Source organism: Hyperolius riggenbachi, chromosome 5 (assembly GCF_040937935.1).
Source record: "Hyperolius riggenbachi isolate aHypRig1 chromosome 5, aHypRig1.pri, whole genome shotgun sequence".
NCBI classification, from domain to species: Eukaryota; Metazoa; Chordata; class Amphibia; order Anura; family Hyperoliidae; genus Hyperolius; species Hyperolius riggenbachi.
The window spans coordinates 257,132,188-257,276,366 of NC_090650.1; the positions used below are offsets into that span (position 1 = coordinate 257,132,188).

The 144,179-nt window shown below is 43.5% G+C and overlaps 1 protein-coding gene across 1 annotated transcript; it reads right to left on the reverse strand.

The window, feature by feature from the left end:
* Positions 1-3,008: 3,008 nt before the first annotated feature.
* On the reverse strand, positions 3,009-100,590 carry PXDC1 (PX domain containing 1). Its single transcript, XM_068234611.1, has 5 exons — positions 99,588-100,590; positions 44,135-44,226; positions 30,006-30,123; positions 21,881-21,992; positions 3,009-4,571 (listed from the first exon to the last, which is right to left on the reverse strand). Exons 1-5 carry the CDS (start codon positions 99,841-99,843, stop codon positions 4,454-4,456), a joined length of 696 nt encoding a protein of 231 aa, XP_068090712.1. The 5' UTR covers positions 99,844-100,590; the 3' UTR covers positions 3,009-4,453.
* Positions 100,591-144,179: the final 43,589 nt, after the last annotated feature.

Consider the following 144,179-nt stretch of genomic DNA (forward strand, 5'->3'; position numbering starts at 1 on the left):
CCCGGGCCGCCCTCCATGCTCCCCCTCAGATGTATAGTGAGCAGCAGCAGCCAGGGAGGTAGCGCTGTATACAACATACCTCCCTGGCTCCAAGCGCTGCTCTCTCGCCGCCGGTCTTCTTCTCTCTGCATACACGCTTATACACACGCTGCTTCCTGTTTAGCCGGAAGCAGCGTATGTATACGCGTGTAGGCAGATGGGAGAAGACCGGCGACGAGAGAGCAGCGCTTGGAGCCAGGGAGGTATGTTGTATACAGCGCTTCCTCCCTGGCTGCTGCTGCTCACTATACATCTGAGGGGGGAGCACGGAGGGCGGCCCGGGAGAGGGAGGGAGAGGTCGGGTTGCCCTCCCCGCGGCTACGGTGCTTCCCCTCTCCATTATGGGGGGCAGCTACCTATCTAACCTATCCTGGGGGGCACCTACCTAATCTAACCTACGCTGGGGGGCAGCTACCTATCTAACCTATCCTGGGGGGCACCTACCTAATCTAATCTACGCTGGGGGCACCTACCTAATCTAATCTACGCTGGGGGGCACCTACCTAATCTAATCTACGCTGGGGGGCACCTACCTAATCTAACCTACACTGGGGGGCACCTACCTATCTAACCTATCCTGGGGGGCACCTACCTAATCTAACCTACGCTGGGGGGAAGCTACCTATCTAACCTATCCTGGGGGGCACCTACCTAATCTAACTTACGCTGGGGGGCAGCTACCTATCTAACCTATCCTGGGAGGCACCTACCTAATCTAACCTACGCTGGGGGGCAGCTACCTATCTAACCTATCCTGGGGGGCACCTACCTAATCTAACCTACGCTGGGGGGCAGCTACCTATCTAACCTATCCTGGGGGGCACCTACCTAATCTAATCTACGCTGGGGGGCACCTACCTAATCTAACCTGCACTGGGGGGCAGCTACCTATCTAACCTATCCTGGGGGGCACCTACCTAATCTAACCTACGCTGGGGGGCAGCTACCTATCTAACCTATCCTGGGGGGCACCTACCTAATCTAACCTATGCTGGGGGGCAGCTACCTAATCTAACCTACACTGGGGTGCAGCTACCTATCTAACCTATACTGGGGGGCACCTACCTAATCTAACCTACACTGGGGGGCAGCTACCTATCTAACCAACACTGGGGGGCAGCTACCTATCCTGGGGGGCACCTACCTAATCTAACCTACGCTGGGGGGCAACCTACACTGGGGGGCAACTACCTATCTAACCTACACTGGGGGGCAGCTACCTATCTAACCTACACTGGGGGGCAGCTACCTATCTAACCTATACTGGGGGGCACCTACCTAATCTAACCTATGCTGGGGGGCAGCTACCTATCTAACCTATACTGGGGGGCACCTGTCTAATCTAGCCTATACTGGAAGGGGGGGGCAGCTACCTAATCTAACCTATACTGGGGGGCACCTACCTATCTAACGTATACTGAGGGGAACCTACCTATCTAACCTATACTGGGGGGCAGCTACCTATCTAACCTATACAGGGGGGGGGCAGCTACTTATCTAACCTATACTGGGGGCACTTATCTAACCTGTATTGGGGGCACCTACCTACCTAGCTAGCCTATACAGGTGACAACTATACTGGCTACCTATATTGGAGACACCTACCTAAATGACCTATACTGGGGGCACCTACCTATCTAACCTATGCTGGGGGCAACTATTCTGGCTACCTATATTAGAGGCACCCACCTAGCTAACCTGTACTGGGGCACCTACCTATCTAACTTATACCGGGGGCACCTGCCTATCTAACCTATACTGGGGGCAACTATACTGGCTACCTATACTGGAGGCACCTACCTGGCTAACCTATAGCGGGGGCAACTATACTGGCTCACCTATGCCTGGCTACCTATATTGGGGAACCTATTCTTGGCTACCTATACTGGGGGGACCTATACTAAGTGAACCTAGACCTGGCTAACCTATACTGCGGGCACCCATACCTTGCTCCGGGGGGGGGGGGGGGCGCAATTTTTACACCCTCGCCCTGGGTGCATTTTAGCCTAGAAACTGCACTGACTAGAGGGATGGGAGAGACTTCAAACCAACTTGAACTAACTAAATTTTTGTTGCACTGTGGGAAATAACAGCTGTTTCCAACTGCCAAAAAAGTAGCATCTCCTTCTACAGACATCACCTGCCAGCAGGAAAAATGTCACCACGTGATACATTTCAGAATGTAAATCAGGGAGAGAAAGGATTTTCCAATGAGAAAACACTGACTAAATCATTTATAAATAATTATTGTAGAAATTAAGCATTTTTTTCATTACATCATTTTCACTGCAGTTCCTCTTTAAAAGCCATCCAAGCTTTGTGTGGAGGAGGAGGAGGAAAAGCTACATAGAAGAGTAAAAGCTCACAATAAAACTATGTAAATGAAAAACCTTGTTCGAGTTTGGCTGTGTGCATTCTTGTGCTGATAAAGTAGCTACTGCAGAGTGGGACTACCCACCTCAATTTTCAGTCAATGCTGAAAAGCGGCTGGAGGCAGCAAAGCAAGAGGTGAACGATTTGATATCCAACGTTTGTCTGTGATCTTTCTAAAGGTGCCCATTAACAGTACAATTTTTCCTTCAGATTTGATCTTGGGATGCAATTTTTATGATCGAATTGTATAAAAAAATGAGCTGTGTGTGGCGCTAATCGATGTGAAACAATTCTTTGGTCCTTTGGAAAAGGAAAACAAAATTGATCCGTAAGTTGGATTTTATGCTCAAAATGGAATGTAAAACCCTCTAAAATAGTTCTGTTAATAGGAACCATCGATAGTTACCTTCTGATTAGTTTCCAACGTTCAAATTGCATCGAAGATCAAATTTGAAGGAATAATTGTACCACTAATGGGCACTTTAAGCTTGCCAAGCTTAACACAGTACTTGAACATAATACATATAGTGATCAGGCCACACACTGTCAAATCAACAAGTAAAGGCAATGAATACGTAAGGAAAAAACCCACAATGTTTATGGCAGATTTGAAATATCTTTATTGCGAGTAATATTCCTTCATTTCAATAAAATAGATTTTGGAATGTATTGTATAAAAGAATTAGGATTTCCTCAATAATTTACTATTATTTACATTAGAATGTAGTTCCTGTTAGTATACAGAGTCGGTACTCCCATGTTTTCGTGTGTCTTTATTTCATTCCAGCAAATATATCTACCCCATCACAGGAAACTCCATCCCAGTACAATTCCCCATACAAAAATGATTGATTAAAAATGTTAATATTGCACAAGAACTAACACTGGAATGTAAGTGCTGTAACTGGGAAAACATATGGAGCTGGTCCAGTGGCAGGCACAGATTACAGGAGATGGCTCCTGTGCACATTGCGGTCTATACCCGTCTTCAGGGCATTTGCTCTAGTCTCCACTACACATATCACTTATTGCCACCTGACAAGAAAGTGTCTTCATAAGGCCTATGTACTGTACTATACTGCCCCAAAAGGCCCATTTGCCTACTTTCTCTGCCATATCTCTCTATTCATTCCCTTGTTTGCTTCAACCGGAGTATCAGAAGCACCACAAGCATTACATCATGTGCCATTATAATCACTAAAGGATTCTGATACTATTATATGACTTAAACAATAACAACCTATCAGAGCACAGCTGCCCTGCAGTAACATCTACATAATCAACAGTGGATGAAAAGGTCTCTCCTTAATTCTGTCCACCATGACCCCAGTGTGGCTGAACCAATACACCTATGATGATCCCCCTTGGTCATTTGGGCCCCCGTGCAGATGCACAGCAAGCACATGCAATAAACCTATCCCTGAACTAGCCCCCATCTCACATACATTTGGGCATTTTTTTCAACATACTGATGTCCATCATATCACAATGTACTAATACAGCAACAAACAAATCCATTGTTGTTTGGTCTTCATTGCACCTAGACATGATACATTCAGCATTTATAGAATGAAAAATGTTGGTTGCTTAAGTTTGGCTCTTGAGGATAATTAATATTTATCAAAATATCATTATTATTGTGCTTATGGAAAGTTCCTTCTCTCTGGTGGTGTGCCATAAATGACCGAATACCTCCACTGCTGGTAAATGGCTCTTGGATTTTTTCGGCAACAGTTCGGCAAACAATTCAGATCATGCAGTACATTTGGAAAAGGCCACTGTGCATGCAATAACAGGCTAGATACGTATTGTAAGGTGGATATTTTGAACAAGCAAACGTTATTTCAAGCTTTCCAGGGCATTTCTTCTGCCTCTTCTTCACATTAAGGCATTTCATAAAGATCGCTCCAGTCCCATTTGCTAAACCGCGCGCTAGTTGCTATGAGAATTGCATTTTAAAGTTTAAAAAGGCCACAGGGATAGCAGCACTCAGGAGGTTTCACCTTCACGGTAAATAAACCCTTGCAGGTCTCAATAGCTTTTAGTCTAAGATATCTGTTTCAAATGGAACCAGATGGTAATAGGACAAATTAGTAACATAAGCTGTCGGGTCATCAACGTCCTCAGTCTCTGGAGAATAATCTGTCCCATTTCCAAATCTGCAAGAAAGGACAAATAAAGACAAGTGAAACAACTAAGAACATAGTCTCCGAGTCTTAGACATGCTGTGATTACTACATCCGTAAGCATACCCTCACAGTGATATAAAACACTGTAAATCTAGTTAATAGGTATATAAGTCTAATGGACCTACATATCCTTTAGGTCAGCGAGTACCGTATATACTCGCATACAAGCCGAATTTTTGACCCCCAAAAAGGGGGCCAAAAGTTGGGGGTTCGGCTTGTATGCGAGTCATGGTGGTCCGCGGGTCCCCCCCTCCGCTGGTCCACGGGTCCCCCGCTCCCCCCATGGCCGCCGCCGCTGCTATTACCTGTCCGCATCTTCTATTTCAGTCTCCATGCTTGTAAACATTCAGAGCAGCGCGCCCGGCGCTGCTACTGTGACGAGGCAGGAGGCAGGAAAGAGCGCGGCTTCCTGTTACTATGGGAACCGCTCTTTCCTGGTTCGCCGCTCGTCACAGTAGCAGCGCCGGGCGCGCTGCTCTGAATGTTTACAGAACGGAGACTGAAATAGAAGATGCAGCCAGGTAATAGCGGCGGCGGCCATGGGGAGCGGGGACTGTACTGGCTAAACTGGGGCACTTAACTAGCTTTACTGAGCGCTATACTAGCTAAACTGGGGCGCTATACTAGCTATGCTGAGCGCTATACTGAGCACTATACTAGCTAAACTGGGACACTATACTAGCTATACTGAGCACTATACTAGCTAAACTGGGGCACTATACTAGCTATACTGAGCACTATACTAGCTAAACTGGGACACTATACTAGCTATACTGAGCACTATACTAGCTAAACTGGGGCACTATACTAGCTATACTGAGCACTATACTAGCTAAACTGGGGCACTATACTAGCTATACTGAGCACTATACTAGCTAAACTGGGACACTATACTAGCTATACTGAGCACTATACTAGCTAAACTGGGGCACTATACTAGCTATACTGAGCACTATACTAGCTAAACTGGGGCTCTATCCTAGCTATACTGAGCACTATACTAGCTAAACTGGGGCACTATACTAGCTATACTGAGCACTATACTAGCTAAACTGGGGCACTATACTAGCTATACTGAGCACTATACTAGCTATACTGGGGCACTATACTAGCTATACTGAGCACTATACTAGCTATACTGGGGCACTATACTAGCTATACTGGGGCACTTTACTAGCTATACTGAGCACTATACTAGCTATACTGAGCACTATACTAGCTATACTGAGCACTATACTAGCTATACTGAGCACTATACTAGCTATACTGAGCACTATACTAGCTATACTGGGCACTATACTAGCTATAGTGGGGCACTACCTACCCATACTGGACACTTTACTAGCTATACTGGGACACACTCGGGGAATAAGGCGGCCAGCATTTCCTACCCCCGGCTTATATGGGGGTCAATCATTTTCCCCTGGTTTTTCAGGGAAAAGTTGGGGGGGTCGGCTTATATGCGGGTCGGCTTATATGCGAGTATATACGGTAAGTGATTACTGCATATATCAGAAAAAACTAAAGTCATACTATCAAACTGAGACAACATCTTGCGTTATATGTCTTCCTTTTCATACCAGGGCATTAAGAGGATTCTTCCACCCACGAATGGGGGATACATTTACAAGACCCATTTAGCTTATGAAGCCTATTGGATATTTCAACTGGGTACCTGTCAACTTAATGGATTAAACAAGATGGAAATCTCAGTTTCTCTCCCCACTTTTCAGTTGTTGTGATTACATTTTGACAGGGTTTTAACTAGTGCTGTGCTGTTTTTAATAATTCTATGTAAATGTCTCTAATTCATAACCACTCCTGATTCTGGGTGTTTCTATACCTGGCATGGGTGGGATCGTGAACATATAATCATGCTCTCTATTAATGGGGTTTAGCTCTGATTAAGGACAAGTGTAATCCAAACCATGTTGACTCTCCATTTTGTTGGGTGTATCCTTTGAAAATGCAACAAAGATTGTGTTTTAGTCAAAGCAGGAATCAAGGGGACCTTTCTCCTTTCATAACCATGATTTAGGCTCAGTCAGCCTTGGTCCAGCACTGCCTGTTTGATTTCAAAGGAAGTGTTTCTGGAGAATAAAGTGGCAAGCCAACTGGAAAGTGGCAATCTTCTCAGCTGATCAACACTTTTATAAATGCGAAGAACAAAGTGCCAACATTATAAAGAAGTGACAGCACCTTTTCTGGCCATAAAGCAGTATAAATTGGCTTCACAAATAGGCCGGGCCTGATGTATTAAATGTTTTAATGCACCATAACTTCTGTTTGATGTAACTTTTTAGGGACTTCGTGACTTTAATTTACTTCATAATTTACCAAAAAGAAAGATATGATCAATATTTTGAGTTAATTAGCAGCTACAGTATCTCACAAACGTGACTACACGGCTCACATTTTTCTAAATTTTACTATATATTTTCATGGGACAGCACTGAAAATATAACACTTGTAAAGTATTCCGTTTACAGCTTGTATAACAGTGTAAATTGGCAGTCCCAAAAAAATAACTCAACACACATCCATTAATCTCTAAACCGCTGGCAACAAAAGTGAGTACACTATCGGCCAAAAATCAAATGAATATCTAGCATGTGTATAGCAGCTGCCCAACATCGCCTAAAGATCTAGCATGACAGATCTTTAGTGAGCCCTGACGCCCAATTGACCCTCAGGGCATTGTTCTCTTCCCTCACCCTTCCCACAGGAAGCTGCTCCATCATGCACTGCACGTCCTAACTCCACTCCACAATAACAGATGGGTTGATAGCCTGCAGGTGAGTGATGGGCCTGTTCCACATTGAGGCACAAATAATCACCCGAGAGCCCTGCCCCTCGCAAGCTAACAATCTAAAGCGGTGATGGCTAACCTTGGCACTCCAGCTGTGGTGCAACTACATTTCCATGAGGCACTGCAATACTCTGACAGCTCTAAGCATAACTCTGGGAGCCAGAGGCATGATGGGATTTGTAGTTTTGTCACAGCTGGAGTGCCAAAGTTAGCCATCACTGATCTAAAGGAATAGAGAGGAAACAAGAGGTTGGGAAATACATAAGGGTTACATCCAGGGTTGTCAGCGAGCTATATTCAGATAACATAAACCCCTTCCCTATGTCTAATCCAGCTCGCCCTACTTGTAGAAAACTCCCTTCCAGATAGCTAACTCTAAGGCCTCTTGCACACTGCAAGCGATTCCGATTCAGATTCCGCTTTTTAATCGGTTTTTACATCCGATTCCGATTTGCAGTTTGCTCCCTGCACACTGCAAATCGGAATCTGAATCGGATGTAAAAACCGATTAAAAAGTGGAATCTGAATCGGAATCGCTTGCAGTGTGCAAGAGGCCTCACATCCCCTTGATAAAAACCCTCTTTCTAAAACCTAAATTTACCATTCCCTCTTGCATAAAGAAAAACAAGCAACATTTTCTGATACTAAGCCTCAACCTTTTAACTGTTATTAATAGCAATAGTGCTCCTCCAGCCCTATCCCGTAACCCTAAGGCCTCTGTGACACAATACACCACACTGAAAGACTGATGCACTTTAACTTTCCACAGCAGAGCATTGTGAAAAAGCTTTTTGTTAAAATGCGTAATATATATATATATTAGACACTATAAAAACGGCAGGATCCTGCTCCACTCTGACATTCACTAAACATACAATCTTGCTGCAGTGCAGACAACCAGGGAACCACTAGGGGTGGCTGCACCAGGAGAGTCTCTGTGCTAGATGTCTCGGCTGTTTACACTGCGCTGGGTCTGCGCTGGGGACACTTTTTGCCTGCACAACAGCCTGTCATTCTAGAAACTATTTGCTCACTGCAGTAGGTTATTATCCCCTGGTTGTCTGGGCTGCAGCAAGTGTATGTTTGGTGAATGTCAAAGTGGAGAAGTATCCTGCCATTTTTATAGTGTCTAAGATTTGTTTTATTGCATATTTATAGTCTTGTTGCATATTATTGAATTATACTTTATATCAGGAACTGACATTGATTTATCAGTTTATTAGCCCACCTCAGACCTAGCGTTTTTAGACAGTTTTTTTTCCTTTGGTGTGAGGGATCATCAAAACTGAGGCTGCAGCTCAAATATACAGCTACTGAACCAGAACTCCTGGTGCAACACTTTATCCATAAATGTGTTTACAAGTGGCAACCACCAAACCATTTAAAGAGGAACTTTAACCAAGGATTGAAATTCATCCCAATCAGTAACCGGTATCCCCTTTCTCACAAGAAATATTTTCCTTTTCTCATAGCATCAGGGGGGTCTGTGGGGATGATATTGTGGTGAAACCCCTTCCACAGTGTGATGTCATGACCATGGTCCTGATAGTTTGCTGTCTGTGAACCTTGTTGCATTGTGGGATATAACATCTTTTTTTCCAACTGCTTAGCAACAGTATCTCTATCTGGGCACAGAACTCATACAGATCACCTGGCAGAGCTAAAGATGTCACCACCAGTGATAAATGTCAGAAAGTAAACCAGCGAGATGAAAGATTTTGCAATGAGCAAACACGGACTAAATAATCTGTCAATGAGTATTATAAAACAATAAGGAACTTTATCCATTGTTACTTTCACTTCAAAGCTCCAGCTGTATTTGCCACATTACTGTGTTTTTCAAGATGATGACCAGTACTGTATTTGTTTTATAACTGAAAAAGGATGACAAAGTCCTGGACTGGGGGTATTATTTACTTGGATGGTAAAGAATACTGTGTTTTTATTGAGTGATTGTATGTGGGGGCCGTGATAGCTATATCAGACTTGTACATTTGTCACTGTGGAGGTTGTCATGAGAACAACCTGAAGACAAATCATTATGACCTACTTGCATGACTTTAACTTATATTATTAGCTATAGGAAATCTATATCAGACAGGGATCAATCACCTCCTTTGTTCTGTAAGTTTTAATGCTACTAATTCTTAGCATTGATTTTAACCAAATAGATATCAACTGTGATAATGACAATTTCAAATAAATCTCCCTGGATTAGGCCTGCAGCAGGCAAAATGTGTTATAGTGAAACGGATGGTTAGGGTGACCTTTTATACTTTATTTTGTAGAGGTTAATTACTTTGATTTATAAGCTGCTATTTCAAACGAGATTCTCTGTTCCATGGTGAAGAAATCTATAATCAATTTCAGTAGAGGAAACAAATCAGATAACCCTGCCTTACTGATCTCTATCAAAGCATACAAGACAGCAGGCTGCAACACACATCCGAAGCAGCACTTGGAAAAGACAGCCTATAGAGTTCAGTTCAACTGGAATGAGGGGATCAGGTAGAATATTAGGTAGCAACTAAGAAACTGGGAGAGTATCATGTAAGGGACAACAATCATGAAAATTGTAAAGTTCAAAATACTGTACACGAAAACATATAAATTAAAAGTACACTTCTCCCAGAGTAAAACGAGCTATAAATTACTTTTCTTCTATATTGCAGTCACTTACTGTAGGTAGTACAAATCTGAAAGATTTAGACTAGCCCATCTTCCCACGGGGCATTCTTAAGGATTTGTTTACTTTCAAAAGCCCTTAGTGAACGCCAGTTGCTCACTCCAACTGCCAGAATAGTTTGCAAACAGGAGTGTGTGTTTGGGTGGCTGCGTCATTATATAGATCCTTTTCAGGGAGTGCTTTTGTAAAGAATAAATTAAATACTGAGAATCCCATGTAGAGATGGACTAGTCAAAAACCATCCATCAGATTTCTACTAACTACTGTAAGTGACATCACCAGGAGAGAAATGTAATTTATAGCTCATTTTACTCTGGAGGAAACATACTTATTTGGATCTGTTGGCGTATTTTAAATTTTACTGGTTTTCATGGTAGTGTTGCTTTAAAGTAAATGGGATGTGAGAGGATTAAGCAAAGTGCCACTCTGATCTCCTTTTGAAAATGCTACTTGCTTGCCAGTTGTGCTGATCCTCAAAATATACTCATTGACCCAGAGTGAGAATACTCCTCAGCTGTTCTGACTCCACTTAGCTAGCTGCATGTTCATTCCCGGTATGTGACTAGTACCTGGCTGAATAGAAAGGATCTCTACAGCAGCCATATGGCATTTTCCAGGTGTACTGCAGTGATCGGTCATCTCTGATAGGTATGGATGAGTGAAAAACAGGCAAATAGAAACTGACCAAGCAAGTGGGAGCAAAGCTAGCAAATGCCACTAAATAGCTGTCAGCTTTAATAATAAATCAGCTGTCAACTAACTCGAAAGCGGTTGAAATTACAGTGGTGAATGCTCTCTTCTAAAATTCAAAAAATCAAAATTCTAAACACAGGAAATTTTGTGTAAGGCTTCCAAGCAATCACTGGTTTCCCTTCAGATCCTATATCCAAATCTCCACCACACTCCAAAAGTCAGGCCCCTACTTGAACAGAAAACTGAACAAGTCTACCTGACTTTGTTTGCCCCCAGGACTTATGCATGCAAGATATAAGATCTGAGGTCAAAGAAACCAAGGTACTGATGTATTATACCGCGTACGTTAAAAAAGGGCGCCGGGAAAAAAGGGCGCACGGTTTTAAACGATAAGCATGAATAACGTTTAAAAAATAAATTGTGCTATATTTCGTTTAAAAATAATGTTTTATAAAGTTATAAATCATTAAATAATGTGTATGAAATCGACAATTATAAAAACGTTAATCTTCCGTTTAAAAAGTGAAATGTATAAAGTAAAAAAAAAAAATACTAAGTAACCCTCCCTGTACCTACCCCTAACCCCTAGACCCCCCTGTTGGTGCCTAAACCTAAGACCCCCCTGTTGGTGCCTAAACCTAAGACCCCCCTGTTGGTGCCTAAACCTAAGACCCCCCTGTTGGTGCCTAAACCTAAGACCCCCCTGTTGGTGCCTAAAACTAAGACCCCCCTGTTGGTGCCTAAACCTAAGACCCCCCTGTTGGTGCCTAAACCTAAGACCCCCCTGTTGGTGCCTAAACCTAAGACCCCCCTGTTGGTGCCTAAACCTAAGACCCCCTGTGATAAGCATTAATAACGTTTTAAAAAATATTGTGCGGTTTTTCGTTTAAAAATAATGATTTAAAAAAGAAAAAATGTTACAATTTTTCGTTTATAAATAATGTTTTAAAAAATATTGTACTGTTTTCCGTTTAAAAATAATGTTTAGAAAATTATAAATCATTAAATAACGTGTAATCATGAGAAGCAGTTATAAAACATTAAAAGTCTCCGGGCGCCGCTTTTAAAACGTTATTTTTCTCCGGCGCCCTTTTTTCCTGTTGGGCGCCGATTAAACGATATTTATTATGGGAGTGAATGGCGGCACCCTTTTTGTCCACCTGCCTCATGCGCCCAAATTTCCTGCTTCCGTATTATACCATCTGCAAATTTGTCAGCCTCCTGTTCAAATTCTAGTTTCTTTCCTGTGAGATCTAACCATCCTTTGAAAGTCAAATGTCTGGGCTTTTATTTTCACAGGGTCCCAATGCACTGTTCCTGAGTTATGCAGTGTTGAAGGAAGGGTGTCCACTGTACCTGGTTGCTTTGTCCACTCCTGTGCTTGGATTTCCCAGAAGTGCTAGCTGATGCATTCTGGTTAAGAGTCTATGTAGCATCTGTGTGGGCCTGAATCAACGAGGTGGTGGTTAGGCCGGAGCGGGGGGTTTGCTTGCGGTGCAATGAAATCAGTGTCTCTTGGGTCCTGTTGGCCGCCACAGCACCCTCTGCACAGTGTACGGCGCCGTACAGGTTGTCTGTGTGTTCTTCTGTTGTGACTGAGTCTAGACATCAGGGAGCTCCTCCTTGGAATGGATCCAACTCCTCAATGGCACAGCTGAGGGCATCTCCAGGCTGCACAGGAGCCAGGTGCAGTGCACACCCCTCCTTCAACACTGCATAACTCAGGAAGGGTGCAAATAAAAGCCATGACCTTCAACTTTCAAATGAGTAAATAAGACTGGTGCATGGCCATCAGTGTCTACCTATCTGGATGCCGGGCCATGCATGTCAGCTTGTGATGCCCCGATAGGCAGTAGAGGGAGCAGGCTGTCCGAGCTGACTCCCAAGGAAAGGTGGAGGCGCAAAGGTGAAAGAAAATGTGTTAGCTAGAGGAACAAGGGAGGACTGTGTGCATGTAAGAGACATTACTCACAGAGGTGGCCTACAACATTGAATTTTTCTCACATCTGCATGCACCTCCATCTGTGCCTACATTCTTTAATACATTCCACGCCTCATTAACAATACTTCTCCATGACTAAGTAGTATTTTGGACACTTTTTATTGTTGGATAAAGCATGGAAATATTTGTTAGCTAGCTTTGAGCTACAGCTAAGAAATAGACATCCCCTCTATCTGAAATGGCAGCTCCTGGTTGGCTTTGGTTAGTATATAATTTCTGAAAAGCTGTTTTTCGTGAGAAGCAAGGCAAATCATTTCTCTGCAATCTGCGCTCATCAGGACTTTGACATTTACTGCTGAAATCGGCTAATACATTTCTGAGCACGTCCGCAGATAAAGAGTTTGGGATCAAAGCAGCAATCTGAACAAAGCTGAGGTTGCCTGGTGCTGATGAGATTAGATTCTTACAGTACACTGGGCAATTTGGGAAGATTTTCCTCTCTGACACTTCAGGAAGCTGTGTTTTTATTATATTGAATTCTATTTACAGCCATTCCTAAGATGACCTGTCTGTAGGAAGCTATACACCTATACATTTATTGTTTATTTGGCTAGTGATTGTAATTCTTTTACAGTGTGTGGCAAATTACATTGATGTATAAACTCTGAACACAAAAGTCTATGGTAAACATTTGCGTTTGACTGATCTTGATTTTGACAACAGTAAATAGGCATACTTACTGTATGCTGTACAGCTACAGTGAGGGGTCTGCATGTAGCTTTGCCTGGGAACCCCACACTAGTGATGGTCCTGTCTAGGATAACTTATGGAGAAGCATGTGATCAGTTTGGTCAGGTGATAGATATGCAAGTCTCTGATTTGATAGTCATGATCATGTGCTAAAGCAGGATGTAATCACAGCAAATCAGAGCTTTGCAAATCTGTCAGCTGATCAAACAAATCACATGCTTCTCCGTGAGTTCTCCTAGACATGATCATCACTACCTCACACTTCTATGGAAATATACTTCCATGACTCCACTTATCATTTTTACTGGTCACTGCAACCCAGGGCCAGATTTACCATAAGGCACTGTAGGCACATGCCTACGGTCGCCAGATGATGGAAATGTGGCTCACTCCCCTCCCCGAGTGCCTCCCTCCTGCCTTACCTATGCAGAAACCTGGGCAGAGCGTAAATGAGAGGTTACTCACCCTGCTCTCGGCACATCTCGCTTCAATTGGGGGTACCTCTAGCTACTTAATACTGAGGATAGCTCTGGCTACCTAATACTAAGGGACACCTGTGGCTACCTATGACGGGCAAGAGAACTAAGGGAGAAGTGACAGCTGGGCCAGCCAGCTGGCAGCAGCGATGAATGTCCGGGGTCGGTGGCCGACGTGAATCATCAAAGGCAGAGTGCGCGTGATGCCGCTCTCTCTCTCACTCCGTACTATGCAAGGGAGGAAGGGTGGCTATCGCGTGGTCACTAAAGGTCAACGCACGCAGTGCTGGAATGCATGGCTGCAGCGATATAGGAAGGAATATACTGTATTAAAGGAACAATAGGGTATATGACAAAAGCACTTTATTGTGCATTAAGGAAGTATGAATTGATAAAAGACAATGCGTTTCACAGAAAAGCCACTTTCTGTTTCTTCAGGTCAGACACCTGATACAAGTATGCAGCTAATCTTGTCAGATTTTTGTCAGAAACATCTGATCTGCATTCTTGTTAAAGGTCTATAGCTTAAAGTATGAGGTAAAGGTCAAACTTGATTGAAATCACACACGTTTTTCACAACACTCCCATTGTCCCAGGTAAGCAACAATGACTGTTCCTTGCCTTAGAGTATAGGCCAGGCATGGACAAACTTGGCCCTCCAGCTGTTGAGGAACTACAAGTCCCACAATGCATTGCAGGAGCCTGACAGCCACAGTCATGACTCATAAAGGCAAATGCATTGTGGGATTTGTAGTTCCTTCACAGCTGGAGGGCCAAGTTTGCCCATGCCTGGTATAGGCCCTAACAACTATTCTTCTGCATAAGCTGGTACTACTTGAACAATAAACAAGTAGATGCAATTTACCTATGTAAGTCTGCCCTTTGCCAAGGGATTATGCCCGGTTGGACAAACAGCACAGACATACTCTATGTATCCGTAAGCCAAACATAAAACCGGGACTCCAGATTGTCTCTGAATTGTTAAATGTCATTTGTGTAATAGATATTGGCTTGTGGTTTCCTGCTATAGACCAAATGTATTTCTTTGGAAATGTTAATATGTATTGAGATTCCAAGACTATATAAATATTTAGTTCTACTGTCACCTCATATCAAGTGACAACTTACTGTGACATAGCCCCGGTAAGATAAGCAGCTTGAAAAATATCTTGAAGCATTCAGTATTATTTTTCACATATGAAATGTGCGTTTAAATAATATATGCTGTAGCAACGGAAGAACAAAGTGAATTAGGGAATCATTTTGTCCATCCATTCCCGTGTCACAATGTGTAATGGATCAGCGTGCTACAGACTTTTTGGCACCGAAGCTATGCGATCAAATGTTTTAGTTTTGCACCAGAGCCAAGTAAACACATTCTTCACAGCTCCCCTTCTAAATCCCCTCTCAGCGCCACTTACACAGGACCAGCATGCTCAGGACAGAAGTGATCATCAACATGTGAGAGTCAAATAACAGTCTCCTAATGTCCTGAGTACGTAACAAAGGTGACCCATGCTTGAACCAGAGCTGCAGGGTAACTGCCACTAAGCACTGCCAGGTCTCTTGCTGCGATCGGTTCATGAACCTGCTCTGCAGTCTACCTAACCAGTGCAGCACTGACATCAATTATACTAATCAATTCACTCTGTCCCAATCAGACAGTTAGCAGGTGTGAAAAATAATATAGCAGTGAAGACAATAATATATTATAAACTTGCCAAACACATAGTTACATAGTTATTTTGGTTGAAAAAAGACATACGTCCATCGAGTTCAACCAGTACAAAGTACAACTCCAGCCTGCTCCCTCACATATCCCTGTTGATCCAGAGGAAGGCGAAAAAACCCTTACAAGGCATGGTCCAATTAGCCCCAAAAGGGAAAAATTCCTTCCCGACTCCAGATGGCAATCAGACAAAATCCCTGGATCAACATCATTAGGCATTACCTAGTAATTGTAGTCATGGATGTCTTTCAACGCAAGGAAAGCATCTAAGCCCCCTTTAAATGCAGGTATAGAGTTTGCCATAACGACTTCCTGTGGCAATGCTTTCCACATCTTAATCACTCTTATTGTAAAGAACCCTTTCCTAAATAAATGGCTAAACCGTTTTTCCTCCCTGCGCAGATCATGTCCTCAAGTCCTTTGAGAAGGCCTAGGGACAAAAAGCTCATCCGCCAAGCTATTATATTGCCCTCTGATGTATTTATACGTGTTAATTAGATCTCCTCTAAGGCGTCTTTTCTCTAGATTAAATAAACCCAGTTTATCTAACCTTTGTTTCTTGGTAAGCGAGACCTTCCATCCCACGTATCAATTTTGTTGCTCGTCTCTGCACCTGCTCTAAAACTGCAATATCTTTTTTGTAATGTGGTGCCCAGAACTGAATTCCATATTCCAGATGTGGCCTTACTAGAGAGTTAAACAGGGGCAATATTATGCTAGCATCTCGAGTCTTTATTTCGCTTTTAATGCATCCCAAAATTTTGTTAGCTTTAGCTGCAGCGGCTTGGCATTGAGTACGATTATTTAACTTGTTGTCGATGAGTACTCCTAAGTCCTTCTCCAAGTTTGATGTCCCCAACTGTATCCCATTTATTTTGTATGGTGCTAGACCATTGGTACGACCAAAATGCATGACTTTACATTTTTCAACATTGAATTTCATCTGCCATTTATGTGCCCATATAGCCATCATATCCAGGTCCTGTTGCAATATGACACTATCTTCCTGAGAGTTGATGATTCTGCACAATTTTGTATCATCTGCAAAAATAGCAACATTGCTCACTACTGCATCTACTAGGTCATTAATAAATAAATTGAAGAGCACTGGACCCAGTACAGACCCGTGTGGGACCCCACTGCTAACAGTCTCCCATTTTGAGTACGATCCATTGACCACAACTCTTTGTTTTCTGTCCATTAGCCAGTTCCCTATTCATGCACACAGACTCTTCCCCAGTCCTTGCATCCTCAACTTTTGCACCAGACTTTTGTGGGGAACAGTGTCGAAGGCCTTTGCAAAGTCCAAGTATATCACATCTACAGCATTCCCAATATCCATATTTGCATTCACTACCTCATAAAAGCTGAGCATGTTAGTCAAACAGGACCTGTCTTTAGTAAACCCATGTTGATGCTGAGAAATAAGATTATTTTCTACTATGAAGTCATGTCAACACATAAACTAGAGCTAGTTTATGTGTTTGGCAAGTTGTGCAAAACTTTTAGCAATTTAATGTTATAAAGTACTACTTGTTTTCCATTTTTTCCAACACTGGCAGTAAGTTAGAAAAATTATATATTTTTTTTATTGCAATTTAATGCTTGTACAGACTGTCCAATAAAATCCCACCTCGCTGTATGAAAAATTAACTGCACAGAACCAGCACCATTGTTGCTGACTACAACACCTGCACTAATCCCTTGACTGGAAGCAAACATTCATACCTCTATCCGTGTGTGTGTGTGTGTGTGTGTGTGTGTGTGTGTGTGTGTGTGTGTATATACAGTGTGTGTATATATGTCTATATATACACACACTGTATATATAGACATTAATCGTTGAAACTTATAGTTGAACATTACAGAAACACAGACACAGAACATTAATATCGCGCTTTTCTCCTGGTGGACTCAAAGCGCCAGAGCTGCAGCCACTACGACGTGCTCTATAGGCAGTAGCAGTGTTAGGGAGACTTGCCCAAAGTCTCCTACTGAATAGGTGCTGGCTTACTGAACAGCCAGAGCCAAGATTTGAACCCAGATCTCATGTATCAGAGGCAGAGCCCTTAACCATTACACTATCCAGCCACCTGGTAATTTTCCACAACTAAAAATTTGACATTCTTTTCTTCGCTACTAATGTTCTATTTATTATATTTACTACACAAACAATTAATTATCTCATAAGTTTATTTTCGCTTCAGATTTGCTTTAAGTGTTTTTAATAATCAATGTGACCAGTATCTGCCCCCCTCTCCTAGTAATTACTCTGGCGCTGGACGTTTCACTGTGCACTCTGCAGCACATTACATGAGGGATGGGGGTGTTTAACCAATGGGTAAGGGAGGTTAGACAGAACCATACTGTGGACAGGATTGGCTGAGAAATATAAGTGGCAAATGAGACAAGCAGTGGTGTGGAATACAAATCCTCAGTTTATAACTATGCCAACCATTTTAACCAGGTGTAAAGTTTGGAGCTCGGGTTATATGCAAATGTGTCACAGTGTAATAGCGTACGCTGTACCTACAGGGTTGACATTTCTGCATCTTAAAAAAAGATGAAAAGAATAAAGAATACAAATATATTACATTATTGATTAAAGCCCTATTTAAAGACAAATTCACCAGATGTAAGTGTATGTACTCTAATGGCCCATACTCACGGGCTACAAATGTCGCCCGTGAGTATGCGGCGTTGCACGGGCGCGCGAACCGTCGCTCGTCGCTGATGTCGCCGGGCGATTGGCACGGTCAATCGCCTGGCGACAGTCGCCGCCGCAACTCCGTCGCAACTGTCGCTAGTCCGCGTGAGTACGCCATGCTGGAGGGGGTAGCAGGCAGGAAGGGGGGCAGCGGTGGGAAGGGGGGTCGCCCCCCCCTCTCACCTGGTTCCCCCCATCCCTGCTCCCCCTCCAGCTAGTTTTATTAATTAAAATCATTGTATCAAGGTATAAAAGGCAAGCGGCAAGCGGGGAACTTACTTCCTTGCGTCCCACCGCTCGCCGTCACGTCCTGCAATGCCACCCAATGAAGTACAGAGGGCGGCATTGCAGTAAGTGACGGTGAGCTGCCCACCGCTGCCCCCCTTCCTGCCTGCTACCCACTCCAGCATGGCAGCCCCCTCCCCACCCACAGGCAGGGCTGGGACACAGAAAACACATCCGTTTCTGTGTCCAAAGATGCCTGTGTAGAGTGGAAGCCATTTTTGCATTGATTTTCACTAACCCTCCATGTATCCAGGGTCCATGAAAATCCTGCAAATCTGGACTGTCCGTTCACATTTTCAAAACGGATCCCCCTGAACGGCCACGGATCCGTTTTTGGTTTTTTTAGTGAAGATGGACGCATGAAGATGGACGCTATTTTTAACATTGGTATCCGTGGCTGTGGTTTTGAGCTGGGCCAAAAACCGGAGCCACGAATACATTTTTAGAACAAGTGTGAACCTACTCTACCACTTTAAAGCCTTGAATATTACCCAAACTGTTCATATGAGGGGTAACAGAAGCAAAATCAGTGTGTGTGTCCAGGGCCGGGCCGAGGCAGAGGCTGGAGAGGCTCCAGCCTCAGGGCGCAGTGTAGGAGGGGATGCACAATTCATTCAGCTGTCATTTCCAATTGTGTTTGAAGCAGAAAGAAATAAGAAAAGGTGATACATGGCAGTGACTGCAAGTCAGATAACTAGAGATTAAGGTATTAGGGAGGTTGGGGGCCCTGGGGCACCTCTTAGTGTAATAGCAATCAGTGTGTGACGGCTGGGGTGGGAGGGATGGGGGGGCGCACTTTGGTGTCTCAGCCTTGAGTGCTGGAGGACCTTGTCCCACCTCTATGTATGTCTATTACCTATAACAAGTCTGTCGGAGCCCATTACATTCATGTTATATAGCCATTTTTCGGCTGTAAAACAAATGACCTATCCACATGACAGGCTAACCTCCTCCATTGTTAATCTCAGGATGTTCAGATGTTTTCATCAGATTTTCTGTTTTGAAATACAGAAAACACCAAAAAACTGAAATAAATCAATGGCATATATTGTGCTTTTGCAGAAAGCATGGCATTATTGTTATTGATTGGTGGCTGATGTTCTGTCTTATTTCTTGTATTCTTAGAAATTTGAGGGAAAAATACATTCAGGAAAGTCATGTGGAATTGACTGCTTTCAGCAGATCAGCGGGTGAAGTGTCTGTCCATTATTCCTAATGCACTAACTAGCTAAACAAGTTAAAGGGAAGCTGCATTTTTAAACTGTTATTTTATTCCTTGCAGAATGTTTAAAAATTGCCGACTGATGAATACGATCCAATGCTTTATTGATCTTCTTTTCTTTGAAAGTTTACCTAAATAGAAACAGCCATGCACTTGTTGGGCAACCCTAAACCCTAAATCCTTTCACTTGAGGGTTCCTTTAAATGAAAGCATAAAACAGAAAAAATGCACACTGCTCAGACTTTAGTGTAAGTGCCCCTAAACTATAACAGCGGGAGTGCAATCACATCTTAAGTATAACATTATTGACTCTGGATGACTGACTCGCAAAAAGTTTATATGCAATATCTTTATTTGTAGACATATAAAGCTATATATATATATATATATATATATATATATATATATATATATATATATATATATATATATATATTATAGCTGTTTTACAGTTATCACCATGATGATATAATTGTGATAACTGTAAAACAACTCTGAAGAGTTATTAAAGACAGGAGTTAAGCTTAGTGAATTGAGGCCATAGTATGTAGGAGGTGAGCACAATCCTGCATGCCCATACTGTATACAGAAATCTAACAGTCGCAGAATTCTACTTCACCTATACTAGCAACAGCAGTTCAGTCAATTATTAGGACTCAATAAATGCATGTGGCCTTGGTGGTCCTGTATTGAGCTACTTCCCTAGAGAAATGGATTTAACCTGGTTCTGTTTGGTAACTAGAATGCTACATGGCCTTAATGCCAGGTGGGATTTGGCTCATATAATCCCTTGTAATCCACTGTATACTATATGCATCCTCTCTATCTTTCTACTTTTGTGACATCATTTGCTTCTTTGTGTAATACTTTCTTTGCTCCCAACCCATTTGTATACTGTTGTCAACTCTCCTTAACTTGCCTTTTGAGGAGCTTCTTTTATATTGTGTTATTGTGTGTTTTATGTCACATAGCAGCTATGTAAAGAATTGATAAGATCTGATGTACCTTTTTCCCACCTGTACTCTCAGCCCACAAGTGGGCTGGATGGTGGGCAGGGTCCTTTCTTCCTAGCATTTATATGTGCTTGCTAGGTCAGTATAAACCAGCTATGATTAAGAACTGAGTGTTCGAAACATGTAAGCTGAGTGACTTTTGTGGATTTGTGAAGACGTCCTAAATAAAAACAGCTTTTTATCTGGACAAGTGCAGACCTTCCTGCTTTCTATGCTAAACTTTGGGCTTGCTGACCTGGCCGAGCACTGTCCGGAGGCTGAGTGGGGTGCAGCAGTATTTCACTACTATCTACCTCTTAACCTGGTAGCATTGGACAGAATGGACATTGGACAGCCATTGGAAGGGCTCAGCTGATCAACAGAGCAGACCTGTAAGGCTTTGGAGGAGGGGGGGGGGGGGAGGGGGCTGGTGCTGGTAGAAGTCCCATGTAAGTAAAACAGAAATTGTTCCCCGTTTACTTTAACCTCTAGCCGCCCGCGTCATGCTGAAGCCTATCACAGCCGATCGCTGTGATAGGTAGAGAACTCTGTTGGTGGGGAGAAAAGGTGGGGGGGGGGTAAATCACTTGTGTGCTGTGTCGTACGGCCCTGCAGCTTGGCCTATTTAACACAAAAAGGCCTGGTCTTGGGGGGGGGGGGGGGGGGGGTGTAAAGCCTGTGGTCCTGAAGAGGTTAAGCGTTAATCTTTTTGTTCCAAGTTCTGTGTAATATTCTGTGTCTCAGGCTGCAAGGAAGACAGATGATACCGAAATCTACACTGAAATATTTATAACTTGTGACTAGACATATGTTACTGTTGTATTTTATGATGCTGAAATAGTCGTTTGTGAAATATTATTTTTCATCCCATGGGAAATAGAAACAGAATAACAATACAGGGATGCTGCTAAGGGTTTAGATTAGTGCTATTCTCATATACCCTGGAAGCAGGCAAAACATATTCTTCTAGAATGTGGAAAATACTTACAAGTGGTCTGTTGAGTCTACATCCAAGTCTGGGTCCTTCGCATGGGGAATACTGTGGTCAATGACTATTGTTTCTGTATTGGCTAAACAAAATCCATTGGAACGCATGATTTCTATGAAAATAAAGGAGAAGAATAAGGCAGCGAATATCTCTTTTGTTGGATTTTTTTTTGCCATTTCAATTTATTTGCATTTTCTAAATTATCTATTGTTCAATTTAGATCAGACAAAAAACACACTCTCATAAAGCTCAACTGATCCAGAGAAAGACCAAAATATCAAACACTAGTTATTGGCCTCAATGCTACGAATCTATTTATATAAACAGCAGACTTGCAAACTTTAATAGCTGCAGATTATCATAGCAGGATGCTATTAAAATGGACCTGAACTCTTGCACAGGACAGAAGGAAAACCTTGAGAAATGCACCCTGTATGTATTTAGAGAGTTTAGCCTGTCTAATTCCCCCTCATCTGTGACTAATCACAAGTTGTAATTTGATCTCTCCACTGTGTCACCTGACTGCCTCAACAGATAAGCTCGTTTGAAACCACATGATGTTAACAATATGTCTGCTTCCTTGAAAGCAGGAAATAGAAACACTGATTTATTTTAGGATTTGCATCAGCTGTAACAAAGAAATCTTTTTCTTTAAAGTTTATTATGCCGTTGCGTATCTTTTAGAGCAGAGAGGATGTTCTGAGTTCAGGTCTGCTTTAAAGGAACGCTATCACAAACGTGTAAAATTTAAGATATATGTAAACACATAAACATAAGAAGTATGTTTCTCCTAGAGTAAAATGAACAATAAAGGACTTTTCTCCCATGTTGCTGTCAATATGTAGTAGACAGAACCGAGAGGTTTTGGACCAGCTCATCTGCTCATGGGGGATTCTCAGCATGGCCTGTATTCTTTATAAAGGCACTCTCTGAAAGGGATTTATACACAGATGCTGGCCAGCCTCCCTGCTTGCTGCACACTTTTTTTGGCAGTTGGATGGAGCAAATGCCATTTACTAATTGCTTTTGAAAATAATGAAAACCCTGAGAATCCCCCATGAGTAGATGAGGTGGTCCAAAATCTGTTGGTTCTGTCAGATTTCCACTACCTACTGTAAGTCACAACAACATATGAGAAAAGTAATTTATAACACATTTTACTTTGGGAAAAATTTACTTCTCATTTCTATATGTTTACATGTACTTTAGATTTTACAGTTTTCGCGATAGTGGTCCTTTAATACAATTTACCATCAGCCAGCTCCGTCATTGTCCCTGATTCACAGTGAACCACATTTGCTTAGTAATTGTTCCAGATAATTAGGTTGTCTATAGGTCACCTTGAACCTGGGCACATCTCTCATGGATTTTATTATATTAAAGGAGAACTGAAGGGAGAGGTATATGGAGGCTGCCATACAGTATTTATTTCCTGTTAATCAATACCAGTTGCCGACAGCCCTGCTGCTTTATTTGGCTGCAGTAGTGTCTGAATCACACACCTGAAACAAGCATGCAGCAAATCCAGTCAGATTTGACAAAAATGTCAGTAAATCCTGATCTGCTGCATGCTTGTTCAGGGTCGATAGCTAAATGTATTAGAGGCAGAGGCTCAGCAGGACAGCCAGGCAGCTGGTATTGCTTAAAACGAAATAATATAGCAGCCTCCATATGCCTCCCACTTCAGTTGTCCTTTGAGTGTTTTCTGGCATCTACAAAAACAAAAACAATACTTTTAGTCTCAACTTAAATATAAATTATCAAAAATTAAACACTTAAAGAAACCCTGAACTGAGAAGAAGAGAAGAATATAGAGGCTGACATATTTACTTCCTTTTAATCAATGCACATTGCCTGGCTGTACTGCTGATCCTTTACCACCAATAGTTTTAGTCATAGACCCTAAACAAGCATATCAATCATGTGTTTCTGACAGAGGTCTGACTGGATTAACTGCATGCTTGTTTTGATTGTGTGATTCAGACAATAGTGACCAGAAAGATCAGCAGGACTGACAGGCAACTGATACTGTTTAAAAGGAAGTAAATATGGCGGCCTCCATAATCCTCTCACTTCATGTATCCATTCCAAAATCAGACACTCCTGTGTTTCAGTTTCGGCTTTGGACCAAATCAGAATGTGACCACTGATCACAGGTCTGAACAAGGTGACTTAGCGAGGAGAGAAGTACCACAATGAACAAAACACAGGGGGCACAGGAGCCACTAAGCATAGTATAGCAGTAAGTGTTTAGGAGAAACAAATGTGTTGCTGCCTGTTATACTCTCAGGAGGAAGTTGCCAATAGCAACCACAATAAAGCCAACTGGAGAATTACCTTTCTCAAATCTGGGTTGCTGATCAAGTTGTGGATCAGAGGTGGCTGCACTAGACTGCAGTAAACATTGACTGGCAAGATAGATTTAAAATTAGCTACAAATGATCACTTTTCCATTTTGTATTAGATAACTTCTGGAAGAGAACTTTGCATAAGCACCCATCACATGTATACAAATGTTTCAAATCATGCTTATTTTGTACACACTTACAGATTAAACCATATATAACTATACAGTGAATAGCTTTTGTATTTCCAGCCTGTGCACATATTTTATAGCTTAGGTCAGTGATCTGCAAACTTGGCTCTCCAGCTGTTAAGGAACTACAAGTCCCACAATGCATTGCAAGAGTCTGACAGCCACAGTCATGTTTCATAAAGGCAAATGCATTATGGGACTTGTAGTTCCTCAACAGCTGGAGAACCAAGTTTGCAGATCACTTGCTTAGGTTAAGAGATCATGTTGTAACCATCATCGCCATTTTCCAAATTTCCCTAATTTGATCTTTACTAATAATCCCTGCAGTGTTTAAAGTGAACAGATTCAACAAATCACTTTTTTTCTAGTTGGGGTCTCTATAAACTGATCCATAAGGTTCTCATGTATTAAACTTACAAACAATTATGCTTTACAGTGTATTAGCAATGATATAACCTCAATACATTTCAACAGACTATAAGAAAAAGTCTGGCACTTCCCAAATGATATGTTTAGTTGCCTGACTGTCCTGTTGATCCTCTGCCTCTAATACTTTTAGCCATAGACCCAGAACAAGCATGCAGCAGAACAGGTGTTTCTGGCATTATTGTCAGATCTGACAAGATTAGCTGCATGCTTGTTTCTGGTGTTTTTCAGACACCTACAGCCAAGTGGATCAGCAGGGCTGCCGGCAAATGGTATTGTTTAAAGGGAAACAAATATGGTAGCCTCCATATTCTTCTCACTACACTTGTCCATTAAACAACCCTGCAACTGTCCAGGAAGCCTCTCCATTTGCACACCAGTTCCTCATTTAAGCAGAAACCTATCACCCCAGTGCTCTATGGAATAACACACTGAATAAAGGCAATCATGTAACAAAGCTATTCTTGAAAGAAAGTACAACATGGAACAGATAATGTGCCTTATTGCATCTGCATGAATTGCATGACAGTTTTTTTCTTTCTTTCTTCTTTTTTTTTTTTTTTTTTTGTCAAAAATGGCTATTGGTAGTTCCCAGTTATAATACTTGTTTTTATAAGCAGACCCTAAGTGAGCTGTTTCCCAAGCCACAGAGATTTTAAAAAAAAAAATAAAACACCCTTAATACTTCAGATTATGAATTGCTATCATTATTTAATGCTGCTACTGCTACCTCATTATCAGGTAGTCATCAATAACTCAATACAGCCAAAGACCATTCTGATACAAATCTGGCATGCCATCTAGTGGCAGCATGATGTATTGAAAGTAAGTATAGGGCCCAGATATGTGCAAATAAAACTGCAAGAGCTGCTATTAGATTGAGTCTTGAATATATATATTTGTATTTTATACTTTCTAAAAATGATTTGCCCCTTTGAAGTTATCCCTGCAGCCAGTTGTCTGGCTCACCTACCCGAGTCTGGAGAGGAGCAGATTAATTTCACAGCAGCCACAAGAGCAAATGATTCTCTGTGAGCACACAAGGTCACTGGAGAGACCACTTTTTAGCTTTAACACAAAAGAAAGTGTGAAACAGTCTATTTATCTTACAGTAGACATACAGGCTAGATCGCGGTACAGGAGGCCCCTATTCGCCACCTCAGCTGTGAACATTCTAGCATGTGTGTGCAGCCTAATAATCTCCTACTATGCAGAAATATCTTCTACAATGGAAAAAAAGTGTTGTTTGATTTCTTCTTGGAATATTCATATATTAGTTACAATGGGGTGTGTCACTAGCAGTGCAAACAACGCACACTATCTATGTAATGCTCGCTACACAAGCAGCGCGTTATCAAATCACATAACTAGGGATGGTCACTGAGGTGCTAGTAATTCTCAGCGGATTCAAATCTTAACATAATTGTATGGAACTTTATATAGCTTGCAAATGGATCAATTGAATCAGATTAAATCAGCTGCTGCACTGGTCCATATTTAAACAGCATAAATTTGTATAAAAGTACTATAATAATGTGCTTCAATTTGGAATGATTAGAATCGTATTGATCATCCCTACTGGTGACTTTTCTCCCCATATTTTCCCCCAGCATACCATATAAACAGTTCCTAAGCACTAAAGATAGTTCATTGTAAATGTGGCCTATAGCCAGACCTATGGGGCTTTTCAACAGGAAACTGGCTGAGTGCGGTTTTTCATATTGTAATAATAATCATTTTAAAGGGAATCTGAAGTGAGAGGTATATGAAGGCTGACATATGTATTTCCTTTTAAGCAATACCAGTTGCCTGGCTATTCTGCTGATCCTCTGTCTCTAATACTTTTATCCGTAGACCGTGAATCCATTCAGATTATTATCAGATGTTTCTGACAATAATCTGAATGGATTCGCTCCATACTGGTATCAGGTGCGTGATTCAGGGCCCGAATCCGCTAGGATCGCTTTTCTGAGCACTTTGTGATTTGAAAAGCTCTTGCTAAGAGTTTTAGAGTTTATCTAAAAGTGGCATGAATTGTGTTTTGTGAGCACTATTATATTGCTGCTGATATAAGATGATATTGCTGCTAAAATTACATACTTGGAAAACAAGCTGAACTGTATTTATTCTGAGTGGACCATCGCAACAACCCCCCCCCCCTTCCCCCCCCAACACACACACATTTAAAGTACATACAAATGAATGTACTATGTATGACTTTTTTCCTATGCTGCTGTCCCTTACAGTAGATAAATGAAAATCTGACGGATCTGTAAAGTTTTGAACTAGTCTACCTCCTCATGGGGGATTCTCAGGGTGTTCTTTATTTACAAAAGTACTTACTAAACTGCAGTTATAAGTCCAACTACCAAAACAGTGTGCAATCAAGTAGGGAAGCTGGCTGACATCTTTGTATGGATCCTTTCTAGGGAGCGCTTTTGTAAAGAATATAGGTAATACTAAGAATTGCCCATGAGGGGATGGATTAGTCCAAATTTGTCAGATCTGTTCTTTTTACTACCTACTGTAAGTGACGGCAACATAGGAAAATAGTTGCTTATTGTGCATGTTATTCTGGGAGAAATGTACATTTTATTTGTTCATATTTTAAATGTTACAATGTTTGGGGATGGTGGTCCTTTAATAAAAGGAGTTTGGCACACTATTGAAATACTATCATTAAAATAAAGGGAATATGGTGTATCTCCAAATCTAAGCTATGACAGTCCTTATAACAGGCTCCCCCTGCTCATTACTGACAGCAGGTAGAGAAACCCTGGAGGAAATAGGCAACCAGGCAGCCTCAGCTATGAGCCACACACACTGATGTCAGCAAGACATGAGTCCTGCCACAAGCCACTCCACAGTCATACTTATCAAGTTTATGCACAATCAGTGCACCTCCATTTATTTTCTATTGTAGTGCTAGATGTTATGTTGTCACTGGCTGCAGGAATGTACTGCTACCAGTCCAGGCACACAATATTTAATTCTATGTGGACTGGTTTGATTGTGAACATGCAGCCAGTGGAGAAAATATCTAATTAGTAAAGGAAACCAGAGCATTTCTAAAGAAAACTTTTTTTACATACCTGGGGCTTCCTCCAGCCCCCTACGCATGGATCACTGCCACGCCACCATCCTCAGTCTTCCCGCAGCTCCGATACCGGGACACGTCACTTCAGCCAGTCGGGCCAGTCTGCACAGGAGATGTGCGCCTTCTACGTATCTCTCCAGCGGGTGCTGGAGAGGTATGCAAACAGCACACTTCACTTATGTCAGACTGGCCGCGACTGACAGAAGTGCGAGGACCCGGAACCGAAGCAGCGGGAAGACTGAGGATAGCGATGTGGGAGCGATCCGTGCGTATGGGGCTGAAGGAAGCCCCAGGTATGTAAAAAACGTTTTCTTTAGAAATGTTCTGGTACACTTTAAAGTGAACCTAAAGTCTGGCCAAAAAAATGAGATTAACTCACCTGGGGCTTCCCTCAGCCCCCTGCAGCCGATCGGTGCCCTCGCAGCCCCGCTCCGATGGTCCAGGACCCGCCGGCGAACACTTCCGGTTTGGCCATCACCGGCCGACAGGCATGGGAACGCGAGGGATTGTTCGCGTTCCCAGCCTGTATATCGCCCCCTATGCTGCTATTGCGGCCTCCTGGCACAATCACTCGCGTTCCCATGTTCTGGTGACGGCCAAACCGGAAGTGTTCGCCGGCGGGTCCTGGACCATCGGAGCGGGGCAGCGAGGGCACCGATCGACTGCAGGGGGCTGAGGGAAGCCCCAGGTGAGTTCATTTCATTTTTTTGGCCAGACTTTAGGTTCACTTTAAGTGTATAGACATCCTTCTTTGCTCCCTGCTATACCTCTTTTCAAATAAAATGTCTACCAACCTGATTGTGTTACATAAGTAGTTTCTGAAGGTGGCCACTAACGGTCCAATTTCTAGCGAAAAAGCCTTAGAGGGATCAGAAATTATGATCGAATTGGTTGTAAATAATCTCCATTGAGGGGCACAATCGATAATGAACGATTATAAAAACAGTTACAGACTACCCAGCAAGCTCATGGTGAACCAGAACTCATTAGCAGTGATGCATCTTGGGAGACATCATATGCTCGCTCCAACCTGAGTTATCGCAAATACCTTCTGCTTTAAGAAGGCAAACTTTAGGGTTTTTTTTCGTCAAAACCAAAATTTGGATTTTCTTGTTGGTTGTGATATAAGAAGCAGAGGTTGGTTCGTTGTATGGTTGTATGGTAATCAATTTCCCTTCCGATCAGAATTATCTGATCACTCAAACAATTTTTCGCTAGAAATTGGATCGTTAGTGGCCATCTTTAGGCACTGACATTATATTGCCATTGATTACAAGAATACAGCCAGTGTAGGGAAGAGTGAAATTCAAACTACTAATATGCAAACTCATTCTGGGTCAGTGACTGACGAACAAACAAAAAACAAAATAAAAGTATGACAAGCAAGAAATAAGGATACTGTAGAATGAAAATGGCAGACTCCATATACCTTTCAGCATTGGAATACAGCAAGAAGTCTTATTTCACATTCTATTGAAATAGGAAAAAATACTATATATGACCTGTAGGGGGCAATACAATACAATGGATACAAAACTCCACACATACTGTGTACAGTACACTGCTATTGTCATAATACATAGCTGCATGCAGTCCAGGTAGTGCAAATAAATAACAAAGCAAATCAAAAGTAGAGCATAGGACAGCATACTGTATTTTCTGCAATCTAAGTACCCTGAAATAGGCAGCTTGTAAAAACAACGGTGCACTGTTAGTTAAAATTGCTCTTATGGTACGGTACAATAAAAACGTTCAGTTTTTCTGTTTATTCAACCAAAATGATCAAATCGAATGAAAATTTAAGAGAATCCTTTTTTTATCGATTATCTTGTTTTTTCAATAAAAATCCGGAAAAATCTTTATATAAGCCATTAAAAATAGAACATTTCTAGTGTAGAAATAGAAATGGTTAATTTGCATATATTCAGCCGTGTTGTTCTGGGAGACATCTCAAGCTCACTCCAACCTGAATTATCGCAAATTCTTTCTGTTTTAGGAAAGCAAACTTTTGTTTTTCTATTGTAGAAAAACAGACTTTTTGAAATGTTTATTGACCATCTCCTTACCAGATATTTTCTTTGGGCTTTGGAAGGTTGGCTCAATCTTGTGCACATCATCATTTTTTAACACCTGGTCCAGTGGAGACCTCTCAAAGAATGTTAAAACAACTTCAGATCTTGAAAACTAGAAAAGAAAGAAACCGATATATTACAATATTGAATATGACTAAGAACAGTAACTGGCTACCATAGCTTTGATATTTAATTCTCATGTGTTATAACATTGAGGCCCCTTTTACACTTGCAGATAAAACCTGCATTGCATTACCCTATTTTAATACAAGGGGAAAGAATATAAGCAAACGTAATGAAAGTCTATAGAGATTTTCACACTTATTGTGGTTCATTGTGGTGGGCCGGAATGTCCAATCCGATGCAATGCGCTACAGTTGACACATAGAGCTTAGGGTAATGCAACTCTATGGGCAACGCAGGTAGTATAAACAACGTGTAAACTGCGCACATGCACACACCAACGGGAATCCCAGTGACGAACTTCCTTCCCAGCAAGGAGTATGTCACTGAACGGGGGCGGTGCTATGCATTTGTGGTTTCAGTTTCTATCTACGTCCCTGTATATATATATATATATATATATATATATATATATATATATATATATATACATATATATATATATAGATATATATATACATCTAAATAACATCTATGCTGTAAGAATAAAGCCTGATGAGTAGCTGTGTCGCTAATAGAGATGGTCAATGAGATGGAAATAATTCTGCGTTGATTCTGATTTATGCAAATGTACGCACTCCCTTTGCTCATGAAATCAAATAATTTGATATGTTGTTAAAATTTGGTTTGGTGACTATGGGCCTGATTCACAAAGTGGTGCAAAGTGTTTGCACGCCTGTGAAAAGCCCTTTATCACGCCTAAACTCAGTTTAGGCGTGATAAAATGAAACTCACACGAAATTCCGCGCGCAAAGTTTTGCGCGCGCAATCGCCCGGCGCACGGTGCAGTTCGCGCGATGTGCCCATTAAACCCTATGGGAGCTGCGCGCGGAATTGCGCGATTGCGCGCGCAAAACTTTGCGCGCGGGACTTTGCGCGCGATAAAGAGCAAAAGCGGTGCTAACTCAGCAGTGCACGGCTTATCACGCCTAAAGTCTTTTAGGCGTGATAACTGAGTTATCACCGCTTTGTGAATCAGGCCCTATGAATTTAAGGGTACCTGAGACGAATGAAAAGAAAAGTTTTATACATACCTGGGGCTTCCTCCAGCCCCCTTCAGGCTAATCAGTCCCTCGCTGTCCTCCTCCACCACCTGGATCTTCTGCTATGAGTCCCGGTAATTCAGCCAGTTAGCGCAGTCCGGCCGTGTGCCGCTCCCACAGCCAGGAGTATTCTGTACCTGTGCAATAGGGCTGCGCAGGTGTAGTACGCTCCCGGCGACGGAGTGTGTGCATGCGCACTATGCCCGACTGGCTCAAGTACCTGGACTCATAGCAGAAGATCCAGGTGGTGGAGGAGGACAACGCGGGACTGGTTAGCCTGAAGGGGGCTGGAAGAAGCCCCAGGTATGTATAAAACTTTTCTTTTCATTTCTTTTCATTCGTGTATCTATAAAACTTTAATTGAATCTGTCTCAGGTTTACTTTGTTACACAGTAGTACTATACTCTACATATGCACTCTCCACAGAGCTGCAGGGAATCCACTGAGAATGTTGTGCACATTGAACACAGAGGTGTTGTCTATCACCCATAAACCTGGTTCAGATTGCACATGACGAATGTGAAATAGAGGAAGAATAGCCTCATTCCCCTGCAGAGTACCTGCACACCACTCGTGCATGTACCCACAGTTACATTGCCTTGGGCCTGATAGATGTTCTTTGTTTGTGTCTGTACCTTCTACAAGTACTCTTACCAAGATCTAGTTTTAGTCTATGACTAAAAGTATTAGAGGCAGAAGATTAGCCGGCTAGCCAGGTAACTGGTATTATTTAAAAGGGAATAAATATGGCAGCCTCCATATCCCTCTCACTTCAGTTATCTTTTAAAATTCCTAAGCGATGGCAGGTAAGAGATGCATTTCATGTTACATACTTTCAATCAGCAAAATTGTAATATGCAAATTAGAGGAGTCGGAGTCGAGGAGTCGGAGTCGGTGGAATCCTAACCTAAGAAGTTGGAGTCGGCGGATTTTTGTACCGACTCCACAGCTCTGCCCTAAACGCTCCAAAAAAATGATCCAGCGGGTTCCAGGCCTAAGTACAACAATTACCCACTTAGTGCTGCTCCACTGGTGCCTACATGACCTGCTTTGACCACTGACTGATCTATTTGTAAAGATCAGAATCAGTAAACATCATATCACTTGTTTGTATCCAGCTTCAATCCATGTTTACTTGAAAAATAGCAATAGCAAATAATTTCTGGTCTAATTAGTTTGAAATGCAATTTATTCATGTAGTAATTGGCTATAATGTGTCAAAAAAGATGATCATTCAGCATTCTATGATAAACAGGAATCTCTTGAAGGGAAGGAACTTTGATATAATTAGCCAGTAGAATGACTGTCACAAAAGATTCACGTAATTATATAAGTCATGAATCAAATCTGCTGACAGTCATAATGAATTATTTGGGGAATGACAGATGTGCAGTCTGTGGCATACAGTGAAGTTATTTACATTTTATCCATTAATTGCTTGTCACAGGTAAATCCTAGATCCTCAGAGTTTGTTAACTTGAAAATATAGGTGTCCATACATCTAGCAATTTTGAGGCCCGTTCGACCATCTGATTTGTTAATTTTATTGAATCAGATGAAAATCGGTGCCGCAACAAGCATGCCTGATTGATGATTTGATGTATTTTGGCCCGAAATCAGAACAGAATGCTGTTGTGAAATAAATTGATCAAGCATGCTTGATCTATACATTTGTAATAGAGTTTGTTATTGCGACAACCAATGTACTCGACAAACCACCCTCCCCCAAATGTAAAATTGGCAGTAGAGAGAAGTGACAGAGAGAAACAGTACAAAGCAGCATAGCGAGTGGAAGGAAGACAAGACAGCATTGCATATTTGTGTCGTGCCGAGATGAGTCTTTGCTGGCAGCAGTAAACAGAGATTCCTCTTTTGAATAAAGATTGTTAGGTCTGTGTAAACCGAAACTGATACTTCAAGCCCCCCTGATGTCTACTATTCAGATATTATACTAATACCAGCCAAAATCATTATTTCTGATTATTCAGCTGACGCTCCTCCAGCAGCCAGGGATAGTTCACATTGGACTCCTGTGAGCATGTCTATGTGAGCATGTCTATGTCCTGTGAGCATGTCTATGTGAGCATGTCTATGTCCTGTGAGCATGTCTATGTGAGCATGTCTATGTCCTGTGAGCATGTCTATGTGAGCATGTCTATGTTCTGTGAGCATGTCTATGTCCTGTGAGCACGTCTATGTGAGCATGTCTATGTCCTGTGAGCATGTATATGTCCTGTGAGCATGTCTATGTGAGCATGTATATGTCCTGTGAGCATGTCTATGTGCTATGAAAGAGGATGGGGAGGAGATGCTGGAAGCTAGCCCAGGGTCAAAATGTGACCCTGGGCAGTCAAAAACTGTGTCTGTATTCAAATGCTTGTTGTGCATTTTTTTAACCACTTGCCGACCGCCCGCTCATAACGCGCGTCGGCAAAGTGGTAGCTGCAGGACCACCAGCTGCAGGCTAATTAATCAGGAAACTTCCTGTCAATTCACAGCGGGGGGCTCCGTGGATAGCCTGCGGGCTGCCGATCGCGGCTCGTAGGCTGAATGCAAACACAAGCAGAAATAATCCGCTTTGTTTACATTTTTACAATGCTGCTACCAGTAGCAGCGTTGTACTAGATCAGCAATCCCCGGCCAATCAGCGGCCGGGGATCGCTGTCACATGACAGGTAGGAGCCTGTTAGAGGCTGCACAGGACAGATCCGTTCCTGTGCAGCCTCCGATCTCCGGGGCAGGGAGGGAGAGGAGGAATCCTGCGGTGGAGGGGGCTTTGAGGTGCCCCCCCCCCCCGCCAGCCACACGCAGGCAGGAGCGATCAGACCCCCCCAGCACATCATCCCCCTAGTGGGGAAAAAAGGGGGGCGATCTGGTCGCTCTGTCTGTTATTTGATCTGTGCTGTGGGCTGTAGAGCCCACCCAGCACAGATCTTAGAAATCAGCGCTGGTCCTTAAGGGGGGGTAAAGGCTGAGTCCTGAAGTGGTTAAGAGGCACAGGGGATAGTCAAGGGAAAGCAGACTGGAACAATCACAAATAATCAGGCATGTGCTCAGGGCCGGTTCTAGCTACAATGGGGCCCTGGGGTGAAAGTAACTTGGGGCCCCCCTAACACCCCCCTTGCAACCAAATCCCCCCCCCCCAGGGCCTCTGAGCTGGCTGCCAAGCCTGATCCAATCCCCCCCCCCCTTCCCGGTTACACAATATCATTAGGTGTCCATCATAATGTATGTCCCCTAAAAAGCATTTTTGGGGTGCCCATCAGTCACCTCATCCTTTTCCTATATGGAGAGTACACACAGCATCCCTGCTCTCATGGGTCACCATAGCTGGTGGGGAGGTGGGGCACCTTGTGGACCCCCATATGCTCTGCCCCCTTTGCCTGTATGGAAGCGCCGGCCCTGCATGTGCTAATAAAATTTCACCAATTAAGTAGCTACTGTTAAATAGGGATAATATGAGACCCAAAAAGGCAAGATTATTTATGATTACATAGGAATGATATATAAGTGCACTACATGCATATAATACACATAATACCAGCTGTGTAGTTGCATTTTGCTGGAAACCTTTCTAGAAGGGTTTTCAGAAAGAAATTCATGGACAATTCTCCTACCTGAAGGCCACAGGAGCCAGTGAAGGCTTTTGAACATGATATTGTTGCTCCCTCACTGGATAATAAACATAGTATTAAACTTCCATTGTTTGACATATTTCACAAAGTGGCCTGGCAGACAAGCCAGCTCAGAAAGGGAAGTGACAGGCACACATTCCTAGGCTGCCAGATGACCGATTCATAATGACTTGTTGCTCAGAGGCCCTCTATGTGGAACAGATAGTTACATTTCTGAACACTTGAATCACTGCCTGTGATCCTTTTTAATACTCTCTGATCACAGCTGTGTGTTGGCCAAACAACCTACTGTATGTGAATGGGAAAAAGTTCTGCTGTGTTGCTCATGTATGTAGTGTATTTAAAGAGGTACTGTAGTGACATATAGTAGAATGCACTAAATTGTTTAGGATACCCAACCTTATAGTAATGTTCCTGGTTTAAGCATCAGCAGCATCAGAAACACTTCCTTTATCTACATAATTCTGTATGTCTGTATGTAACCCAAAACTCTCAGTGATGTCACAGCCTAGGCTTTTTATTATGCGGAGCCCTCCCCTCCCCCTCTGCATTCTGGGAGATCGTGTATATTTTCTACTGGCTTTAGAACTCTCAGTAAACAAACATTCCCCTGAGATCACCTGACAGGACTAAAGATGTACCACCTGTGATACATTTCAGAGTGTAAATCTGGTAGAGGAAAGATTTTACAATGGGCAAACCCTGAATGAATAACATTGCAAAAAATAGGCAATTTTATTCATGTTATTTTCACTACAGTTCCTCTTTAACCCCGTGGAGTGGTTTAGGGCGCACTTGGACTTGTCACGGTCAATCACTTACTTTTTGAGTTTTAGGACTGAGGTATGATACATGATATTTAAACAATAATCTGAATCAGTATTCTGGTTAATTAAAAGTTAATTAAAAGTAACAGAATGTAATTTAGAAATTGGAAATGCAGAGGTGGCAACTGCACCGGGGCCCTGGGGCAAGAGGGGATTACCAGGGGCCCTCCTCCAGCTAATCTTTCAGCTCATTATTGATGCTATGCTGGTAATTATCACCACTATATGTGCTTTATGTGATAGTGGTGGTCATTTATAAGCTCTTCCCCTCCCCCTGCTTACGCCTCTCTGACACCGCATCTGGCTTTGGCAGGTTTTGGTGCTCCATGTCTATTGCTATATATAAGTGCTTCAGGGCAGAGCCGGCTCTACCGCAGAGGCAAAGGAAGCAATTGCCCAAGGGCCCCAGAGCCTGTAGGGGCACCCAATGTGTGTTCCCCCATTCTGAACTGTTGCTCCCCGTGGCCTCTGTAGAGTCTTTGGCAGTAGCGTCCCTCCTGTGGTGGGGGGCAGGTGAGACACTAGACTACACTGAAAAAGACTCTGCAGGGGCCCAAGAAAACACAGTTAAAGCGGTTTAACACCCAGCATTACAACTTTGCTTTAAAAGATTGCTTACAGCTTACAAACTATTATGCCAGATTTTTTTTTAAGCAGAAATTCACTGAATGGGTTAAACATGACATTTTAGTGTTGGATTTAACTAGGAATCCGCATCCGTTCTTATCTGTAGTTACAAAATGTATCTTTATTTGTAATACAAATAGACCTTTGAAAAGCCTGCGGGGGAAGCCCTCTTTGTTCTCTCAGAGCAGTGTTTGTTTGTTACATTGTAGATAGATACATTTGTAACTAAACAAGCAAGCACGGAGCATTTCTAGCTAAATGCAGCACTAAAATGTCATGTTTAATCCATTCAGTGAATTTTTGCTAAAAAAAAAAATCTGGCATAATAGATTATAAGCTGCAAGCAATCTTTTAAAGCAAAGTTGAAATGCTGGGTGTTAGACCACTTTAAGTTTGGAGATGATTGGGAGGGAGGGTCAGCAACCAGCTAAGGGGTCCAGGAGGGAAATTTGGCTGACCAGAGAGTCTGTTGGGGGGCCCCCGGGCTCATTTTGCCCTGGGGGCCCATTGTTACTAGAACTGGCTTTGCTTGGGGGGAGGGGGACATGTACAACTCACTCTGGGGCCCATAGCTCCTTAGCTATGCCACTGGAACTTAGCCAGAGTCATCATTGAAAAAGGGGTACAAGTAGTAATAATGTTGAGACGCACTGGTCTAAAATTTACCATGACTTAAAAAAAAATTGGCTGTTTTTTTTAGTGACATAGCTAGTAATTTACAACCAACTCTCCTGCAACATCTCATTTCAATATGTAAACCTGTATTAAATATGGCTGTTTTTCAGAAGAAAAGGACAGGAGGGAATAGCTGCAAATGAGATAGACCTTTCGGATGCATGCATTACCAGTTGGAACGAGTTATAGTTCAGTAATAAGCTACAATGGCCTAGGACATGTAATAAGTGTAAAGGATATTTTTGTAGGCTATGTCTGAACAGAGCCAAAAATATGTTAAACTGAGAAAGTGGGTGTAGGTTGTGTGTAGGATAATATCTGATAATATGTAGCAATATATAAGGGAGCCAGATTGAAGAAAGCTGAAACTTGAACTGTCCCCATTGTTTAAATTTTTAGCAGCTTGCAAGTACTCAAAGCCAATTTTAGGTAATTTGTTTTTTTTATTTCTTACTGTACTTATTATATTTCCTTGCTTCTAATTAGTACTGCTGTAATGTGTATTAATGGCCACTTGTCACTAGGGGACAGAGTGAGACACTAATAGTGGACTTCTGCTTTCAGTTTCTATATTTTCTGTTAGCAGAGAGAGATCAAAGCATTCAAATAATTTACAGCACAACAAGTTCTGCCACTGAGATCAAAAGTGTGCTTATCTCAAACAAGATAACCCTATTGAATCTGCTAATGGGTTAATGGGCAACAAGCGGAAGGGGTGAGAGTGACAAAGAGGAGAAACATTTAAAGTGGATCCGAGATGAACTTTTACTCATTGCATAATTGTGTTCCTTTCCTATTGCTTATAGGGCATTCCTCCAGCCAAATACTTTTTTGTTTTTGTTTTAATACTCTAATTCCCTATAAACTAAACAAGCCATGCCCACAGGTTTTTACAGAGGCACTTTCAGTCAGTAGCAAGGGCTCATGGGAGCTCAGTCTGGGCAGGAGGAGGGGGAGGTATTACAGAGATTTCAGAGGCAGAGGGTAGGAAGGGGATTAGGTATTTTTGCTCAAGATGCAGATAAGCCTGCCTCTGTGTAATGTTTACAAACAACATGGCTGCTGTCATTGTATCACAGGAAGAAAGAATCATATTCTATTAAAGCTGTTTGCACCTAGATTTGCTGTGTAAACTATCTAAACTTTAGATAAGATATATAGACAAGTTAATTGTTATAGTTCGTTTTTCATCTTGGATTCCGCTTTAAGGTGGGAAAAGAGAGAAAGATAAATCAAGAGGCAGAGTTCAGGATGGACTGGAGAGGTACCAGACAATTCATTGGTAGCATGCTATGAAGGCTGTAGCAATGATGTAGCTGGGAGAGGATTAGGACATGCACTAGCATAAAGCAGGCCATACACTGGCCCGATTTGCGCCCGTTTCGACAGCAGATTCGATCACTGGGATCGAATCTGCTGCCAATCGTTCACGCTACACGCCGAATTTCGATCCATTTCGTCCGATCCCGTCGATCGTGCCGTGCGGAAAATAACCGTCGATCGCCCGCGGGTAAAGAGCGCATCGCTAGCGGCGTTCGAGTGCCCGACGACCGACGCAATAGAGCCCGCATACATTACCTGCTCCGCCGGCGCGACTGCAGTATCCCGGTCACCGCTGCTCTGTCTGCGCTCTGGTCTCCAGGTCCGGCATGCCTCACTTCTTCTAGCCCGGCAGGAAGTTTAAACAGTAGAGCGCCCTCTACTGTTTAAACTTCCTGCCGGGCTAGAAGAAGTGAGGCATGCCGGACCTGGAGACCAGAGCGCAGACAGAGCAGCGGTGACCGGGGGACTGGAGTCGCGCCGGCGGAGCAGGTAATGTATGCGGGCGGGCGGGGGCAGCAGCAGCACCACCACCACAACAGATTGTGAACGGTTTCAGGCTGAAATCGGTTCACAATCTGTTTGCTGTAAAGGTAGCCATACGATCCCTCTCTGATCAGATTCGATCAGAGAGGGATCTATCTGTTGGTCGAATCTGATGGCAAATCGACCAGTGTATGGCTACCTTAAGGCTAGCAATTTACATGCATCCTGTATCAGGAAGGAACTGATTTGTGAGATGCTTGTCACACAACAGGACAACAGGAAGTGTTACCCCAAGCAGCAAGCTTGAACAACTGATGTTATGTGGTATAATCCATATTAGCTGTTATGTAAAGCAGGAAATCAGAGGGCATGCATATTTAAATTTCTACTGTGTCCATGTTAAGTGAGTCACTAATTAATATATCTTATTAATGGTAACAAATATGTCTATTATTCTGTAATTTGTGATTATAGCTTCCAGATCCCCTTTGTCTATCATATTTTGCATTATATCCACTATATTTTTTCATACATGGTGTTATTAATTCTTGAACTGCCAAGCTTGCTGTTGCAGCAAACCAGACATTTTAAAGCACATTGCAGACACTGTACAAACATGTCATCAGTCTCCTGGCTAGCGACACATCTGTTGCTATGCGGTGGGGGCAGAGGGAGAATAAGCAGTGTGTGATGGAGTGAATTCCCGTGAGTGGGGTAGACAGGAGAACAATGCAATCATGTGGTACTTGACATCAGGGATCTTTAGCAGATTTTGTGAGGCACATGCTGGTCTGACTCCCGACTCTCAGACATGGCCGTCATTATCGTCCACCATGGCTGAGTTCAGACCAGCGTGTGTATGTAGCTTAATGATTTATGATATGCAGTAAGATAAGATACATTTGTTCAGTGGCCTACTTGTCCGCAAAGCAATATCAGCGTTACAGATACTTGTGTGCAGGTATCTGTGACTTGCATGCAAATATAATAAAAAGTGAATGGCGCTTCCAAGTGGGTCTATCAAAATTAGCAGGGAGTGCATTTCCAAGTTACATAGAATTTGCATTAAATATGCATGCAAGTCAGAATCATTTACATCTTATTTGCCATCTCCATGGTTCCTCAAATAGTCCTTTCCCCAATACAACATCATTTGTAATCATGGATCTGACATTCACATATAGGCTACACATATGGTACAAAGGCACCCACTACCCAAGGAAGCAACAAAGTGAGCATGCTTTACTGATAGATGGCCATTCAGGCCAAACATATATGCTTGTACTCTTGGGGTCCCCGAAAGGTATAACAAAAATCACTTGTTAACTCATTACATTCTATCCATGTAACATTGGTGGTCAGGTAACTAGTCAGTATGAAAAACCTTACCCAACAAAGAAAAGATTGACAGATCGATGGCTTTTTCTCAATTTGGTGAGTGGGGTTGCAAAGCCATTCTTAGTTAATGGAGCAACTTGTTTCCTTAATTCCAATAACAAACAAGTATCCTCCATGCTAACTATTTCAATTTCAGTTGGAGCATACCCAACGAGAAAAGCTGTTATAATTCTAAATACCCATATTGTTTAATGATTCACAAACTACCCATATTGATTGTCAGCTGAGCCATTGTTATTTGCCCTTGTACAAGCCTTGCCTTATCAGTGGCACAGTCACACAGTGATGACTAAATCCCCATACACACATTCAACAGCTTTTAGGCTCTCACAACTTTTCTTGTGAAACACCTAAAAAAATTCTTGCTATTGTTCAAGCAGCTGATAAGACTGATAAGAAGTCAATTCAACATTTGGATTGACTTCTTATCAGTCTTATCAGCTGCTTGAACAATAGCAAGAGATTGTTTTAGGTGTTTCACAAGAAAAGTTGTGAGAGCCTTAAGCTGGCCATACACTGGCCCAATTTGCCGCCGTTTCGACAGCAGATTCGATCACTGGGATCAAATCTGCAGCCAATCGTTCGCGCTAAACGCACCCGTCGATCCGATTTCCTCCCGAAATCGGATCGGTCCATCTATCGCGCCGTGCGAGAAATTACCGTCGATCGGCTGCGGGTAGGGAGCACATCGCTAGCGGCGGCCGATCCGATACAGGTATACATTACCTGACGCTGGCTCCCGGGCATCTTCTCCGCGCTGCACCGCACTGTTCCTGCTTCCATCCCAGCGTACATTAACTTCAAGTGTCACTCCAGTGACCAGGAAGTTCAAATAGAGGGCGCTCTATTTGAACTTCCTAGTCACGGAGTGACACAGTGTACGCTGGGATGCGGTGCGGGATGCTGGGATGCGGTGCAGTGCGGAGAAGAGGACCCGGAGCCATCTTCAGGTAATGTATACAGGGGGGGGGGGGGGGCAGGCAGCAGGAGCAGCTCAACAGATTGTGATCGGTTTCAGGCTGAAATCGATTCACAATCTGTTTGCAGTAAAGGCAGCCATATGATCCCTCTCTGATCAGATTCGATCAGATAGGGATCTGTCAGTTGGTGGATCTAATGGCAAATCGACCAGTGTATGGCTACCTTAAAAGACCGCTGTTGAGTGTGTGTATGGGACTTAAAAGACCGCTGTTGAGTGTGTGTATGGGACCTAAAAGACCGCTGTTGAGTGTGTGTATGGGACCTAAAAGACCGCTGTTGAGTGTGTGTATGGGACCTAAAAGACCGCTGTTGAGTGTGTGTATGGGGCTTAAAAGACCGCTGTTGAGTGTGTGTATGGGGCTTTATAAGCAATGAAATCTTTCCTATAGAAATGGAGGTGAATGTAGAAGTACATGCAGGCACTGCAACAAAGAATAATGATTGTGGGGTTGTACTGGCCACGCTTTTGACTCTCATCAGGCACTTAATTGATACCTAATCTGATTTGGAACTTAAAATTCCTGAGATGCCGAGAAAAACACTGGTAAGAGCAGGGGGCAGATAAAAGTTTAATAGTTCAAGACTTGTCTTAATGAGAGCTGAACAAACATTATCATTCACCTGAGGCAGTGAAAACTTTAAACTTGGATTTTTAACCTTTTAAAATCCTATGCACACGCCAGATGAAACTCGCCCAAGGTGGCCGGTAGTGACCACCTCTCCCAGCGTGTAAATGGCAGCCACCAATGCCCCCAACCGCTCAGCCAGCGACTCCATCCTGGAAGATCAATTTGGCTGAGAAACAGAAGACAGCATTTTTCTCCTCATTTACCCCACCTGCCGCGCAATGTCACTCCCGTAATGCCCCCTCCCTGCACATAGAACAGAACACGTTGCACGCATCTGCACAGATTCTGCCCTGCGATGTCACCCAAGGGATGAAGTCCTGAGCCCCATTGGGCAACATTAACTGAGCATGTGCATGGGCCTTAAAGGGATTTTTAAGTAGGCCCCTTGGACAGTTGCCCATGACGTCCTCCTGATCCCCTCCAGGCAGCGGCAGTGACCCTCGCAAGGCTCGGCTGTCCGCGTCTGTCAGCAGCTACTGTGCACGCCCAACGCTGGGAGCGTTCCACACAGGTGCAGCTGCAAGTTAAGCGTACTGCTCATGCGCAGAATGCTTTCAGACACTGGAGCAGGACCAGGGTGCGTGCGCAGTACCCGGCGACAGCTGAGCTTTGCAAAGGTGCCTGCCACTGCCTGTAGGGGATTAGGAGGACGTTGTGGGCACAGTAGGCGTCCAGGGGGCTGGGAGAAGCCCCAGGTAAGTTAAAATCTTTTTTTTTTAACTAAAGAATCCCTTTAAGCCATATAGAACTATGGGATTCCAGGCTAGTCCTATTTAGGGATGTGACTATACAGTATTTTTTAATGATCTGCTCAGCTGCCTGTGCAGGCAGGCAGCTTTTTGACCATTGTTTAGGTTTGCATGCTGCAGGACTCTGGAAAGAAGAGCTTCTGTCAGTTTTGCAGCTTGTGCTTGCTGAGGAATTTGCATACGTTGTCATGCAAATTGCCTGGCCATATTCATTGGAGGCGTGTACTATACAGTAAGTACTATGTGTTTCCCACAATGCTTGGCTGGTCATAAGGAGTCTTCCTGTGAAACACTCTGGAGAGTGTCAGCCATGCTCTTTGTTTGAAGATCAGCTTAGAGTAATTCCTGGAAACTGTGCTAGGCAGGTTCCCTAGTGCAGTTAGGATTGTTTATCTGTTTTGTTTGTCTGTTGTGATTGTCCTGTCCCAACGGTGGTCGACAGGAAATCATTCTGATCTCTGTTCTTGGAGTATAGCTGGTGCAGCGGTTGCTACCAGCTATCTCTTCTGATCTGTCTCACTTGGATCGCACTAGCATCTTGCGCTAGCGCTGTGGATCCTTCTGTTCTGTCTCCTTGGATCGCGCTAGCCACTTTCCGCTAGTGCTGTGGATCCTTCTGTTCTGCTACTCTGTACCTGGATCGCACTCGCTTCGCGCTAGTGCTGTGGATTCTTCTGTTCTGTCTTCCTGGATCGCGCTAGCCACTTTCGCTAGTGCTGTGGATCCTATCTCTCGCTTGTCCCTGTTTTCGTGTGTCTGTCTTGTCTGCTACGACCGCTTGCTGGAGGCTCGGTGAGGTAACCGTTAAGCAAGCGTTCGCGTCCTCTGTTTCATGTTTGTCTGTCGATGGTTAGTTAGGCGTGCTTGTCTCTATTGTGCTTATCACGTGGAGACCGCGCATAACCGCATGCACTGTTGCGAATGAGTGCGGTGTTCACGGTTAGCTAGCGTTTGTTATTTTCCGCATCTCCTCATTGTATGATTTGCTGTGCCTTTGCTATCCTCGTATTCTGTTCTGATCTGCCTTGTGTCACTTCTGGCAATCTCCTTTCTTGCGGTTGCGTTTGTTTCGTATCTGCTGTTGTGTGTGCGCGGTCTTGGGGTGGCGACTAGATTGGCGCACACACATACAATCTGTCCCTTTGCTCGTTTTCACTCGCAATCGCTTCTCTTGCGATTGCGTTCTGCACTTCGTACAATTCCTGTCTGGCATTTGTGGAGGTACAGAGGATTGGTTCCTCTGCACTCCCCAGCGCCATCTGCCGACAGGAATTTCCCTCTACGGGTGCGTAGCACCTTTTGCTGGGTGCCTGCAATTATACGCTTGTGGAGGATTTCCGCCGTATCAGCGCACGCGTTGTGCGCTGCTCACGGAGAAAGTTCCACAATCGTTACAAGTTACAGTTCTCATCAATTTATTTTAACTTCAGGTTTGCTCAAAGAAGTATCTGAAATGGTAGCATCACTTTCAATGACTTGCGCCTTTCATTCTAATCAAGATACTTATCAAATGCAAATATAACATGCTTATTATTCATGTACAATGCTAAAAAGTTGTTCACATACTTACTTTACAGGGCATGTTTATGACTGTCTTCAAGAGTTTTTCAACTTCATTAAGTTTTGCCTCAATTTCATGAGAATCTTTAATTGTGATTAGTCCTGAAAGATAAATCCAGAGATGGCAAAATGAGTAACGTTATCTCACATTCCTTATAAAAGTCAGTTTACAAACAGACAGGTTCAAAAGCAGTCATTTGTAGAGTGCAGTGTGAACCATATAGACTTGAATTCTAACTAGAAAAGCCTGAAATGCATTATTTCTTCCTAACTTTCACTACTGTGTGATTTGTCTTTTCTATGAAAGGTATTTCTACTGTAATGTCTGACTTCTGCTGTTTGTTATCTGGCTTACTGAATGCTGCTAAAGCCTTGTACACATGTAGGAAGGTTCCAGTGTGTATACAGCCTTCCCAATACATCACAGAGAGGATGCTGGATCATCTGAGCACAGTCCAAGCGCATTATTCTCCTCCTTCCCCATCCTGCTGGAAGCCACTCTGTCATGTGTGGTGCCATCTTCCATCTTCCCCTGTCCATAGCAACAGAATACTGCCTCTAAATAAATCCCAGCGGGTGATATTTCTTGTGCATGTGTACAGAGCTTAACTCTGCTTTACTAGATGAGACTAAACGCTCTGAAAAACCGGATCACATAGTAAACCACTTACAATGGATGTAGCTAATGTTTCCCTGGGCTGGTGATCTTTGGCGAATACTGGTAAATGTAAATTGTCCAGCAAACCTGGTCTGTACTTCCCTCCTCCAGAGATAAACTTTTTTATTTTGTTGTTATATATTAAGGCTCATCATAAGGAATATGAAAGCTGGATTTCTACTGAAATTGGTAATTCAGATGAATGTTGGAAGAAAAACTTATAAAGTTACCAAGGGTAATTTTGGACAGTGAGGAAAGGATTAGGAACTGCTACTGGTTTTTACTGTTGTTTGTGTCCTTTCTCCTAAGATTTCCTGCCTCCTTTGGCTAAACTTCCATTATTATTATGATGTACCGGTATTTATAGGCCTCAATTCATTAAGCTTTATCAAACACTTTATCAAACGTTTGATAATTTACCCCATGGGTAAAATCTAATTTTGAATTCACTAAGGTGTTATATATTTATTGAACATTTTATTGATAAAACATTCGATAAATATATAACACCTTAGTGAATTCAAAATTAGATTTTACCCATGAGGTAAATTATCAAACGTTTGATAAAGTGTTTAATAAAGCTTAGTGAATTGAGGCCATAGAGTGCTGACATTTTCCACAATAAATGGCCTCAATTCACTAAGCTTTATCAAACACTTTATCAAACGTTTGATAATTTACCTTGTGAGTAAAATCTAATTTTGAATTCGCTAAGGTGTTATAGATTGTTTTGAACATTTTATCGATACAACATTTGATAAATCTATAACACATTAGTGAATTCAAAATTAGATTTTACTTATGAGGTAAATTATCAAACGTTCGATAAAGTGTTCGATAAAGCTTAATGAATTGAGGCCATTGTCTTACATCTAACAACCATCTGAATAACTGCCATCTGAATAACTGGAGTCACAAATGGCATGGAACATGCTACGACTGCTCAAAAGACAAGACAGGGGGGTGTTTATGCCGTTCCCGGAGCTCTGCCAGGATGGCGTTCGGGGAGACCTTCACTGGACCCCGGGACTGGTGAGTATGACACGTACATGTGGGAGTGCAGCCACAGAAAACAAATTCAACAGGCTCTTCTCGAATATGTTTAGAGGGATCCTGCAGTACAACGGTAGGCTGTATGTGGATCCGAGAAGCCTCAGGAACATCCAGAGGCTCCTCAATACAGAGGTATTCATTATTATTATTATCATTATTTAGCCTTTATATAGTGCTAACATCTTCCGCAGCGCTGTACAGAGTTGTCTTGTCACTTAACTGCCCCTCAGAGGTGCTCACAATCGAATCCCTACCATAGCCCTATGTCTATGTAAGTATCATGCAGTGTATGTATCGTAGACTAGGGCCAATTTAGGGGGAGGCCAATTAACTTGTATGTTTTGGGGATGTGGGAGTAAAGGCCAGTATGCTCATTTTACCAGATTTTAGCACTTCAGGTAGCATTTAAGATTTATTGGGTTAGATTCACTAAACTACAGTAAGCAAAAAGAGAGTCTTACGCATGATTAGTAGAGCGTAATACATTAGCATGAAATGTATTGCATTATGCTCTACTCATCATGCTTTAAGACTAAGCACATTATTCTGCTTACTGTAGGTAAAATCCCCTCAAATTAAGTTATAATATTTACAATACCCTGAAGCTGAAGGTGGCCTGCCAGTCCCAAATGCTTAGAAATAGTTTGGCACAGCTACAACACCATGCTGTGTGGCACTCCCAAGATCTAAAATAACCTATCAGAGGCCTTCTCAATTGGCTCTCAGCGTAATTTTCTATTTATTTGGCCTTAAAGACTTCTACCCTGACCAAGGTTAAACTGTGATTACCCACACTGACTAAATTTAGAAAACATGGCTGAAAATTGCTGAAGAAATAGTTATTAGGACAGGAAATGAGCAATAAACAATAGATTGAGCTTCTAGTTCTTTTTCACTCTGTGATAAAAGATTTTATCTCTTGTTGTGGTAGTCTTTGTGATACATATAGTTCCACTTCCTGCTAGGACAGGATTAGGCAAACTTTTGACTCGAGGGCCACATGGAGTTCTCAAGTTTGACAATCTAAAGTATTGCTCAGATACTGTTACATGTTGCAAGTACTTTATACTTACTGTATGTTCCTAAACTTTTCAAACCTCTCTGAACTGTCCTGGAAAACCCATGATGAATATATGCTTTGGAAGGTACGCCATGGTGTTGTTATTCTATTACACACTATGTTGTCAGAATGAATACTGTACATTTTTGAAATTGGTATACCTTGATTCTGAGCAGATAATCACACACCCCCTTCACCATTACCCTATCACAATCAACCTGGGAGTGCCCATGCTGCTGCCAGTCACTCAATATATCACAGCAGTAGTAAGGGCTCTTATAAGCTACATGCGATTCCTATTTCTGATTTTGTTGCGATTTTACATGTGATTCCAATTTTTGATGCGATTAAAAAAGTCCTGCATGCTGAGTTTTTCTTCCTGTGCTACTTGCATACAGTGAAAATTGCAAATCGGAATCAGAATTCCTAATTGTGATGTGCAGTGTAAAAGAAGCCCAAGTCCAGCTCCTAAAAAAAGCTGTCCTAGTAGTCAAAAGTCTAAAAGAATGGCTATAACATTTTTGTGAAAACTGTGATAACTTCCATTTACAACATAAAACTCAGTACTAGTAATTACAGACCAATATGTCACAGTCAAGTGTATTTTCCTGACCCGACTTCTATTCAATGCAGTTAAAACTAATTGAAAGCATATGCCTTGGCCAGGAGCCAATGACGAAGTGCACTAATTAAACTATAAAAGACGTGAAGATTAAGAACTTGTAAAACCTTAGTGTGTTAGCCCAACATGTGCATTTATATATGTGTAAGTTTAGCTGGTGTTGTTAGCAAGTCACCTATACCTTTTTCCTGGAACAAACTCAAGGTTGCTATACAAATGATCTGTGAAACTGAGATTTTGTCATAAGGATATGAAAAACTATGGTCTTTATTATACTAAGCTTTGCTAATGACTACTCATTTTTCCACTTATTTATAAACTGCCACACGTGTATGTTAGATCAAAGTTAATTGAGGTCAACATAGTTAAAACTGAGGTTTCAGCAAGCATATACAGTGGGTTGCAAAAGTATTCGGCCCCCTTGAAGTTTTCCACATTTTGTCACATTACTGCCACAAACATGCATCAATTTTAATGGAATTCCACGTGAAAGACCAATACAAAGTGGTGTACATGTGAGAAGTGGATCGAAAATCATACATCATTCCAAACATTTTTTACAAATAAATAACTGCAAAGTGGGTTGTGCATAATTATTCAGCCCCCTGAGCCAATACTTTGTAGAACCACCTTTTGCTGCAATTACAGCTGCCAGTCTTTTAGGGTATGTCTCTACCAGCTTTGCACATCTAGAGACTGAAATCCTTGCCCATTCTTCTTTGCAAAACAGCTCCAGCTCAGTCAGATTAGATGGACAGCGTTTGTGAACAGCAGTTTTCAGATCTTGCCACAGATTCTCGATTGGATTTAGATCTGGACTTTGACTGGGCCATTCTAACACATAGATATGTTTTGTTTTAAACCATTCCATTGTTGCACTGGCTTTATGTTTAGGGTCATTGACCTGCTGGAAGGTGAACCTCTGCCCCAGTCTCAAGTCTTTTGCAGCCTCTAAGAGGTTTTCTTCCAAGTTTGCCCTGTATTTGGCTCCATCCATCTTCCCATCAACTCTGACCAGCTTCCCTGTCCCTGCTGAAGAGATGCACCCCCGAGCATGATGCTGCCACCACCATATTTGACAGTGGGGATGGTGTGTTCAGAGTGATGTGCAGTGTTAGTTTTCCGCCACACATAGCGTTTTGCATTTTGGCCAAAAAGTTCCATTTTGGTCTCATCTGACCAGAGCACCTTCTTCCACATGGTTGCTGTGTCCCCCACATGGCTTGTGGCAAACTGCAAACAGGACTTCTTATGCTTTCTGTCAACAATGCCTTTCTTCTTGCCACTCTTCCATAAAGGCCAACTTTGTACAGTGCATGACTAATAGTTGTCCTATGGACAGAGTCTCCCACCTGAGCTGTAGATCTCTGCAGCTTGTCCAGAGTCACCATGGGCCTCTTGACCAGGCACGGATCTAGGGGGGGGCAAGCGGGTATCTTGCCCCAGGCGCAGTTTGTTTAATTCTTAAAAAGGCGGTAAAATGGATGGCAGTTTAGGCGCCAAAACCTGACCTTTAGGCACCAAAACCTGACCTTGCCCCAGGCGCAACTTGGTCTTGATCCGTCCCTGCTCTTGACTGCATTTCTGATCAGCGCTCTCCTTGTTCGGCCTGTGAGTTTGGGTGGATGGCCTTGTCTTGGTAGGTTTACAGTTGTGCCATACTTCTTCCATATCTGAATGATCGTTTGAACAGTGCTCCGTGGGATGTTCAAGGCTTTGGAAATCTCTTTGTAGCCTAAGCCTGCTTTAAATTTCTCAATAACTTGATCCCTGACCTGTCTTGTGTGTTCTTTGGACTTCACGGTGTTGTTGCTCCCAAGATTCTCTTAGACAACCTCTGAGGCCCTCACAGAGCAGCTGTATTTGTACTGACATTAGATTACACACAGGTGCACTCTATTTAGTCATTAGCACTCATCAGGCAATGTCTATAGGCAACTGACTGCACTCAGACCAAAGGGGGCTGAATAATTATGCACACACCACTTTGCAGTTATTTATTTGTAAAAAATGTTTGGAATCATGTATGATTTTCGTTCCACTTCTCATGTGTACACCACTTTGTGTTGGTCTTTCATGTGAAATTCCAATAAAATTGATTCATGTTTGTGGCAGTAATATGACAAAATGTGGAAAACTTCAAGGGGGCCGAATAGTTTTGCAACCCACTGTATTCACTGCTTTTATTGGCACTGCACTAGGTCAGGGTCGACTCAGCTCTTATAAAGTGCCTTCCACCTCACACTGCATCTTCCATGTACTTTGCCACATGACCATGCCTTCACTACCTCCATAAATACACAACAAACTCTGACCAATTTTTTTATTCACCTATAGATATTGTGTTCCTATCTATGCTGCCACAGATAGTGTTATTTCTAACTTTATCAGAATTAGAATCGCTTTTATTCACCAAGTATGCCAATGACATACCCAAAATCTTTTATGGCACACATGGCAAAGGCAGTAGAACCAGTGGCGTAGCTAAGGAGCTGTGGGCCCCGATGCAAGTTTTACATTGGGGCCCCCCAAGCACTCTATACATAACAATTGATATGGCGCAACAAAACCTGACAATGGCAACTACAGTGTCAGAGGTGCAAGAAGGGGATGGGGAACAGTGTGTTAGTGATTAATACTATTCAAAGCATCTACAGAAGTGATTATTATGAGCACAGGACCAATAGAGAGCTAATAATGTAGTTGAGGGAGAGCCCTTCGGGGCCCCTCTGGCCCAAGGGCCCCGATGCGGTCGCTACCTCTGCACCCCCTATTGCTACGCCCCTGAGTAGAACATTGAAAGAAAACCTGTAACATAAAAATGTGCCCCAGGGAAGTACATACCTCGAGAGGCGGAAGCCTTTGGATCCGATCGAGGCTTCCCCAGTCCTCCTCTGTCCCACGGTGGTCTCGCTGGGCCCCTCCAAACGTCAGCCATGTAAATATTTACCTCTCTGGCTTCAGCGCAATAGCAGCTCTTGGCTTGGGATCAGGCAGAAATAGCCGATTCCTGTCTGGTCCGCTCTACTGCTCTGACGCAAGCCACCTGCGCTGGAGCTGGGGAGGTAGATATTGCAGGCTCTACTGCACCACAGCTTGACAAATTGTCAGCTATGGCTTTGGAGGGGCCCAGCGAGACCACTGTGGGATGGAGGAGGATGTGGGGAAGCCTTAATAGGATCCAGAGGCTCCCCCCTCCCGAGGTTAGTACCCCCAGGGGCACTTATTTTGTTACAGAGTCTCTTGAAAGACAGAGTTGACAGCATGACAAGTCCTTCACAGTGTGAGAATCCGCTCAGCTGCCTGCGCAGGCAGGCAGCCTTTTGACTATTGTTTAGGTTTGCATGCTGCAGGTCTTTCCATTGCAAGTTCTGGTCTGTTCTCTTGCTGGGGAATTTGCATACATTCGTTATGCAAATCCCCTACCTGCCTTCTTTGATGACTGGCACTATAAGAGCTTTATGTTTCCCAGAAGGCTTGGCTGGTCATTTCCCTTCCTTGGTCTGTTCCTGATGGACACTGCTGGAGTGTCAGCCATTGTTATCTAGTATAGTTAATTCCTGGGGGTTGCTTTAGGCTCCCTTTCTAACCCAGTCAGGTTGTATTATCTGTATTACCTGTTCTGTCTTGTCTTGCCTGTTGCCATTGTCCTGTCACAATGGTGGTCGACAGGAAATGGTTCTGATCTCTGTTCTTGGAGTATAGCTGGTGCGGCGGTTGCTACCAGCTATCTCTTCTGTTCTGTCTCCTGGGATCGCGCTAGCTACTTTTCGCTAGCGCTGGGGATCCTTCTGTTCTGTCTCCTGGGATCGCGCTAGCTACTTTTCGCTAGCGCAGGGGATCCTTCTGTTCTGTCTTCTGGGATCGCGCTAGCTACTTTTCGCTAGCGCTGGGGATCCTTCTGTTCTGCTACTCTGTACCTGGATCGCGCTAGCCACTTTTCGCTAGTGCTGTGGATCCTATCTCTCGCTTGTCCCTGTTTTTGTGTGTCTGTCTTGTCTGCTACGCTTCCTGGAGGCTCGGTGAGGTAACCGTTAAGCAAGCGCTCGCGTCCTCTGTTTCATGTTTGTCTGTTAATGGTTAGTTAGGCGTGCTTGTCTCTATTGTGCTTATCACGTGGAGATCACGCATAACCGCGTGCACTGTTGCGAATGAGTGCGGTGTTCGCGGTTAGCTAGCGTTTGTTATTTTCCATATCTCCTTATTGTATTATTTGATGTGCCTTTGCTACCCTCGTATTCTATTCTGATCTGCCTTGTGTCACGTCTGGCGATTGCACCTCTCGCGATCGCGTTCCTATTTCATATCTGCTGTTGTGTGTGCGCGGTCACGGGGTGGCGACTGGATTGGCGCACACACATACAACCTGTCCCTTTGCTCAATCTCATTCGCAATCGCCTCTCTTGCGATTGCGTTCTGCGCTTCGTACAATTCCTGTCTGGCATTTGTGGAGGTACAGAGGATTGGTTCCTCTGCACTCCTCAGCGCCATCTGCCGACAGGAATTTCCCTCTACAGGTGCGTAGCACCTTTTGCTGGGTGCCTGCAAATATACGCTTGTGGAGGATTTCCGCCGTGTCAGCGCACGCGTTGTGCGCTGATCACGGAGAAAGTTCCACAATCGTTACACACAGGAGTGCTTGGAGTGCTTGGTGGGCATCAGGAGTAAGTAATGTTGGCCGTGGGGCTAGAGTGCAGCAGGTGGCCTGACCTGTCCAGAGGAGCTGGAGTTCATTCGGCGGGCAACCTGGGGAAAGAAGGTGAAGCAGGGGGAAACCAGGCACCCCATAGCAGCAATGTTATGCTGCGCTGGGCCATAAGAGTAATTTGGGGCTCCAGCGTCTCGAGGGGGAATAGTATTTTGATGGGAATAGTAGCCGTCAGGGAGTTTAGCGGCAGCAGGTAGAGCTGTCATCCCGGCTTCCAACTTACCAGTGGCATACTAATACTTACACAAATAAGGTACTCCTGCACCTGGTGGTTGTGGAGGAAGTGGCTCTAAAGAGGCAGTCTGATGAGAGGAGCTTGAAGAAGCGACTACCAGGGTGGGAGGTGTAGTCTGAAATCCTGATGGCCTTCGTCCTCATTCTGGCATTATGAAGGAGGTCTAGAGGCGGTGTAAAAGCTGGTAAGTAGCTCCCGAAGGATACCGATTTTTTACAGTTGGCAAAGAAAGAATAATCTCTGCTCACACTTTCTGTCCCCGAAATTAAATTTGTGGCTTGCTACTGCCTCAGGAAGATTTCCCCTTAAACAGAACCAAGCTGGAAACTGAAGCAGTAGAACGCTGAACTAGACTCACTCCAACATCTCCAATTATACTTATGTGAGCTGCCTTGGTCTTCTTCAGGACCGACTGGCAGGTGAACAGACACGATGGACAAACCAACAATGCTGAAAAAAATTGGGTTAAATTTGCGTAATTCAATATAGTTACTTGATAAAGCTCAAAATATAGCAGTGGGAGAATGAAAGGCAAAATGTGATTGGTGACAAGACAAACCATGGCTTCTTCAGTCACAGTGTCAACTGTTTTCCAGATGAAACACATCTTTAAACTATTCTTCCATGCTTAAAAAGTGACTGGTTTCATGTAGATTTCACATAAAAACACACAAGTCTCCTTTTGTTGAAGAGTAGATTAGCTTGCTTAAATTATTCATTAGCTTTGAAGTAAGTCATAAAGCAGGTTCAATTATCATACATTTGGCAACAGCTGAAACCACAAGCTCCTTAAATCATGCATAAGCTTGATGAAAGTAAAACAAAAGACAGCTTCACTGGAGATAATATAGTATTTGAAGTTTACACATTTCTACAGACTTAAAGAAGCTGATAAATTACTAAAAAAAAATCATCTTGCAGTGCCTGTGGGATAAAGGGCTAGACTGCTTTTGTTAAGTTGGCCATGTACAATATGATCCAGATGACTTGGCTCTCCTGTGAGGTGCCTCAGACCTCATGCTAGAAACTGCAATATTTGTTATATTAGTTGAAGTGGTGTGGTCACATGCATGATGTGTGATGACATCAACACTTTAACACACTTATTCAGGTCTCTAAAGATGCCCATCCAGCGATGTATGGGGAGATCGACCAAGAGACAGTTCTTTTTCTGATCGAATCTAATCAAAGAGAGAACGGTTGGCTCTCCATACAATTCCTGATTGATTTCAGCATGAACTCTCTCGGGAATAGGCCAAATAATAACCAGTCCCCCTCAATCGTTAATATGCATCCCTCCATGCATTCAAATCTCACCTGCTTCAGCTGCCACAATTGTCCAGCTGCTCCCGGTCTCGTTCCAGAGTCTGTCAAATTCATCACAATACTGCTCACTGCTACCAACATGCAACCAATCAACCAACCACATTTGCCTGAGATTTTCCAGCATGCTTGATCAATACATTAGACTGATTTATGCCCAAATCGGTCAAATCATTGATTGAGAATGCTTCCGTAGACAAGCGCGTGCTCGCTTAGTATGGAGCCGCCCATTTTCGGAAGCACTCACTCAGCCTTTTGAAGATCCCCATGGAGCATTAGACCAGTTGGTCGCATACATACAAGGGGAGTGATATCACTGAACCAAGGACACAGAGAGAGGACCGGGAAGGCTCTATAGAATCAATTCACCCCTACGGTTTGATTCACCCTCCAAAATAGTGTTTCACTCAGTTCAGAATTTAAATGATCTGCTATTAGTAATACCACATTGTGAGCAGCATTCTTGCTTTTACATAGGTTGCCGACTCCATATAAACTGAACAATAATGAGCACATAATAAAAAATCATCACATCTGGAAGAAGCAGCTTGGCCTGAGATGTGTAGAATCATCTATTGCCTGAGGCAAATGCAATGGTAGTCTGGCTCTTTTATGTCAGACCTATAGATAGTACAGCTACATGGTTCATGCTCTATTTCACTTATTTTACAGAGCTGTTAAATGATATTCTGTGCATTCACTGACCAGGCAGATGTGAAGGACAACACATAAAACACAGCGCTGTATTGTCTGACTCTGCACTCTTGCACTCAAAGGAAGTTATTCTTGCACAGGCCATAACAGACAGTATCAATTAGGTTATTATGTGAGACTGTTCTGACTACATTTCTAACTGTGGCTCCTCAGACTTTTTTAATAATGGCATGAATGTATCTATGAAAGTTAATTTAGAAGTCTGTCAGTTTAAAGAATTTGTTCTTTAGGGCAAGATACACATTTAACAAATAATTTAAGATATTCAGAACTGCATGGATATCTACATTTTGCTTGTACCTTTCTGAAAAAAACCACCTAAAGGGCCCTTCCACACTGCATGCACTATAATCCGATTATTGAAGCACATGTATTCTGACGATCACAACAGCACTACGATTAACATAGTAACCATGGCGTCCGATACAGAGTGGTGCAATTTGTTTTTAACCCAATCACAAATGTAGTGCATGCTGCAGTATGCAATTAGGTTAAATGAGTGCAGTGTTCTTCCCAGGCTCTTTTAACCAGGTGCTTCACCCGGCTAATTTTGGTGAGCATCCGACTGTCATCGGCCCACCTCCTCCTATGCCGTAAGCATAAGTTGCGCAGAAAAGCGCTGGCCCTGCATTCTTCCATCGCACCTCACCTGGCTACTTTTTCATGCCACCCGGCTGGAAAAAAATCCTTGGGAGAACACTGGCGTTGGAGCGTAGATTACAAGTGGCTTCAACTTTATGCACAGGCACAGCCATACCAGCCAAGGAGAAGTATGCCACACTCATACACAGCGGAGAGCAAGGCCACCTAACATATCCGATAAGCTCTAATCAGATATGTTCAGGGGGTCCATGTGTGGCAACTGTGGGGGCCAAGAGGACGTGGGAAGCCATTGGAAGATCCAGATGCTTCCCTTTTCTTAGGTAAGTATCTTTTTTTATATACTGCCTTGGGTATTTTAACACTTGGCCTGGCTCTGGGGGTGCACAGCCCTGGTGGATTCCACCAGTTACCATTATCAACAGAAAGAAAAATAAAATAAGAAGGAAAGGGAGAACAGCCACGTTACACATCTGATAATCTATAGTCCGATATGTTCAGGGGTCCTCACGCAGCAACCGTGGGGGCCAAGGGGACGTGGGAAGTCACTGGAGGATCCAGAGACTTCCCTCTTCTCAAGGTGGCCACCAACGGTCCAATTTCTAACGAAAAATCGTTTGAGCAAGATAATTCTGATCGGATGTGATTAGATTGGTTGTAAATAATCTCCGTTGATGGGCATAATCGATTATGAACGATTATAAAAACAGTTGTCTGATTGGATTTTTGTTTAAACCAAAATTTAGATTTTCTTGTCGGTTGTGTTAGATAGGAAGCAAAGATGGTTTGTTGATGGTGTAGTGAACGATGTATTACAATATTTCACTTCCAGTCAGAATTATCTGATCGCTAAAATTATTTTTCGCTAGAAATTGGATGTGGCCACCTTTAGGTACGTTTTTTTTTTTTTATATACTGCCCTGGGTACACTTTAACACTTAGCCTAGCTCTGGGGACGACTCCAATATTTGACAATCTTAAGCTGGAATTTTTGTATTGACTGAAGTATAAGTCTACCCAGCAACAGGGGAAAACCCAGGATTTTTAAGGGGGGGGGATTACTTAAAGGTCTCCCTTAGCCATGCACAATACAGTATAATAATATGGTAGGACATCATTCTGGGTACACATAATGCAATTTCCCGTCAGACAACGGGATCGATCAGGAGCAGTTTGGATACAGATAATAATAAGGACAGCCGACATTGCTAATGAAAGGGAAAGTGAAGCATTCACACAGCAGGGAACAGGGCTGTGCTCATACCTGACTCTGTTAAGTTCTCAACAGCTGCCCCATGCTCTGTACACACGCTGCTGCTACATCCACCCCCCCCCCCCTGCATTTGCCTATGCAGCAAAGTTAATGGCTGTTCTTGGGGACCAGAAATAATTAACAGTTGCACTTGAGTCCTAGGCTAATGACTGCACTGCATACACTGTATTGCAGCCATTAGCCCCTCCTGTCCCTTAAATGCAGCCAATAACTCCTTCAACCCCCCCAAATGCAGCAATTATTCACTCCACCCTCCTGCAGCCCAGTATTTCCCCCCTGCCCCTTTCATTGTTAATTTCTGTGGCCAGGACTTTCAGACCTGTGTTTTCTTGGCATTTCCTTTATGAAGAAAGTGTCACTTACCACTGGGTAAATTGCTGCAAATGGGAATGTCCCTATTAGTACACACATTACTCAGTGTGCTCGGTGTTGCCCGTGACTCGTGTATAAGTCGTCCCCTATACTTTTATGAAGTGAGTCAGACCTAAATTTCAAGACTTATACTCGAGTATATAGGGTAAATCACCAAGAAGAAATATCACACAGGTACCAACTAGAAGCAGAAAGAAGCAGAGTATTTGAAAACAGCAACAACTTGAACAAAAGCACATAGAGCTGATAGACACATTAAAATCAGTCCCCATGTGACTCAAGGTCAGAAACGCACACCACAGTTAACAAACTAAACTTAGTTTTATCCCATAAAGCTGAAAAGTAAATTATACAATTTTATATGAAAAGCAATAAGCGAGATACAATGCTTGCGAGGAGCCTGGAGCAGTCAGATATGTCACATAAACCCATCTACCTTGCAAACTGGCACAGATACTCATACACAGAATCCAATAAAAGTATTGGATGTTGTTAAAACAAATTTACATAAACTTTATAACAACACAGACCATTTCAATTATGTCAAAGCAGAGCACCCCTGTGCAGGCATTGCCCTGCCAAACATCCCAGCCTCTCTGCTAGAATATGTAGAAAAAAAATCCCGTAACTAATTTTTAATTAGTCTTTCAAAACAAATCAAAAACCAGGACCAGACAGTTTCCTTCAGCCTATTACAAGAAGTTTAAAGCCATGTGTTCACACTAGATAGTTTGGATGCTCAGGGACACTCCTGCCAAGAACTTAACATGTTTAGGGCAGCTCTCTATCCCCTCAATGAGATGGTAATGGTAAGAGATACAGACAGACAGATCATGCTGTCCAAGCACCAGCGAAGTCCACTGTTCTCCACCCTAACCTCTCCCGCTTTGTGCTGTACCATCGAACATTGTCCCTCTGCCCGCCCTCCCCCCCCCCCCCCCACATATAGCAACGGTACACGTCACAAGTAATGCATCTGTACTAAAGTTGGGCCCCATACTTACGCCCAAGTGATCAAGCCCCGATCACTGCAAGCGACAGAAATTGTGCATGTGTACACACCTTAAAGGAAATCTTAAGTGACATAACAAGATGAAATAGATATGTATATACAGTGCATAGCACACAAATAAATATATTGTGATGCTTTTTTTCTTTCTATACCTGAAAGAGTTAATATTCTACTATGTAACTGACTTTTTCTCCAGTCGGGACCCATTTAGATTACTGATAAAAAATTACAGCCATAAAATACTTTGTTTCAGGAAGCCCAGTTCTCTGCCATGAGAGGATAGATAAAAGAGGTCAATAGTTCATTTACTTGAGCGCTCTGACACACAGAGACAGACTGTGACAAAACAATAAATCTGCTTTTTTAAGTTTTTAAACATACCATAAAACTGGGTTATTAAAAGGTAGTTTTTAGAGGTAGGAAGATAGATACAATTGTTTATCTTTGTTTTCACTTTAGTATCACTTTAAGACTATTCTTGTCCCACAATCACAACATGCTTAACATGGCATTCTTTCATTGAATAGGGAATTTAACAGCAATATTGTAGCAGCATTTTGTATGGAACCAAAATATAATCATGATAACACTGCCTATTCCAGATTTCAGCCTTTTATTATAAACACAACATCAAAATTGTAGCTAGGATACAAAACACTTGAACTGAAGCCTGAGTGATTTGATGATTAGTGATCAAGTGGGCTTTGTCCTATACAGTATAACCCTGTAAGTTGCACAGTTAGCCACCCAGGCTCGACAATCGAGCCCAGTATAGTAATAAGGGACCTAGCTCCAGGAGGACGTTATGGAAACAAAATGTTTGTGCTACCCCACAGTGATGGGCAGGGCCGGTTTAAGCAACAATGGGGCCCCAGGGCAAAATAAACCTGCCCCCCCCCCCCAACACATACCCCGAAGCAAAAATTGGCATTAAGGGACCTTTTTTGCAGCTGGTATAGTCAGGGTTTGAAGCCCCAATCGGTCGTATTCTGGCTACCCCAGCCTGCATGGGGGACAAGGGGTTAAAAAGTTTCAGGAGGGGCGATCCCACATAATTTTTTTTTTTTAATTCCCACACTCTAAACATAAAAAAAAATATTGGGAAAATAGGAAAAAAATGCCAGGGATCTTCATACAGCTATATTGCGGCTGTATAGCGATCCCTGGCCAAAGCGCTGCGGCTGCGTATAGACCCCCTGGAAACCCCGTCAGGAAATTTATTGCTCTTTCTTTTGATACATGTAAAATTACACTACCGTTGGGTTTGCTACTAAAAGTGACATTTACCGCATTTAAACGTATACTTTTTTCCTTCGAAACTTTAAAATCGATTTTCTCAAAAACTATAAGGTCTTTTTGAAAAATAGTGTTTACCTCTTATTCCCAATGATCTCCTTAACGTATCTTGCAAATTTAGGGTTTCTAGAATTTAAGGTGGATTTGCTATTAACCATTAAAGTCGGCTGGTTTTTAAATGTGTATTTTTTTCCTTTGAAACTTTAAAATCGATTTTCTCAAGAACTATAAGGTCGATTTGGGGCCCTGGGGCAGCTGCCTCCTTTGCCTTTAAGGTAGCACCGGCCCTGGTGATGGGTGTGCAAAGTCAAATAATATAAATAAGTGCAAAGAGTAAAGTTGCAAAAGGTTCAGATATGCTCATGAACAATATAATATGAAGTGCATATAATGGACAGCACATATAGTGGCTTGCAAAAGTATTTGGCCCCCTTGAAGTTTTCCACATTTTGTCACATAACTGCCACAAACATGAATCAATTTTATTGGCATTCCACATGAAAGACCAATACAAAGTGGTGTACATGTGAGAAGTGGAACGAAAATCATACATGATTCCAAACAATTTTTACAAATCAATAACTGCAAAGTGGGGTGTGCGTAATTATTCAGGCCCTTTGGTCTGAGTGCAGTCAGTTGCCCATAGACATTGCCTGAGGAGTGCTAATGACTAAATAGAGTGCACCTGTGTGTAATCTAATGTCAGTACAAATACAGCTGCTCTGTGACGGCCTCAGAGGTTGTCTAAGAGAATCTTGGGAGCAACAACACCACGAAGTCCAAAGAACACACCAGACAGGTCAGGGATAAAGTTACTGAGAAATTTAAAGCAGGTTTAAGCTACAAAAAGATTTCCAAAGCTTTGAACATCCCACGGACCACTGTTCAAGCGATCATTCAGAAATGGAAGGAGTATAGCACAGCTGTAAACCTACCAAGACAAGGCCATCCGCCTAAACTCACAGGCCGAACAAGGAGAGCGCTGATCAGAAATGCAGTCAAGAGGCCCATGGTGACTCTGGAGGGGCTGCAGAGATCTACAGCTCAGGTAGGGGAATCTGTCCATAGGACAACTATTAGTCGTGCACTGCACAAAGTTGGCTCTTATGGAAGAGTGACAAGAAGAAAGCCATTGTTAACAGAAAAGCATAAGAAGTCCCATTTGCAGTTTGCCACGTGCCATGAGGGGGACACAGCAAACATGTGGAAGAAGGTGCTCTAGTCGGATGAGACCAAAATGGAACTTTTTGGCCAAAATGCAAAACGCTATGTGTGGCAGAAAACTAACACTGCACATCACTCAGAACACACCATCCCCACTGTCAAATATGGTGGTGGCAGCATCGTGCTCTGGGGTTGCTTCTCTTCAGCAGGGACAAGGAAGCTGGTCAGAGTTGACGGGAAGATGGATGGAGCCAAATACAGGGCAATCTTGGAAGAAAACCTCTTGGAGTCTGCAAAAGACTTGAGACTGGGGCGGAGGTTCACCTTCCAGCAGGACAACGACCCTAAACATAAAGCCAGGGAAACAATGGAATGGTTTAAAACAAAACATATCCATGTGTTAGAATGGCCCAGTCAAAGTCCAGATCTAAATCCAATTGAGAATCTGTGGCAAGATCTGAAAACTGCTGTTCTCAAATGCTGTCCATCTAATCTGATTGAGCTGGAGCTGTTTTGCAAAGAAGAATGGGCAAGGATTTCAGTCTCTAAATGTGCAAAGCTGGTAGAGACATACCCTAAAAGACTGGGAGTTGTAATTGCAGCAAAAGGTGGTTCTACAAAGTATTGACTTTGGGGCTGAATAATTTCGCACACCTCACTTTGCAGTTATTGATTTGTAAAAAATGTTTAGAATAATGTATGATTTTCGTTCCACTTCTCACGTGTACACCACTTTGTATTGGTCTTTCACATGGAATTCCAATAAAATTGATTTATGTTTGTGGCAGTAATGTGACAAAATGTGGAAAACTTCAAGGGGGCCGAATACTTTTGCAAGCCACTGTATGTGCTGTCCATTATATGCACTTCATATTATATTGTTCATGAGCATATCTGAACCTTTTGCAACTTTACTCTTTGCACTTATTTATATTATTTGACTTTGCACACCCATCACTGTGGGGTAGCACAAACACTTTATTTCCATAACGTCCTCCTGGATCTGGGTCCCTTATTACATACATATCCCAGGACAGGGTCCACTGTAAGCAATCAGAACAAGCAATCGATTGAGGGCGGGAGGAGGCACGCAAAGATGATCCACGCGATCACTTCGTCAGGTGTGAGTGAGAAAGGGGTGAATGCAGGAAATGTTCTTTAGATGGAGACCACAAGAGGTGGATAGTGTCAGCAACTTACCTCTGGGATCCGGCAATGCGTCCATCACCGCTGGGACTTGGGCTCAGTAAACAGAGAGGGCGGGCACATTCTGGCAGGCGTCCGTCCTACTCCCTTAGACGCTGGAAGGTTTAGTGTCAGCTGACACTTAGGCAGACTTATGAGCTTGTGTCAGCTGATCTGTTGTCAGCTGATACTCAGGCAGGGATCAGGCTCTGATTGATTGCTGAATGAGTGTGTGGTCAACCACTGATTGAATGTTCAGTGTATAAAAAGAGTCTGAAGTGAATAAAATTGTCTCCTTTTACTATCCTCTTTAGCAGTATGAGCAAAGATGAATCGCCCCATCCGTGCGGCTCAACAATGTTTTAACCCCACAAAATCCCAGGGCAAAAATCTATGACATTCCAGGTCATGGATTTTGCTGCCAGATTGAGGCCGTGAAAAAAGACTGAGAAGGGCGGGGAGAGGTGGCGATCAGCGCAGATTGACGCAAGTAGAGGCAGAGCTACTGCACAAAGCGCTGCCTCCTCCAGGAAGTATCGGAGGGTTTTGGCCCGGGGATTTCCGGGGGGGGGGGAGGGTCAAATACATTGTTCAGCTGCGTGGATCTGGCGCTTCAGAAGGAATTTTTTTTTTCACTTCAGACCCTCTTTAACCTCCTTGCCGGTTATTCCGAACACAGTTCGGGGTAACCTGCGCAGGAGGATTTCTCAGGCCCCGCTGGGCCGATTTGCATAATTTTTTTTTGTTACAAGCAGCTAGCACTTTGCTAGCTGCTTGTAACTTGCGATCGCCGCCGCTCGCCGCCGATTCGCCGCTACCCGCCGCGCCGAGCCGCCCCCCCCGCCCCAGACCCCTGCGCAGCCTGGCCAATCAGTGCCAGGCAGCGCTAAGGGGCGGATCGGGGTTCCCTCTGACGTCACGACGTCCATGACGTCGGTGACGTCATCCCGCCCGGTCGCCATGGCGACCGGGGAAGCCCTGCAAGAAATCCCGTTCTCAACGGGATTTCTTGCATACTCTGATCGCCGAAGGCGATCGGAGTAGGTAGGGGGATGCCGCCGCTCAGCGGCTATCATGTAGCGAGCCCTTGGCTGCCTCCTTGCCGGATTTTTTAGACCGGCAAGGAGGTTAAAAGGCAGTCTGGTTCAGTCTATCATTGCCGGTGTTACCGATAGCTTTGCTAGTTGCAGGGTGCCCTTGCATTACTGTTTGTTTGCTGATTATCTGGATTTTGACCGTTGCCTGGACTTCAGACCCTTCTTTGATTGCTGCCTGGACCGACCCTTGCCTTGGATACGTTTCTCTTGATTGCCGCCTGGTGCCTGGCTCTTCTACTGACCACATATGCTATTGCTCCGTTGTTATTGCCTGATGAAGCGGGATCAAACCTGCGAAACGCGTTGCATATTTGGAGTTCATAAATAAAATATATTGACTGTGTTTACTACAGTCGTTGTGTGTCTACTTGGAGGAGGTAAGTCCACCACTACCTCCTCTATTTACCAAGAATTTGGTTTTTAAGCTCATTTAGCTTCCTTTTACCCTTTTGGCGCCTCTGTTCTCCTGCATAATATTGAGTCCACCCTGGGTGGAGGGTTGAACCCCCTTTTTCTCATCTACAGAGAGCGACTTCTTATTCCTGAGTGGGGTCAGGAAAATCTCCCCACCTGCCTTTACAGTGGTTGCCTAATGGTAACCCTGATTTGTGAGTATTAATATTTACTCTATCTAGTAACCATTTACCAGTACATATTACACACTATTGGGGCTCTTGGTGTTCCTTGTTTTTACCAAAGTAAGCATAGCTATGCTCTTCTTGCTTTGGGACCAAGATTATAAAGGGGGATAAAGGTGCTAAAGGGGAGTGGTCAATTTACATACGATCAGTCATTAATGCTCTGCACTCAAAAAACCCTTATGCTGGGAACACACGATGCAGTTTCCAGTCCGATTGATGAGAATTGGCTGATTACTTCAAACATGTCCAATCGAGAAAAGAATCGATTTAGCGAAGTTATCGATTGAGAGCAGTTTGGACATGTACAAACAGTACAACTTCCCGTCCGACCATCCGTCCATCAGATGGAAATTGCATTGTGTGTTCCCAGAATTACAGACTTAAAGTGATGGGATCTACCTCAGCTATCCTGGCTAGGAAGAATAGCCGTAATTAAAATGAACGTTATGCCTAGGCTTTCATACCTCTTCCAGATGCTGCCGATAGCAATGCCTATGTCGTTTCTGCAGCATGCTCAGTTACTGTTTAAAAGATACATTTGGATATGTAAACCAACTATATTAAGGTGCCCATTAATGGTACCATTTTTTCACCAAATGCAATCTTTAAATGTGATTTTTACAATCGAATTGTATAGAAAATTTGCTGTTATGAAAGCAATCGATAAGGAATGATTCTTTGGTTGATTGCTAAATAGGATAAAATCAATCCAAAAGTTGGAATTTATGATCGAATTTGAAGATAGAATTGTTCAGTAAATGTAAACAATCGATAATTGCCTTCTGATAGTTACAATCACTCAAATCGCATCGAAAGATCGCATTTAGTGAAAAATTGTACCGTTAATGGCCACCTTGAAAGAGAGATGTTTTATACTGGACAAAACAGACAGGGGGGCTGGCAGTCCCAAACGTGAAATACTATCACTATGCTGCGGTACTTACTACTGTGATGGACTGGAGTAGACATAACTGGGTGCAAACAGTGGATGAAATTGGAAAGAGATCTGTTTCCTTATACCCTGACAGGGCTTCTTTGGATAGCAAGTAAAAATATGGCCTCTTAGGATCTACCTCTACTTTGCCTCCATACAATCAGAGCTCTAAATAAGATTAGGCATTTTATGCATGGGTCACCCAGTCCATCACCTCTGTTGCCCTTAACGAACAATCCAAACATCCCTGAGGGAAGATGCTACTGGACGGGGGAATTGGGGGGAAAGCCCTATGTGAATAAAGTCGTTGGGCTACACTGGCTGACCTGCGACAGAGATTTCTACACTTTAGACTAAACTGGTTCACCTTATTTCAGTTCAGGTTTTATTTAATGAGACTGAATATGAATCTTTGTGCATAGGAAAATAACCTATAAGGAAGACCTTGTCAGGTTTATACACGTTGTTGATTATGCAATCAATGCAGGCACTGCCCTTCTTCAGCAAATGGGAGCTGGCGCTGTCACACTCACACCTAGCCAGAGAGACAGAATGTGCATCAATGCTTATAAACTTCTCTGGCAGCTCGTGCTCACTAAATTAATTACAAAATCCTAACACAATGGTACTTGACTCCAGTCAGGCTAAAGAAAATATACCCTGATCGAGATGATGCCTGATGGTGGGTGGGGTGGGGACCCAGGTACTCTACTACATTAGTTGTGGTCATGCACTCAGTTGAAGATGTTCTGGGAGAGGGTAGAAATATCAATAAAACGTGACTGTGGAGGTGATCTCATTTTCACCATTGTGAGACATACTCTAAATGCAGTGAAGTGTCTATTGGTTAGACACTGGAAAGACAGGTGTGGGGGAACTGGTAAGAGAGATGGATCACATTCACATAATGGAGGACCTGGCGCATGTTGCTCAAAATAGATCAGAGGTCTTCCACAAGGCGTATAAATGTTCCGGCCCCGGTGAATTGGGCACAGGGTGAGTCGAATGTCTGTTGCTGCTAAACTCTCCGGCGGCGTTAAATACTATTCCCCCTTTGAGTTGTACCAACTTGAAAGGAGGTGTAATTCGGGGTTTCACGATCCCTGTATAAGGCCTCGTTCACATCTAGCTAGCGCAGATGGCCATGCGATCCGAACGCAGCGCATACGATCGCACGCCATCTGCGCTGCTGATCCCATCCATTGACAGTGATGGGATCAGCTCTGCGCTTGTGGGCAAAATGCAGGCAGCAGTACGCAAGCGCTTCATAGCGCATCGTACTGCTGCGCAGCGCAGTAGATGTGAACGGTAGAAGGGCTGTCTATGCCCTTCTGCCGTTCCTGCGCTTCAGCACATCATACGCGCCTCCAGATGCGTACGAAAGAGCGTATGATGTGAACGAGGCCTACTGTTGTGCGGGGCGTGCATCAAAGCATTCCTCATCATAGTGAAATTACCAGCTTCGTTCCACAAGACCTAGGCCTATTGGGAAATGTTTAGGGTCTCTGATAAATTTGATGCTATTCTGCAGGGGGTTCAAAAGGGTTATTTAAAAGAAGTATAGAAGAATATTGACAGCGATATCCCCTTAACACCTTCCTTTGGAGTTGATGAGACCTCAGTTAATTGTAACACAATCTGTATTTGTTACTGAAAGACTTCTCATACCTGGATAGAGGCTGGATAGTGTAATGGTTAAGGGCTCTGCCTCTGACACAGGAGACCTGGGTTCGAATCTCGGCTCTGCCTGTTCAGTAAGCCAGCACCTATTCAGCAGGAGACCTTGGGCAAGTCTCCCTAACACTGCTACTGCCTATAGAGCACGTCCTAGTGGCTGCAGCTCTGTCGTTTTGAGTCCGCCAGGAGAAAAGCGCGATATAAATGTTCTGTGTTTGTTTGTTTAATTAATAACGTAACATATTCGCACATTCTTACTTAGGATAGTTTGGTCTGGATGTTTGGTTCTTTTCTGTTTTAGATGTTTTGGTTTGGTTTCTTTTTGTTTTCCCTTTTAGTGCCTTAGAAATAAAGGTTCAATAGCTTGGACCTGGCCTTAAAGGGGCACTATTGCGAATTCCCTTGTTTTCAGTTCCTTTAACATAAATATGTGTAAGTGGAGCGATGTTATTGCCACTTATTGTGGCTGATCAAAAGTATTTTTTACATTGCCACTAACCATTCACAGCAAGTTGTGTTTGTGTCTTCTCGCTGATGCCGCCGCTGTCTTGCGCAATTAGAAAGCCGATTGCTGGTTACCACAGCAACGGACACCAATAGGTGTCCGTCACTGTGCCAGCTTTAAATAAGAGGTCCTCAGCGGGCAGCATGTAACTATAGACCCATACGGCGGCTGCAGCCTACACAGATCTCAGTAACTGCACGATAGTGCAGTTACAAGTTGGACCAAACTTAGCTGGGCTGACCAGATGTAACGGCTGCAGTATCTACAAATACAGATGCCTCTTACTGCAGAATGGATTATGCCAAGTCGCGTCAGAAAGGTAAATCTTCCGACGTGACTCACTAGCTATGAATGGTTAGTGGCAATGTAAAAAATACTTTTGATCAGCCACAATAAGTGGCAATAACATCGCTCCACTTACACATATATATGTTAAAGGGACTAAAAACAAGGGAATTCGCAATAGTGCCCCTTTAAAGATCAATAGCAAAACTGATGTACTGACATGGACTGATGCAGATGCTTGAGCTAAGATAATCAGCTTTCAAGACGACTTGTAAGTTAATAGTGAATTATTATTCAGGCTGGTTTCACGCATAGTGTGATTGTCCTGCAGCAGGGGAGCTTTTCGTGTTTAAATCACCCTGAATCAGAGTCTGACAACAGTTTTATGTAGACAATACAATAGAGGCACCAACAAAGTAAAAGTGTCAAGTTAAAAAGGTATAAAATGAGGAGCAAGGGTGGACTTACCTCCCCGACCAAAATCACAACTATTGTATAAGATTAAGAAAAACGGTATTTATTCTTACTCCAAAAACAGTTTGCAACGCGTTTCACGGGTCTCAAGCCCGCTTACTCAGGCAAAAATACACAAGGAACAACTTTCAAGTTGTGCACGCTAGTGAAGGCGCTTCACTAGTGTGCACAACTTGAAAGTTGCTCCTTGTGTATTTTTGCCTGAGGAAGCGGGCTTGAGACCCATTAAACGCGTTGCTCAGGGCTGTGGAGTCGGAGTCGTGGAGTCGGAGTCGTGGAGTCGGGCAATTTTGGGTGCCTGGAGTCGGAGTCGGAGTCGGGAAAAAATGCACCGACTTCGACTCCTAATGAATTTGTAACTGTAATTAAAATAGAAAATATGATAAAATCTTCTATTTCTCAGATATTAGTCATTAAAAATAATGTATATATACACTATATATACAGTAATAGCTGTGCTTAGTTCTCAAAAATGAAATAAACCAATCAAAATTAGTTATTTGTGCTGCTTCAATAAAGCAGTCCCTGTATTTTTAAGGTCAGATATACATATCTGATTGTGACAGTATATATGATGTGTACACAGGAATCTCTTATATATACTAAATAACATCTATGCTGTAAGTATAAAGCCTGATGTGTAGCTGTGTCACTAATAGAGATGGTCAATGAGATGGAAATAATTCTGCACTGATGCTGATTTATGCAAATGTATGCACTCCCTTTGCTGATGAAATCAAATAATTTGATATGTTGTTAAAATTTGGTTTGGTGACTACAAATTAAAGGGTAACTGAGACGGATGAAAAGTAAAATTTTATACATACCTGGGGCTTACTCCAGCCCCCTTCAGGCTAATCAGTCCCTCGCTGTCCTCCACCACCCGGACCACTGCTATGAGTCCTGGTAATTCAGCCAGTCAGCGATGTCCGGCCGCATGCCGCTCCCACAGTAGAGTTGGGCCGAACCTCCGATTTTAGGTTCGCGAACCGGGTTCGCGAACTTCCGCGGAAGGTTCGGTTCGCGTTAAAGTTCGCGAACCGCAATAGACTTCAATGGGGATGCGAACTTTGAAAAAAAAAAATAATTATGCTGGCCACAAAAGTGATGGAAAAGATGTTTCAAGGGGTCTAACACCTGGAGGGGGGCATGGCGGAGTGGGATATACGCCAAAAGTCCCCAGGAAAAATCTGGATTTGACGCAAAGCAGCGTTTTAAGGACAGAAATCATATTGAATGCTAAATGACAGGCCTAAAGTGCTTTAAAACATCTTGCATGTGTATACATCAATCAGGTAGTGTAATTAAGGTACTGCTTCACACTGACACACCAAACTGTTCACTGAACAGAACAGGTATGCAGTGGCGGGTTCACTAAACAGGTATACAGTGGCGGGTCCACTGAACAGAACAGGTATGCAGTGGCGGGTCCACTGAACAGAACAGGTATGCAGTGGTGGGTTCACAGAACAGGTATGCAGTGGTGGGTTCACAGAACAGGTATGCAGTGGCGGGTTCACAGAACAGGTATGCAGTGGCAGGATCACTGAACAGGTATGCAGTGGTGGGTGGGTTCACAGAACAGGTATGCAGTGGCAGGATCACAGAACAGGTATGCAGTTGTGGGTTCACAGAACAGGTATGCAGTGGCAGGATCACTGAACAGGTATGCAGCCAGGAAAAGCTAAGCCTAACTAATCTTTCCCTATGAGAGACAGACAGCAGCTCGCCCTACTCTCTCTAACGCAGGCACACGAGTGGCCGTAATGGCCGCCGCTGCCTGCCTTATATAAGGGGGGTGGGGCTCCAGGGGCTAGTGTAGCCTAATTGGCTACACTGGGCCTGCTGACTGTGATGTAGAGGGTCAAAGTTGACCCTCATAGTGCATTGTGGGGCGAACCGAACTTCCGGAAACGTTCGCCTGCGGGAGGCGAACGCGAACCACCGAAGTTCGCCGGGAACCGTTCGCCGGCGAACCGTTCGGCCCATCTCTATCCCACAGCCAGGAACATTCTGCACCTGCGCAATAGTGCTGCACAGGTGTAGTATGCTCCTGGTGGCGGAGTGTGTGCATGCGCACTAAGCCCGACTGCCTCAAGTACCTGGACTCATAGCAGAAGATCCAGGTGGTGGAGGACGACAACGAGGGACTGATTATCCTGAAGGCGGCTGGAGGAAGCCCCTGGTATGTATAAAACTTTAATTTCATCTGTCTCAGGTTTACTTTGTTACACAGTAGTACTATACTCTACATATGCACTCCCCACAGAGCTGCAGGGAATCCACTGAGAATGTTGTGCACATTGAACACAGAGGTGTTGTCTGTTTACAATCTCCTCATTCCCCTGCAGAGTACCTGCACATCACTCTTACATGTACCCACACTTACATTGACTAGGGCCTGATAGATGTTCTTTGTTCCGGTTTGTACCTTTTACAAGTACTCTTACCAAGGACTAGTTTTAGTCTAAAGGGAATAAATATAGTAGTCTACATATCCTTCTCACTTCAGTTGTCTTGTAAAATTCCTAAGCGTTGGCAGTTAAGAGACGAATTTCATGTTACATACTTTTAATCAACAAAATTGTAATATGCAAATTAGAGGAGTCGGAGTCGAGGAGTCGGTGGAATCCTAAACTGAGGAGTCGGAGTCGGAGTCGGTGGATTTTTGGACAGACTCCACAGCCCTAGCGTTGCTAACTGTTTTTGGAGTAAGAATAAATACCGCTTTTCTTGATCTTATACAATAGTCGTGTTTTTGTCGGGGAGGTAAGTCCACCCTTGTCCCTCATTTTATACCTTTTTAACTTCATACTTTTACTCTGTTGGAGCCTCTGTATTGTATTGTCTAGTGATAATTATCCACCTGGTGGATGGGTGTGACCACCCTTCTTTCTTGTTCTACGGAGACCGACTTGTTAGCCTGAGTGGGGACAGGCCTAATCTCGCCTCTTGCTTTTTGAGTGGTTGCCTGGTCTTGGCAACCCATACTTGTGAGTGTTATTCACTACATACCATATATACATTGTATTATCAATAATACATGATTGGGGACTCTCGATTGTCTACTTTCTTGTTTTACATATCTACAACAGTTTTATGTAGCTCTGTCCCCTGCCCAGTGACGTGCTCCCTGCTGGACAGGGAGCATTGAGATTCTCTACGTTTAAATGGTCCTTACTCTACTTATACTGTCCGCCAGCAGGCAAACAATTCATGTTCTTGAACCTGAGACTCCCATTAGCACTGCCAGGTTATACTTTGAAAGGGGACACATGCATGAAAGGGGACATATGCATGCACATAAATCAGTCTCAAATGTCCAGAGAGCGACAAGGTGCATGAAAGCAAAAGAAGCTGATAAGTTGTCTGATACCATCGCTGTAGATGGAGAAGAGGAGGGGTCCCAGGACTAAGCCTTGGGAACAGCGACAGAGAGGGGACGGAGGAGGAGGTGGTGCCTAGATGTGCAACTCTGAAGGACCTTTCTGAGAGATAAAAGGAAAGCCAGGGGAGAACAAGACCCTGGATGCCATAGAGGAGAAGATTTGGAGAAACAGATGATGGCCCACTGTATCAAAACCTGAGCAGATACTCATCACTACACGTCTCATTTAAGAGCACCCACTTTCTCTGCTATGTTGCTGCTTCAGCATCTCTCACTACAGAGCTTTTATAATAATTATGGCTATTCAAAGCGTAAACTGAAGAATTTGTGTCTTTCATGGATAGTGTACTGGTTAACCCTCCTAGCGGTATGAAAAATTTAAATTTTAAATCATGTAGCGAGCCCAGGGCTCGCTACATGATAGCCGCTGCTCAGCGGCATCCCCCCGCCTGCTTCGATCGCCTTCTGCGATCTCCGATCAGGAAATCCCATTGGGGAGGATGACGTCACCGACGTCAGCGACGTCGGGACGTCATTGGGAGTCCCGATCCACCCCTCAGCGCTGCCTGGCACTGATTGGCCAGGCAGCGTACGGGGTCTGGGGGGGGCCCGCACGCCGCGACGGATAGCGGCGATCGGGCGCGGGGCGGAGGCGATCAGTGTGCTGGCGCACACGGGGTTACCGCCAGGAAGGTTAAGGGCTCTGTCTCTGACACAGAAGAGTTTGAATCTCTGCTCTTCCTGTTCGTTAAGCAAGCGCCTATTCAGTAATGAGACCTTGGGTAAGACTCCCTAACATTGGTACTGCCTACTGAGCACGCCCTAGTGGCTGCAGCTCAAGAGCTTTGAGTCCACCAGGAGAAAAGCGCAATTGTAACGATCTGCGGGCGACCTCCAGCCAGCGCACACCGTGTGCGCTGAAGCAGAAGGAAAACGCCACAGTCACAGAAGCAAAGTACCCAGTATAGGTTTGTAGAGGAGAATTCCAACCAGCAGATGGAGCTGTGGAGTACAGAGGGATAAGTCCTCTGTACAGCCACAGATGCCAGATTGAAATTGTACGATTTAGCAAGACTGGGCAACAAAGTAGCAACTCAGAAGAAAGCAAAAACAGAGACAGACTATGTGAATGTCTACCAATCTAGTCGCCAGCCAGCGACGGTAGACATATCACATCAGAACAGACCAGAGTAAGAAAGCTAATCGCAAGAGAGGCAATACCTATCAGCAGCACAAGACTGAGTAAAGACAGAGCGTGAACTGAGTAAGGAAGACACAGCAAATCACCACAATCTGAACGCCAATGAAAATAACAAACAAACTAGCTAAACGCGGTCCCCGCACGATATGCGCAACAAAGACAAGCGCGTGAACCGTACGGTCACCACACGTTAAGTCCAACAGTGACAAAACGTACCAACCCTGACTAACAAATGAACACGGAGAATGAAAACAAACAGATAACGCGAACGCTTGCTAATCGGTTGCCTCACACCAGACAACAGCAAGCGTTCGTTCCAGACAAGACAGACAGAAGGAGTAACCAGTAGCAACCGCAGCTAAGGTTATACTCCAAGGTTCAGACAAGAGAGGAACGCTTGCTAAACGGTTACCTCACACCAGACAACAGCAAGCGTTCGTTCCAGACAAGACAGACAGAAGGAGTAACCAGTAGCAACCACAGTTAAGGTTACTCTCCAAGATTCAGACAAGAAAGATCCACCGCCTCTAACGCTAGGGTGAATGCGATCTAGGAACAGGACAGAACGATTCACTTTCAGCCACCGGTGGCAATAGTGCAATCGCACAGACAAGACAAGACAGAATAGGCAGTACAAATTAAAACACAAACCTGACTGCACTAAATAGGAATGCAAGGAACACTCCACAAGAATTAACTATACTAGAATATAGTAACAAGATGCTGAGGCTCTAAGGTAAGTTTCCCTAATGAGGAACTATGTCGAGCGAGGAATTCTGGGAGGAAATTACATTTATACTAGAAACTTTCAAAGGAAGCAGACAAGCAATCTGCATGACAAGTGGATGCAAATCAGTCAGCCTTTCAAACTGACAGAAAGGTCTCTTTTCCCTAGACTGAACTATGCAAGCTGCATAGGAAACAAAACAGTCCAGGGAATCAAGACCAGCAGAGCGGATTCTGACAGCAATATAAATATTATTTGTGTCGTCTTGTATCTGTTGCTTTCCAAACCACATAAAATGCTCCCTACACACCACTTAAAGAGACACTGAAGCAAAAAAAATATATATGATATAATGAATTGGTTGTGTACTATGAATAATTACTAAGATTAGCAGCAAAGAAAATATTCTCATATTTTTATTTTCAGGTATATAGTGTTTTTTCTAACATTGCATCATTCTCTAATATGTGCAGATTACACAACACTCAGCATTCAAAATGATTCTTTCAGAGCAGTCTGTGAACTAATGACCTCTCCTCTGCCAGAGGAAAAGTAAATAGTTAACTAACAGTTGAGATAATAAAAGTCAGATAACAGCCCTCTCCACAACTTTGAAAGTCCTAGAGATAATTGCTTTTTTGCATAGAGATAACAACTGGAGTTTCTTAAAGGTCCGTACACACGCCGGACTGGAGGCAACGACGGGTCCGTCGTCACCTCCCGCTGGGTGGGCGTTCCAACGACAGTCCGGCGTGTGTACGCACTGTCGGCGGACTCATACGGCTGCTTCTGAGCGATCTGCCCGGCGGATCGCTCAGAAACAGCCGTATCAGTCCGCCAACAGTGCGTACACACGCCGGACTGTCGTTGGAACGCCCACCCAGCGGGAGGTGACGACGGACCCGTCGTTGCCTCCAGTCCGGCGTGTGTACGGACCTTAACTCTTCCTGTACTGGAAACAATTAGACTGATGTATCTGATCTTAATGTTTTATCTCTTAGCTGTACTACACATACAAATCATAATATCATAGTTTTTTTTTCGCTTCAGTGTCTCTTTAAGGCATATTTCTCAGACGTTTGGTGTTTTTTTCCCCATAGTACTCTATTGCATTTGGCTACTGTAGTTGCTCCCAGAGACCTGAAAAAAACAAAAACACAAAATGATGTACCTATTGACTTCAGTGCCTTTAGAAGCAAAGTTTTCCAAATCCTGAATAATCTTACTTGTTCCACTGAACTGTCCATGTTGAACAGAAGCATTTTTGAGCAACAGTATATCTCAAGCATGTTCTGCCAATGTGTCCCTGGCACTAAGCTAAAACAATCTTCTATGGCCATTTTCAGTGTTAACTGATCCAAAATATACACTATTATGAATAAGAGAAAAAAATGCAGCTTTCTCTGCGACTTGTTTCAAAACAAAAACAAACTATAATAGACAAAACAGATTCTGTTTTCTGTAGGAAGGGGAACGCAATAGACACTGTCCCTCACATTTATACAGTTTAATCACATCTCTTCTCACAAAAAGACTAAATGGAAGAAATGCTGCTCAATATTGAGCCATTTAGCTATAAATATTACTCACAACATCTGCTTGGGAGGAGAAAGACAATTACTTTCAGTGCTCAAGAGAATTATGGGTAAAGTTGCATTTAGAAGTAAAAAGAATTCAAAAGCACAGTGCAGAACACAGACAGAGCTTCTCTGTCAGCATCTGAAAATCCCTGCCAAGTGTGCAGGATCGCTTTCAAGGAGATCTAGATAGAACAACAGGCATTAGGGACAGCATTAAATAGAAACCAACAGAAATATACACATTGAGTCCAAAAAGGCAGCAAAGACTGGGGGAGTATTAGGGCTACAAGAGAAAGCAGATGAGGTCATTACACTCTGAAAAAAAAAAATGTTGTGTCTTTATTTTTTCTCTCATCAAGTAAAGTTGACTGTAGTTGTAACTACTTTTTCAAGCTGTTACTTCATAGGAATATATGATGAAAAACAAGGAGGTAAACGCAATGATTTTCACTCAAATGTTCATAGACAACAAACACATTGCAAAAACTGTACCAAACATGTTGCATACTGTTGTTTTCTATTAGAGATATGGGGCTTAATGCACAAACTTGCAGTAATATTGCCGACACAGACATCGCACGGCAATATATTAGTATTGGCACTGTGTACCGCGAGTTATGCTATTGGCATGACCCACTGTACTCCATATGCAATTCACTTTTTGTTCCCTACATTTTCTCCTAGGTTATATTTTCATACTTCATCAAAAACCCATATATATATATATATATATAAATATATATATATATATATATATATATATATATATATAAACCCTTTTAAGCCACCAGCAAGCAAGAAAACTCTCAGGATAATTTTGACAGTACTTTTCTTTGACACCTACTGTTTGATTTTGGTTTTGATTTGCGTAGCGTGGATCGGGGGGGGGGGGGGGGGGGGGTTGGCCCTAGAGCTGCACAGCCGCACCCGCGGCTATGCGGACTGCGCAGCTGCGGCCAGATCAGCGGACATTTTAGGAGAGGCAGGAGAGCCCGTTAGCCGGCCCGGGGGGCTAATGAGCGGGGGGACCCAGCGGATCGGCACGGAGGGCGCGGACGGCATCCTCCGTGCCTTAAAGGTGATGCAGGTAATTAACTTTTTTGGTCATTTGACCTCGGAAGTCCTTTAAGCATGGAGGAAAAAGAACACAGCATTCCAAGAAAAACACCTGCCACCTACAGTAAAATATGCTGGTGGTTCCATCATGCTGTGGGGCTGTGTGGCCAGTGCAGGGACTGGGAATCTTGTCAACTTGAGGGGCGCATGGATTCCACTCAGTATCAGCAGATTCTGGAGACCAGTGTCCAGGAATCAGTGACAAAGCTGAAGCTGTGGCGGGGCTGGATCTTTCAACAAGATAACGACCCTAAACACTGCTCAAAATCCACTAAGGCATTCATGCAGAGGAAGAAGTACAGCGTTCTGGAATGGCCATCTCAGTCCCCAGACCTGAATATAATTGAAAATCTGTGGTGTGAGTTAAAGAGAGCTGTTCATGCTCTGAAGCCATCAAACCTGAATGAACGAGAGATGTGTTTTAAAGAGGAGTGATCCAAAATACCTTCAACCAGAATCCAGACTCTCATTGGAACTTACAGGAAGTGTTTAGAGGCTGTAATTTCTGCAAAAGGAGGATCTAGTAAATATTGATTTCATTTCTTTTTTGTGGTGCCCAAAACTATGCACCTACCTAATTTTGTGTAAACAATTATTGCACGCTTTCTGTAAATCCAATTAACTTCATTTCAATTCTCAAATATCACTGTGTGTGTCTCCTATATGATATATTTAACTGACATTTTTTATCGTAACAACCTATGATTTATACAAAAAAATCATGATGATTAACAAGGTTGCCTAAACGTTCGCATCCCACTGTAAAAAACTTCTTCATAACTTTATAGAGTAGTAGATAATGTATGTTCCTTCATTCAACCTTCCTTCTAAAATCAAGCAAGTTGGCTATTCTCATCTCATGAGTCAGACACTGTTGTGCAGCCATTAGCTACTAAAACAGCTCACTCTCTCATTAGTCATTCCCTCCGTTAGATACCATAGATGGTCTAGCCTCTTCAGTTTGAAGAGCTTCCTTTTTTGCAGTATTAAATTAAAAATAAATAACTGGCTTTTTGTAGCGAATCCCATATCTTAGAGTGTGAAGCTTTTTTTCTTAGGTGCACAGTTGTCAATTAACTGAACGTATGCTCAGCTGCAAGTTTGCAGATAATCTGTGTGAGACTACAAAGTGTGGTGATACATTCTTTGCAATTAAGAACAGACGACTGACAGGAAATGCAAAGCCAGTCTGATGCCAACAGTGTTCAATGAGGGTGATATAAGACTTAGTAATATGGAGAAAAGGCACTGCAAGAAAAATGAGAAGATCCTTCAAGGAAGATAACAGAAAACTTCCAGCAAGTACAGAGGACCTTTAGCTGTTTTCAGCGCTCAGCGTTTAGCGCCAAAGCTGGGCACCGTTATAGAACTTATGCTATAGTGCGCACCATACGCAAGGGTAATTCGGGGTACTGGCAATCACCACACCCCGAATTACTTTTCTCTCCGAGTTGCTACGACTCAGAAGGGAAACATTATATAAAGTGAATCTTAACTGAAATGAAAAAAAAGAGTTTAAATTACCTGGGGCTTCTACCGGCCCCCTGCGCAGGACGCTCCCGGCAGCGGGACCGTGATCAAGGATATACATAATCCATGCCATGCACTGATAGAAAGTCCAAAACAGGCTGCATGCAAGTTAAATTGGTGAGGCTCTGTAAAATTATAAACTATAGGCTCACCATACACCAGTCATTCTGGATGTGTACCTGGCTTTTAAAGAGAACCCGAGGTGGGAATTACTTTTACTATTGGGGCACAGAGGCTGGTTGTGCGCACTAAGACCAGCCTCTGTTGCCCCATCGTGTGCCTCCATGTCCCCCCTGCTCGCCGCTATACCCCCCGCATTGCTGGCTGTGTCGCCAGCTCAATGTTTACCTTGCGCTGTCAGTCAGCGCCGCTCCCCCGCCTCCTCCGCATCGGCGCCACCCGCCGCGTCACTTCCCTCCTATCAGCCGGAGGGAAGGGACACGGCCGGGTGCGCCGATGCGGAGGAGGCGGGGGAGCGGCGCTGACTGACAGCGCAAGGTAAACATTGAGCTGGCGACACGCTGCGTGTCGCCAGCAATGCGGGGGGTATAGCGGCGAGCAGGGGGGACATGGAGACACACGATGGGGCAACAGAGGCTGGTCTTAGTGCGCACAACCAGCCTCTGTGCCCCAATAGTAAAAGTAATTCCCACCTCGGGTTCTCTTTAAGGGTATAAATAGATGATTTGCATATTCGGCAGTGATGCATCATAGGAAACCACAGTTGCTCACTTAAAACTGATTTATCAAAAATACCTTCTGTTTTAAGGAGGAATTATATTCAGACTTTCTTTGCTGAATCCAGATTTGTGTATAACTAGTATATGGCTAACAAACAAGGGGCCTGATTCACAAAGCTTTTCTGTTAAATTATCTCACTTTATTTAATAACACAATTTATCTCTCCTTAAATGACTTAACTCATGATTTACCTCTCCTTATCTAACGGGACTTATGGTTTAGCTCTCCTTATCTAACCTAAATCATGGTTTAGCTCTCCTTATTTGACACAACGCATCATTTAGCTCTCCATATTTGACATGGTTTAGCTCTCCTTATTGACATAGCTCATGGTTTAGCTCTCCTTATTTGACACAGCTCATGGTTTAGCTCTACTTATCTATTTATCTCATGAATTATCTCTCCTTATTTGTTTATCTCATGCATTAGCACTCCTTACAGTTAAGGTGAAAAATAGGTAACCTTTGTAAATCAACCCCAAGGCGAGATACTATGTTTTTGTATGAAAACTGCATAATTTAAAGAGAGTCTGAAGCGAGAATAAATCTCGCTTCAGACCTCATAAATAGCAGGGGCATGTGTGCCCCTGCTAAAACGCCGCTATAGCGCGGCTTAACGGGGGTCCCTTCACCCCCAAATCCCCCTCGATACACCGGGGGAGCGCTTCCTGGTTGGGGCAGGGCTAACCGCCGCAGCCCTGCCCCACGCGCGTCTGTCAGCGCGTATCTCCGCCTCTCCCCCGCCCCTCTCAGTCTTCCTTCACTGAGAGGGGCGGGGGAGAGGCGGCGATGCGCCGCTGACAGACGCGACTGGAGGCAGGGCTGCAGCCGTTAGCCCTGCCTCCAGGAAGAGACAGCCAGCGACCTTTTCACGACACACTTTTGCGGGGGGTGGGTTGGGGGTGAAGGGACCCCCGTTTAGCCGCGGGATAGCGGCGTTTTAGCAGGGGCACACGTGCCCCTGCTATTTATGAGCTCTGAAGCGAGATTTATTCTCGCTTCAGAGTCTCTTTAATGGTTTTAATGCAAGCAAAGGACATAACTTGCTGTTCCCCAATCCCTATTTTCCCTACAGTGTTCCGTGACAATCCATCTGCTTCACTCTTCTGAACTATGGATATTTTATGACACCGCTGTAAGCCTTTGACCAGAGATTCTTTGAAAATATATTCAAGCTAGTGAAGCTCTTTTCTTGTTTCATATCTAAGTTGAGCCAGATCCCGAAGTGTCTGGGCTACTGCGGGCAATGCGAGAAGCGATGGTGGCTTGTGTCTAAAGGTGGCCACTAACGGCCCACTTTCTAGCGAAAAATCGTTCGAGCGATCAGAAATTTTGATCGGATTGGTTGTAAATAATCTCAGTTGGTGGACACAATCGATTATGAATTAGTGAAAAAAATGTCGGCCGAATGAATTTTCGTCGAACCAAAATTTGGATTTTCTTGTTGGTTGTGATAGATAGGAAGCAAAGATTGGTTCGTTGATGGTGTAGCGAACGATGTATTACAATATTTCACTTCCGATCAGAATTTCTGATCGCTCAAATGATTTTTCGCTAGAAATTGGATTGTTAGTGGCCACCTTTACTCTTACCTCTGTCTGCAGGGGGAAATATAAAGGGCAACCTGTGCCTGCACTCCCTCCCTGCTGTGTGTGTGTGCAGGGAATACCCGCGACACAACCTGCAATAAAAGCCTATGGAGACACCACATGCACACACACAGCAGATATGGAGAGGACACAGCAGGCACACTGGATGGTGGATGAGCTGCCCTGGTTATTTCCTCCCTGCAGACAAAGGTGAGAGGAAGGGGCAGGGGGAGAAGCCGGAGCCAGGTAAAAATGTACATACTGCCGCCGTAGCCCGGCCACTTCACATATTGGCCAACCAGAACCTGAAGTAACCAGACTTTGGTTTCTATCTGTAACATTTATATCAAGTTTTGAATTCTCTCCTTACTACTGTACTATATTTCCTAAAGCTGTCAGCCTGCTCTAGGTCTAGCTACAAGCAGTGTACAGATTCCAGGAAGTGAGAAAGAAAACAGCAACTAGTGGACAATCACATCTGGAGCTCTATATGGCAGAAGTAGTTTGATCTGACTGAGCAGTCATCAAATGAGGTTTGTCCAAAAACAAGTGGTGCATTTAGCTTCCATTTCACTTCACTTCACATCCATTTAATTCTGCAACAGAGAAAAAATGAAGCTGATCACATATAGTTAATGCTGGAAAAGCCAATGCTGCAGAGAGACCACAAAGAGAATTAGAGGAATCTGGAAGCAGCCACAGCACTGCTGTACAGACTAGTATAGAGACTGCTGGTACTGGGGAAGTGTTTATAAACAAGATGCACCAGTCACATCTCCTCTAGAATGGAGTAAAAATAGTAATAGGTTATAACTGCAGTGCCCATCACAGGGTAACTTGGGTCTGATGTAAAATTTACACAACCACGGTGGTGTAGTGGTTAGCGCTCTTGCCTTGCAGCGCTGGGTCCCTGGTTCGAATCCCAGCCAGGGCACTATCTGCAAAGAGTTTGTATGTTCTCTCCGTGTCTGCGTGGGTTTCCTCCGGGCACTCCGGTTTCCTCCCACATTCCAAAAACATACGGATAAGTTAATTGGCTCCCCCTAAAAAAATTGGCCCTAAACTACAATACTTACACTACGTAATATAGACATATGGCAATGATAGGGATTAGATTGTGAGCTCCTTTGAGGGACAGTTAGTGACAAGATATATATATACACTGTACAGCGCTGCGTAATATGTCGGCGCTATATAAATACTAAATAATAATAATAATAATAATAATAACCTTCAAGGTAATTACTAGATTGGAATCATTTGTTGTACATTAGGCATTACTTTCTTTGTGCCAGTGAATCAAACAGCTCTCTAACAATATAGCAGACATCTATAAAATGCTACATAGTACAGAATTTAAACATGGCTACTGTCGCCATCAAAAACATCCTCCCATATTTACTCATGTTTTCCATCCCAGCTGTATTAAAGTCCAAATGTGTACAAGTGAATGATACAGGCGCAGCTCTCACTGCCAGATAATGAGCGCACAATAAAAGATGTGTTCAGTCATTGTGCAATACACAAGTTCAGTCCGGACCCAATAAGGCCACCGCAGATGTGACATCATCACTAGCAGCCTGTTAATAATTACATCTCAGTCCATGACCACAAGTTCAGCCAAACCACTTAGTGACCTTCACTGGTCAGGGAACTGTCAGTGTTGACATTTATAACTTAACAAGGAATAAACAGACTGAACAATTTAATTTTATAAAATTATCCATTCAGAGGTCAGAACTGTTCTGATCAGACAAAAGAGAAGAGTTCCACTGAAATGTACTGAAAGCAAGAAAAAAGGCAAAAGTGCAGAAAAAGTGTTTGACACATTGTCCAGCTGCTCTCAATCTTTAAAGAACACCTGTAAAAAAGGTTATTTACCTCAGCAGTTGAAGCCTCTGGATTGGCCAAAGGTTTCCTGGATTCTCCTGCAGGGTATGGTAGCTCTATACTTGGATGAATGGAGAAAAGTCAACTTTCCTCTTGTCATTGCTGCCCACTATCTGCACTATCTAGGATACAGACAGCCTTCCACATTTATGATACAATAGCATCCCTTTACAGTAAACTGTAAGGTCCTGGGAAAAGTAGTTTACTATATCATTTTACTATATTAGAAATGGTCATACTCAAGCACATAAAATGTACTATAGTACTGTATCTTAATTCAGTCAATCATTGGGAGAGTTTTTTTCCTTTTCAATGCTTCAGCAAGCGAGCAAAGACAATGTTTAAGCTAGATCAAAATGCAGGGATTTGCATACAATAATCATGCAACAGCTTGCACAGGAGGCATAGGTATCACGAAGATACAGTACTGATTGTGTGCTTCTCTGTCCAGGTTTCTGTGCAGCCTGGATGATACTGTAGCGTTGCAGCCATGCACAAGCAGGTCATAGATGACAGGCAATTCCCTCAGTAACTAGGCAGCAGTTTTCACAGGACGCTTAAGTCTCTCTGGCTGGTGCTTTTGAGATAATCCACACAGGCCCAGAATAGTGTGCAGACAGTGAGCAGGATACAAGCGGCTGCCAGCCCACCCGCCGACCACGGCTCATGGGTCTCCCACAGACGTATGACGAATGTGCTCACTCACTTTCCGCTATAGCTGGATATGGAAAACCGTAGGGGCCAAAAACAGGTTTAGAACAGAAGTTCTATTATGTCAGGGTTTACTATACCAGGCATTACTCCCATATACTTATAATGGGGCCTGGCCGACACCTGGACATTTTACTATACCAGAGATGCTATAACGAGAATATACTGTAGAAGCGACATGTGCCCATGCACTGCAATGCCAGGTAAAGACTTTATTTGAAACACTGTGCATACGCATTGTTGATTGGATGGGCAAACAGCAACCTGCTGAGGGAACGTCTTTTGAAATTTCTGTAGTAATAAAATACATTATGCTGGAGTTCCAGAGAGGTGGCCAAAGATGTCACAGGACACACGTAGACAATCTAGACTTTCAGCACACAGTTGTTTCAACCAAGAAAGATCTAAAGGAAGGCTAGAACCATGGGCTCAAGATATCTGTCACCCAAAATGGATCTTTCATGACTGTTTAAAGGGGCACTACAGTGAAAAAACTGTAAAATTTTAAATATGTGCAAACATACAGTATACAATTAAGAAGTACATTTCCAGAGTAAAATGAGCCATAAATTACTTGTCTCCTATGTTGCTGTCACTTACAGTAGATAGTAGACAGAAGTAACAGGTTTTGGAGTAGTCCATCTCTTTATAGGGGATTCTCAGGGATATATTTGTTTTCAAAAGCACTTAGTGAATGGCAGTTGCTCTGTCCAACTGCCAAAAAACTGTGTAGGAAGCAGGGAAGAGCTGGCCAGCATCATTGTTTAAATCCTTTTTAGGGAATATCTTTATAAAGAATAAAGGCCATGCTGAGAATCCCCTATGAAGAGATGGGCTAGTCCAAAGTCAGATTTCTACTGCCTACTGTAAGTGACAGCATTATAGGAAAAAAGTAATTTATGGCTCATTTTACTCTGGAAAAAATGTACTTCTTATTTGTGTATGTTTGCACATATTTTAAATTTTAAATTTTACAGTTTTTCGCTGTAGTGCCCCTTTAAGGAGGCAGCTTAATATAAAGAAATGGTGCTCTACTACCTGTTGAGCAGAGTGGTCTTCTGTAACGATTGTGGAACTTTCTCCGTGATCAGCGCACAACGCGTGCGCTGACACGGCGGAAATCCTCCACAAGCGTGTAATTGCAGGCACCCAGCAAAAGGTGATACGCACCTGTAGAGGGAAATTCCTGTCGGCAGATGGCGCTGGGGAGTGCAGAGGAACGCGATCGTGAGAGGTGCGATCGCCAGACGTGACACAAGGCAGATCAGAATAGAATACGAGGGTAGCAAAGGCACAGCAAATAATACAATGAGGAGATACGGAAAATAACAAACGCTAGCTAACCGCGAACACCGCACTCATTCGCAACAGTGCACACGGTTATGCGCGGTCTCCACGTGATAAGCACAATAGAGACAAGCACGCCTAACTAACCATTGACAGACAAACATGAAACAGGGGACGCGAACGCTTGCTTAGCGGTTACCTCACCGAGCCTCCAGCAAGCGGTCGTAGCAGACAAGACAGACACACGAAAACAGGGACAAGCGAGAGATAGGATCCACAGCACTAGCGAAAAGTGGCTAGCGCGATCCAGGTACAGAGTAGCAGAACAGAAGGATCCACAGCACTAGCGAAAAGTGGCTAGCGCGATCCCAGGAGACAGAACAGAAGGATCCACAGCGCTAGCGAAAAGTGGCTAGCGCGATCCCAGGAGACAGAACAGAAGGATCCACAGCGCTAGCGAAAAGTGGGTAGCGCGATCCAGAGAGGCAGAACAGAAGAGATAGCTGGTAGCAACCGCTGCACCAGCTATGCTCCAAGAACCAAGATCAGAACGACTTCCTATCGACCACCGCTGGGACAGGACAATCGCAACAGACAAACAAAACAGATAAACAATCCTAACTGCACTAGGGAAATCTGCCTAGCACAGTTTCCAGGAATTACTCTAAGCTGATCTTCAAACAGAGAGTAAGGCTGACACCCCACCAGGAGTGTTACATAGGACGAAATCCTTATGAACAGCCAAGCATTGTGGGAAAGACATAGTACTTATAGTACACGCCTCCAATGAATGTGGCCAGGCAATTTGCATGACAACGTATGCAAATTCCTCTGCAAGCACAAGCTGCAAAACTGACAGAAGCTGTTCTTTCCAGAGTCCTGCAGCATGCAAACCTACACAATGGTCAAAAGGCTGCCTGCCTGCACCGGCAGCTGAGCAAATCATCACATCTTCCCTATGGAAAGCAAAGGGAGAAGGATAAGCAGCTATAAGATACAGTGGAAAATAATAACAGTGATGGTCGGTGATCATTCCTATCACATGAACAATTGGTTTTCCAGATAGCAAATGAGCAAATTAAAAATGTTACATGTCACCAGAACAGCTTAGTAGTGGAAATAGAAATCAGGCTTCACACTGAGAATGGGTCCAGGTGTTGCCATCCAAAATATAAAAAGCTGTGGTAATTTTGTAATAAAAATAGTCCAAATATGATTTTTTTATTTCATGAGAGAAACAGCACCTCCTGTTCTGCTGGTTGGCAGATGCAGCATTATGAGGGGTGGCATCCTCCTGTTCCCCTTTAAAGCGGACCTCCAGTAAAAATTGCATGAGTATTCTTGTAATGAGAAGTTATAAAAACATGCCGTCTTTTCTCCCAGAATCCATCCCCGAGCCCTTTATCTGCCGGCTTGTGGCACATAGCCCTGCCCTTTACTCGAGATAGAGAAAACAATGGTGTTTTTCTGCAGGGGACAGGGCTACGCTTTAAGTGAGGAAGAGTGCTGTAGTGAAGGGTGATCAATCACTCTAAAAATAAAAAAGAGGAGCTCAGTCCTTTAATCTTTACACACTTTTTGCACTTTAGTTGGCCTGAGGAAGTGGGGGCAGACCCACAAAACGCATTGCCTGTGCTTATTAAAGCTCATATTTTTTTTTTCTATTTTTAGTTATTTTTAACCCAGTTTTATCTATGATTGGGCACCTCTTAACCCCTTTGTATTGTTGATCTTATGTAGAGCTTTGGGTGGAGAAATTTCAGCCTGCCCTTTTCCACCTAAGGCTGACTGCATTTAGAATATTATCTCAATAGCAAAAATAACTAAATAGATACATAGCATATAAAGAAACCATCACTGCTTATCTGTATCTGTAAGCTTGGTTTCTCTGTTCCCTGACAGCATCCTGCAGAGGTTAGTACAGAGTAGAGGGAGAGGTTTCCTCACTGCTTCATCATTTACACTTTTGCACCTCCTCACATTTCCCCGCCTGTTCAGTGACTAAACCTTTGCTATGACAACTGACAGTTACATTTTTTTAAGCCCACAGATACACTTTAATCTCCACTTGGCACATCTGTTACGCTGATGTGCATTCAAAGTGAGACTTCTACTCCCTCTGAGGACATTTATTCCATCTTCCTGTCTGCATTGCCCGGAAATAAGGACACATTATAAGGAAACACTCAATGCATTTTATACTTCGGTAAATATATGGGATTTATTGATGGGTTGTATATGAACTCATTTTTGAGATACTCTTTATAATCCAGAGGACAGTATTAGGTGATTGCACGGTAAGGCACAGAGAGCAGAGAATGTCTGTACTAGCATTTTGGGAAGAGCCCTGTAGATCATCTATAGTCTAATAACACTGCAAAAAATAACTGCTGTCTGTACATCTTTTGCATTTGCTTTGCTGAGCGTAGCAAAGTAACGTCTGTGGATAAACTGAACTCTTTTTGACCTTTTTCTTTCAAGGAAGTGTGTAACCTGCATATCTGTTTTATTTATTTGGTTTAGCATTAAAAATCATTTAAAAAAATGTTATTAAGAACATATGGAATACAGAATGCATTTTGCTGTACTAGTTATACGATGGTATGAGGCTACATATGTTATAGGGAGCATGGTTACATTTGTTATATGCAGGGCTGTAGAGTCGAAGTCAGAGTCGAGGAGTCGGAGCAATTTTGGGTACCTGGAGTCAGTGGTTTCAATAAACTGAGGAGTCGGATGATTTTTGTACCAAATCCATAGCCTTTGTAAAAATTAGACTAAGGACTGGAGTCGGAGAGTCAGAGTGAGGGCAATTTTGGGTACCTGAAGTCGGAGTCGGTGGTTCATAAACTGAGGAGTCGGAGTAGAATGATTTTTGTACCAACTCCACAGCCCTGGTTATATGGGGGTGTGGCTAAACCAATATGAGGATCCAGGCTTCTCACATGGCCCAATAACTTCTCAATGTGCTGTTATAGAACTATGAAGATGCTGCAGCTTGTGCCAAATACAAAAGTGCTGCATAGCGTTAGATCAGTTCCCAGCAGAACTTGCTGCTGCAAATAAAAAGAGAAGGGAAGTGTGACCAAAAACTAGAACTGTGAATGCGTGTGTTCCCTAGAATGGTTGAACCTGACAGGCCTCAGCAGGAATCCCAGGTTATGAGCATACAATGTTTGCTTGGGTGCTGACTGGTATAGGTAGAGTAGGCACCCTAATGGTGGCCACACACATTACAATTTTTTATTTTCGCTTTTGACAATATTGATCGTTTTTTCACTCCAATTAAAAATTACTCTTGTAACCAATATATCACACGGGTATGTTCAAATCAAATAAAATAAATAAATTAGATGTAATAATATATAAATTTTCCTTTATAAATCTCTATGAGTAGCTCTGTGCCATCACTGCTATGTATAAAGGCACACAACACAAACAACCTTAGAAAATTGACCTTGCGTTAACAAATCTATTCCTCATTTATTTTATGATTCAGGTTGGAGTGAGCTTGAGATGTCTCCCAGGCACCACTGCTGAATATATGCAAATTAACCATTGTACCCTTAGAAGCTAAACACACCTCCAGAACCGCTGGAATGCAATGATGTGTCAGCTTGTTAATATGTACAGAGCCATAATAATCCAACATGCATACAGACTGTTTCGGATTGGTTGATCCTCATCAGTGCATGGCATGGATTAATTTGGCTCTATGGAGTAGGGCTTGTAAATCCGAGAGGCACAGACTAACCAGCAAGCTCATGGTGACCCAGAACTCATTGGGGTGTGTAAGGGACTACAATGGTCCTAAAAGCCCCCTTACTAAGATGTTAAGAAAAACAAAAGTTTGCTTTCCTAAAACAGAAAGAATTTGCGATAATTCAGGTTGGAGTGAGCTTGAGATGTCTCCCAGGCACCACTGGACCATTGTAGTCCCTTACACACCCCAATGAGTTCTGGGTCACCATGAGCTTGCTGGTTAGTCTGTGCCTCTCGGATTTACAAGCCCTACTCCATAGAGCCAAATTAATCCATGCCATGCACTGATGAGGATCAACCAATCCGAAACAGTCTGTATGCATGTTGGATTATTATGGCTCTGTACATATTAACAAGCTGACACATCATTGCATTCCAGCGGTTCTGGAGGTGTGTTTAGCTTCTAAGGGTACAATGGTTAATTTGCATATATTCAGCAGTGGTGCTCTGGGAGACATCTCGAGCTCACTCCAACCTGAATTATCGCAAATTCTTTCTGTTTTAGGAAAGCAAACTTTTGTTTTCTTAACATCTTAGTAAGGACCATTGTAGTCCCTTACACACCCCAATGAGTTCTGGGTCACCATGAGCTTGCTGGTTAGTCTGTGCCTCATTTATTTTATCAACAACACTACAGTTGCATTGAAAAAAAATACATTCTATCTAACGTGTCACTTTGACAATTACAGTTTCTTTATTCTTATGTAATCTTAAAATGTATTAGGTCAAATTACTTTCATACAACCCACCACACACTATTCAATTTCTGACAACAATTGATCAGATTTTTCCAACCTTTCCAATCGATTTTAACTGAGAAAACGACAATATTAATGAAATGTATAGATAGAACAAAAATATTTTCTCTCTTTTTCTCTCACAATTGATCGATTTAATAGAAATGGGGTACAATCGAACAGAAGAATTGTAACATTTGTGGCCACCATTACCATTAACAGGGAGACCTCATCGCTGATGTAAGGGTCTAGTACACAATGCTATTGCATGCAATCCTTTTTAGAAGCTAACATCCCCTTTCTTCAATCGCATAATTTTGCAACCTAGTTGTTTTTAATGCTGCTACTGTTCCAGCTTGATGTTGGTGTCATGAGTGCAAGTGTTACTGATTGTTTATACATGTTACACCACAACATTAAAAGGTTCATTTCAAAAATATTTATTTGAAGGGAAGAATAAAAACTTTTGAAGAGGGCATTACTGTTTTACTTCAGACTAAGTGCACACATAGCAGAAACGCCAGCGTTGTGGAAAACGCTGCGTTTTTGCCACTAATAGAAGTCTATGGGCCACAGGAAAAAATGCATATAAAAAACGCATATGCGTTTTCTATGCATTTTTTAAACCCATTTTTAAAAACGCAGGTTTTGTTGCATAATATTCATAAACGCAGCAAAAACGCACATAATGAAAGTCAATGGGAACGCAATGGTATGAGTTTTTCATGCGTTTATCCCCCCCCCCCCCCCCCCCCCCCAAAAAAAAATAATTATTTTTTTTTGCTGTATTTCCACTTCCTGTTGTCTTTCTAGTGATTTGCATAAATGGAAATATAAAAATGCATGGAAAACACATACGTGTTATACGCATATGCTTTTTGTATATGCGAACTGCAAACACATTAAAACGCTTGAAAAAACGCATTGCAAACGCACCAAAAGTGCAGTAAAAATGCACAAAAAACACATACAACATTAACATAAAACATGACATAAAATGCAGCCTTTCATGTTATGTTATGTGTGCACCCAGCCTCAAGCCCGCTTTAACCACTTATGGACCACGGGCTTATACCCCCCTAGTGACCAGGCCATTTTTTACAAATGAAGCCACTGCAGCTTTAAGGGCTCACTGCAGGGCCGTACAGCTCAGCACACAAGTGATTCCCCCCCTCCCCTTTTCTGCCCACCAACAGAGATTTCTGTTGGTGGGCTGTGATCGCTCCCCTAATGTTTTCTTTTTAACAAATATTTCTTTTTACAATAAATATAGTTATTTTTTAATTATTTTTTTAACCTACCCTCCCTCCCTCCCCCCCGCCAGCCAATCAGCACGATCGACTGTGATAGGCTTCCCAGGGGGACAGCAATGTCACACGGCTGTCTCCAGTACAGCGCTGCCGTAGATCGCAGCGCTGTACAGAGTAAATAGACGGCGGTTTTGCCGCTGGGAAACTGATGGCGGAGAGGAACTCCGTCATTCAAGTGGAGATGCGCGATCTTCCCAGGGGGACAAGGCTTCGCAGGGGGACAGCAATGTCACACGGCTGTCTCCAGTACAGCGCTGCCATAGATCGCAGCGCTGTACAGAGTAAATAGACTGCGGTTTTGCCGCTGGGAGACTGATGGCGGAGAGGAACTCCGTCATTCAAGTGGAGATGCGCGATCTCCTGCAAAGCTCCACCCCAGGACTTCATGCCAATTGGCGTGTAGCAGTCCTGGGGCCTTACGCCAACTGGTGTTACGTGGTCGGCAAGGGGTTAAAAGAAACTTGGAAGCTGATAGTAATAAAACCCCCTCCCCTTTGTATCCAAAAGTAGAACAGAAAGGTTTTGATTAGACATCAGCTGAGTACCCAGTAGACACACAGAGAGAGAGTGCATTGCCTTGAATTATGGTAGACAGACTGTCTGTGAAAACTAAATGAATCATTCATTCAAATTAGATAAGCACCAAAGCACCATTGTGATGCTGAGCATGGCTATACTGACTGCTCTTCTACTGTTTCTATTTAGAGTGATATTGGCTAAATGTCTGCTGTAAGCAGGCCATACATTAGCCGACCAACCAACCAATCAACCATCTAATTCGATTATAATCAAATTGGTTGAAAATCGGTGCTGCCAAGTGCATGCCCGACCGACAAAGCGACCAATTTCGGGACAGAAATTGGCCGCGCGGTCGATTACGCATGCTGGAAGATGTCGGGCCGAAGTTGGTTGGTCGGGTGTGCAGCGGTACAGTGGCGGAATTGCGAACGAGCAACGAGACGACGAACCCCTGCCGCTGCCGCCGCAATGTATAAAGGTATGAAGTGTAGTGCATTTATACATTAGCTGTCCGGTGTCAGCCTCCACGCGGTTTCCGTGCATCGTGCCGGGTTCTGCATACACGCCGGTGGCACATAGCGTCTGACGACAGACGCTATGCGCCGCTAGCGTGTATGCGGCTGTTACTCGGCAAGATGGACGGACACCATCACTGGCGTATCCAGACGGGGGTTCCGGGTGTATGGAATACCCCCCTGAGACTCTTGTACCTTTAAAAAAAATTCCCTGAAATCGCTGAAGCAGGCAAGCTGGTAAATATACAGAGGCTTGCCTGCAGGGTCTGTAGGAAAAACTCAGCTCTTTCCCTATTGTAAAGACTGCATGTAGACAGCTACATACGGTATTTCATAGGTTGAAAAGTTTTTGACAGTCCCTAAACTCCAGGAGGGCTGCCTGCAGCTTGTGTGAGAGACTGACCATTCCTTACATCCTCCACACCCCTATGGACGGTATACCTATATCATTCCCCTATTCCCACAACCCTCCCCACCATGTTGTTAATGTTTTGTTTTTGCTTTGGCAATGCTAAATGTATTTGGTCCTGCCAATAAAGCTTTTTGGATTTGGCTGGCATGGACAGGAGACACAGTACATGCAAGTAGCCTCTGTGTGATGTGGGACTGCAATACAGATACGCTATCTGCTCTATTTCAGTCTCTCCACTCCACCTGGGGGGGCAATCTCCCCCCAGGCCCCCTTTCATTCAGTGATTTAGGGCTGGTCTGGTGTCTGGTGTATTCAGGTTTGTTGTTGTAAGGCAATGTAAAATACTAGGCTAGCTGATAAAAGTGCAATTAAAGGGCAGGCAAGCTGGTAAATATACACAGCATGATGCAGAGCTTGCCTGGAGGGTCTGTGGGCAAAAATCTGTCTGGTCTCTCCTCATTGTTATAATGACTGCTAGTGTGGATAAGGTGTTAAACAAGCTGAAAAGTTTTTGACAGTCCCTAGACTCCAGGAGGGCTGCTTTCTGACGTGTGAGAGACCAGCAAGGACAGGAGTCCTATTACAGGCAAGTGATGTGGGACTGCAATACAGATAAGATCTCTGCTCCATCTCAGGCTATTCTCAATTTCTCTACTCCTCCTCTCTCTGGAGTAGTGCACGCCAAAATCACAATAGCAATGGCTAGCAATTAGTGAGTGTGATTTTGTGAAGCGATTTTCAGAGCGATTTCTGAATAAATCACTCAAAAAAATGCTACGTGCAGTATACTTGTGATTTTGAAAAAATCACATCGCTGCTGTGGGAACACCCACATAGGGTAACATTAGCCAAGCGCTTTTCAAATCACTGTCGATTTGAAAAACGTTCAGAAGCCCTCTTGGTGTGCACCAGCCCTCTTTCATTCACCTTTGTTTCCCTCTTCCCCTAGTGCTGGCTGGCTGTGTCTTCTTGTCATACAGGAAAGCTAAATAAAAGTGCAATCCTGGTGAGGAAAATTATTATTTAGTATTTATTTAGCGCCGCCATCTTCCACAGATGCATGTATCTCTGCATCATATGGGTATCGCTTGCGCTATGTGACACTAAGTGGCATATTCCACTGAATTGTCCAAACTAAGTCTATCTCCCGTTCCTCTCTCGGGGAGTTGTTCCAGCGCTGTCCCCTCTTCAAATTTGCTGCTTCCAGAAGCCCTCAGAAACACTCGTGTCCTTGAGTACTTCCAAAGATAGGCAGCTCCATAATACGCCAGCACACTTTTGTGCATGGGCAGTATGGAGCCACCTGTATTCGGAAGCACTCGGGGACATAAGTGCTTCTGGACCTTTCAGGAATCCCCCCCCTTAAAAATCCTGCATTTGCCCCTGACCATGCGGAAGCTGCTACAGGACAGCTAATGTATAAATGCACACACTACATACATTTATACAATTTGGGGGCTGCAGCTGGGTCGACGCGGCGGCTCAGCCGATTCCCTGATGATTTCATGCTGAAATCGGACGGAAATTGGCCTGTAGTGTATGGGCAGACTCGACCAAGAGACAAATTCATCTCTAATCAGATTTGATGTATGGCCACCTGTAGATTACAAGTGGTGCGATGAAAAATAGGACTGCAACAATATAAAGGTGCCCATACATCACTGAACTTGTCGGCCGATCAAGCATCCGATTTGATAATTATTATTGAAATGGATACAAATCAGTGCCGCCACAAACATGGCTGATTCAACCAACTTCGGCCTGAAATTGGTCGAATGTATCTATCAGACATGCTGCAAGATGCCAGGCCGACATGGTCAATCAGGAGAGCAGCTGTAACGGCGTGCAATATTGGGATGAGCAACGAACACGACGGAACCCTTGACGCTGTTTCCCCTAATGTGAATGAGCCTCCGCCTGTGCATTTAAAGGACCACTGTCGCGAAAATCTTAAAATTTAAAATATATGTAAACATATACAGATAAGAAGTGCATTTTTCCCATTGTAAAATGAGCCATACATTACTTTTCTAAGATGTTGCTGTCACTTACAGTAAGTAGTAGAATTCTGACAGACCCAACAGGTTTTGGACTAGCCCAACTCCTCATGGGGGATTCTCAGAGATTTCTTTATTTTCAAAAGCATTTAGTGAATGGCAGTTGCTCCGTTCAACTACCAAAAAAGTGTACCGCGAGCAGGGAGGCTGGTCAGCATCTTTGTATAAATCTTTTTCAAGGAGTGTCTTTATAAAGAGTAAAGGCCATGCTGAGACTCCCCTATGGAAAGATGGACTAAGCCAAAACCTGTTGGTAACGTCAGATTTCTGCTACTTACTGTAAGTGACAGCAACATAGGAGAAAATTAATTTATGGCTCATTTTACTCTGGAAGACATGTACTTCTTATTTGTATGTGTTTATAAATATTTAAAATTTTAAGATTTTCGCGACAGTGTTCCTTTATTACTTTGCCTGTCGTAAAGCATGCATGACGCCACGTGTGTTATGTCACACAAGCGCAACGTTCTTAACGTCAGAAGCCCAGCGGCAATTGCCAAAGATGAATGGGGACCATGGTGGACAGCGGACAGCTAAAGCATTAAATGCATGGGGGTGACATTCACATTAGGATGGCAGCAATGGAGGCTTCGATGCTGCGGATGTTACTGCTGTTGGCTTCTGCATGCGGCTCCCCAGCTACGACCTGCAGGCTACATGGTATTATCAACTGTAGGGGGCCACCAGAAATGGCTTGACAGGCTGCATTTGACCCCCGAGGCGGACTTTGGACATGCCTGGTGTAACCAATACTGGTAACCAATGCCTAATGCTTTCTGCTCAGTGGCAGAAAATTGCTTAGCATCAGCTAACTGAGCCGCTGCCAGCCGTCCCGCAGAGGCCTGTCTGAGCCAAGCCTTAGATGTTACATTTGTTTAACATGTCCCAAGATGCCCATATATACAGAACATTTAGTATGTATGCAGAAAGTTAAAAGAAATGGTTAATGCAGCACAATTAACACAAGATGTGCAGAACAGGACAGTTATATTACGTAGAAAGCAGGAAATGACTTTTAATAAAACCAAGGCTGTTTCTTTCACAAAGAACAGGAAGACCACATCTAAAAATATTTAAAGGAAACCTGTAGTGGAAGGTTCCATGGCTGACATATTTTTAATACTGCTTCTGCATAGCTCCCAACTGTCCCTCTTTTGGAGGGAAAGACTCTCTTTGGGAGGCATGTCCCTCTTCATTTGTCCCTCTTTCAGGACTTGATCTATGTAAATATATATATTTTTCTACTAAAATGTGTTTGATTGACTAAACTAAACTTTATTCCCATCCCTTAAATGTATATATTATTAATTTTAAAATGTTAATATGAAGGAAAATGAAGCAGGATAGAAAGGACCAGTGTTGTTTGAATTATAAAACAACATATTTTTATTATGAAATCTTTATGGTATGCGTGAATAGGGGTGTGACAGGGGCGTGATCAGGGGTATGGCAGGAGCATGGCTTAAGTGTCCCTCTTTCTCATCTTAAAAAGTTGAGAGTTATGCTTCTGGCTGTCATGCCAGTCCTCTGGCTCCTCTCTCCTTAAAGAGAACCTGAGGCTGGTATTTGAAATCTTAAGGCATGTGCATAATGACATGCCTCTGGGTCTCGCTATTGCCGCCTCTAGTCCCCCCTGGGCTCTCCTGTGCCACCCTGTAAAAAGCGCCAGGCTAGCGGCAGTCTCCTTGTCGCTAGCCATCTATTTACCTTCTGTATGTCATTCAATGCATGCTCCCTCGCCTCTGTCCGCCTCCTGTGAGCTTCCTCCAATCAGAAGCTAAGCCACTTATCACACAGCACAGTTCTGTGTGCTGCTGAGAGGTTAGCACAGTGGCGGTCACAAGTACACACTTGCAGCAAGAACTTTGTATGATAAATCCTGGGTGACCCACAACCATAAACAGCAGTTCTTGGTGAAAGGGAAAAAACTGCTGTGGCACAAAGGATGAGTCATTACTTTTTCAGTAACTCCCAGCATGAGTTGATATGTTTTTAAACTTTTTCAGTCAGATATTTTTACTACCAGATATTAGAGATGGATTAGGGTGAATGGTGCCCTAGGCAAACAATGGCTTTGGGCCCTCTCTTGATGGTCATCTAGCTTTTTTGCCAAGATTTGTTGGAGGTTAGCATAAACCAGGCTTCTAGACTCTCTCCAGGCCCTAGGCCCCTGCTAAGTTGCTTTGTGGATGACCTGGCTCTGTCAGATATACACACTGTATCATTTTAACTTTTTTGCATAACCACAGATGTCTAGAACTTGTATGAGCAGACTCATATATTCAAGGTTGAAAAACAACTTGTTGCAAATGTTAGAACAAAGGGTTAGCTGTGAGCATCTGAACTGAAACTGTAGGCTCAGCCAATGTGAGGCATAAAAATTCAGTTGATTAAAGCACACCTGAAATGGGATTAAAAAAAAAAGACTTTTATTTATCTGGTGCTTCTTTAAAGAGAACCAGAGATGAAGCACCCTCATGTATTTTATTACATTTATCAGTGGGAACATGACAGTAAACACCTACCCTGCTTTTAGTTTCATTGTTATCTGCTTAATTAGTCTATTAGCAACTGTGATAAGAATGCACCGACTATTCAGTCGAGGTTTGACCTGGAATCATTATAGCTGAGTCACTCTTCTGTGTAGTCTTTTCAAGCCCAAGCCTTCCCCTCTCCTGGCCTCCTGGCTTAGATTTCCTGCTTTGCATACTGAGAGCTGTGACGACATGGGAGAGGCTGCTTCTCCTGAGAGAGAAGCTCTGTGGCTGTAATATGATCCCTGTGTGCTCTGTGTGCACTAGATACTGATAATAACGGCAGTTTCATTCCTATAAGAGACACTTCCTACAGGCAGATATCATACCAAAATAAAAGCACATAGATGAAAGGCTGTATTTAGCCTAGATAGCAGCATAGTCTCATATAGCCTAGACAGCACATCCAGAACAACTGATAACCCGGAAGCAGTAGGGATATGAGCCGGCGGCCATATTGGATATTTCCTGGAGCAATAATGGATAAAAAACACTAAAAAAGGCACACCAGAGCGGCGAAATTATCAGGTAGAGCATTTATTTTTTACAAGCTATCAACTGATATGTTTATTTTGTGTGAAACGTTCATCTCTGGTTCCCTTTAAGCCCCCCGTCGTCTTTGAGGCCCTTAAAGGACATCCAAGTTAAAACAATGTGCCCAAAAAGAGTGTATACATGCTTTCAGTGTGGGTACCACACCAGGATCGCTGCCTCCGTTTGCCCCCACAAGGCTCCATTTCCCCGCAATCAGTCCCGGAGTAGGCCCTGACCACATGAAGTCAGTGACCTCTGAACCAGATATTCTTCACCCGCACATGCAGAGTTCGCTTTTGGACGCAGCTGTGGCACGCGCTTACAATCATGAAGTAGCCAGGAGTGTGACCAGAATAGCATCCAAGAGTGAACTGCGCATGTGCGGGTGAAGAATATCTGTGTTCAGAGGTCATCTACTACTTTGTGGTAGGAGCCTAGTTTGGGACTGACTGTATGGAAACGAGGCCTAGCTAGGGGCAAATGGAGGCAGCAATCCTGGTGTGGATACAATACTTAATGTATGTATAGACTCTTTTTGGGCACATTGCTTTACCTCAATGTCCTTTAAGTGTCTTTATTGTTCATTCCATTGGGCCGCTGCCCCCCTCAGAAAAATCGCTGACCCAGCCTGGTTAATGGCCACTGCGCATGTGTGGTCCTATTCGCAATCCTCCATCAGTCACGCTCCCATTGCCAGGACTGTTCTGTACGTGCGCGGTACAATTCTTTTGCAAGCCAAGCATGCACAGAATGCTACCAGTGACAGGAGTGCTATTGTTGGAGGCACAATCAGGACCATGCATGCGCAGTAGCCTGTGACCAAGCAGGGATGGAGATTTTTCTGAGGGGGACAGCAGCACAATGAAGGGGATCCCAAAGACACTGAAGGGTCTCAAATACCACGGGGGGCTGGAAGAAGCCCCAGGTAAGTAAAAGTCCACTTTTTCTTTTGAGTTCAGGTGTGCTTTAACCTCCTTGGCGGTAACCCCGTGTGTGACACGGGGTAAGCCGCCGGAGGGTGCCGCTCAGGCCCTGCTGGGCCGATTTTCATAATTTTTGCTTTGCTGGACGCAGCTAGCACTTTGCTAGCTGCGCCAGCACTCTGATCGCCGCCGGCCCCTGCCCGATCGCCGCTATCTGCTGCGGCGCGGGCCCCCCCCCCCTCCAGACCCCAGCGCTGCCTGGCCAATCAGTGCCAGGCAGCGCCGAGGGGTGGCCCGGGACTCCCAATGACGTCCCGACGTCAGTGACGTCGGTGACGTCATCCCGCCCCGTCGCCATGGCGACGGGGGAAGCCCTCCAGGAAATCCCGTTCTATGAACGGGATTTCCTGATCGGAGATCGCCGAAGGCGATCGAAGCGGGCGGGGGGATGCCGCTCAGCAGCGGCTATCATGTAGCGAGCCCTCGGCTCGCTACATGATAAAAAAAAAAATAATTTTTTAAAAAACTGCTGCGCTCCCTCCTGGCGGTATTTTTCATACCGCCAAGGAGGTTAAAGGAAACCAAAGATATAATAAACTAAAAGTTTTATACATACCATGGGCTTCCTCCAGCCCCCTCCGCACCGATCACTCCCACACTGCCGTCCTCAGCCTAGTCTTTTGCCGGTCACAGCCAGTATGACAATAGAGAAGTGTGCTCTCTACGTATCTCTCCGACGGCTGCCGGAGAGATATGTAGAGAGCGCACATCTCCGGCAGCAGTCAGAGAGATACGTAGAGAGCGCACTTCTCTTGTGTCAGACTGGCTGCGACTGGCAGAAGTTATGGGACCCGGTACCGGCAACAGACTAGGCTGAGGACGGCGGCATGGGAGCGATCGGTGCGGAGGGGGCTGGAGGAAGCCCATGGTATGTATAAAACTTTTAGTTTATTACATCTCTGGTACACTTTAAGGTAAAGATGCATCTTTGATGACTGTGTGGCTCTAAATCATAGGTTTGGAAAGATTGGGTGAATGCTAACACACATTCTGATGACCATTTCTATATTGTATTTTACTTTGTAATGTTACTAGATCTGATTACTAGAAGTATTTTAGTCCTATCAGTTGTATACTTAATACTGTATATACTCTGTATATAATAATGAGAACAGGGGCGTAACTACAGGGGAGGACCTGAAAGGGGGCCCTGCTATTACTTAACTCCCTCCAATAAAGGGGTCCGTCCTTCAGATCAGGTGTTTTTATGGCTACACTTGTTATAGGTGTGAAGATTATGATGTCCACACTTGTTTTATCCATTTTGCTAGATGGGCAGCCCAGGCAGTGAAGGTCACCAGGGGTAGGCAAGGGAAAGGGTGTGAACATTAGGTTTTGCTTTGGGGGTGGGGGAGCACCAGAACCTATGACAGAGAAATCGCCACACAGGAGGGATCTGTCCCATGAAAACTGGACAAGGTTGAATGGCTAGAAATAAAAATAAAATAAAGATTTTCCTTTTCTGGTAGATTTACTGATAATTTCACTCAGGAAACCAGACAGAAAACAATTTTGTCTGTTTTTATTACAAGCTTGTATAAAAGAGTGACTGAAGGTTAAAGTATTTTAACACAGCTTAGCTCTCTGGAGATTACGGTACCAGTCCTTCAGCTGCTTGAAAGTAGAGGTGACCAGTTCAGAACCTGTACTGCACAGATATAGTATTTAAGAGGCACAAGATCCATTTATTCAAGTGATTGGTTTGTACTTCTCTGGTTGGAAGTTTGCCAGAAGTCTACACAGGAAGTAAGACAAGATCACATGATTGTGTCCAGCCACAGCCAACCAGACAAGAAAAAATCAATCACCTGATCAAACATGTTTCTCCATGAATATTCCATGAAAGAGAAATTCTACTAGGAGAATTGTTCTATTTCCAATCAACTCAGTGCTTGAAACAGAGTGCTCCACCGTAACTTCACATATACATCAATCTAGTAATCATACAAGCATTACCAGAACAGTAAACTAGCCTATTCTGGCTATCACATCCTCTCTGTGCTGTAACAACTCATGTAAAGTGCTGAACAGAGCATCTGTAATGCACGCCATTTACTACACGATATTTTAAATTAATAAGAAACGTTAAAAAATCCATCAAAATTACAGCCTCAATGACTCTTGAAATTATAAATGATTAATCTTGGACTGGGGAAATAAATTATTTGCATGCAGGGAGAAGGGGTGGGTTAATCAGTGGCTGCACAAGTAGGTACACCATCAAGCAGTAAAAAGTTAGCAGTGGTGAAAGCTTGACAGACTTCCAGACTTCCACATAAATCTAACGGAAATCCAGTAGTGTAATGTAATAAAATAATTTGTACTCCCTTAGTTTTTGACCCAGGAGTAATCAATCTTTTACCAGATTGGGCATTGCTGCGAACTGAATGGCCACATAAGGTACACATAGCATTACATTTGGATCTGCAGATGATAGACCAGGAAGTGGCTCCTGCCAACCTACTATCTGCAGACATCCCCACAGGCACTGCAGAGTGCCGACATCCAAATATGCACTGCAGAACAGATGTGACATGTCTCAGTACACTAACTTCAGCCAAACATTCAGTGATAGTGTAGAAATAGGGCCTTGCTTCTCTATTCACTTCAGTTAGCTCAGGTAGGCCTGGAAGTGGTTCCTGCTAACCTACTATCTTTAGACATCGCCATGGGCACTACAGACCAATGTCTGCAGAAGCAAATGTTAGTGGCTATGTCTCAGTACACTAACCTCAGCCAAACATTCAGTGTTGGTTTGGGGATAGGGCCCTGCTTCTCTATTCACTTCAGTTAGATGAGGTAGTCCTGGAAGTGGTCCCTGACAACCTACCATCTCTAGACATCCCCATGGGCACCACAGAGCAGTTTCTGCTGAAGCAGATGTTAGTGGCCACCTCTCAGTACACTTACCTCAGCCAAACGTTCAGTGATAGTGTGAGGGTAGGGCCCTGCTTCTCTATTCACTTTAGTTAAATGAGGTAGCCCTGGAAGTGGTCCCTGACAACCTACCATCTCTAGACATCCCAATAGACACTACAGAGCAGTTTCTGCTGAAGCAGATGTTAGTGGCCACGTCTCCGTACACTTACCTCAGCCAAACGTTCAGTGATAGTGTGAGGGTAAGGCCCTGCTTCTGTATTCACTAGTGGCCATGTCAGTACACTAACCTAAACATTCAATGCTAATGTGGGGATAGGGCCCTGCTTTTCTATCTTCAGTTGTTATTGGCGTCAGTTAGTTCTGTGCTTGACAAGTGATACAATACTGTCACTTTGTTTAGTTTTTATATTGCAAAATATGTGCTGCACCAGGGTATGTAATTTTTTTTCCTTGCCAGCCATTATCAGGGTGTGTAGGGACTTGTGCTGATATAAGTGAAAAGCCACAAGTTCATACTATATTATAATGTAAAGACTATATTGTACTGTGTGGCTTTTACTGACAGCCACCCACCTTGCAGCAGAGATGACTGTGACAGCTCCCCATGATCTTCAGGAAAAGATTCCAGCAACTTCTTAAAAAGTCTCCCTAGGTCCGAATAACTTCTGTGCAAATACAAAATATTCCTGTCTGACCACTCAATCCTGATCTCGAAGAACTCCTCCTCGTCCCCCTTCCGGTTTATGATAAGTCTCCTGATCCCGTTAACCCAGCAGTCCTTCACAAACATGTTCACCAGGGAGGTGCCCTCAAACACGACCGATGCCATCCTCAGCCCACTGCAGACCCGGGCACCCACATCCCAACAGCTCTATGCAGAAGGTGGCAGCAGCTCCCTATGTGCCAGGAAGGGATGGATAGAAGATTCCCCCGCAGGGCTGATGTGAGCAGATGTGGCTGATCTGGCTCCTCTCTAGAAACGCCTGATCAGATTGTAATGTAACTAGATCCAGCAGCAGTGAACAGCTATCCCTATCAATGGCATGGGCAGCATTGTCATCAGAGCAGCTCCGGTTCCCTCCTTGTAATGTTACTTTCCATCCAGACAGAAAACTTCCATCAGCAAGCTCAGGGCTTCTCCACCAATACAAACAACCAGGATCACTAAGCAAGTCCTCCTTTCTCAAGAGTTTTTTCTTCTTAGATCTCTGATCAGCAAACAAATACAGGAATAATGCGCACAAATTCGCAGATGTGATGTTCCAAGTCCAGAGGGAGGCGAGAGCTGGTAGGATGCCCGCAGGCTTGGGTGAAGATGCAGAGGGTACTTCTGCTGGGATGAGGGCGATGGCAGGCTACGTGTCCGCTTCAACTTCTTCTTTCCCACCCCCTGGCTGACTGTGGAAGTCTTGTGTTAGTGAGTGTGCTGGACCTCCCTCTCTCCCACATGCTGCTCACTGCAGAGCCTGGCAGGAAGACGGAGGCAGAGGCTCAGCTCTGACTTTGCTGCTATGTATCCGCTCACAAGGGCTGTCTCCACAATGCAAGGAATGCTGATCACTCCACACTGAAGTCAGACTCCCTCTCCTAGCTGTCACATGCCAGGCTAACGAAACCGCCCTCTGCACCCTCCCAAAATCCACAGGCTCCTATGTGGCCGCTGTCTATCGCATACAAACATTACCAGGTCATCCTTCCTTTCTATTCAAAACATGCAAATAAAAAGACAACACAGGAAAACAATACAAAATAGTTTAGACTTGTATCATTCAGTTGTGAAACACACACTGCATTGTAATGGTATAGACACAAACAAGGGAAGTAACTATTGCCACAGCAGACTATACAGCTGCTATGTGATCCAGCATCACAGATGTGCCCTGCAGTGTCTGGCTACATACCAGTGATTGGTACTGATAGCACTGGCATTTGGCAGATATGACTGGATAAAAAAAAGTATATTTTGTGAACCTCTATTAATTTCAAGTGGTACACTTTGTGACTGTTTTAGTCTTAGCCCTTTATAATCTCCCAGTGGCTTGTAGTTCTACTCTCCTAGTAGTAGTTCTACTCTGCAAGTGGCTAGTAGTTCTACTCTCCTAGTGGCTAGTAGTTCTACTCTCCTAGTGGCTAGTAGTTATACTCTCCTAGTGGCTAATAGTTACACTCTCCTAGTGGCTAATAGTTACACTCTCCTAGTGGCTAGTAGTTCTACTCTCCTGGTGGCTAGTAGTTACACTCTCCTAGTGGTTAGTAGTTCTACTCTCCTAGTAGTAGTTCTACTCTGCAAGTGGCTAGTAGTTCTACTCTCCTAGTGGCTAGTAGTTATACTCTCCTAGTGGCTAGTAGTTATACTCTCCTAGTGGCTAGTAGTTCTACTCTCCTAGTGGCTAGTAGTTATACTCTCCTAGTGGCTAATAGTTATACTCTCCTAGTGGCTAGTAGTTATACTCTCCTAGTGGCTAATAGTTACACTCTCCTAGTGGCTAGTAGTTACACTCTCCTAGTGGCTAGTAGTTACACTCTCCTAGTGGTTAGTAGTTCTACTCTCCTAGTAGTAGTTCTACTCTGCAAGTGGCTAGTAGTTCTACTCTCCTAGTGGCTAGTAGTTATACTCTCCTAGTGGCTAGTAGTTATACTCTCCTAGTGGCTAGTAGTTCTACTCTCCTAGTGGCTAGTAGTTATACTCTCCTAGTGGCTAGTAGTTATACTCTCCTAGTGGCTAGTAGTTATACTCTCCTAGTGGCTAGTAGTTCTACTCTCCTAGTGGCTAGTAGTTATACTCTCCTAGTGGCTAATAGTTACACTCTCCTAGTGGCTAATAGTTACACTCTCCTAGTGGCTAGTAGTTCTACTCTCCTGGTGGCTAGTAGTTACACTCTCCTAGTGGTTAGTAGTTCTACTCTCCTAGTGGCTAGTAGTTACACTCTCCTAGTGGCTAGTAGTTACACTCTCCTAGTGGCTAGTAGTTACACTCTCCTAGTGGCTAGTAGTTCTACTCTCCTAGTGGCTAATAGTTACAATCTCCTAGTGGCTAGTAGTTCTACTCTCCTAGTGGCTAGTAGTTATACCCTCCTAGTGGCTAGTAGTTACACTCTCCTAGTGGCTAGTAGTTACACTCTCCTAGTGGCTAGTAGTTACACTCTCCTAGTGGCTAGTAGTTACACTCTCCTAGTGGCTAGTAGTTCTACTCTCCTAGTGGCTAGTAGTTCTACTCTGCTAGTGGCTAGTAGTTCTACTTTCCTAGTGGCTAGTAGTTACACTCTCCTAGTGGCTAGTAGTTATACTCTACTAGTGGCTAATAGTTACACTCTCCTAGTGGCTAATAGTTACACTCTCCTAGTGGCTAATAGTTACACTCTCCTAGTGGCTAGTAGTTACACTCTCCTAGTGGCTAGTAGTTACACTCTCCTAGTGGCTAGTAGTTACACTCTCCTAGTGGCTAGTAGTTCTACTCTCCTAGTGGCTAGTAGTTCTACTCTGCTAGTGGCTAGTAGTTCTACTTTCCTAGTGGCTAGTAGTTATACTCTCCTAGTGGCTAGTAGTTATACTCTCCTAGTGGCTAATAGTTACACTCTCCTAGTGGCTAATAGTTACACTCTCCTAGTGGCTAGTAGTTCTACTCTCCTAGTGGCTAGTAGTTCTACTCTCCTAGTGGCTAGTAGTTACACTCTCCTAGTGGCTAGTAGTCACACTCTCATGGTGGCTAGTAGTTACACTCTCCTGGTGGCTAGTAGTTACACTCTCCTGGTGGCTAGTAGTTACACTCTCCTGGTGGTTAGTAGTTACACTCTCCTAGTGGCTAGTAGTTCTACTGTCCTAGTGGCTAGTAGTTACACTCTCCTAGTGGCTAGTAGTTACACTCTCCTAGTGGCTAGTAGTTACACTCTCCTAGTGGCTAGTAGTTACACTCTCCTAGTGGCTAGTAGTCATACTCTCCTAGTGGCTAGTAGTCACACTCTCCTAGTGGCTAGTAGTCACACTCTCCTGGTGGCTAGTAGTCACACTCTCCTGGTGGCTAGTAGTTACACTCTCCTGGTGGCTAGTAGTTACACTCTCCTGGTGGCTAGTAGTTACACTCTCCTGGTGGCTAGTAGTTACACTCTCCTGGTGGTTAGTAGTTACACTCTCCTAGTGGCTAGTAGTTCTACTGTCCTAGTGGCTAGTAGTTACACTCTCCTAGTGGCTAGTAGTTACACTCTCCTAGTGGCTAGTAGTTACACTCTCCTAGTGGCTAGTAGTTACACTCTCCTAGTGGCTAGTAGTCACACTCTTCTAGTGGCTAGTAGTCATACTCTCCTAGTGGCTAGTAGTCACACTCTCCTAGTGGCTAGTAGTCACACTCTCCTGGTGGCTAGTAGTTACACTCTCCTGGTGGCTAGTAGTTACACTCTCCTGGTGGCTAGTAGTTACACTCTCCTGGTGGCTAGTAGTTACACTCTCCTGGTGGCTAGTAGTTACACTCTCCTGGTGGCTAGTAGTTACACTCTCCTGGTGGTTAGTAGTTACACTCTCCTAGTGGCTAGTAGTTCTACTGTCCTAGTGGCTAGTAGTTACACTCTCCTAGTGGCTAGTAGTTACACTCTCCTAGTGGCTAGTAGTTACACTCTCCTAGTGGCTAGTAGTTACACTCTCCTAGTGGCTAGTAGTTACACTCTCCTAGTGGCTAGTAGTTACACTCTCCTAGTGGCTAGTAGTTCTACTCTCCTAGTGGTTAGTAGTTACACTCTCCTAGTGGCTAGTAGTTACACTCTCCTAGTGGCTAGTAGTTACACTCTCCTAGTAGCTAGTAGTTACACTCTCCTAGTGGCTAGTAGTTCTACTCTCCTAGTGGCTAGTAGTTAGACTCTGCTAGTGGCTAGTAGTTATACCCTTCTAGTGGCTAGTAGTTAGACTCTCCTAGTGGCTAGTAGTTATACTCTCCCAGTGGCTAGTAGTTATACTCTCCTAGTGGCTAGTAGTTATACCCTCCTAGTGGCTAATACTTACACTCTCCTAGTGGCTAGTAGTTACACTCTCCTAGTGGCTAGTACTTACACTCTCCTAGTGGCTAGTAGTTCTACTCTCCTAGTGGCTAGTAGTTATACTCTCCTAGTGGCTAGTAGTTCTACTCTCCTAGTGGCTAGTAGTTACACTCTCCTAGTGGCTAGCAGTTATACTCTCCTAGTGGCTAGTAGTTCTACGTTCCTAGTGGCTAGTAGTTATACTCTCCTAGTGGCTAGTAGTTATACTCTCCTAATAGCTAATAGTTATACTCTCCTAATAGCTAATAGTTCTACTCTCCTAGTGGCTAGTAGTTCTACTCTCCTAGTGGCTAGTAGTTATACTCTCATAGTGGCTAGTAGTTATACCCTCCTGGTGGCTAGTAGTTACACTCTCCTAGTGGCTAGTAGTTCTACTCTCCTAGTGGCTAGTAGTTATACTCTCATAGTGGCTAGTAGTTATACCCTCCTGGTGGCTAGTAGTTACACTCTCCTAGTGGCTAGTAGTTACACTCTCCTGGTGGCTAGTAGTTACACTCTCCTAGTGGCTAGTAGTTATACTCTCATAGTGGCTAGTAGTTATACCCTCCTGGTGGCTAGTAGTTACACTCTCCTAGTGGCTAGTAGTTCTACTCTCCTAGTGGCTAGTAGTTAGACTCTCCTAATAGCTAATAGTTATACTCTCCTAGTGGCTAGTAGTTCTACTCTCCTAGTGGCTAGTAGTTATACCCTCCTGGTGGCTAGTAGTTACACTCTCCTAGTGGCTAGTAGTTACACTCTCCTGGTGGCTAGTAGTTACACTCTCCTAGTGGCTAGTAGTTATACTCTCCTAGTGGTTAGTAGTTATACCCTCCTGGTGGCTAGTAGTTACACTCTCCTAGTGGCTAGTAGTTCTACTCTCCTAGTGGCTAGTAGTTACACTCTCCTAGTGGCTAGTAGTTACACTCTCCTAGTGGCTAGTAGTTACACTCTCCTAGTGGCTAGTAGTTACACTCTCCTAGTAGCTAGTAGTTACACTCTCCTAGTGGCTAGTAGTTCTACTCTCCTAGTGGCTAGTAGTTAGACTCTGCTAGTGGCTAGTAGTTATACCCTTCTAGTGGCTAGTAGTTAGACTCTCCTAGTGGTTAGTAGTTACACTCTCCTAGTGGCTAGTAGTTACACTCTCCTAGTGGCTAGTAGTTACACTCTCCTAGTGGTTAGTAGTTACACTCTCCTAGTGGCTAGTAGTTCTACTCTCCTAGTGGCTAGTAGTTACACTCTCCTAGTGGCTAGTAGTCACACTCTCATGGTGGCTAGTAGTTACACTCTCCTGGTGGCTAGTAGTTACACTCTCCTGGTGGCTAGTAGTTACACTCTCCTGGTGGTTAGTAGTTACACTCTCCTAGTGGCTAGTAGTTCTACTGTCCTAGTGGCTAGTAGTTACACTCTCCTAGTGGCTAGTAGTTACACTCTCCTAGTGGCTAGTAGTTACACTCTCCTAGTGGCTAGTAGTTACACTCTCCTAGTGGCTAGTAGTTACACTCTCCTAGTGGCTAGTAGTCATACTCTCCTAGTGGCTAGTAGTCACACTCTCCTAGTGGCTAGTAGTCACACTCTCCTGGTGGCTAGTAGTTACACTCTCCTGGTGGCTAGTAGTTACACTCTCCTGGTGGCTAGTAGTTACACTCTCCTGGTGGCTAGTAGTTACACTCTCCTGGTGGCTAGTAGTTACACTCTCCTAGTGGCTAGTAGTTCTACTGTCCTAGTGGCTAGTAGTTACACTCTCCTAGTGGCTAGTAGTTACACTCTCCTAGTGGCTAGTAGTTACACTCTCCTAGTGGCTAGTAGTTACACTCTCCTAGTGGCTAGTAGTTACACTCTCCTAGTGGCTAGTAGTTACACTCTCCTAGTGGCTAGTAGTTCTACTCTCCTAGTGGTTAGTAGTTACACTCTCCTAGTGGCTAGCAGTTACACTCTCCTAGTGGCTAGTAGTTACACTCTCCTAGTAGCTAGTAGTTACACTCTCCTAGTGGCTAGTAGTTCTACTCTCCTAGTGGCTAGTAGTTAGACTCTGCTAGTGGCTAGTAGTTCTACTCTCCTAGTGGCTAGTAGTTATACTCTCCTAGTGGCTAGTAGTTATACTCTCCTAGTGGCTAGTAGTTCTACTCTCCTAGTGGCTAGTAGTTATACTCTCCTAGTGGCTAGTAGTTATACTCTCCTAATAGCTAATAGTTATACTCTCCTAATAGCTAATAGTTCTACTCTCCTAGTGGCTAGTAGTTCTACTCTCCTAGTGGCTAGTAGTTATACTCTCATAGTGGCTAGTAGTTATACCCTCCTGGTGGCTAGTAGTTACACTCTCCTAGTGGCTAGTAGTTCTACTCTCCTAGTGGCTAGTAGTTATACTCTCATAGTGGCTAGTAGTTATACCCTCCTGGTGGCTAGTAGTTACACTCTCCTAGTGGCTAGTAGTTACACTCTCCTGGTGGCTAGTAGTTACACTCTCCTAGTGGCTAGTAGTTATACTCTCATAGTGGCTAGTAGTTATACCCTCCTGGTGGCTAGTAGTTACACTCTCCTAGTGGCTAGTAGTTCTACTCTCCTAGTGGCTAGTAGTTAGACTCTCCTAATAGCTAATAGTTATACTCTCCTAGTGGCTAGTAGTTCTACTCTCCTAGTGGCTAGTAGTTATACCCTCCTGGTGGCTAGTAGTTACACTCTCCTAGTGGCTAGTAGTTACACTCTCCTGGTGGCTAGTAGTTACACTCTCCTAGTGGCTAGTAGTTATACTCTCATAGTGGCTAGTAGTTATACCCTCCTGGTGGCTAGTAGTTACACTCTCCTAGTGGCTAGTAGTTCTACTCTCCTAGTGGCTAGTAGTTAGACTCTCCTAATAGCTAATAGTTATACTCTCCTAGTGGCTAGTAGTTCTACTCTCCTAGTGGCTAGTAGTTATACCCTCCTGGTGGCTAGTAGTTACACTCTCCTAGTGGCTAGTAGTTACACTCTCCTGGTGGCTAGTAGTTACACTCTCCTAGTGGCTAGTAGTTATACTCTCATAGTGGCTAGTAGTTATACCCTCCTGGTGGCTAGTAGTTACACTCTCCTAGTGGCTAGTAGTTCTACTCTCCTAGTGGCTAGTAGTTAGACTCTCCTAATAGCTAATAGTTATACTCTCCTAGTGGCTAGTAGTTCTACTCTCCTAGTGGCTAGTAGTTATACTCTCATAGTAGCTAGTAGTTATACCCTCCTGGTGGCTAGTAGTTACACTCTCCTAGTGGCTAGTAGTTCTACTCTCCTAGTGGCTAGTAGTTATACTCTCCTAGTGGCTAGTAGTTATACCCTCCTGGTGGCTAGTAGTTACACTCTCCTAGTGGCTAGTAGTTACACCCTCCTAGTGGCTAGCAGTTATACTCTCCTAGTGGCTAGTAGTTACACTCTCCTAGTGGCTAGTAGTTATACTCTCCTAGTGGCTAGTAGTTATACCCTCCTGGTGGCTAGTAGTTACACTCTCCTAGTGGCTAGTAGTTACACCCTCCTAGTGGCTAGCAGTTATACTCTCCTAGTGGCTAGTAGTTATACTCTCCTAGTGGCTAGTAGTTACACCCTCCTAGTGGCTAGTAGTTATACTCTCCTAGTGGCTAGTAGTTATACTCTCCTAATGGCTAATAGTTATACTCTCCTAGTGGCTAGTAGTTCTGGGTCGTTTTGGAATATCCAGGTATTCTGTAGTACTGGTCCAAGCCCTATCTCATAGAGCCATATCAGTCCATGTCATGCACTGATGAGGAGTATAAAGCCAGAGATAATGAAATGTTGGATTGGTGTGGCTCTGTAAAATGTACAGGCTATAGTCAGGGGCATAGAGGGGGCCAGCCTCTGTGATAACAGGGGGCCCAGAGCAGTGGGGGACCCCAACTACTTAATTTTCCTTCCTCCAATACAGGGGACTATACTCCAAATCAGGTGTTTTTGTGGCTACACTTGATATGGGTGTGAAGATCATGATGGCCACACTTGTTTTATAACCCTTTTGAGATGGGCCCCAACGCCAGGCAGGGAACCAAGAGGAGGGTGAACTTTGGGGGCCCCATCAAAGTTTTGCTTGGAGGCCCCATGAATTGTAGTCAGCAGTTCTGGATGTGTGCCTGGCTTCCAGGGGCATAAAGAGATGATCATCCTAAAAAATAGGATCGCAATGCATTGGTGATGTAAAGCCTACCAGCCAAACAGTCCATAAACACATGATTATTATTTTACTCATTGTTCTAAAAAGGTGTTGCCAGGCAGATTTAGGTAAAATGAACATGGGGCCCCTTACATTTTTATACTGGACTGACAGTCGGCTTGTGACCTCTACAGTTTCTGACTTGTGGGGCCCCTAAGAAGTTTGGGGCCCTGGGCAATTGCCCAGTTTGACCCTATGGAAGCACCGGCACCTGAGTGCTTGTTGTTAAAGCATGGGTCACATGGTTATGGTGAGCTTACCTGAGTAGAAATCAGATGCCACAAGCTCTGACTAGTACTGCCAGCGCCAAATAGGCACCACTAATATCACTGGTGTGTCATCACTGGGTGTTTTATGCTCTTTTTCTCTATCTGCTCTTTGTTTGCTTTTCATAGTACATCCAGCTAGATTCCAGGAAATGTTTTATTTAATCAGTGTCAGTGAATTTCACCCAGTCACTTCCACTTATTTCCAGGTGATAATACAAAGCAGCTACCTGGACTGCCAGATAGTATAACTGAACCAGATAACAGATGAAAGATGAAAGATGTCACACTCTTATTGCAATGCTAAATTAAATTTTGCCTTCTTAAAACAGAAGATATTTGCGATAATTCAGCTATAAGTGAGCAACTGTGGTTCCCCATGATGCATCACTCTAGAATATGCAAATCATCTCTTTATGCCCTTGAAAGCAAGGCTGCATATCCAGAACTGCTGTTGTATAGTGAGTCTGTTGCTAATATATTTTACAGAGCCACATCAATCCAACATACATACATCCTGTTTCTGACTTATTGGTCCTCATCAGTGCATGGCATTGATTGCTATGAGTCTATGGAATAGGGCTTTAACCCCCCTGGCATTATGATTCTTTCTGGATTTTAGGGTCTAAAAGTGGTGCAATGTATTTGCTGCAGTTTTCCCTCAGTCTCACAGGTGGCGCTGTACCCCTGTAGTGAGTTGCCGTCTGTTGTCATAATAACGATTGACAGCAATCTCACCAGGAGGATGCAGAGCCTCCATGGAGAGGAAGAAGAATGGCGGCCGACCTCTGGATCCCCGGGAGATGAGTGAAAATGCCCGCTGCACACATTGCTCTGCATATACCTCCGGCGGCTACTACGGGTTTATCTCGGGGTTACCACTCCTGGCTTGTTTTTCCACCCCGAGTCTGACTCATTATTACAACCGAGAAGGTTAAAGTGTACCTGAGATGGACAATACTGCAGTATTTATACTTACCTGGGGCTTCCTCCAGCTCCATGTGGTCTGTGGGCTCCCTCACCATCCTCTCCAATCACTCTGTTGTCCCTGCAGGTAATTTCACCAGTCGTGGGCAGTCATGCTCTTCTGCGCATGCGTAGCCCAGCCACATGCACTCCCCCCGTCTCTACCGACAGCAAGAGCGCGATGAAGGTGAGCATGTGGCCGGGACGCACATGTGCAGAAGATGGCGACTGGCAAAAATTATCTAAGGTAACCAAAGAACAACAGAGCAGCCAGGGAAAATGGCAAGGGAGCTCATGGACCACATGGGCTGGAGGATGCCCAAGGAAAGTATAAATACTGTAGTATTGTCCATCTCAGGTCTCCTTTAAGCCATTTATACCTTCCAGGTGGTTCTGGGTCACCATGAGCTGTCTGGGTATTCCTATATTTATTACAGTCATTCTCAATGTGTTCTTTATTTATTTAATTTCTGCCTGCCTGAAGCTAGGAAGTGAGGTCTGCAAAGTAATTGACATAAGAGTTGTAAAACCATTACCACAAACAATGTAAACACCTGTAACATTATTTCATGAAACTGATGTTCCCTGCCAAGAAATCCATCATACGTCAGATGATTACAAATTAAAAGTGGTTTCATATTAAAACTAAGAGTATTTTAAAATGTGGACAGCACTGTTAATTGTTATTTATGTTAACAATTTTATGGATTTTTTATATTTTGTAATCTATTTAATTCAGTATAAATAGGTCTAGCTGCAACTACTAAGCCATTGGCAACTGTTGCCAACAGTCAGTTTCCTGTCTGACGTGGCCCTCATGCTGACTGTTACTGACAGCCTCATCTAAAGTAAGAAAGAACCCATAACTAAGCTTCCGCCATTTACTTCAGTGCTGCCACAGGTGTTTAATTTCTACAGCACTTGTTTTCAGTTGAAAGTGATGGGTTAGACTTATCTACTGTCAGTTCCTTAGTAAGGATCATGGTGCTGGCTGTAATTTCACCATTCCTAGCTCCCTACAGACTAATGCCTGTGGCAAGTTAGTATGCACACATAGGAGCCACAATCTTAGCCCTAGAACTGACAGTGGTAAAGAAAGAATAGGACTTCCCTTCCACTGATGCAGTTAGTTTGTGTGCTGGAGATGCGTGGGTAAAATGAGCACCACCATAGATCCTATATTAATAGCTGCAATGAGCAGCTATTACAGGTTATTTGGGCACAGGAAGCACCTGATAAAATAGCGGGAGCCCACTATTTGTTGCTTCAGTTTGCATAGTGAGCAGCCCTGGCGCTATTAACACCTGATCATGCACCCCATTACTGTGAACCCATGCTATGCATTTGAGTGAACCTAACTTGCCTAATCTCCATGCTTTCCTCCAGTGACTGACTAAGCATTACCTTACCTGGTTTTCTTGTATTCCTGTATTGTCATATTGCTGTTTGTCACCCCTAAATATTGTCTGTAACCTAAATTAATGTCCAGCGCTGCGTAATATGTTGGCGCTTTATCAATACAATAAATAATAATAATAGGCGCCTATGGCTGTGCACATTTCAGCAGATAGGGTTAGGCATTGATCAGGGGCCTTAGGGTTAGGCATTGGTGGGAGGGTGTCTTAAGGTAAGGCATCAACAGGAGTCTTAGGGTTAGAGATCGGCAGGAGGTTAGGGTTAGACAACAGTGGTATTGGCTAAGGTTAGGCATTGAGGAGGGCTGATGTGAGAAGTCAGGTTAGGCCATAGTAAAATATCAGTAAAGATAACTAATATTTTTACTGTCGGAATTAAGCAGTGGAATATCTGCAATTTTTTACCGATATTCCACTAGCGTCTTTCTCCAGTGCCCAAATTACCTTAGTGCCTTTTTAAATGTACGCATTTTCACTCCCTGTGGCAAACAAGTTCTGCAGGTGGTCAGACACCTAGGACTGTGCTCAGCATTAGTGTATATCTTTTGAGCTCTTTTTCTATTGACCTGACGTTACATGGGTTTTCAGTAGTTTGAACTACACACCCTGGAACAAGCATGCAGCCAGTGGAGGCACAGTGAAGTCTGAACCAATCCTTTGCCTACACATCCCAGGTGTGTGGTTTAGACAGTATAAAAAGCTGAAGAACAACAACAACCAGGCTAACAGCATTTCTAGAAGAAATCAGCAATGGTACTGCTCTTATCCCCAGTCCAGATTTCCTTTAGACTAATGAGGAAATAAAATTGAAGCAAGAGGCAAGTAACAAAATGTCATTTTTTCCCAGCTTTACATGTTTTCAGCTGTCAGTACATTTTCCCTGAGGAAGAATGCTGTTAATATGTAATAGTATGGATAGCTAAGCACACACATCAACTTCAACAACAACAATACAGCATGCTGCAAATCATGAATCATGTCTTGTATTTGTGATTAAAGCTGTAAATATCTGAAAACAAGGAGCTCCGCTTCAAAAACAAACCAATTATATAGATCCAGGCTTGTGGATACCCACACAGGAGTCAGGTGATGGAGTTTTATAAGGAGCAGTGGCCTCATCCCTCAGTGTTTTATTGTCCTTGTTCATTGTATTCACATGTAAGCACAGCATTAAATAAATACTATCACCTGTAGGTGCTGTACATTTATGCTTAATTTAAATACCAGCCTGGATTAACTTAAAAATTAAAGTTGCCCATACATCAGACGAAGTATGGGCAGATAGACCAAGAGCCAGATCTCTCTCAAACAATTTTAGGATGAAATCTCTAGAAATCGGCCTTGTGACGCCGCATCTGCTGCCTCACTGCTCCCATCCCTGTCACTATCCCCCCAAAATAAAATGTGCAGCCATGGAGCCTGGGCATTGCCTAATTTTAAGGCCAGTGACATAGCAATATGGGATGCAGAGGTAGAGTAGTAATCCTTAACTAACTGTTACACTCAGATTACACCTCTCTGACACTACAGCTGTCCTTGGAGGGTTTGGGGGCTTTATATTAATAGAGTGCTTGGGCCCTCATGTAAAACTTGCATTTGGGTCCGGTGGCGTAACAATAGGGGTTGCAGAGGTAGCAACTGCATCGGGGCCCTTGGGTTATAAAGGCCCTTAAGGGGCCCTCCCTCAAGCACAATATTAGCTCTCTATCGGTCCTGTGCTCATAATAATCACTTCTATAGATGCTTTAAATAGTAGCAATCATTAACAAACTGTTCCCCATACCCTTCTTGCACCTCTGACACTGTGGAAATCCTTGGCAGGTTTTGGTGCTCCGTATCAATTGTTATGTATAGAGTGCTTAGGGGGCCCCATGTAAGACTTGCACCGGGGCCCATAGCTCCTTAGCTACGCCACTGTTTGGGCCCCATGTAAACCTTAGTTTGGGGCCCCCTGCTCCTCAGTTAGCCACTGTTCACATATTTGACTGTAGTGTGCTGCAGAGGCCCACTAACATCACAAATAATTTAAGGCACCAGAAAGCTGTTGATCGATACTTAGGATCATTCATAGAATACAATCATTCAAGAGAGTGGAGCTGTAGATTGAATTATTTAGAATAATTATGTTAGACATTTGCAACAATAAACGCCTCCATAGAAAAAAAAATCTGCACTTTTTAAAATTAGTGCACAGAATTTACGGACCTGGTAGATCTCTGATCCCAACTGTCTATAAAGAGGCCCTTTAGCCCGTTTTGTTGAGTTTTTTCACCACTTCCTGCTTTAAGTAGTGCATTATGCGAAAAGTGCAATTCGAATTAGACATTCTACACCTACATTGCTTGTATAACAGGAAGAACTGCAGAGGTGCAGTCTCGGTGAAAAACAGAGAAAACAATTCCTTCTTATCTGTTAAACCAGTTAACCTATACTCTCCACCTAAGGGCAAAGTTAAATTACAAATAAAAATCAACAGCTTTTTGGGCTGTCTCTTGTGCCCTATTTTTATGTTGGATTGTTGACAGATATGAGCAGCATGTAGAAGAACTGGTTTTGGGATTTACTATCTGATATATTTATGACTTGTGGATTCTTTGGCAGAGTGATTAAGTACTGAGGGGGCATGAACTTACTGGTGCATTGGTATTGCCACACTTCTGTGTACCTGTGGATAAACCTCATACAACATTGCACCTTGAAGACTTTGGTGGTCCTAGGTAAAGAACAAGTATCTCAAAAGTGGTTTTTGGGGTGGGCCTCCTGCCTCCAAATCCTCATTCACAACTCAAAGATTGGGGCTTCTGCATTGAAGACAGTTCAGTCCCATCACTGTAGCAATCTGGTCTCTTGTCATTACTTATGTTAAGTGGTGTGGCACTTATAGCACTCATCCCCTTCCTCCAACACAGATTGGAGGGATGGTATGGCTGTTACCGATACTGGTCTCAGCCCAGTATATCATTCAGCAGGAGATTATTGCTAAGGCATATGAAGCCACAAGGGGGCAACAATTTGGATTGGTGAATGAGTTTCTGAGATGTGATGTAGGGGTTGTGTTAAGGAGTTTGGTGCAGATCACACCAATGAGAGCTAAAGTGGCTCCAGGGATTGTGACTGCCAGCCTGGACATTAGGGTCACATGACCCCAAATAGTAGGGACCCTTACCCCATACTTGAAAATAAGTAGTTCTGGTTAGTTATGGTATGTAGGAGGGATGTACAGACTATATTACCATGCCTACTTTTTTGGCATCCCCAAACATTGCCCCAGCAGTCTGCTTAAAGCTCGTACCCACTATGATTTTTACAACGATTTCTCAGATGACCAGTGATTTTTTTTAGTGATGAGGGTTTGTTTCCGTGATCTTGCTACGTGGGCACAGGCACGCGATTATGCGAACGGAACTTAGTGATGCGCAGAGATCACAGCGGATTGGATTTTTAAGATCCCTGACTACTCCCGTGCAAGGTACCTCAACCACTTGAACTCTAATACCTGTCCATCATGTGCTGTCATGTGACATCATGTATACCTGCTGGCAGGAAAATGGAGCACTCATCATCAAGGGACGTCACGGGGATCCATCTTCCTGAGTTGTGAGGTGAGAATTCAGCTTTAGAGTTGGCTCAGAATCCACTAAACCCCTCCCCCTCAGTCACTCCTAGATTAGGGATATAAGAGTTTAGTTGAGCTCCTTTATTTCAAGCAGTAAGGTCACCAGTCTCAGGGACATCACTGAAAGATATGAGGAGTAAACATATAACAAGGTAAGCACATCATCCTCCAGGTCCTGTGTGTAGATTCCACACTCAGTTTATTGCATTGTGACAGACGTGTATTACAAGGTAAGCACTCACTACACTCCAGGTCCTGTGTGTAGATGCCACACTCAGTTTATAGCATTGTGACAGACTTGTATTGCATTGGGACAGACGTGTATTATAAGGTAAGCACATCATCCTCCAGGTCCTGTCTGTAGATGCCACACTCAGTTTATTGCATTGTGAAAGACTTGTATTACAAGACAATTATACCTCTGCACTCCAGTATTACATAGGAAGCCCTTTATTTTCTTTACATTTGGCATTGTTTCAGTCATGGTGGAAGATACTTGGGGCTACAACCTGCAAAAATGCAGAAACTATCAATTTCATTAGAAATATGTATTTCCATTGTGGACTTGATGAGCACGTTGAGGCTATCAAATAACAGATATTGGGCCTGATGCTATTCCAGGTGATAAGTAGCTTGCAGATGCGAGCTACTTATCACCTTGCCATCGCACGAGGATTACCGGCAAATCCTATTGCCAGTTTCACTCATGCGATGGCCGATCGTTAGGGAGCATTACTCAGGCGAAAGCCGCCTGAGCGATGCTCCCTATTACCGGGCGATGGGGAGCGAGGTTTACCCTGTGGTGCTGTCCATCAGCACCACGGCCTCACTCCCCACACATGCGCACAACCCGCCGAACATATTTTTATTTGATTTGAGACTGTTGTGTTTGTGTAACATTTGAATTTGCAGCAAGCCCACAGTGAGTGAGGAGGTTAATATAGGGGTGGAGCTCGCTAAGGTATATATATTTTAACTTTAGGTTTGCCTGAGGTAAAATGTTTTCTAAATACCACATGCCTTATCACCATGGTGATAACTCTAGAAACGTTATTAAGGACAGGAGATAAGCTTAGTGAATTGAGGCCATTGTCATCTAATAACCAAAGCTTATACTTTGGAGTCTTATTGAATAAAGATTTTTTTCAGTGAAAACTGATTGTGATTCTGCTTGTGGGAGGAAAGTCCACCACTACCTCCCTTTTTAAACAGCTTTTTATAATTTATCCTCATCTGGAGTCTCTGTTTTGAACAATTGTTTATCTTGAGTGTCCACCCTTGGTGGAGGGGTGTTACCCCGTTTTTGCCACTTATACTGAGAACGGCACTTTTAACCCGAGTGGGGTTGGGCCTAATCTCCCCACCTGCCTACTGAGTGGTTACCAGAGGTAACCTACCCGCGTGAGTATATTCTCATACATTTACTCTAGTTACCAATTGGATTGACATATTGCACTATTGGGGCTCTCGATGTGCTTTGTTTTTCAGATATTTGTATCTATCCAATATCCAACAAATTTAATGCAAAGAACCTATTACTGAAGTAATAATAATGCTAATAATAATAATAATAATGTAATGCCAAGTACCTATTACTGAAGTAATAATATAATTTATACGAGCGTCTCCATTAGTGCTTTGATTTTAAATCTGTTAATGAAGTAGCTGTTGCAAATGGTCAAGAGATGAGGCACCCTATTCTCAAGGAAAAAAATACAGCCGTACATCTGAATTTTATGGTTAAACATAACAGTCTTGAAGAACACGCTTTTTCTCCCAATCTCCTCACACCACCGGTTATGCTGCTCACATAATGCTAGCTGTTAGTAATGGGCCACTCTCTCTTCCCTATGTACAGTAGGGCATCAGCTCCACAGTGCAGGAAACACTTCTTCCTGACTAGAATTCCTGATTTTCCCTTTCTCAAGGAGCCATTGTATTGTAATTAGTGGCTGACAAATACTAAATGTGCAAATATGCCCCTGTAGTAGGGAACAGTCTGTTTTCCCAGGATTAAAATGAGCCAAGTGTGACTGGCCTGATGTTGGAGAAGATCTGGGATATGTCTGGTATGTAATGTAGAAAACTGAATTCATTCTTTAGACAAGTGAACAGATGGGTGTGTACTGCACAGTGTTATTGTTATTGGGATTTCCAAGGAGACTGGTCATCATTCATTATTTATGACCATTTAAAGGATTTTTATGCTGAGTGTCTGACTCCTAAATCATAATATGATGAGGACTAAAGATGGTTTCATGATGCTATGTTAAGAGTAGCTTCATTATCCATAATTTGCCGGATAGTGTACTAGGTGTATGTAAAGCACAATCCAATTACAGGAATAAGATAGTACAGCCTTAACGTGAACCTGAACTCTTGCACAGGACAAAAGGAAAACATAGAAAAATGCACCATGTATTTAGAGAATTAGGCCTGTCTACTTTCCCCTCGTCTGTGAGTAATCACCACTGTAATCTGATCTCTCAGCTGTGTCAGCTGTCTGCCTCAGCAGGGCAGCTAATTTGTAAACACAGGATGTTAACCGTATGTCTGCTTCCATGAAAACAGGAAGTAGACACACTGCAGATTTATTGCAGGATTTGTATCAGCTGTAACAAAGACATGTTTTTCTTTAAATGTTATTATGCTGTTGCTTATCTTTTAGAGCAGAGTGGAAGTTCAGAGTTCAGGCCTGCTTTCAAAATGATTAGGGATAAAATCCAATAGCCAGTTTGTTGGCTGTGGCAGTAGAGGTGGGGCAAGGTGATAAATAATGCTCAATATTAGATAGATTAGGATCTTTTAGCACGTTTAGTAATGTATGCCTACCTTAACCTCCTTGGCGGTTAATTTTTTCTGCAAAAATTGCAGAATTCCAATTTTTTTTTATTTTTTTTTAATGTTTCATGTAAAGCTACCAGAGTGGTAGCTACATGAAACACCACTAGAGGGCGCATGTGGCCCTCTAGTCCGATCGTCTCCGGCATCTATAGCAAACAGGGGAACGCGTATATAACGCGTTCCCCTGTTTGGCTTCTCCTGTCGCCATGGCGACGATCGGGATGACGTCATGGACGTCAGCCGACGTCCTGACGTCAGGGACACACGATCCAGCCCATAGCGCTGCCCGGAACTCATTGATCCGGGCAGCGCAGGGCTCTGGCGGGGGGGGGGGGGGCCCTCTTCAGCCGCTGCGTGCGGCCGATCGCCGCAGAGCGGCGGCGATCAAGCTGTGCGCGCGGCTAGCAAAGTGCTGGCTGCGCGCACAGCAATTTACAAAATGAAAATCGCCCCACCAGGGGCTGAGATCTCCCCCTGCGCGGCATAGCCCGAGCTCAGCTCGGGCTTACCGCCAGGGAGGTTAAAGAGACACTGAAGCGAAAAAAAAAATATGATATTATGATTTGTATGTGTAGCACAGCTAAGAAATAAAACATTAAGATCAGATACATCAGTCTAATTGTTTCCAGTATAGCAAGAGTTAAGAAACTCCAGTTGTTATCTCTATGCAAAAAAGCCATTAATCTCTACGACTTTCAAAGTCATGGAGAGGGCTGTCTTCTGACTTTTATTATCTCAACTGTAAGTGAACAGTTTTCTTTTTATCTGCCAGAGGAGAGGTCATTAGTTCACAGACTGCTCTGAAATAATCATTTTGAATGCAGAGTGTTGTGTAATCTGCACAGATTAGAGAATGATGCAATGTTAGAAAACACACTATATACCTGAAAATAAAAATATGAGAATATTTTCTTTGCTGCGAATCTTCTAGTAATTATTCATAGTACACAACCAACTCATTATATCGTATATTTTTTATCGCTTCATTGTCTCTTTAAAGGACAACTGTAATGAGGGGGATATGGAGGATGCAATATTTATTTCCTTTTAAGCAATACCAGTTTCCGGGCAGTCCTGCTGATCCTCTGCCTCCAATACTTTTAGCCTTAGACCCTGGACAAGCACATGCAGATTATTATTATTATTTATTTAAAAAGCGTCAACATATTCCGTGGCGCTGTACAATGTAAGAACACAAACAAAGGATACATAATGATTCGGACAGAGATCTACATCAAATATGGACACTGGTACAAAATACAGAACTGGTGATTCTTATAATTTAAGTAGGCCTCAGTTATTTGGACTGAGTTTTAGGTAAAAGGCTTGTTCGCAAAATATACCTTTAAAATAGTTTCTTGTGATGCAGGCAGAAGCATCTCAGTGTCCACTTGAAGCAGATGAATAACAAGCAGATACTGAGAACATGTTCCTGAAGGAAGGCCACAGGCCTACACTGCCCCAGACATATGGACTACGAGAACAATCAACATAGGCCATATTTACAAACAGAGAACATTCCTGTAAGTAAGGGAAAGGCATCATTAAATATTAATCAAGTAGGTGTGTATTAGGACACCACGAGGGGTCGAAGCCAATAGCCGGGTCTGGGGGATGGTTAAGATGAGGTCACATTTAACTCTTTCCTAGTCGGTATTAAAGGGCCGGATGGGCTGACGGAGCTCACTCTGATTCTTACTTTCATGCTCTTTGACTGGACAGGAACACCTAATATTTTCCTCTCTTTCTGTAATCTGATATAATGTATGCTGTACATAGTTAGTCTAGATGTGACATAGAGTAGATATAAGAAGACCTGATTACCCTCAGCAGGAAGGTAATCACGCCGCTGTAACGCAACATGGAACTTTGCTAGGCTAGGATATGACGAATTGTATCGGTATAGCTGTGTACTTAATAAACTCCATCAAACTTTGAAGACGACTGAGAAAGTCTATCTCCTGCTTGCTGTGATGAGTCGTGTTTGCAACTCTTGCGGATGAGTTTGCTGGTGCCGGAGCACAAGGTGAATTATAACAGTGATTACAAACAGATTTAATATGATGACTAAAATGTATAACAGAGTGCAAGCTATTAAATGAATAACATTCCAAGACACAAAAGGGTGAGAACCCTGCCCTTGCGAGCTTACAATCGAAAGGAATGGGGTGGAAACAAGAGGTGAGGGAAGTACACAGCATATATACAGGCAGTGCGTGATTAGGATATTTAGTAAGGAGTAAAACTAGACGCGAGGTTGAAGGTTGTATGGCCTAAGATAGAGCATATGCTTGTCAGAAAAGGTGGGTTTTGAGGGAGCGTTTAAAGATTTCAAAGGTGGGAGAGTGGCGAATGTGCTGTGGAAGGGCCTTCCAGAGGAGGGGTGAGGCACGTGAGAAGTCTTGTACATGTGAATGTGAGGAGGTAATTGTAGAAGAGGATAAAATAAGCTTGTGTGCAGATCTGAGATTGCAGTTGGGTTTGTATCTGGAAACTAGTGAGGAGATGTACAGGGGAGAGAGATTGTGGAGAGCTTAGTAGGTTAGGGTTAAAGCGGGAAAGTCACCATAAAAATCAAATTTCAACAGCAACTGGTCTGACTGTATTAAGTGCTAAAGATGCTAATCCTGCATTAAAAACTTTTTCTGCTGTTATGGTTTGGCGTTATCACATACCTTAGGAGCACTGGCCCTTTAATAGCCATTGCCAGTCAGTTGCATGCTGGGGGTTATTTTTTATTTATAATATATTCCTCCTCTTCCCTTTATTTACCTGCCTAGCTGAAACATGATCCTCTGCTCACTTGAGTTTACAAACAAGGCTGAGGTGACTCAGCGATTGGAGGAGAAAAGATAAAAAAAAGTTAAGGGAAGAAATGACATCAGTATTTAGCCTTAAACTGTGGGCAAAAGAGATAGTTCTAACCAGGAACAGCATTCTCTTCATTTACTATATAAAATTCACTGAAACCAAAACGTGGACAGTACAATACATGTGTTATGCAAGTAGATCAAGTATTTATTTACTTATATATGTGTGTTTTTTCCCCTGGGATAGTATGGCTAATCCTCCTGCTTTAAGAGTTTGAACTGAATCCTCTGGTTAATTAGTATCCAGTGAAGAGCTTGACAGAGAGGTGGACAGAGATGGTGGAAAGACGATTAGTTCTGTTTTATTCATATTAATTTTAAGAAGCGAGAGGACATGAAAGAGGATATAGCGGACAGATCCTCTTTAATGTTCGGACAGATCAGGTGTTTCTGGCATTATTGTCAGACCTGACAAGATTAGCTGTATGGTTGTCCCTGGTATGTTATTCAGACACTACTGCAGCCAAACAGATCAGCAGGGCTAACAGTCAACTTGTATTGTTTAAAAGGAAATTAATATGGCAGCTTCCATACACCTCTCACTACAGTTATCCTTTAAAGAGACTCCGTAACACAAATTGCATCCTGTTTTTTATCATCCTACAAGTTCCAAAAGCTATTCTAATGTGTTCTGGCTTACTGCAGCACTTTATACTATCACTGTCTCTGTAATAAATCAATGTATCTTTCCCCTGTCAGACTTGTCGGCCTGTGTCTGGAAGGCTGCCAAGTTCTTCAGTGTTGTGGTTCTGCTATGAACTCCCCCTTCCAAGCCCCTCTATGCACACTGCCTGTGTATTATTTAGATTAGGGCAGCTTCTCTCTTCTCTGTTATCTTTTACAAGCTGGATAAATCGTCCTCTGAGCTGGCTGGGCTTCCACATACTGAGGAAATTCAGACGAGGGCAAAGCTGTTTGCAGGAAGAAAAGAGCAGCCTGAAACTTCAGTGCATGAGAGATGCAGGGGGAAAGAAACACACAAATGATCTCTTGAGATTCAAAAGGAAGGCTGTATACAGCCTGCTTGTGTATGGATGTATTTTCTATGTGTGGACATACTGTACATCAACCTACTTCCTGTTTTGGTGGTCATTTTGTTTGTTTATAAACAAACTTTTAAAAACTGTTTTTAACCACTTTTAATGCGGCGGGGAGCGGCGAAATTGTGACAGAGGGTAATAGGAGATGTCCCCTAACGCACTGGTATGTTTACTTTTGTGCGATTTTAACAATACAGATTCTCTTTAAAGAACAGCATGATAATAATGAGCAAACATTATATAGGATGGGGAAAATGTTTTGTTCACCATGGTTTAACTATACAATATTACCTTCAGTAGTAAAGTCCAAAACAGCACTGATTTTCTCTTTCTGTAGCTCCACCCCTGTGACGGAAGAGTCAGTGCTGGCCCAGAAGGCGCACACCTTGGACTGTCAGAGCAGAATGTACGCACCACTTCTGTTGCTGAGCGATCACGAGATAAATTCTTCTTGTTTAAATGTCTGACTCCATCAAAGGAAGTCAGAAGCAATTAATGCTTTTCAGGGATTTTGTATGGAAAGTGAAGCGAGGGAAACTAAATTCTTGCCAGTAGCAGCAATCGATTAGCCCCTAATCTTCATTTCTAGAGTCCAAGCTTGGAAATGAATCAGGAATTCTATTATGTTGGCAGATTCATTTGGTATTATCATAGTGCAAAATGAATCTGCCAATCATTTTTATTCTGCTGTCGCAGTCCTGTGCTGTTGGCCAAGACTGCTGATCTTTTTCTTTTATTTCATTTTCATTACTCAAGAAAACACTATCTCATATAGGCATATTGGCAGATCTTTTCACAAATAATAGATACCAGGAATGCTGACATACTGCCTAATGCCTGTCTAATCACTGTCAGCAGGTTGATGTTAATTTTACAGTAATTTATGGACATTTAAAGCAGCTTGCAAGCATGTACGCAGCTTGCAAATGGACCATTCAAATGTACTGCTTGCTTGCATTGGATTGGTACCATTCCAAGCTGCATACAATTTGTATCAATTCAGAATTATTAGCATCTCATTGACTGTCCCTACTCAGCACCTGATTAGGTGTCAGAACCAGGGGAGTTCATTATCTGTAATTCCCATCTCGCTCCTATGCCCAGATAACCAGAGGCTGTATAAGAGCAGCACAATAACATGTAGGTGTTGCCACTAGTATGTAAGTATTATTAGATTCAGTAAGGTCAGCAGAAGTTAGTGTTGGGCTTTCTCTACATGGCAGTGCCATGTAAGGTTTATAGTGCTATGCTATTGCTCCGTTGTTATTGCCTGATGAAGAGGGATCAAACCTGCGAAACGCGTTGCATATTTGGAGTTCATAAATAAAATATATTGACTGTCTTTACTACAGTCGTTGTGTGTCTACTTGGAGGAGGTAAGTCCACCACTACCTCCTCTATTTATCAAGAATTTGGTTTTTAAGCTCATTTAGCTTCCTTGTATCCTTTTGGCGCCTCTGTTCTCCTGCATAATGATGTGCTAATTAAACATCACTGTTGCAGGAAACCGGAGCAAAAGTGAAACAAAGTGCACAGAGCAACCGTTCAAAATCCTTGCTTCATTCACTGACTGGGAGCTAAATGGTTGTTCTCAGCATCTGCTTACCTTTTGCTTATTTCTGTTTGTACAGTATCTTTTTAAATTAGCCCCAGGAGTTGTGAAGGTAACCATTACAATTATTCCGTAAGTAAGGAAGTTGAAGAGATTCTGTTGCAGATTTGCTGGATGAATATCCCCCATGGTGTGTGCAAGTGTAATTTCTTAGAATGTGGATGTGGTTAATGTCTAAGTCTACAGTCAGCAGTATTGTGGACACGTCATATTACAGTCTAGCGCTATTTTCAGCTTAAATAAATCACATGCATATCAACAGTTCCTTCCTGTTTATGAGGCATCTTGCTACTGTTTTTTTTTTTTTGATAGACAAATGACCTGAATAATAAAAACAATGTCGTCAATGTATACTAATATTTTAGAAGTCTTGTTTCTGCATATAATCAGTAAGCATTTATTTACAGACAGTGCAATCTTTACTTCTTGCTAAATATTGTCACACAGTGATTGTAATGCTGAAGGACAACTGAATTGAGAGGGATATGGACGCTGCCATATTTACATGCAGCAGATCAGGTGTTTCTGATATTATTGTCAGATCTGACAGATTAAATGCATGCTTGTTTCTCTTGTTAAAGGGAAGGTTCAGGGAAACCTTAAAAAAAATAAAATTCCATATCCACTTACCTGGGGCTTCCTCCAGCCCGTGGCAGGCAGGAGGTGCCCTCGCCGCCGCTCCAGAGGCTTCCGGTCGTCTTCGGTGGCCGACCCGACCTGGCCAGGCCGGCTGCCAGGTCGGGCTCTTCTGCGCTCCAAGGACGGGCTCTTCTGCGTCCCACGCGGGCGCGCTGACGTCATCGGACGTCCTCCGGGCTGTACTGCGCAGGCGCAGTAGTTCTGCGCCTGCGCAGTACAGCCCGGCGGACGTCCGGTGACGTCAGCGCGCCAGCGTGGGACGCAGAAGAGCCCGTCCTTGGAGCGCAGAAGAGCCCGACCTGGCAGCCGGCCTGGCCAGGTCGGGTCGGCCACCGAAGACGACCGGAAGCCTCTGGAGCGGCGACGAGGGCACCTCCTGCCTGCCATGGGCTGGAGGAAGCCCCAGGTAAGTGGATATGGATTTTTATTTTTTTAAAGGTTTCCCTGAACCTTCCCTTTAACCTGCTGAGCAGTCTGGACGAGCTCAGCTCGTCGCCAGAGGCTGCCGCTCAGGCCCTGCTGGGCCGATTTTTGTCAAATAAAAAGCAGCACACGCAGCCGGCACTTTGCCAGCCGCGTGTGCTGCCTGATCGCCGCCGCTCTGCGGCGATCCGCCGCGAGCAGCGGCGAAAGAGGGTCCCCCCAGCCGCCTGAGCCCAGCGTAGCCGGAACAAAAAGTTCCGGCCAGCGCTAAGGGCTGGATCGGAGGCGGCTGACGTCAGGACGTCGGCTGACGTCGATGACGTCACTCCGCTCGTCGCTATGGCGACGATGTAAGCAAAACAAGGAAGGCCGCTCATTGCGGCCTTCCTTGTTTATTCTGGGCGCCGGAGGCGATCGGAAGAACGCCTCCGGAGCGCCCTCTAGTGGGCTTTCATGCAGCCAACTTTCAGTTGGCTGCATGAAATAGTTTTTTTTTAATTTAAAAAAAACCCTCCCGCAGCCACCCTGGCGATTTAATCAGAACGCCAGGGTGGTTAAATAGACATTACTGCAGCAGTCAAATAGACTAGCAGGGCTGCCAGGCAACTGGTATTGTTTAAAAGGAAATTAATAAGGCAGCATCCATATTCTTAAAGGAGTTATCAGCGTAAAATGAACAAAATAAGCGCTACTTACCCGGGGTTTCCTCCAGCCCCAAGCTGCGCAGTCCGCTCCGCTCCATGAGCTGCGGCGGACGGTTGTGTGCAGAGCTGCGGCGAGGGACATGCTGGGAGCTTGGGGCTGGAGGAAACCCCGGGTAAGAAGCACTTATTTTGTTCATTTTAGGCTGATAACTCCTTTAAGTAGAAAGAGAAGTCCACTGCAAAAAACACACAAAACAATTCCAGGAATTAGTAGCCAGGTCTTCACCTGGATTTGCGATTTTAGCTTAATTTATTGCATGGCATCATAGCCACAGAACAGCATAACGTTTCAGCACGCAGGCCTTTGTCAAAAGATTTTACTGCAGTAAATAGTCGGGCATTTTTCACTGTGGAGAGGGGAAGGCGGGCCATGCACAGGAAGTCGGCTGATGCAGAGTCTTCGGGACAGCTTCGCGGGACAAGACAGCACAGGTAACTATAACGTTCTTTTATAGGGAGGCTGCAGGATTTTCAATTTTAGTCCGAAGATCCGCTTTAAATGCTCTCAGTATTCTACAACAACAGCTGTTGCTCGTCAATGAGAATTGCACACAGTGTGCAGAATTATGCCGCAGAATGTACTTTTCCCCCATGTTCAAAAATCCCATTTAAGTGTGAGCCATCCCTTGACTTACATTGTAATGCCATTTGGCATTGTGGGATGACACTTGCGATTGTGACAAGTGTGTTCCCTGACTTACACTATTTAGTTTCTGGCATAACAAGAAAACTGCCATTATCTCTCCGATAACGGTCATTTGCTTGGTCTTCTATGTTGCACCAACTGGCAGATCAAAGTATGAATTTAATTTTATCCCGGGCACACCACTGCCACTTTTAGCTCTGTATTCTGTATTGTTCAACACAGTATGCAGATGTTGACTTTTATCCGATCCCGCCCATTGTCTCGGTTTATTCCCACCACGCCAGTTTAACAGCTCATTCACACGAGGGGCATTTTCTGCCTTTTTTCAAGCGCAGGCGATTCTTAAAATCACCCCCAAAACGCTTGTGCAATTAATCTCTGTGAGAAGGTTCATATCAGCGCGGTTCGAGTGCTGTGCGTGCAGAAAAGCGTTGCCTGGACCATTTTTTAGGCGATTTCGCCTCAATGGAAGGTATAGGAAAAACGCAAACGCTCACAAAATCGCTTTGTGCGACAATTGCGTTCACGTTTTTAATAATAAATACATTGTATTTATTCTTTTTCCGGGTCAAAGAGTTCACTTCCTGATTTGCGTCAGGGAGTGAATTAAAAAAACGCTCAGGAAAAGCTCTTTGAAAAGCATTTTTCACAAAAACGCACTGCCCACCCAAGCGCCAGGAATCGAAAAAAATCGCTTAAGAAAAAGCCCAACGCGAATGCTAAAGCAGCGCAATGTGAATGAGGCCTAAGACAGGGTTCACACTAATCAAACATTGTGTGTGAATTGCAAATTTGCAATTTCACTGTTTGCCCCACATACAATAAAAGTAAATGAGATTTGCACTTTTGTTTAAAAATTGAGAAATTGCATTTTCGTGTTCGTGAAAATAACATACTTCTTGTAGCATATATTCTCACACCACCTGCAAATTCTTAATGACTTTCATTAGCACTATAAGAATGTGATTGAAAAAAACTCAAATGCATGTGAATAGTGTTTTGAAAATTCCCATGCAAAAAAAAAAAAAAAACATCTGCAGTTTGTGCACTGATAAGTGTAAACCCTGCCTAAGGTGAAACAGTTCAGCATTGATCAATTGGACCTTATTTATTTACTTAGGGCTCGTTTCCACTGTTGCGACGCGATTTCGCCGGCATTCCGACGCTTGTAAAAACGCATGCGGATGCGTTTCCGCATGCGTTTTTACCCGCGATTTCGCATGGCAGGGTGCCATGCGAAATTAACCATGACACTGCCAGGGCAAAATAACATTGAAAAAGGTGCGAAATCGCGGGTAAAAACGCATGTAACAAACGCATGCGTTTTTACTATTAAATACATTAGCGGCGATTCGCACAGATTCCCGACGCAGGCGAATTCGGTGGGTCCCGTCGTGCAGATTTGGCCCGCCGCCAAATCGCTCCCGCACGCCGCACATGTGGAAACAGCCCCGGCCACTTCAGTGTAACAAGCGAATCCGCATCTCGTCGCCGCATGCGGATTCGCTATGGTGGAAACGAGCCCTTACTAGTAAAAAGGCCCGACCGTTAAAAAACGGGCGCTAGGTCACTGCCGCTACCCCCCGCAATGCGCGCGCATACGCGTCCCGCTTGCTCGTTCCCCACCACTGTCTGACGTATATGCACACAGGGAGCTGCTTGCTTGGCAGTTGTAAAAAGCTGTTATTTCCCACAATGCAATGAGAACTTCTGTGAACCACACACAGCAAACTGTCAGATCCGGCCCTGTGTCCTAACTGCCCTAGCTGCGCACATGCTCAGTACAAAAAAGCCAGGGACACATAACCATTCAGTTGATGACGCAGAGACACTTGCATTTTATTGTATAAGATTTATTTATTTGCTATTACTGTACAATGAGTATAGGCACCTCCTATAGCTGCCAAAGCATGCTGTTTACCAACACTATGGCTGCTCACCATTTGCACTGAGCTCTGTTTTGTAAAATCTCTGTATGGAAGTTGAGGTGCGTACACACATGTGACTATAGTCGTTTGTAACGATCGTTCCCCGATCTTTACCAACGACGATCGTTACAAAAAATGAACCACCGACTATTAAGGCAAACGACGAACGAGCCAAATCGCTACAAAAGAAAGTTCTGTCTCGGCGGATTTGAACCAACGACGATCGTTTGCAAAAGTAGTACATCGTTGGAAACGGTCGTTCGTACTAGGCTTGACATGCGCATTTCACAATTTCTCTGTGAAACTTCTCGTTTTTATGCGCAGGCGCAATAGTTGCTTTACGTGATGTAACGTTCGTTCTAACGATCAGATCGTTACACACCTTTTAAAACTAACTTCACTTAGGTTGTTCTTTCATCAATTAAAAGTTTGTTCGTCGTTCTCAACGAACGATCGTTGTCGCATGTGTGTACGTAGCATTGGTGAGAGGCTATACACAACCAGCGATTGGCTAGCTGCATCATCTAAAATGCTTAAAGAGGAACTGTAACCAAGGATTGAACTTCATCCCAATCAGTAGCTGATACCCCCTTTCCCACGAGAAATCTTTACATTTTTTATGAATAGATCATCAGGGGGGTCTGTGTTGCTAATAATTTAGTGAAAACCCCCACAGTGTGATGTCATCAACATCAACAGATTGCGGTCTGTGAAACTCGTTGCATTGTGGGAAATAACTTTTTCCAACTGCCAAGCAAGCATTATCTCCCTCGAACATCCCGCACAGATCACATGGCAGAAATAAAGATGTCACCACACCACCTGTGATACATTTCAGATTGTAAATCAGGGAGAAGAAAGATTTTACAATGCACAGAAATTGACAAATAATCTATAAATAAATATTGTAAACAATAAGCAATTTTATTCATTATGTTATTTTCACTGCAGTACCTCTTTAAGGGAGCAGCCAGAGGTCTATTGATCACAGAGCACACTTCATCTGCTATGTGCACCGAGGCAATATCTGTTGCCACCAAGTAACAGTGGAATCTGCAAAGGCTCAGTTGAAACACATTTTACAACAGTCACAGAAGACAATAGTAACGCTGCCTAGTATTGAATTTGACCATGTGAGTTCTGATCCTTTTAAAGATAAATGATCATATCAGCCAAAGTGAAATCCAGTGCCTAATGAGCTCTAGTATGTCATAAAGACAGGCCAAACCAGTATGGCTGCGTAGTTTACATAGTGATAATTACCATGTTCATCACTCAAAATATCATCACAATGCTGTCACATTCCTACCACTGAGAGTAATGCAGGGAATCCATGATTAAGCAGAACTGACACTCACACAATAACCGGTTCACACACACTTGTAAAGTACCCTGAGCCTAGTTTGTTTGTTCTGTTTTTTGTTTAATTGATTTTGCTATTTTAGTTTTGTGATTTCCAAGAATATCTCCTTATAGCAAAAATATATACCATACAGTAAACTATACGTAGCAATATTTGTTCTTTAAGGTGAAGCTCATATTTGTTTTCGTTTTCTGTTTCTTTTCTTTTTGTTTTTACAAGTCCGGCACTACCATGAAGCCACAAAGTTAGACATGTTAAAGTTCGCACTGAGCAAACCGTTGTGCTTTGCTGTTCACTGTGGTATGTGAATAAAAGCTTATTGCTTACAAATCCAGGTCGAGTTTCATATGTTATTGGGTTTTGCATGGTGAGCTTGTAAACATTGTTATACCCTCCTGTGTGCTGAGTCTCTGCTTACTACCAGTTCAACATGGCTTGGAGATTGGTTAGTAAAAACTAATACCAGTACGTACGGGTATGGTCCCGTTTCCTCCTGCAACCATTGCATGTCAATGGCATCATTTCCATTGAATGTGGTTGTGCCATTGTGGAGCGATACGGTGCGCTGCGGGGAAAAATATGGCTTGCATGCTGCAGATTTCTGCAGCATGCATCCAATTCCCCGAGCAGTGTAGTGACAGCTGCATCCAGACTTCCACGTTGTCCCAGAAGACAACCGCAGGATACCGGATGCCGGATGCTTTCTGCTACTGGATATGCACCATGTTAGGTATACATAGAGCAACTGTAAGACTACAGCATGTTTAGTGTTTTCACAGGCTTAAATTACATCACAGGATTTGAACACAGGTTCACTTCCTGAAGGAAGTCCTGCTGTTACCACCAAGCATTTAATAGAATTGCTTAATAAGACATGGTTTGCCCTAATCATTTAATCAAAGAGACATGTAAGCAATGGCATAGAAATCAGGGTTACAAAGATTGCAGTGACAGTGATTTGTGATTTTGAATCGGCCCTGCATGCTGCGTTTTTCGGAGTTTTTCTTCTTTTTCCTCTTTTGTTGATGGCATCCAGGGAAAATCGAAATCGCGAATTGGAAATTGGATTTGCGATTTGCAGTGTGCAAGAGGCCTTATAGTGGCAATTACCACCACGTGTGCTTTGTATAAATTCTTCCCAACTCCCTGCTCAGGCATCTATTACTACAGGGTGGTGCACAGAAGACCGGGCTGGAGTATGTTACATGCAGTGCACCAAAATACAGGCATATTCTGGTGGCCAGTCCCCGCGTGTACCTCTAACACTCCCTGCTGTGAGTGTGTGCATTGTCTTCAGGTAAAAGAAGCCTGTTCCACCTGCATCTGCTGCCATATGGGTTACACTCTCATACGGCAACTGATGCAAGCAAAACAGAGATCAGACCACACATACAGAAGGGAGAGCATGAGGCTCACGAGGGACCGGCTGCTGGCGTCTGCCTGTACACTGGCCTACTTGACAGGCTCCAGCTTAGAGTTTTGTGTGCCACCCTATATACAGTAACTGTCCTTGGTAAGAAGTTTTTGTAAGAACATCCCACTGCTTAAAGTGGCTTTAAACCCACATTTATTATGGTAATAAAATCATTATTCAGTTATAACTGTGTTACCATATGTTATTTTTTCACCTTACCGCATGTTATTTTTTCACCTTACCGCAATGTGGCGCTGGTTGCTCACAAGTTTCAATGTTTGTTTATCTTCCTCATGTCAGACGTCATAGTGATTAAATGTGGCCGCAGAGAGGTCAAATTTATTTTATTTTTAAAAGGTAAAAATATTTTTTTCTGATTTCTGTGTAAGGTAAAACACTGCCTCACTGGTTGTAAGTGACAGGAGAAAATTATTGAAAAGAAGATATTTTATTTTCTTCTTTAGTAGCCCCTCTAAAATTCACACAAAAGCTCAATTTCCTGCATAAAAGACTAACACCTATTACAGTATTCAGGGGAAAATGACGGCAGGAAGGCAAGTAAAAAGAAATCACTGCTATGTGAAAGTGGCTGAATTATGGATTTCATTTGAAAGATAGATGTTGTCTTTACACATGTAGAAAATTAAAGTTTATGTACCTAGCACCCCCTTGGACATTTTGTAACTTATCTCAGTAGGGACTGAATTGGTGCATTGTTGAGTAAAGCACTTAAATGCCATTTTCAGTTAGAAGCAGTCTTATTACTGAAAATTCATGTAGAGATACAATACAACCCGTGCTGCAGTACAACATAGCACATTAATATATGGTTATGTCATAAATACACACTCCACCATTCTCTACATTGCTAAAAAGCATTCAATCAGAATCAGAATCAGAATCAGAATCATATTTATTTCGCCAAGTACAGCAAGAGCTATATTCGGAATTAATTGTGGTACACATGGCATAGACATAGTATAAGAAAACAAGATAAACAACTATACACAACTATAGTAACGGTATACATGACCGACCCGGATTGTCCTTAAGTGTTTCTTCCTGCCGTGCAGGAGCAGTCCTCTGCAGTTTGATTGTCCTTAAGTGTTTCTTCCTGCCGTGCAGGAGCAGTCCCCTAATAATATTGATAATAATAATAATGGTGGTGGTGATGGTGGCCCCCGTACTGCTGGGCAAGAACAAGGACAAGGGCGGGCAACAGCAGGACCTGACTGAGAGACCACCGCTAGGGCCTGCCTGTAGGCAGGCCTGACAGGGGAAAGTTGGAGTTTAGCAGCCGAACCGCTTGGGGGAAGAAGGTGTTCTTCCGTCTGGTAGTTTTGCATGGTATGGTACTGTACCTACGGCCCAGTGGGAGGAGCTTGAAGTAGTGATTGCCTGGGTGGGAGGGGTCACAAGAGATCACCGTGGCCCTCTTCAGCGTCCTAGCGGAGTGGAGGAGATCAAGAGGCGGAAGAGGAGATCCGATGATTCTCTCTGCATCAGTTATGACTCTCTGCAGTTTGTGTTTATCGCTGGCCGTAGCGCCCGCGTACCAGACAATGACTGAGGAGCAGAGGATGGATTCTATCGTGGCAGTATAGAAGCTGGTCAGCAGTTCCCTGGGCATGCCGAATCTCTTTAGTTGGCGCAGGAAGAACAACCTCTGCTGAGATTTCTTCTGAATTTTGGTGGTGTTCTGCCCCCACTTCAAGTTGTTAGTGAGAGTCGTGCCGAGGAACCGCACGGATGTCACCCTAGAGACTTCGGTACCCCCAATGAGTACAGGTGGGAGGGGGGGAGGGTTCCTCCTGAAGTCTACCACAAGTTCAACAGTCTTTGCGGCATTGAGAACCAGGTTATTGTCTCTACACCAGTTACAGATTCTCTCGACTTCGCTGCGGTACTCCTGCTCTCCGTTGCTTCCAATAAGGCCAATGATAGTGGTGTCATCTGCAAACTTAATGACCTTCACAGAGTCCGCGGATGATATGCAGTTGTTGGTATAGAGGGAGAACAGTAGTGGTGACAGTACGCAGCCTTGAGGAGCCCCTGTATTTGTGGTTCTAACGCTGGAGTAGTAGTTGCCGAGCTTCACCTGTTGTGTTCTGTTTGTCAGGAAGTCCTTGATCCATGCTCGAAGGGTGGGATCTACTCCGAGCTGCGTCAGATTGGTGAGCAGGATGTCTGGGCAGATAGTGTTGAACGCTGAGCTAAAATCCAGAAACAGGATCCTAGCGTAGGAGGAAGGGTTGTCTAGATGCTCAGTGATGTATGCCAGGCTGGCATTGATGGCGTCCTCCACGGATCTGTTGGCCCTATAAGCAAATTGGAGCTGGTCGAGGTGGGCGTCCGTGAACCTCTTTAGGTGGGCAAGGACCAGTCGTTCAAGGAGCTTCATAATGTTGGAGGTTAGGGCCACTGGTCGGAAGTTGTTGTGCTCCGTACTGCCGGGTTTTTTGGGGACTGGTACAATTGCAGACCACTTGAAACAGGAGGGGACTGTACCGTCTGATAATGACCGCCCGAATAAGGAGGTGAGCACAGGGGCTAACTGATCGGCACAGGTTCTCAGGCAGATTGACGACACTCCATCGGGGCCACCGGACTTCCTGGGATTCAGCTTACGGAGGTGCCGGAGTACCTCTAATTCATGGACAGCAACAGGAGCCAGGGCGCCGAGTGCACCCGAGGAGGGGGTCACACCGGCCGTGGCTGTTTGGTCCACAAGCGGGTTTGGTTGTCGCTCGAATCTGCAGTAGAACTCATTGAGCTCCTCCGCCAGCCGAGGGCTCGGGGTCACAGGCTGAGATACGGGTTTAAAGTTCGTGGCTGCTCTCAGGCCCTTCCATACCTCCCGTGTGTTGTTTGATTGAAGGCAGAGCCCCAGCTTGTCGGAGTAGGCCCTCTTCGCTGATCGTAGTTCTCTTTTCAGGGCATACCTGGCCTCTCTGTATTCTTCAGGGGAGCCAGATCTGTGCGCTTCCTCTTTTCGTTTCCGAAGTCGGCGGAGCTTGTCATTGAACCAAGGCTTATTGTTGGGAAAGATCCTGAAGGTGATCAAATGACACACTGAAAGCCAGACACTTCAATAAAGTTACATTAACCACTTCCCCTCCCCCGGGACTAGTAACTACGTCCCTGCAAGTTCCCATAACTTCTTGCAGGGGCGTAGCTATCACATCCCCCTCCCCCCCGCATGTGTTCCCGCTCGCATCCCCCCCCCCCCCGCGCTTGTTACCGCCGCAGATTATTAGCTGCTAGATCAATTAATAGGAACACAGTTCCCATTTATTGATCTAAGCCCCTGTGTGAATGACTGCAGCCGTCTATGAGACGGCTCTGTCATTCACAAAAGCCGTCCGCGCATTGCTTCCTGTTTGCGTAGTAATGCTACGAATAAGGAAGTGAGCAGTGAGGACATCTTGAGGCCGAATAGTAAAATTACATCTACATTTTTCTTTTTCAATAAAATACCTCTGTGTACCTAATTTTTGCATTTTAACCCCTGACCTCCCAGATTTCCATATAGCTATCAATTTTTTTAATTTTTTTTTGGGAAAAAAAATACAAATAATGAAATAAATACATAAATAGTTACCTTAGGGACTGAACTTTTTTAATATGTATGTCAAGAGGGTATATTACTATTACTTTATAAATTATGGGCTTGTGACTAGGGATGGACGCAAAACTGAAAAAATGCACCTTTATTTCCAAATAAAATATTGGCGCCATACATTGTACTAGGGAAATATTTTAAACGTTGCAATAATCAGGACAAATGGGCAAATAAAATGTGTGGGTTTTAATTACGGTAGCATGTATTATTTTAAAACTATAATGGACGAAAAATTAAGAAATAATGATTTTTTTAAATTTTTTCTTATTTTTCCTGATAAAACACTTATAGAATAAAATAATTCTTAGCAAAAAGTACCATCAAAGAAAGCCTAATTGGTGGCGAAAAAACAAGATATCGATTGTTTCGTTGTAATAAGTAGTATAAAAGTTATAGGCGAATGAATGGAAGGAGCGCTGACAGATGAAAATTGCTCTGTTTTTTTCAGGGGAAAAACCCTTCGAGGTAAAGTGGTTAAAATAGAACTGTACATAGGTCTCGATTCATCATTGTCTTTTTCCAGTTCGTTAAATTACTGAATTCGAAGTTTAGCAACTTCTAGTTGTATTCATCAAGGTTTTTCCGCATTCGGTGTGACTTTGATAAAATATCGATAACAACACGGTAACCATTTGGTAACGTGTCGATACCTCCATTTTACAGCGGTAATTTAACACAAGTCCATAAGATTCCCATGGAATTGTGGGTATAAAAGCAGTCCTTTGACCACCATGTAGCAAATAGCTCTTAACCACTTTAACCCCAGCGGTGCGGATTTCTCCGTCCCTTTTTCCATCCTTTCACCCCCAGGGACAGAGAAATCCGCACCTCTCGCCTCTCCCGCTGCTGTCCGCGCTCCTGCTCACTTGTCCGCGCGCCCCCGCGCTCTTGCACGCCGCCGCCCGCTCGCCCGGAGATCAATGAACGGGAAAAACCTTTCCCGTTCGTTGATCTAAGCCCCCCGCAATGATCAGCTGCTTCTACGAGAAGCAGCGATCATTGTGAGAAAAAAAACAGTTTCCCAGCCTCCTAACCCTTCCTGCAAGCGTACTTCCTGTACGCTTGCAGGTCGCATAAACAAAAACTTACTGTGGCCATCTTGTGGCCAAATAGTAAAACTACACCCTAAAGCATTTATCATATACAAATATATTAGTTATACACTAAAAATTAACTCATTACCTCCCACACTCCCCAATTATTTTTTTTTGTAATTAAAAAAAAAAATTACAATTAAAAAAAATACATAAATAGTTACCTTAGGGACTGAACTTTTTAAATATTTATGTCAAGAGGGTATAACACTGTTACTTTATAAACTATGGGCTTGTAATTAGGGATGGACGCAAAACTGAAAAAAATGCACCTTTATTTCCAAATAAAATATTGGCGCCAAGCATTGTGATAGGGACATCATTTAAACGGTTTTATAACCGGGACAAAAGGGCAAATACATTTCATGGGTTTTAATTACAGTAGCATGCATTATTTAAAAACTATAAAGGCCGAAAACTGAAAAATAATAATTTTTTTCCCACATTTTTTCCTATTTTCCCATTAAAACACATTTAGAATAAAATAATTCTTGGCATAATGTCCCACCTAAAGAAAGCCTAATTGGTGGCAAAAAGAACAAGATATACCGTAGTTCATTTCATTGTGATAAGTAATTATAACGTTATAGACGAATGAATGGAAGGAGAGCTGAAAGGGGAAAATTGCTCTGGTGCTCAAGGGGTAAAACCCCTCAGTGGTGAAGTGGTTAACACCTGGACCAGGATTCTGGAAGTGGCTTGGGACAATCCCACAATTTCACCAGCTACAGCTTGACAGGAGCCTTTGCTGAAAAAATGTAGTGCAACTAGCAATTTAGTTAACCCTGGCACTGCCTGTGTTCTCTTACAAGATGATTCAGTGCCGATGTCCTGGTATAGCAAATAAATCAATTCTCGTGTAAATTGATATGGTTCTAGACCTCATCCTTTCCCTTCTGCACCTTTGAATCATTCTCAGCTGATACATAACCACTTCAAATCTCTGTCAGCAATGACCTGACAGGAATACCGACAGCTTAGTGAAGGAGATATCTAATTGGATATTTACCGCTAAACCACGCCCACTTTCAGTTTCATTAATTGCACTTTCCGCAACTTTTTTCTGTATTTATTGCCTCACTACCGCACTATTACCGACTGCACGATAACTGCTGTCGATAACTTTGATGCATTCTTAAAGCTACTTATCGAATGTATATTAACGAATGTGATATATTAATCGGCAACCGATTCGATAAGGCTTGATGAATCGAGGCCATAGTCAGCTAGTGGTCAAGCAGACATATATTGCTCTGAAGCTGCTGATAGCCAGTGTATAGGAATACTAGACTTAGGGGTCTAGTTATAAAAATCCTTTAAATGCCATTTAATAGTTGTTCCCCACTTGACAGCTAATTGCCATTAATACTCCACAATATTTATAAAAAATAATTTAAGAAATCAACTTTCATGGCGATATGCAGAAAGAGCAAAATTCACTAGAAAAGGATTACTAACAATAATAGTAATACTGCTTAATAAAAAGGATGATTGATCAAAAAGAAATATGGGATAGAATGGATACCGTCCACCTTCCCCTATTTATTAACACTGTATAAATAACAAAAATAAATGTAATAAAGTCGTTTTAAATATGAAACTAGCTAAAAATCAGCAAACCAGGCTTTTTTTCATACTACAGTATGCCTTCTTTATAAAAAGACGCCAAATTCATATCTAAATGATTACATCAGGCACCAGCTCCCATTCTGCAGCAATTAAAGTATATAAAAACACAAATAACCAGCGCCAGAAGTTCACTAGACATAGGCCACTGCTGAAAAATAGACAATGGACAAAGTCCAAAAATGTTAGCAATCAAATATCAGCGCAGGTCTCAGAGGCAAAAATAGTTCAAAGGCAGATGATGTATGAGGTTCAGTCCCCCTTGCATGGATTAGATTGTGATAACCACCACCATAAAATGAAATCAAGGCTTACCAGTCCAAAACAACCCACATTATGGCCTAGTGCACACCGGAGCGTTTCCGCTGCGGTTTGCGATCTGCTTGCGGGTGCGGATCTGCTAGGGTAATGCATTTCAATGGGGTGGTGCACACCAGAGCGGGAGGCGTTTTGCAGAAACGCATACTCCCGGGCTGCAGCAGATTTTGGATTGCGGATGCGTTTCTGCCTCAATGTTAAGTATAGGAAAAACGCAAACCGCTCTGAAAAACGGCACTTCAGAGCGGTTTGCCAGGCGTTTTTTGTTACAGTAGCTGTTCAGTAACAGCTTTACTGTAACAATACATGAAATCTACTACACCAAAAACGCTACACAAAACCGCAAAACGCTAGCTGAAACGCTGCAGAAAAATAAGAAAAAGCGTTTCAAAATCTGCTAGCATTTTGCGGATCTGCTAGCGGTTTTTGGTGTGCACCAGGCCTATAAGGTTGTGTAGAAAGCACTGCAAAGATTCTCCAATTGATCAAACAGGAATACTGGAAGGTTCTAGTGATAAGCAACATCCAGTGTTGTCTCATAATGGTAGCATTAAAAAAAAACAGTACTTCAGTGTATACTGTTTGATTGGGATACTTTAAAAACAATAATAGGATAAACATCTTTTATAAAATGTATTAGGTCACTTACATACAGGGCCCAAGAAATGGGAACCCCGGTATGCAAATTGTATGGTAACCAACCGCGGGGAAGAGGTCTAGGGTGCCACCCATCTCCTTCACCACTGTCTTTGCAATGTTGCGTTATCAGGGGGTAAGGAGCGTGGCCAGCACCATTCTTAAAGCTTTAAAGGGACTCCGAGCAGTGCAGAAACTATGGAAAGATGCATATCATTTTAAAGCTCTCTTTCTTTTCTTTCCAATGATATATAAACCGCTGCCCTACGCCTTTTAGTTTTTGCTATTTTTGCGATTGAAATTGCCGCGGCCGCGATTTCAATCGCGAAAATAGAGAAAACTAAAAGGCGTAGGGTGACGATTTACGTGTCGCCAGAAAGAGGAGAAAGAGAGCTTTAAAATGATATCCATCTTTCCATAGTTACTTGTATTACACAGGACGACACTTTCCCCAGTGTCAGCAGCTCAATTCAGCAGAAAAAGTCGCCCTGTGTAATACAATGTAACTATGGAAAGATGGATATCATTTTAAAGCTCTCTTTCTCCTCTTTCTGGCGACACCCAAATCGTCGCTCTACGCCTTTTAGTTTTCTCTATTTTCGCGATTGAAATCGCGGCCGCGGCAATTTAAATCGCAAAAATAGAGAAAACTAAAAGGCGTAGGGTGGCGGTTTATATATCATTGGAAAGAGGAGAAAGAAAGCTTTAAAATGATGTGCATCTTTCCATAGTTTCTGCACTGCTCGGAGTCCCTTTAATGATGGATATCTGCCATCTTTCTGACAGCATCTTCCGGCATCACGCGGCAAGACGCTGCTAATCAATATCACATACACCAACCAGGCCAGACTAGTCCATCCTAGTCAGATCTATATGCTAGCGAGTGGTGCACTGAAATGAATCAGTTGCAACTAATGGCTTCAAACTAGTTCAAATACTGTATAAGGATTCATTTATAGCTCAAAGTATGTTAATTATGATATGTGTGATCACGCTTTTTCTAGGGAACAATGCATATAATTACCAAATATAAATACATTTAAAATTAAATGACATATGAGTATAAATTCAAGGATGGCATAGACATATATTGAATTCAATATGATTCCAAACCAATCTTAGTGCATGGCCTGCCAGACCCAAGAATCTGCACAAATTTTATAAATATCAAAGAATGGCAAGCAATGACCACAAATGTGTAGCAGTCCGCAACACAACCGAGTTGCAGCCTTTACGGGTCTTACCGCGGTTCAATCAAGGGGACCAGGAGGACAGCGAGTGAGCGGACAGACTACAGGGGGCAAGAAGAAGTCGCAGGTAAGTATAAATCCTTTTGCTTTTTTCATATCAGGTACACTTTAAAGGGAACCTAAACTGAGAGGGATATGGATGTTTCCTTTTAAATAATACCAGTTGCCTGGCTGTCCTGCTGATCTCTTTGGCTGTAGTAGTGGCTGAATCACACACCTGAAACAAGCATGCAGCTAATCCAGTCTGACTTCAGTCAGGGGCTGTGGCGAAAACTAATAGAGACACAGGATCAGCAGGAGAGTCAGGCAACCGGTATTATTTTTAAAGGAAAAATCTGTATCCTTCTCAGTTTAGGTTCCCTTTAAGATTTTACTGCAAAGAAAAGTGAAGCAAAAGTGCAACAGCTGCTAAAAAACCTTTATGGTTGCCGTTGCTTAGGGAAACTGTTCCAGGTTTTTTCTGCATCTGCATTGATAAATCAGCACCCCAGTGCAAGTGTACCACTGCTCTATATACTGTACATCTTGGTGAAACAAATGAGCTAGGAAACTAAACTCATCATTTTCATTTTTTTTTACTTTTAAATGCTCACATCTGTCCTAATTTTATGACCTGAATCACTCTGCAGCAGAACAAACAATATACACATTTAAACCGATGGAATGTATTGTTAGGCATGTTTCTCACAGAGGTGATTTACTGCTTGCATTAAAAGTTATAAAACTACTATAGTGATTGTTTTTCGTTTTATGGGAACACTTTATCCTTTTCAAAATGAAATTGGTCTTCACAACTGTTGTTGGGCTCAGCCATGCTTAATGAGAGACATATTTCCTGACTTGTCAGGGTCACACATTACAGTGCTGGCTGGACTCATTGACTCAGAGGTGATAAAAGTTATGATACTCATTTTCTTGCTATGACTCCTTAAGGGATAGTCATTCCATCAGCGCAGGATTGGCCAACTAACATTATTGAAAATCCTACTCAAGGTAACTTCCATGTAGAATATAAAAGACTTGCTGGTTATTTGTTAGAATAGATACTGTGATTGTAGAATACGTCTTCCTGCAACATTTGATTAACCGTTTATGGAATTTACTGCCAGGCCTTGCATATACAGCGCAAGTACCAAGGACTTTGATATAAGGGCAGAAAAGGTGGTCACTGTGGGGATACCACGGTTACCTGTATGAGAAGGAGAGACCAGGAGCCAAATGGTGCAGTATTGTGGGGTATTGGATGTTAGATTGTAGTACAAGAGCATTTATACTCATAAAGGTGGGTTGCAGTCCCTGCAACCACCGTATATCGCCAATGGGGAAGTAATCGTCCCCGCTCAGTATCCCAGGTCCTACTGGAACTGGATGGTCACACTCCTGGTTGGTCTTTCCTGGTTGTAGAAAACACCACATCCGGGGAGGTGAACACCTCCAAAGGAGATGTAATGTATAGTACTGGGGGTGGAAATTCTGTCGTCCATGCTTGTGACCATATTTTAAAGGTACTTGTATTGACCTGATGAAGCGGGCTGAGACCCATAAAACGCGTTGCCCTTTTAACCACTTGCCAACCGCGCACTCATAACGCGCATTGGCAAAGTGGCAGCTGCAGGACCAGTGACGCACATCTGTGTAGCCGGCTGCAGGCTAATTAATCAGGAAACAGCCGCTCGCGTGAGCGGCTGCTTCCTGTCAATTAACGGCGGGGGGGCTCCGTTAATAGCCTGCGGGCCGCCGATCGCGGCTCGCAGGCTAAATGTAAACACAAGCGGAAATAATCCGCTTTGTTTACATTTGTACAACGCTGCTAACAGTAGCAGCGTTGTACTAGATCAGTGATCCCCGGCCAATCAGCGGCCGGGGATCGCTGTCACATGACAGGCAAGAGCCTGTTAGAGGCTGCACAGGACAGATCCGTTCCTGTGTAGCCTCCGATCTCCGGGGAAGGGAGGGAGGAGAGGGGGAATCCTGCGGTGGAGGGGGCTTTGAGGTGCACCCCCCCCCCGCCAGCCACACGCAGGCAGGAGCGATCAGACCCCCCCAGCACATCATCCCCCTAGTGGGGAAAAAAGGGGGGCGATCTGGTCGCTCTGCCTGGTGTTTGATCTGTGCTTGGGGCTGTAGAGCCCACCCAGCACAGATCAGCGAAATCAGCGCTGGTCCTTAAGGGGGGCTAAAGGCTGGGTCATCAAGTGGTTAATTGTGCTGAATAAATAATTACATTTTTTTACATTAACCCTGTGGTTTGGGTTCTTCTATTTGGAGTGGTAAAGAAACCTCCCTCCACCTTATTATTATTTGTTGTTTCATCACATTTGATATAAGGGGGCATTTAAATACTAAAAAGTGGACTGAAGGTGTCCACACCATAGCTGCTCCTTGCTATCAAAGATAGACACCTCTCAAGCAGCTGTGGCACATTCAGCAATGTAGCTATCAGGCTGTGGAATGTACTGCAAAATTGCAATGGAACAGCTCTGCGGGATCTTGAAAGTAGGGCATGAAATTGATTTCGAACTTTTGGAACAACAGCAGCTTTTACTTTTGTCCTCCTAAAAAATAATGTATCGAATAAAATGTGCTAATGGGAACACCCATAAAAACTCGAGAGCTAAAGCGAATCTGTAACTTTAAAAAATGCTATATACTTACCCAGGTAGAGGAAAGGCTCTGGATGGTCCAGAGGCTTCCCATGTCCTCCTTGACATCACTTCCAATGACTGGGACCCTCTTCTAGTATGCGGCCGTGCTTCCCTATGTGTACAAGCAAGGCCATACTGTGCATGCGCAGTAAGCCAAAGTCACTCATGAACAAGTGGCTTCAGCTTACTGTGCAAGTGCAGCTGTACTCGCATATGCGCAGTATGGCCACGCTCGTACATGGAGGGGAGTGCAGCCAAGAGACAAGCTCATGTCAGATGTTTGGAAGGACCTTGCACAGCAGTGGTGGCCCCAAGAAGTATCAGGAAGCATCTGAACTATCCAGAGGTTTCCTTCTGCGTAGTTAAGTATCTAACTTTTTTTTTAGCCACAGATTCCCTCTAAAGCTCTTCCTCACGCTACAGAATAAGCCACTATTTGTTGTTGTGCCTGTCCCTGTTGAGGATTTACGTCTTACTCCTGATGAAAAACTGGAACTGGACAGTTGGTTGGGCACTGAAAGTCTATATTTATGTCCCTTAAAATAAACAGGACAGATGTGTTAATGGTCATGTTTAGAAGTGACGAGTTCTTCAGAAAAAAATGATTGCAAGTGAAGCCATAGCCATAGCCATAGCTTGTAAGAGAATCAAAAATGGAGGCTGAGAGAGACCAAAAGATTCTCAAGGGTCCCTTCTTTCTGGCAACATAATCAATTATTCAGAAAGCAATGGAAACTACCAAATGAATTAAAAGAAAATGGCGGTGCATTTATAGCTAGTTACAGTTATGTGCAGAGACATTTATAGTAACGCCTCTGTTCAGGAAATGTTTTGTTCACAATGCATGTTAATCTTGACTGTTAATTATTAAAGAGAAATTCTACCTTTGTTGATGAAAAAAATATAAAAAAGGAAATCCTGACTGGTAATCTGGATTTATAGCAAGCTTTTTGGCAAACATGATTTGACACTTCTTATCTTTTTTTTCTAGGTTTCCAGGTAATAATGGAAACAAAAGCTTCCAAGCAAAAAAGATTAAATGTGCATGCCTCAGCCTGCTGTAACAACCAGATTGATCAGAGCACAGTCAAAGAGATACTATATGACTAAGTATTGTACATCAGATAACAGCTTAGCAAGTCAGCTCTATAAAATAGTAGAAACTGTTGTAAAATATTTATTTAAGACTAAGGCCTCTTGCACACTACATGCAATTTCAATTTTTTATCTGATCGATTTTTTATTCAGATTAAAAAACATACTGCATGCTGGTACGTTTTTTAATCGGAATCAAAAATCGGACGTATATAAAAAAATCGGAATCGCATGTAGTGTGCAAGAGGCCTAAAGCAGAAAATATTTATTGAAGCATTATATACACTAGTGGGTTTCTGTTCACTTTTCAGCAACACATCAATGGCTTCAATTCACTAGGACATGTTCTCTAAAAAATAAAGGATTGTTAAAATACCACAGAGGCTAGGTACACACCAGGACGTTGCGTCTAGGGGACGTTATAGGGCACATAACGTGCCCCTAACGCAACGCCTGGTTCTCTCTGGTGTGGACGTCGGCGTGAGCCACGTTGTGCAGCTCACTCTGGCGTCCGTGATGTGTACTCTTGGACGCATGCGGCATCACGTGGTCCCGTCCGGACAATCGCCGCACAGAGTGGCCGCTCCAGAAGTAAACACTGCATGTCACTGAGTGCAGTGAATATTAATTAGCCATGTGCCCGGCCGCTCTCCCCTCCTCCCCAACATGACTGAGCATGTGCAAACAGTCTAACGCGGCTTAACCGCACAGAACGCACAGCATGCAACACTTTGCTGCGTTACAATGTAACGCAACGTGGGCAGTGTGAACAGCCCACTTGTGTAACATTGCTGTGCATTGGGGGAGCGTTACAGGCTGCACTAACGTGCGCCTGTACGTCCCTGTGTGCAAGAAGCCTAAGGGCTCGATTCACAAAGCGGTGATAACTCAGTTATCACGCCTAAAAGAATTTAGGCGTGATAACCTTTGCACCAGCAAAGTTATCACCGCTTTGTGCTCTAACTCGCGCAAAGTTTCCGCGCGTACGCGCGTACGTGCGCGCGCAAAGTCCCATAGGGCTTAATGGGAGCTTCGCGCGAAGCGGGGGGCGCTGCGCGCGGAAAATTCGCGCGAGTTTCTTCTTATCATGCCTAAACTGAGTTTAGGCGTGATAAAGGGGTTTTCACAGGCGTGCAAAGTGTTTGCACCGCTTTGTGAATCAAGCCCTAAGTGTTTTAGAATATTTCTCCAAATTTAGTAAGAGTTCACACCTGTGGTAATATTTGCTAACCTACCAAAAAAACGGTATGACAATTCAATAAGATTTTTTTGTGGTATTTCATTTAGTATTTTCAATTTACTGGAAGTTAAAAAAAAAAAAAAAAGCCCAATACTTACCTAAGGAGAGGGAAGGCTCTGGGTCCTATAGAGACTTCCCGCTCCTCTCCCGGTCACCTCCGTTAAGTGTTAGCTCCCGTGTTTGAATCCCCCGCCACGGAGGACTTCAGAAGTCTTCTGAAGACGAGTCCTCCTGAAGACAGGCGGCTCCATACAGCGCACCCACGAGTGCACGAGAGAGGGCACTAACGCGTGCGCTGTATGGAGCGGCGAGCTTCCAAAGACTTCTGAAGTCCCCCGCGGCTTGGGATTAGAGCAGTATTTTACCAAATTGGTCAAATACTGCTATTAGGAAGCCAGCACTGGAACGAGGGCCGAGAGAGGAGCAGGAAGGCTCTATAGGACTCAGACCTTCCCTCTCCACAAGTATCTGGTTTTTTTATTTTTTTATTCCCAATGACTTTAACCCATTCAGGTTCCATCGTTTTCACTTGAGAAATATTCACCTCCTATTCATTAGCCTATAACTTTATCACTACTTATCACAATGAACTGATCTATATCTTGTTTTTTCCGCCACCAATTAGGCTTTCTTTGGGGGGTACATTTTGCTAAGAGCCACTTTACTGTAAATGCATTTTAACAGGAAGAATAAGAAAAAAAACG

What these genes read in the sequence shown, in the direction of transcription:
- PXDC1 (XM_068234611.1), bottom strand. Translation starts at nt 99,843, where the DNA reads ATGGCATCGGTCGTGTTTGAGGGCACCTCCCTGGTGAACATGTTTGTG. An exon ending in ACAGTCATCTCTGCTGCAAG is followed by an intron (nt 44,227 to 99,587) that starts GTGGGTGGCTGT and finishes TTTATCTTTCAG; the next exon opens with GACTAATCACAATTAAAGAT. An exon ending in AAGCCCAAAGAAAATATCTG is followed by an intron (nt 21,993 to 30,005) that starts GTAAGGAGATGG and finishes TTATTTTCATAG; the next exon opens with AAATCATGCGTTCCAATGGA.